This window comes from Paramormyrops kingsleyae, chromosome 22 (assembly GCF_048594095.1).
Source record: "Paramormyrops kingsleyae isolate MSU_618 chromosome 22, PKINGS_0.4, whole genome shotgun sequence".
Classification (NCBI taxonomy): Eukaryota; Metazoa; Chordata; class Actinopteri; order Osteoglossiformes; family Mormyridae; genus Paramormyrops; species Paramormyrops kingsleyae.
The window spans coordinates 12,412,582-12,537,857 of NC_132818.1; the positions used below are offsets into that span (position 1 = coordinate 12,412,582).

General features: G+C 46.7%; 12 protein-coding genes, 1 long non-coding RNA gene and 2 other non-coding genes across 22 annotated transcripts; 11 read left to right on the forward strand and 4 right to left on the reverse strand.

Annotated features, from left to right (window-relative positions):
- Positions 1-3,353: 3,353 nt before the first annotated feature.
- On the forward strand, positions 3,354-13,846 carry LOC140577600 (uncharacterized). Of its 4 annotated transcripts, none has more exons than XR_011984670.1 (14): positions 3,354-4,068; positions 5,095-5,202; positions 5,387-5,417; positions 6,127-6,164; positions 6,586-6,640; positions 7,085-7,164; positions 7,492-7,522; positions 8,066-8,154; positions 8,244-8,282; positions 9,113-9,253; positions 9,764-9,817; positions 10,132-10,202; positions 12,526-12,803; positions 13,212-13,846. XR_011984670.1 is itself a non-coding variant. In XM_072704653.1 (13 exons), the coding sequence occupies exons 2-12, from the start codon at positions 5,097-5,099 to the stop codon at positions 10,200-10,202; spliced, it is 735 nt and encodes a 244-aa protein (XP_072560754.1). In that variant the 5' UTR covers positions 3,354-4,068; positions 5,095-5,096; the 3' UTR covers positions 12,526-13,158. The 4 variants fall into 4 exon arrangements, 2 of the variants coding, with proteins under 2 accessions (XP_072560754.1, XP_072560755.1); XR_011984671.1 differs by lacking the exon at positions 13,212-13,846 and adding an exon at positions 13,107-13,158; XM_072704653.1 differs by lacking the exon at positions 13,212-13,846 and having other exon boundaries at positions 12,526-13,158.
- A 9,112-nt stretch (positions 13,847-22,958) lies between these two features.
- Positions 22,959-30,961, forward strand: LOC111833748 (uncharacterized). Its single transcript, XM_023792327.2, has 12 exons — positions 22,959-23,348; positions 24,396-24,503; positions 24,688-24,730; positions 25,408-25,445; positions 27,626-27,692; positions 28,137-28,216; positions 28,553-28,619; positions 28,981-29,045; positions 29,136-29,174; positions 29,416-29,469; positions 29,790-29,860; positions 30,034-30,961. The coding sequence occupies exons 2-11, from the start codon at positions 24,398-24,400 to the stop codon at positions 29,858-29,860; spliced, it is 630 nt and encodes a 209-aa protein (XP_023648095.2). The 5' UTR covers positions 22,959-23,348; positions 24,396-24,397; the 3' UTR covers positions 30,034-30,961.
- Positions 30,962-37,105: 6,144 nt separating this feature from the next.
- Positions 37,106-43,893, reverse strand: sh2b1 (SH2B adaptor protein 1). 2 transcript variants are annotated; one of them, XM_023792339.2, is made up of 10 exons: positions 43,538-43,893; positions 40,735-42,641; positions 40,456-40,557; positions 40,274-40,365; positions 40,063-40,148; positions 39,755-39,910; positions 39,317-39,534; positions 39,021-39,195; positions 38,286-38,376; positions 37,106-37,181 (listed from the first exon to the last, which is right to left on the reverse strand). In XM_023792339.2, the coding sequence occupies exons 2-10, from the start codon at positions 42,322-42,324 to the stop codon at positions 37,160-37,162; spliced, it is 2,532 nt and encodes an 843-aa protein (XP_023648107.1). In that variant the 5' UTR covers positions 42,325-42,641; positions 43,538-43,893; the 3' UTR covers positions 37,106-37,159. The 2 variants fall into 2 exon arrangements, with proteins under 2 accessions (XP_023648107.1, XP_072560942.1); XM_072704841.1 differs by lacking the exon at positions 43,538-43,893 and adding an exon at positions 43,350-43,524.
- Positions 43,894-44,603: 710 nt separating this feature from the next.
- On the forward strand, positions 44,604-49,114 carry LOC111833756 (uncharacterized). Its single transcript, XM_023792342.2, has 12 exons — positions 44,604-45,423; positions 45,597-45,708; positions 46,564-46,657; positions 46,788-46,842; positions 46,936-47,076; positions 47,319-47,479; positions 47,563-47,661; positions 47,759-47,904; positions 47,994-48,165; positions 48,258-48,370; positions 48,476-48,560; positions 48,646-49,114. Exons 1-12 carry the CDS (start codon positions 45,306-45,308, stop codon positions 48,700-48,702), a joined length of 1,353 nt encoding a protein of 450 aa, XP_023648110.1. The 5' UTR covers positions 44,604-45,305; the 3' UTR covers positions 48,703-49,114.
- A 1,247-nt stretch (positions 49,115-50,361) lies between these two features.
- rabep2 (rabaptin, RAB GTPase binding effector protein 2) lies at positions 50,362-56,012 on the forward strand. Its single transcript, XM_023792341.2, has 13 exons — positions 50,362-50,730; positions 50,983-51,144; positions 51,236-51,327; positions 51,465-51,863; positions 51,951-52,046; positions 52,250-52,348; positions 52,432-52,548; positions 53,818-53,896; positions 54,043-54,054; positions 54,148-54,203; positions 54,333-54,431; positions 54,540-54,656; positions 54,771-56,012. The coding sequence occupies exons 1-13, from the start codon at positions 50,682-50,684 to the stop codon at positions 54,873-54,875; spliced, it is 1,482 nt and encodes a 493-aa protein (XP_023648109.1). The 5' UTR covers positions 50,362-50,681; the 3' UTR covers positions 54,876-56,012.
- Positions 56,013-56,255: 243 nt separating this feature from the next.
- On the reverse strand, positions 56,256-67,998 carry LOC111833752 (sarcoplasmic/endoplasmic reticulum calcium ATPase 1). 2 transcript variants are annotated; one of them, XM_023792336.2, is made up of 25 exons: positions 67,846-67,998; positions 67,605-67,741; positions 66,863-66,880; positions 66,344-66,426; positions 64,500-64,604; positions 64,004-64,142; positions 63,167-63,247; positions 62,981-63,066; positions 62,532-62,829; positions 62,251-62,417; positions 62,030-62,118; positions 61,452-61,554; positions 61,123-61,254; positions 60,858-60,983; positions 60,453-60,671; positions 59,983-60,094; positions 59,663-59,886; positions 59,345-59,565; positions 58,992-59,194; positions 58,830-58,915; positions 58,584-58,717; positions 58,137-58,254; positions 57,872-57,989; positions 57,309-57,345; positions 56,256-56,525 (listed from the first exon to the last, which is right to left on the reverse strand). In XM_023792336.2, exons 2-24 carry the CDS (start codon positions 67,720-67,722, stop codon positions 57,341-57,343), a joined length of 2,985 nt encoding a protein of 994 aa, XP_023648104.1. In that variant the 5' UTR covers positions 67,723-67,741; positions 67,846-67,998; the 3' UTR covers positions 56,256-56,525; positions 57,309-57,340. The 2 variants fall into 2 exon arrangements, with proteins under 2 accessions (XP_023648104.1, XP_023648103.1); XM_023792335.2 differs by lacking the exon at positions 57,309-57,345.
- LOC140581610 (uncharacterized) lies at positions 64,567-65,185 on the forward strand. The gene is made up of 2 exons (XR_011984705.1): positions 64,567-64,653; positions 64,977-65,185. It is a non-coding gene; the product is annotated as an uncharacterized lncRNA (long non-coding RNA).
- A 12,133-nt stretch (positions 67,999-80,131) lies between the features above and the next one.
- On the forward strand, positions 80,132-80,345 carry LOC111849368 (small nucleolar RNA U3). Its single transcript, XR_002839504.1, has one exon. It is a non-coding gene; the product is annotated as a small nucleolar RNA U3 (small nucleolar RNA).
- A 6,142-nt stretch (positions 80,346-86,487) lies between these two features.
- Positions 86,488-91,256, forward strand: LOC111849316 (NADPH oxidase organizer 1). Of its 2 annotated transcripts, none has more exons than XM_023822085.2 (8): positions 86,488-86,610; positions 86,796-86,876; positions 86,969-87,041; positions 87,125-87,305; positions 87,393-87,583; positions 88,652-88,777; positions 89,391-89,511; positions 89,596-91,256. In XM_023822085.2, the coding sequence occupies exons 1-8, from the start codon at positions 86,545-86,547 to the stop codon at positions 90,170-90,172; spliced, it is 1,416 nt and encodes a 471-aa protein (XP_023677853.2). In that variant the 5' UTR covers positions 86,488-86,544; the 3' UTR covers positions 90,173-91,256. The 2 variants fall into 2 exon arrangements, with proteins under 2 accessions (XP_023677853.2, XP_023677854.2); XM_023822086.2 differs by having other exon boundaries at positions 89,394-89,511.
- Positions 91,257-92,270: 1,014 nt separating this feature from the next.
- Positions 92,271-97,866, reverse strand: tbl3 (transducin beta like 3). The gene is made up of 23 exons (XM_023821706.2): positions 97,636-97,866; positions 97,493-97,544; positions 97,272-97,367; positions 97,132-97,179; positions 96,897-97,038; positions 96,736-96,820; positions 96,463-96,633; positions 96,250-96,325; positions 96,062-96,158; positions 95,729-95,949; positions 95,487-95,628; positions 95,331-95,389; positions 95,121-95,227; positions 94,872-95,013; positions 94,488-94,718; positions 94,334-94,404; positions 94,088-94,244; positions 93,910-93,968; positions 93,667-93,770; positions 93,454-93,525; positions 93,167-93,325; positions 92,995-93,085; positions 92,271-92,827 (listed from the first exon to the last, which is right to left on the reverse strand). Exons 1-23 carry the CDS (start codon positions 97,665-97,667, stop codon positions 92,512-92,514), a joined length of 2,730 nt encoding a protein of 909 aa, XP_023677474.1. The 5' UTR covers positions 97,668-97,866; the 3' UTR covers positions 92,271-92,511.
- A 602-nt stretch (positions 97,867-98,468) lies between these two features.
- On the forward strand, positions 98,469-103,119 carry rps2 (ribosomal protein S2). 2 transcript variants are annotated; one of them, XM_023822147.2, is made up of 8 exons: positions 100,904-101,020; positions 101,429-101,566; positions 101,877-101,966; positions 102,049-102,156; positions 102,251-102,424; positions 102,515-102,674; positions 102,789-102,880; positions 103,002-103,119. In XM_023822147.2, the coding sequence occupies exons 2-8, from the start codon at positions 101,432-101,434 to the stop codon at positions 103,077-103,079; spliced, it is 837 nt and encodes a 278-aa protein (XP_023677915.1). In that variant the 5' UTR covers positions 100,904-101,020; positions 101,429-101,431; the 3' UTR covers positions 103,080-103,119. The 2 variants fall into 2 exon arrangements, 1 of the variants encoding a protein (XP_023677915.1); XR_011984695.1 differs by lacking the exons at positions 101,877-101,966; positions 102,049-102,156; positions 102,251-102,424; ... (1 more) ...; positions 102,789-102,880; positions 103,002-103,119 and adding exons at positions 98,469-98,657; positions 99,129-99,274; positions 99,735-99,831 and having other exon boundaries at positions 100,187-101,020; positions 101,429-101,565.
- LOC111849369 (small nucleolar RNA SNORA21) lies at positions 101,636-101,771 on the forward strand. Its single transcript, XR_002839505.1, has one exon. It is a non-coding gene; the product is annotated as a small nucleolar RNA SNORA21 (small nucleolar RNA).
- Positions 103,120-104,100: 981 nt separating the features above from the next.
- Positions 104,101-106,425, reverse strand: ndufb10 (NADH:ubiquinone oxidoreductase subunit B10). Its single transcript, XM_023822148.2, has 4 exons — positions 106,133-106,425; positions 105,766-105,904; positions 105,145-105,284; positions 104,101-104,250 (listed from the first exon to the last, which is right to left on the reverse strand). Exons 1-4 carry the CDS (start codon positions 106,278-106,280, stop codon positions 104,165-104,167), a joined length of 513 nt encoding a protein of 170 aa, XP_023677916.1. The 5' UTR covers positions 106,281-106,425; the 3' UTR covers positions 104,101-104,164.
- A 3,503-nt stretch (positions 106,426-109,928) lies between these two features.
- Positions 109,929-114,539, forward strand: LOC111849134 (large ribosomal subunit protein uL3-like). The gene is made up of 10 exons (XM_023821743.2): positions 109,929-110,072; positions 111,347-111,539; positions 111,752-111,920; positions 112,081-112,216; positions 112,352-112,538; positions 112,871-113,031; positions 113,160-113,261; positions 113,851-113,946; positions 114,024-114,143; positions 114,408-114,539. The coding sequence occupies exons 1-10, from the start codon at positions 110,070-110,072 to the stop codon at positions 114,465-114,467; spliced, it is 1,227 nt and encodes a 408-aa protein (XP_023677511.1). The 5' UTR covers positions 109,929-110,069; the 3' UTR covers positions 114,468-114,539.
- Positions 114,540-117,456: 2,917 nt separating this feature from the next.
- On the forward strand, positions 117,457-119,586 carry LOC111849100 (methionine-R-sulfoxide reductase B1-A). The gene is made up of 4 exons (XM_023821671.2): positions 117,457-117,588; positions 118,393-118,535; positions 118,994-119,108; positions 119,273-119,586. Exons 1-4 carry the CDS (start codon positions 117,534-117,536, stop codon positions 119,290-119,292), a joined length of 333 nt encoding a protein of 110 aa, XP_023677439.1. The 5' UTR covers positions 117,457-117,533; the 3' UTR covers positions 119,293-119,586.
- The last annotated feature ends 5,690 nt before the right edge of the window (positions 119,587-125,276 follow it).

Consider the following 125,276-nt stretch of genomic DNA (forward strand, 5'->3'; position numbering starts at 1 on the left):
ACAGCCAGAAAACTAAATGTAAAGTTAGCTTTTCTGTGGTGTCATAGTTATGGTTTAAACCCGAAACCACTTCTTACCTCCCTGGTATACTCGCTTGATGATGTACGTGGGGATATGCGGATCTACACTGAAATAGATCCAGAAAGCGGGTTCGAGTTTAAACTCCAATACCACGGTAAAGTACGTGGTGTCTTGTTTAAAGTCACTGGCGATGGATTGTCACAGTGCAATTATTAATAAACGTATATACGTATAAAACACACAATATTAAAGTTACATGGTGTACATTGTCCCCCATAGTTTAATGTTTAAAGCACACTTTACAGGAAATGCCTGTATTATTAAAGTTTATCTATGCCGTCACGTTGAATCAAATAGCTAGCGGGCAAGTGCACAGGGATGGCAAAAACTATCCCGAGGGAACAAAAAAGTATTAAAAAAATTATTTTCCCACCAAAACCTCTTATATTGTTCCGTAGAGGTACGAACTGGACAAAAATGCACAAATAAATAGTCGCAAATGTAACGCAATCCACAAATGTGCAAAAAAGACGTTTCACGCGTACAAATCGCTTCGTATTTTTGTGGATATGATTTTATACCACACCAACACCAGATGTCATCTCATGTTGAGGCATGTAACATTGCAAACCGTCATGGGGGGGCGCCAAATCTAGAGTGCAGCTGTACATGAGAATAGCTGATCTTATGACCTCAGACAAAGCAGTGAAGGAACTTGATAGGAAAGGGGGGAAAGGACTGACCAGCGTCTGACCCAATAGCACAGAGAGAGTGGGTGGAGCAAACTCGCTCTGAATTTTCTGCCAAACTTCCGAAGCTCTTCTATTTGTGATCTTTGCTGTGTTGAAGGGGCAGAGGGAGATTAAAGAGAAGCCAGGTTCCATTGTTCAGGGGGAGACAGATGCACAGGTGAGGAAGATCAGCAGAAAGACAAAGAAATATTTACTGCTGCTCTCATTGGAGTTCTGCTATCATGTCCTCATTCACTGGGAGATCATCAACCCTCACAAAGAATGCAAACATAAAATTGTATTAGACTAAGCTGACATTTGTGATTCTTTCAGAAGGCAGGATGTGCCTGAGTGTCACAGACAGGTCCCAAGGTATTGACGTGTCTGTACAGATCTCAGAGAGGAGAGCCAATCACATGATGAAACGACACCTCCACATCTTGCAATAAACCGTTCATCTGTACTTTACTGGAAACGAACCAGGCATACAGTGTAGGTGAAACCACTTACATGTATTTACAGGGCTTACCAACTTAGGGATGGGATGGGCAGGGCTGCCAGTGGGAGGGGCAGGGGGGGCAAACGGCCAGGGAGCGGAGTGGAGCAGTGAGAATTTCTGCTCCTCGCTCACGAGGCTGTTGGCTCCGCCCGCTCCTCCGCTCTAATTCGCACTAAGCCGCTCCGCTCAACACCGCTCCTCGCTCCACTAAAATTTCCTCCCGCTCCAGTCAAATCGCTCCACGCTTGCTCCAATTTAAAAGAGGGACAAATAATCTGCATGCCTAACAAAAATCACCTTAAACCAGGGACGGATTATGGGTTGTGTGGGCCCCTGGGCAAAACGTTCGCGAGGCCCCCCCCCCCCCCAAAAAAAAAAACAAAAAAAAAAAAAACGCCAGCATTGTCTGGGATGGCTAGTTGCTACGTCATCATGCCACTTGTGGGTCCAAACTAGTGCGGCGTACCGTGTTGTAAAAGCAGAATGATGTTGACAAAACTATCTTTTGCCGCTTTTTACCTCGGAAAAAGTGAAAAGAAAGTGGCTTAAGTTGATACAGTAAGTTGGATCTCAAATTAGGCTGTGTACCATATCCCCTTACAGAACGGAGTGATCAGGGGTGTAGTGGTAAAATAAGAGGTGGGTGAACTACGAATTCTGTGATCACATTTTGTGCATAAACTATACTATGATGTGCATTTAGATCAATTGAGAAGTGAGTAAACTCTAATTCTGAAATTTCAGAGGTGGGTAAACCGTGTTTACTTGCGTTTAGCCTCCACTACAGCCCTGGGAGTGATTACACTGGTCAAACTCTTACACTGCTACACTGGTCTGGGGGCCACTCAGCGGGCAGGTTAACCGCCTCCATCCCACCATGCTACCGCTCCCTAGTCAGAGGGCCTTCTGTAAGGCTGTTAACACGCCCCCCTCCCCTCCCCCAAGAAGCCAGGGGCCCCATGGTAGGGGCCCTTGTAATCAGATGGCCCTCTAAAGGTACACTACACCCTTCTCCCTAGGGCCTCCTAGTAGGGCCCTCATAATCAGAGGGCCCTCTAAAAGCCCCCAAAGCCCCCATCCTCCCTAGGACCCCCTGGTAGGCAGAAGCCAGGACCATAATAGGAGGGCCTAAGAGGGCCTTCTAAAAGTAGGCTCCCATGCACCCATTTCCCTTTAAAGTTCCTATAGCAGGGCCGGGGGCCCCCAAAATGTGTTTTATGTTCGTATTTTCCGACACTTTATCATAAAACACCCATTACCTCGGATGAGTGAGAAGTGAAGGCTTAAAGCTAGGCTTGCAGATGTTGTTGGAAGCCTGAAGAACTTTCAATTTGCCTGAATCTCGGACTGGTGTACAAACTTATTATTACGCCCACATTGAAAGGACTTTAGATTGAGGTGGGGCGCCCCCTAGTGATGGTGGTCAGCAGCCCGGTGATGATCATGATGTGACACTTTCTGCAGGACTCTGTTACGGTCAGATACTAATTCTGCACAGGTGCTGATGTCATCGGTGTGGCTTCAGGCTGCTACACAGCATTTGGCAGGTGTCTGTGCAGCGGCTTCGCTCCAGTGGTGAGACACCTCCTGTACGCCACCTACTGGGCTGCCCTCACACTCAAGTCTATATTCCCAGTTTATGTGGCATGTTACGTATCAAAGTATTTTTCTGAATTATTAAGACTTTTCTGAGATTGGCACTAGACAGCACATCACCCACATTCATCATAAAATGCTTCCTGAACCTCTTGAAAATTATTTGCAGTCATTTTTATGGAGTATGAATTTATTGTCTGGGGGATTTCTTATGGGGGCTGTCATTTTGCACTCTAACAATGTGTCAGTAATTTTAAAGCCGGTAATAGTTCAAATGACAGGGCCTGTTAGAAAGGCTACAGGTGACTGAAATTAAACATCTGCATTCAGTTACTGCTGCCTGCTGGAGGGGGGCGCCGTGTTTCCCTGCCTCTGTCTGCTACCCTCCATCCCTCTGCTGCCCCCACCTGCTCAGCGCTCTTCTCTTCACACACTTCCTGTCTCTTCTCTTTGAAGTATAACGGATCACTTCCTGAAGCGTTTTCTGGCTTCCTGTTTGTGGGACGGTGAGAAACAGACCTGCAGTGAATGTATGTGTGAGAGTTTGAGTCTGGCTGGTCCTCTGTGTGTGTCTTCATCAAACCCATCCTGATGTAGGCTGATTGCTTGCGCACCAGGCTGGTGTACTGACACAGTGACCCTAAAGCGCTTCCGATGCAGGGGAGTTACATACAGGGTTGGAAGCAAAGACACACGAAATGGAGCATTTGCTGAAAATCTCCCAAGCAGGATGTGAACGTGACTCCGACGTAAAGGACTTCCAGAAGATAACTGGACATGTTCATGTTGATGTGTCTTTGGGCTCCATCATGTTACATCATAGAGTGCGGAGCAGGTGAGGGGTGGAGAGATGGACCTCTCTGAGGGAGGGGTAAAGTCAGTCCTCAAGAAGGGGGGTGGTGATCTGAGCACAAGAGGCAGACAGGACAGGAGGCTGGGGGTGAAGCAGAAGAAAAGAGAAGAGCGAATATACAGATGTGACAGCACAGTAGGTTTGAGAGAAGGACATACAGCAGAACGTGAAGATAACTCTCAACGGGGCTCTAGATCACATCCAAGATGGTGCCCATCTGCTGCTGACAGAGACAAAGGTTCAGTTTATGTACTATGTGAGGTCGCTCTGAGGCTCCAAGGTTCGGATTCTTGCTGCATCCACAGGCTTCTCCGCTCCTCCTCTCACTGTTACTGGCCTCTGTTTCCCTCCTGCCTGCTTCACATCTGGTAAGTGCGGAGTTTGGAAGTTCAGCCACTTTTCCCGCATGTCTCATCAGTGCTGGCTAGTGCTTTGGTGTCTCCTTGAGTAAGGGGGTACAGGGTCAGGCATTCAGCTCTGGTGGTCGGTCCTCTGTCAGCATGTGTGTATGTGAAGCCCTTATAACTCTGTGTGCAAGATCTACGTTGGTCCTTGGTGTGAATCTGAAGTGTCCAGGTGGGTCCGTCGATTCCCTCTCTGTCCTGATGCTCTGCTCTCGCTTCCTATTTCACCTGTTGAAGTCTGGTAATTTCTTCTAACTAGTTAGTGATGCTCACTCGGGCTTTGGGTGAATGCTGACAGGAGTCGCTCCTCCCGGCGTTCTGTGAAGGTGAGGTGACCTATGCACAGGGCAGCCGAGCGCCATTTGTGCTGGAGCCCCACGCCTGCTGCTCTCTGCCTTTGCTTATACAGACTGTATGTTGGGAGCGTCTGAAGCGAAATGTTCATCATAAACATTAATGGTATCAGCCCAGGTTCCTACTAGAGAGCTGAGACAATGGAGTTCAAAGCCCGTCTCTGACAGCCATTTCCGAGCATCCGGCTTTATCGTTGCATCAGGGCAGGGTGGGTGAACGACCTCAAATGGTAGCTCCACCCCTTGTTTCTGCTTAGTTTGGTGAATTTCACCTCACGGCGGGACCCACTTTCAGGGCAAAACCTAAGTCTGTTTTTCCAAAATGTTTAGAATACGGGTTTCTCAGGAGAATCACGGTCAGGCCACTGGATTAGTCTCGCTGTAGAAAACAGGAAATCCGCTTCCTGACAATTCAGAGGTGCACTCAACCACGGAAAAAGTTAAGAGAAAAAGAGAAAGAATATATGAGACAGATCTGCTTGGAAATAATTCTATAAAAACAAAAAAAGGAGTCAGAATGTGCTGCTCTGGGGGAGGGACAAAGGTCACTGCAACACAAAGCCTGGTGTTTCCTTCATCCTGTGCTCGGCCTGAGGGGTATTGACCCTCCATGCCACCTGTCACCTCTCCTCTGTAGCCATGGATACAGTGGTCCTCAGCTCCTTACTGAATGGAGTCCTTCTGCTGGTGTGTCTGGGACTGCTGCTCAGCTTTTGCGTCAGCTGTGGACAATCGTGGAGGCAGAGTAAGTGCCCTGGCATCCGAATCAGCTTCAAACCTGTTAAAAATCTTAATAAAAAAACACTGCTTTCTGAGATCCAAACCCTGTCGTCATGGCAACAGAATTGATAAGACAATACCAAAAATATAAAGGGCTTTGCCCTGATGACTTGACTGATTCTTGTGTTGCATCTTTCCCTTTTTTGCAGCTTCTATCCACCAGTCCATACAAGATGATGTGTAAGTTGTGAGCTTCTGCAGCCCCCTCTGGACACTTAGGGGGAACCAGAAGGGATCAGCTGGCCCTTTAGCTGATATTCAGTGGTACCATGGAACATGAACTTAATTCATTCCAGAAGGCTGGTTGAGTTGCGATTTGGTCGAGGTCCAAGTCAAATTTCCCCATGAGAAATAATATAAATTTAATTTAATCCATTCCAGACCCCCAAATGATTGCCTCTTTAAACCTCTCTACTTACCTTACTAATGATAAAAAGCATTATCAATCAATATAAAATGATACACATACGGAAAAGCACACATACAAAGGAATAAACATGAAATAAATGACAATTTATGAGGACTTCACCTGTATTGAGGTGAACTGATAGGATACTGGCAGTGGCAGGTGGACAGGAGGAGGAATGGAGGGGTTATTGTTTGGAATGGGAGGTGTGTCGTTTTGCCATTTTACAAGTTTTCGGTCGAGTTGAGGCTTAATTTTTCTTGACCCACCCATTCGAGGTCCGAATTGGTAGAGCTGAACGTTTCTCGACCCATGCAGTTTTAGCAGGAACAGTCGAGTTCCAAGATTTCCGTTGAGGGAGAAGTAAAATAAGCATAAAAAAAAAAAAAAGACACATCTGAGTTGGTCAAGTTAAGAGCCTTTTGCGTTCCGAGGTTCTACTGTATTTCAATAACACATCTGCCTTGTTCTCTGTTCTTTCAGGTACAATCCTGGAGACTTCAGAGTTGTGAGGCCTATGGGTAAGTGTTAACATGGCTCCATTAAACAGGTTGAGCTTCACACTGCCAGGGTTTGGATGAAGCTTCATTGTCAAAACGCATCTGCTGTGTTCCCATGCAACAGTTTCTCAAAGCCAGGGATGCTGTCAGAGATTTTTGGGTCCCCAACCCAGACCAATCCAATTGTGGTCCAGATGTTTTAGGTTCCGTCAGTCAGGAGCCCTTGGAATCGTCCCCCCCCCTTTATGGTGCCCTTGCTTAATGCTGCCCATCAATGCACACATTCTTAGTGTCTGATTCTATATCAATGTGACCATGATTTATGGATGATATATAACTTGTGTGACTGTACTTAGCAGGGTTCACATACATAGATGATAAAGAGGGTAAGTTAGACGAAGAATGTTTTTGCTGTGAATAATACATTTTCTTGTTATTACAGCTACAGTCGACACCAATGTGCCCAGACCCGGTGTTTCCAACCCTGCGATTTCCTTGTGGGTCTCCTCCTTCACTGCACACAGCCTGAGCTACCTTCCATGCTGGGCTGCCCTGTCAGGGCTCCAAACTGGAATCTGTGTCTTTGTTCTTTAAAGATGTCAAACAGACAGAATACGGAAGTGGCCGTAGGGATTAATCCCAGCTCTGACACCATGTGTGAGAAAGCTGTTCTAGCCAAACTAACAGAAAATCTTTAGTTTATTAAACTATATTCACAACAGGTGAACAGTCCGAAGCGAGAATCACATACCTGCATGTAAACTGAAATCTCTCCAACAAACAGATGTAGTCCCCCATAGTCAAAACTGTCAGAAATGTTTGCGTAATGCAACCCTGAGGCTCAGTTAGGAACCAAAGAGAGATAAATAGTATGGAAGGTGGATGGATGGACAGCAGCTCCTGAGCCACCATGAAGCTGAACTGTACTCTGACCCCCCTAGGACCCCAGCTCCCTCCTCCCTCAAATCCCCTAGTCCGGAGCCAGAGCGCCGACCCTCAAACACTCCGACTGAAGACGATGGTGAGCTGTCTTTCATCTTTTTACAGGGGTGTCATTCTCACTTTCCTGCACTCCTTTCTTCCTCACTCAGTTTCAGATCTTCTTCTTGTTTCCTGTTGTTACTGCATTTACTGCACATTGGCTTCCAGGGAATGAATTCATGTGTTGTTCCTCAGTCTCAATGCGAGCTACGAGAATCAGATTAGTAGGTCAGGACAAAGTAAGTGCTTAAACTGAGGGCTGGAACTGCACATAGGCTCATGTTTGGCTATACAGAGTCTAAATGAAATGCTGAAAATACACATGTATGTGGGAATACTGATCAGTCGCTCTTCTCTTTATTATCAGATGATTACGTCAACGGAGGCAATGGTTACATGTGAGTTTGCATCCACATCATTGTCCATGGAGAGAAACTATTCAAAATTGAGTGAAATACAAGGACAGAACTCAGTTGAAATCTTTCTGATGAGGTGATAAGTTGTGCTTGTCCTGGGATGACTGACTTTGTGGTCATGTTAGTCATCCAGGAAGTCAGACAGGCCTTGAAGTATGAGAGCACTGAGTCAGAGGCTGAGAATGGAGATTTAAGGTCACATGCTCCATATTATAGGAGTAGTGTGGCACTGCAGCTTAGGTCTCTGTACCGATATTCAGAAGGTTGTCGGTTTGAATCTGGTGGTTGGCAGAATAATGACATCACTGTTAGGCCCTTAACCCCCAGAAAGCAATCCCCATGCTTCTGCAAATGGCCAATAAAGTATAATTTCAGTGACTGTTTATAAGGAATAAGTTGCACCAATCTTTGGTTGGCCTGTGGAACTGGCCTTATTATCAACAACTTACTTGCAATACATGACTTTGACTCATAGCATGGAGCGGGAGTGTTGTTCGTCACTGTGTGTGGTTGCTCTGTGCACAGATTTGTCTTACCGGGTGTTACCCCTGAGGTCCTACCAGCTACAATCTCCAGCATGCAGAAGAACGGGTCTCAGCAGAGTCTAACTTCAGGTACCGTGAGGGATGCTCCCAGCCCAGTGCTGCTTCAGGGACCCACCAATCACTGGCTCAGCCTGTAACATCTGTCTCCTCTCTTTTAGGCGATGAAGATTACGTGAATGGCTGCTTACAAAAGCCTGGTAAGAGACAAATTACACTGCACAACAAAGTATTTGGCTTCTGCAGTATTTGCACACTGTTGGGTGTTCCTCATAGGTTTTTGGCTGCTGATCACGAAAATCACATCCAAATTTGCCTATCATGTACCGTTTCATCGAAATCTTCAGTTTTCTCATGTTTTTTTTTTTTAAAAATATATATTTCTGTCCAAAATTTTTTGTTTCTGCAAGAGACCTATCAACAGTGTTTTGCACAGTCTGGGAATGTCTAGGCATGAAATCAGGCCAAGTTGGAAACTGTTCTGTGGAAGTTTGCAGCCTGGGCAGGCCAGAGCCAGCTTGACACTGCCTCAGCAGGCTATAAAAGCAGCTTGCATACACAGGTGCCGTTCATTGGGTTAAGTTAGACCTGATAGTGTGTATGTATTGTTTCAGACTATAGCATTGACCCAGTAGCAATGTAACAAGTATGCTAGATGCTATGGACATTTGCAGGACGACTGGTGTCGGTCGATATGTCTTGTCAATGTCATAACAGCCTCGATACATTCTGCTATATTTGTGGCAAATATACTCTTGCGCCTCAGAGACACTCAATGACTGCTTTTGTGAAGAAAGCATATCATCTGTACTTTGGCTGTAAAATCAGTGATCAAGACAAGGAATGGGCGCCTCACGTTTGCTGTGCGACATGTGCTGTCTGTCTGAGTGCCTGGCTCAGAAAGACAATGCCGTTTGCTGTCCTGATGATACAAAAGACCATGTGATGGACTGTTACTTCTGTTTGACTAATGTGTCTGGTTTCTCTGCCAAAAACAAGAAGTCAATTGAATTCCCTAATCTGCCTTCAGAAATGAGATCCGTGCCACATGATAACAGTCTTCCAAATCCGAAACCACCAGAGGACCCTACCTTAGACGAACCAGGTGAAAAGACTGTGGTGCAGGAAACTGGCAGTGGCAACGATTTGAATTTTGATCCATGCTCATCAGGTGATCCACATCTCATAACAGTCAGAATTAAATGATCTGGTCAGAGATTTGGGTCTGTCAAAAGCAAAAGCCAAATTTCTGGGTTCGAGGCTGCAGGGATGGTGTTTGCTGTCACCAGGTATGAATATTTCTGCTGACTACTGCTGGACACTACAACCTGACATTGAACACAAATGAAAATCAAGAGCAAAACACTTGTGATTATGTTACTTAATAGCGTATGAGAAACCTAAATGCGATTCAATACATAAACAGTTAACTATCTATTTCTCAGAGTTCCTACGTGATGCAGCAAAACCAAAATTATATTTGTTCATACCCACCAGGTACCTGTCGCAATCAACAAAAACTTTTCAGGAAGCAAAACTTAAAAAAAAAAAATTGTTGTGCAGTCTTATCTGTGTGTCTTTCAGTCAGTCAGTAGTCCTTTCACTTGTATAAATGGGGAGTTCATTCAGTTTGATTACTGCCCTTGTGCTACAGTGATTAACTGTCCATTTGTATTCCCAGACAGTGAGAACTATATCAACATGCCGGAACATGAGAAGGGGGGTCTAACACCAGGTCAGGCCATTTCTTACTTGGAGGGAGGGTGTTACTATGGAAATAGTGGGGAATCTCTGAAATTTGTATGATTTTTTGGATCCTGAGCACATGGCACACAGGCAGCAGTTTCAGTCAGAGATCTTTCTGTGAGAAGTTTCAGTTTGTGGTAGTGAAATGCCATATGTGTATGTGCAGCACGCTGAGGTATTCACTGCCTGCAGTGAGTGTGGGTGGCCGCTTTTCTGCAGAAACACTGCTTCTTCCAGTAAGTGTGCATCCACAGTGGGCAGCACCCTGGGGGGTCCCTCACCATGAGTTCTGCTTCCTCACAGGCAAGTCCCAAGAGAGCATGGAGAGTGATGGGAATGGCAGCACAGACTACGTCAACACCTCCCCCAAATAGGTACTGTCTCACCCTGGCTGGGCTCACGTGCACTGGCCTCCTATGGCCTCCCCATTGCTAAGAACACAGCTGGATTATTTACAGTCATGTGAAAAAATTAGGACACCCCATTAAATATTTAGTTCTTGTTACGATGGGTGAGCGAGCGAGCCAGGAAACAGGCGAGGCAATCCGTGAATGCAGGTAAACGGGGTTTATTCACGGAGGACAGGACCAAAACACCAACTAACATTACTGACGGATCTGGGGAAGACTGACTCAGACGCGGACTAAATACAGAAGACAAGCCGACATAACAAGGAACAGCTGGGCACAATCGGGAAAGCACACGTGGATAATGAGGGGGCGTGGCACACATCGGGAGCGGACGGAGCAGGGCGTGACAGTTCTTTATTAAGAAATTGCAACATATCAGTATTAAATCTTCTTTCAAATTATATCTGTAGATGACAGTGATGAAATTGCATCATCTATGCAAGAACAAGAAACAAATTCACTTATTTATGAAAAGAACTTAACTATGATCCAAGTTTGCACTGAAGAAAAAGTTAGGACACCATCACATTCATCACAATTTAAAATTCTTAGAATTAGATTCAGGTGCACCATATCCGGGGAAAATGATCATCATCATCACAGAGCTTTTTGGTGGAGTCTCATTTAAACCACAGGCATTTAGTTTGGTTTGCTCTTGATTGTTGAAATGAGAGGGATCACCACGGTGAGGTCCAAAGAGCTTGCTGAGGCCTTCAGAAAGAAGATGCATATAGATGCATATGAGTCTGGGAAGGTTATAACAATATTTCAAGAGAGTTTGGAATCAGCCATTCCACTGTCTGGAGAATAATTTACAAGTGGAGAACATTTAAAACAACTGCCAGCATGGCCAGGACAGGCTGTCCAAGCAAGTTCAGGCAAAGAACCGCAATATGCTGAAATAAGTCTCCAAAATTCCTAAAATGTCATCACGAGTCGTACAGGGAGCTCTTGCCACAGTTGATGTCAAGGTACATACATCTACCATCAGAAAGAGACTGCACAAGTTTGATTTTCATGGGAGCTATGCAAGGAGGAAACCCTTGCTGTCAAAAAAACATCTGGGCAACACTTAAGTTTGCCAACGACCCACCTAGACAAAGACTGGGACTTTTGAACTGATGAATCTGAAATTGAATTATTTGGGCGCAGTAACAGTGGACATGTTTGCCGTAAACCAAAGACAACTTTTGAGCAAAAGAACCTCATACCAACTGTGAAGCATGGGTGTGGAAATGTCATGGTTTGGGGCTGCTTTGCTGCAGCAGATCCTGGCCAGCTCACCGTCATAGAATCCACTATGAATTCTTCATCATAGGGTGCTTGAGGACAATGTGAAAACATCTGTCCAGATGTTGAAGCTGAAGTGGGGGTGGACCATGCAAATGACAATGACCCAAAACTTTCCAGTAAATCTACCAAGGAATGGCTTACAAAGATAAAAGGAGAGTTCTGGAATGGTCAAGTCAAAGCCCGGATCTGAATCCTATTGAGATGCTGTGTGGTGATTTGAAGCGGAAGTGCATGCAAGACATCCTTCAAACATCACACAGCTTAAGGAATTCTGCATTGGAGAGTGGGGAAAACTTCCTGCTAGTCGATGTCAGAGATTGATAGATGGTTATAGGAAACGTGTCATTTAGGTTATGTCAGCTAAAGGGGGAAATATTAGCTATTAACGCACAGGGTCAGTGATGGGCGGTAGCGCCGCAACATGTAGCGAAGCTATTAGTTTAACTACATTATCTAGTGGCTTGCCTGTAGCGTCGCTGATTTCTGAATCAAATAACTTTCCAGTAGTTACGTTATTGTTTTGATCAAGTAGCGACGTAGCGTCCATAAAAGCTACAATTTCCAGGACATGTCCGTGAAAAGCAGCCTTGTACTCTGCTTCTACTGCCTGTCTATCGAAACACGCATGCGTATGGCAGCATCATGAGACCGATACTTCAGTTTCAATGTCTGTTCTGAATGCACTGCGGCTGTCTGTGTAAGCGCTGCTGCTCTCGATTGCCACTCCCGGCTGTCACGTGTTAAATAAGTGAATATGTTTCTAGTTTTTGCATAGCTGATGCAATTACATCAGCTCTATCTACAGATGTAATTTGAAAGAATATTCAATACTGATATTTTGATATTTCTTAATAAAGAACTAAATATTTAATGGGGTGTCTTAATTTTTTCACATGACTGTATGTGATGTTAACTTGGCCCAGCTTTCTTGTTGTACACCACTGCATCTCTACCCTGACTGGCCATTTCATCTTTGCTTCTGGTCTCTTTGCAGAACTTCCACTTTCGTTCTGATGAGCTGATTTGCGGGCGGAGTTGTGGTGGCAGAGAAGCAGAGGGAGAATGTGTGTGGGCCTGACAACTCTGATGTTTTTTATAAAGAGTCAACAGTTAATATGAACTCGGTTAGTGGGTACAGCAATACGGCGCCCATTGTCTGCCTGTTGTGGCAATTCCCCGTATGTGGGCACAGCAACCTTGTTAGCAATCTTGTTTTGAGTGAGCAAATGCAGCAAATGCAGAGCCTCTCCCATACCACTCAGGAAGTTTCAGGTTAGTAAAATGGGGGGGGGGGTTTCTATGTCATTTTAATCTATTACCTTGCTGACGACTCCTGAGAATGTTTATAGTGATGAAGTCAGTCATTTTTATTTAACATTTATCATCTTTTCATTTTTCATATTGCTATGGTTTTGTTTATATAGCTGATTCCATTTATTTGGTTGTAAATGTATGTAATTCAAAAGGTAAACTAGACCTTAAATTGTAAAACAATGTTTTAGATCCTGTTATCTGTTGGGTTAACAGAGACGGTTTCAGGACCACACTGAAGACCCCATTTACTCTTGGTTGCAGGAGTCTGGCTTACTTACCATTTTTTTCTCTAATAAATGTTCCTCGCACGGCACCTGAGACCCATCATTTGCATCTGCAGCCTGTGACATGCAGCCCCTTTCTCAGGTCACATGACAGAGGCAGCATCAAAGCAACCATAAAACCATACTGCTGTATACTGCTGTAAGGCTGCCACTAGCTGATGGGTCCCACAGACAAACAGCTTAAGACAGACAGTGGGACGGGTTCACACAGCATTAACCCAGCAGGTGAGGAGACTTATTTGCTAAAAAGATTAAATCAATTTAAAGCAAAGACCAGCAAACCATTCAAAATAATTTTCTCTGTGCTGTCATGTAATGCCATATTGCACACTGAACACAAATCAGCAGCAAACATCATCACAGGGTCCAACCAAAAGTTTGAGATGGACGGATGAGGGGATGGAAGGAAGGATGGATGAACCGACTCCTTGCTTAGGTCACATGACAGAGGCAGCTTGACAGAGGCGACCATAAAGCCATACTGCTGCACAGTGGTGTGCACAGACATTTTGGGGGGCAAGTGCTCCAGGGGGAAAAAAGGGCACTTTTTGCATATGTGGAAAACCTTTTCTTTTTATAATAAAAAAAACGCACAGGTTAAATGCAATTTGACTTTTATTTCAAAACATTCTCTAAAAATAGACCAAAATGTATGAGAACGAATAAGACTGACTGTGGTCATTACAAGAACAGGGCAGAATGGTCGTTTTCACAGGCAATTGGGAACTGCCTATTTTTCCTTTAGCAAATTAATGTGTTAATGTTGCCAATATGTTACACCAAAAAAAATTAACATGTCTAACCAGTGCTTCTCAAAACTTTTAACATGCACCCCCAACACCGTACCCTTCAAACTACCAATAACAACGTCACTGTTCTGTCACAATCAGGTCACAACACAGTGCGTAAATGTCTGCGAGCATCGCTGAGTCAGTAACAACCAGTTAGGCTAAAGACTGCATCTTTAGACAGTTGGACGGTGTTCTAACTTTCTCACAGGAGACACCTACTAAAGACAGTCAAAGACATTAATTTCAATCTTACCAAAGTAGGACAGTAGTTGACGTTAGTTATGGAAAGGCTAATCCACAAAAACGGAGAAACGTCCATAATTCTATTATTCATAATCATGTCAAGGTTTTAGGTTTTTCTGCAGTTCCATCTCTAAAAAGTGTGATGTCTTCCCGTCACTGACTTCAGTTTGAAAACTTTGTATTTATTCACAGATTTCCGTGAGATCATCCTAAAATTTGTAACGAAAAATGGGCTCAAAAGAGCCCTCTGCCTAACGGCATGTAGCCTATAGCATAACGTGATATTTTCAATAGTGTATGCAAAAAGGTCGGAATTGATGGAGAGTGGGGTTGCCTAAATGGTTTAGGTTACATTTTAAATGTGTCGTTTTTTTGTTTATCCATATGGATGGATGGAGGGGGCAAGCTGGCAAAGTTTGTCATGTGCAGTTTCTGACAGGCTACTTCACAACAAAACAATTGCAGGTTGGTCTTAGAGGGCAAACAGAATAATTTCACTCGATTCATGGGTTACCTGACTGGTTGGGAAGGGAAAGAGCTGCCGTGTTGTCCGCCGTGGCTCCCAGTCGCTATAGTTAGCCTACTATGCCTACTCCAAGTAGTCCTATGTCATGCCGCTGCTACACGCCTCACAACAAATGAACTGCAAGCGTGTTCACGTGACACGGTGACAGTGAAAAAGCGACAGGGTTCGGGTGTCTTTGAAGAAGGGGCACAAATCAAGCCATTATTTTCACACCTTTTTAAATCGCGCAGCTTTAAAAAAAAAATAAAAATCACGTCTTTCAAAAGGGCACTTTTTTGGACTGAGGGCAAAAGGGCAAGTGCTTCAGCACCACCTCGTCTCTATCTGTGCACGCCAGTGCTGCTGCAACTAGCTAATGGGTCTCACAGACAAGCTTAAGACAGACAGTGGGACGGGTTCACAAGGCATTAACCATGGATGGATGGCAGGAAGGATGGATGAACTGACTACAACAGCTTATCCCAATCAGGATCATGTGGATCATGATCCAGTTAGCAGCGGGATCAACAGATTGCAAATGGGGGTGCTGGAAGTGTGGGGGGTGGGGACAGCAAGCCTGAGTTTTGGGGAAACACTGTGGAGATGCAGGAAGGAAGCTGTCAGCTGCTTGGGCACCTTCGCTCTCTCAGGCCTGGAGCCATGAACACTGCACTGCCCTGACAAGAAGCCCAGGTCAAGTAGCTTTCAGTGGCAGCAGGAGTCTGGCCGCCTTGCTCAGCCTGGCAGAAGCACGTGGGGGCATATACCCCCCCCCCCCCCCCATATCACGGAGCATGTCGGCTGGGACACAGATGCTGTAGACTCATCATGGCCAGGGGAATCTTGTTCAGTTTGAACTCTTTGGTGTTGGGGTTTAAGGTCGACTTCTTTACCTGACTGACACACACAGTGAGTACTAGGCCTGATCCCACACACTTCTATGTCATGGACTCGGGTGGTTCCGGCACGAGGGCGTGGGATAGTGCAGGCAGGAAGAGAATGAGGACGACCCACGGGCGGCGCACAGGAACACGGGGGTTTATTACACAAAATTGGACACACCAAGAACAACTACAAAATAAATGGACCGCGAGGCGTCAAAATTAAAAATAGGAAAAACAAAGACTAATTACAAAAGGTCAGGGCAACAAATAACAAAACACAGGGTGACCTCAAAGACAGGAAACACACCTCAGGAGTTACAGGAAATACAGCACTGACAAACATAAATGACTCCAGGAGGAAGAGAACAGGATCAGGAACTTAAATACAAAAGGTTAACAAGTACACATTTATTTGGCATAACGACGGTCCCACATTTAACCACGGGGGGGCAATGCACACCACGTAATTTTCATATGTGTTTTTATACGTATTTATTAATAATTACTTCATGGTGTCCATTCACCGCCAGTTACTGTAAACAAGGCAGCTGGGATATTGAAGGTGAAGTTCACACACAAACACTGAAATATTAATTAAAATTCGCTGTAAAGAAATCTGGAAAATGAAAGGGTGTTGCTTGTTTTGTTGAAAGATATTACAGCCAGAAAAGTGAATGTAAAGTTAACTTTCCCGTGGTGTCATAGTTAAGGTTTAAACCAGAAACCACTTCTTACCTCGCTGGTATTCTCGCTTGATGATGTACGTGGGGATATGCGGATCTATACTGAAATATTCCAGAAAGCGGGTTCGAGTTTAAACTCCAATACCGCGGTAAAGTACGCGGTGTCTTGCTTAAAGTCACTGGCGGTGAATTTCGGCCAAACTTCCGAAGTTCCTCTATTTGTGATCTTTGCTGTGTTGAGGGGGCAGTGGGAGATATATCCTCCTGAGGCCCCACCCATTAATTTATGTCCATTGTAGTGGACATTTTGTTTTTGCATCTATCTTTTCACTGATGTAAAGAAACATATTTATTCCTGTTGTACACTAAAGAGGACATGCTGTGAAATTAAAAATAAAAATAAATTTGAAAAAATCTAAATTGTAAGATGTCTTATTTCCTCCAAAGACAAATAACCTACAATTGAAGGACACTTTTTTCCTTGGGTCTCAGGAGGATATAGAGAAGCCAGGTTCCATTGTTCAGGGGGAGACAGATGCACAGGTGAGGAAGATCAGCAGAAAGACAACGAAATATTTACTGCTGCTCTCGTTGGAGTTCTGCTATCACGTCCTCATTCACTGGGAGATCATCAACCCTCACAAAGAGTGCAAACATGAAGCTGTATTAGACTAAGCTGACATTTGTGATTCTTTCAGAAGGCAGGATGTGCCTGAGTGTCACAGACAGGTCCCAAGGTATTGGCGTGTCTGTACAGATCTCAGAGAGGAGAGCCAATCACATGATGAAACGACACCTCCACATCTTGCAATAAACCGCTCATCTGTACTTTACTGGAAATGAACCAGGGATACAGTGTAGGTGAAACCACTTGCATCCACTTACAGGGCTTGCCAACTTAGTGATGCGGTGGGCAGGGCTGCCAGTGGGAGGAGCAGGGGGGTCAGACGGCCAGGGCTGCTGAGGAGACAGCGCTCTCCTATTGAGCAGGACACCTTACTCTGCAAAGCCTGCTAGCGGGTGGCTGGAGGTAGGGCTGCGCGATTAATCGAAAGTCGATTCCCATGTGTACAATCTCATTTCTAATTTACGGCAATTCACACTCAGCCCACTTGGTGGCGGTAATGCGCTTTTTAGAAGGCCAGGAAATACCCATGTATCACTGCAATAAGTTCCCCCTCAGAAAGGGTTTTCAGAACAGGAGGGAACATTATGTCATGCCTGCGTTCCTCTCTAAAAGCCTCAAAATGTTAACAAGCTAGTGTTCTTGGCCAAAGTTGACTGAGTGCCCAAAAACACAAGTGCTATATGTTTATTATTATTATTATTATTTATTTTAATTTATTAATGTTCTATCATTTATGTTCAACAGATTTTTATTTACTTTTAAGGGTCTAAAATAAGGATAATACCATTTTTTGTTCCAAGAAACTTTCAAGTGCTGTGTATATTTTTTATTGTTACTTTAGTGCAATAACTGTTTTTGCTGAAAGAAGGAGAATCATTTGAGAGAGTCGTGATCTCAAATTCACATGGAGAAAAATCATGATTCATATTTTAGCCAGAATTGTCCAGCCCAAGGTCTTGGGGGAGCTTGAAGCAGCAGGTCGGCTGCAGTGGGGTCCCCCTACATGGCTGGGCAGAGAGGACAAGGCCCACTGAGGGAGAAGAGCATATTTATCATCCCTGAGAGAGAGAAAAAGATTTTAAATGATCCTCTACACATGTGACTTCCTGCACAGACCTGCTGCTCATTGACATGTTGTAGTACTTCTCTTCTTCTGTCTTCTCGTGTGTCAACACGGACCACGTGGCAGGGTGGCTGCACTCAGTCCATTGGCCTCCAGCTGACATCTCTCTCAAGCTGCTGATGTCCACATTGTCCCAAAACTCCAGATCCTTCTCTCTGTGCTCACCATCTACTGGAATCCACTCATCACTGTATCTGTGAAGGCATCTGAAATGGGAGAGAGAACAGGAGTTAACATAAACAGAGCACAAGCAGAATACCTCCCCCTCCCCCATACCCAGACCAGAATACCCCCCCCCCTGTCCCAGCTGCTATGCCCCCTGTTGGCTGCCCTGTGCATTTATCCATGTTCCCCATGGTACCTCCCATACTGTAGTTCAGGTCCACATCCTAAAAGGTTGCCAGGTCAGCAGACTCAAAACAATGGTATTAGTGGGTAATGGTATTAGTTGCCCAACAGCACCCTCTCCCTCGCACAGCTGGACCACCGTGTCCACAGTCAAGTAGTGCCTGTTAATGTAACTGGCTATAGAGAACACTGTGAGCTACAGCCTGGTTCCCACAGCAACTGGACACACTGCCATCCCATGGGAATGCTTCCTCATGTCAAATGACGCTATTCAACTATGTGAATGTGGATGATCATAGGCTAATCGAACTCAAAGGCAGCCTCTGGTCATTGGACAGCATGGATATAACTTTGGTTTTATGGTACAGAGTGACACCTGAAGGTTAGTGTTGTAGAGCCACTTTGCATCACTAGGGGGAGCACATCAGCCAGGTTATACTTGGGCACAAGACCGAAGACGTGGAAGAGAGAAAGGAAGAGATATGGGCTCAGCACACCTGTAAGGAAATGCAATATTCTGCCATTGCTGTACATGCTTTCAAACACCTGTAAAAGTCTCTCTCTCACACACACACATGCATTCACACACAGTCCTATACTCATATCTTTGTGGGGGACCATCCATTAATTTCCACGGGCAAAACCCTAATCCCTACAATGACAACCTTACCTACCCAGCTGTATCCTAAACCATACGTAACCAAACAGATTACAAGTCTTTTGGCATTTTTAAGTTAAATCTGCAGCAACAGATTTTTCTAAAATTGTGGGGACTGAAAAAATGGTCCCCACAGAGTCAAAACAACAGGTTTTTATCACATTGTAGAGACATTTGGTCCCCACAATGTAATGCATACCTGGTCCACACACATAAGCGCTCAGGCACCAACCAGTAATCACCACTCTTTTTGGCAACTGAAATCCCCAACACATGCTGTAGGCGTGACCCTCTGAAATGGCCTGGCCAGGGAAGGTTGTTCAACCATCTGAATCACCACACACTGATTTAGACCTTGAATGAAATGCATTTAATTTTTTTAGAGATCAGTGTTGATACACCACAGCCCAAAGTGCTCAACAACAAAACGTATCCTCTGCATTTAACTCATATGTGACATCATGACATAGCAGGGGGCAGCTAATTCAGCACTTGGGGGCGGTACCTTGCTTAGGGTACCTCAGTGTTGCCTTGCTGGTCAGGGATTCAAACCAGCAATCATTTAATTACAAGTGCACTTCCCTAACAATTAAGCCACCACTGCCCACGGCGTTGGTCTGAATAGGTTCTACCAGACCATGGATGACAGGTCTGCTGCACATGACCTCTCAGTCACCCACTCAGACACCAAGAGAACCATCCATCCGCATAACCAACATTCCTTTTCTGATTGTGTATTGTATGCTGATAGATGACCCCTGGGATTAAGGGATTAGTCACCTTTTCTTCTCCAGACAGTCAATTTTTCAGATGTAGGAAGGGGGCTTCATCTGAGAAAATAACTTTGCACCGGTATTCTGCTGTCCAATCCTTGTACTTCAGAAGACTGGTGCAAAGTTATTTTCTCTGATGAAGCCCCCTTCTGACATCTGAAAAATGAAGTACTGTAGTGAACTATACTGTTAGGGGACCAAGCAGAAGAGTCAGGAGGACACAGAAGCATTAACAAAGAAACAGAGTTTTATTACCCAAAATAACATAAACAACCAATATCAAATCATGTTATGTGACTAATTGACCAAAAAGTAGGCAATTGTTTTTCACAATATAAAAATGATCTAAAAATGCAAGCAAAGCTGCACAAAATTTGTGTCACTGCCATGACTGTATTATCAACCCCCCCCCCCTCCCAACTCGGCAAATTTAATTATCCTGTATTTCTTGAAGGGCTGAACCCCCCTGACAAGGGTGCAGTAAAGATAGGACGAGTCCAAAAGAAATCTGAAACATAATTGTATTGATCTGGGTTGAGGGCCCAATTTGAGATGCTTTCATGGGGCCCGAAATCTCTAGCAGCACCCCTGCCCCTAAGGGTCAAATCCTAGAATCACCCCCGACAGTCACCTTCGTTCACACACAAACTGATATGGCATCTTCAGACTTAACTATCGATTCATCTTCTAACTGCTTATCCTAGGCAACATAAGGCCGATAACACCTTACATACATACACACACCAATCAGCCTGATTACAGCTTTGGATTGTGTGAGGAAACGTGCAGGATACAGCAAGAATATGCAAATTTCACACACGGTGCAGCAGTGGGAACCACTAATCCTGGAGGTGTGAGTCACCATGCCGTCCAGAATGAACAAATTCATCTCCATCTGCACCCGGAACGGACCGAACGCCTGGTTTCCTGTAAGGTTAGCGGCTGTGTGGTGTCTGCTCAGTCAAATCAGGCCCCCTCTTCCTGCCATATTATCACTGCCCCCCCCCCCACCCCACTGAATAACATCAATAATTACTGTAGTAACTATTATCACTATGGCCACTAAAAATGCTTTAACCCAGAATAAGCTAATGGGGCTGGTGGGTCGTTATCACACAGCAAGACATACTCACACACTCATAAACAGCACACGGAGGCCAGCTATTTCAGTATAATTATATTATATCATATTTTATATAATTAGAAGTCAATGTAGTACCTGAAGCTCTAATCACACAGAGAGGACGACAGTGTCCCCCTGAACACACGGTCCCAACACAGAGAAAGAGAGAGAGAGACGGAGAGGGGAAAAGGCACAAGGAAATCTCAGCGTGAGGATGAAACGCAGGCACGGAGCGGGCGGCCAGGTGTCCGGCACTCGGGCCTGCGGACTCAGAGCGATTGGCACAGGCTGGGGGGCACGCAGGGCCGGGACACAAAGGCACGAGTACGTCTCTGAAACGCAAAGTAAAATGACAGCGAGGACGGGGACCACACACACCACAAATTAATTGGACTTTTTTCTGTTCAGCCAAACTGTTTCAGGCCATTTCTTATCGTTGTGATTTTTGTTTGTATTCATTGACCTGTTTTCAGGAGCAAGTAAAGCAGCAACAGGCAAAATGTATTTAATGGTCGTATTTTCCATAAAACTTTATCATAAAACACCCATTACCTCGGATAAGTGAGAAGTGAAGGCTTAAAGCTAGGCTTGCAGATGTTGTTGGAAGTTTGAAGAACTTTCAATTTGCCTGAATCTCGGACTGGTGTACAAACTTATTATTACGCCCACATTGAAAGGACTTTAGATTGAGGTGGGGCGCCCCCTAGTGATGGTGGTCAGCAGCCCGGTGATGATCATGATGTGACACTTTCTGCAGGACTCTGTTACGGTCAGATACTAATCGTACACAGGTGCTGATGTCATCGGTGTGGCTTCAGGCTGCTACACAGCATTTGGCAGGTGTCTGTGCAGCGGCTTCGCTCCAGTGGTGAGACACCTCCTGTACGCCACCTACTGGGCTGAGGGTCCTCATCAGAATGACGTGCCTCTAGGTTAAAACTGCCATCATACTCACGTCTATATTCCCAGTTTATGTGGCACGTTAAGGTTTTTATACTCTTCTGAACTTCGTGATAATTTATTATATTTTTTACTTATTAAGACTTTTCTGTGATTGGTACTGGACAGCCTAATACCCATGTTTATCATAAAATGCTTCCTGAAGCTCTTGAAAATTATACCAGTGCAGTTTTTAGCTGTCATAATTTCACCAATTAGCAGTGTTAACGTGTCTGTCCAGGTTGTTTTCTCTCCCTGATATTGTCGGCCCATTCGAGCAGGATGACATGGCTGCTCCGCCAGGACGCCAGACCTTAAAAAATGCTCCCTGTCATCAGTCGTAACCCCAGTCCCCTGCTTGTTTGATGGCTTTCATCACATTCTTGATTCTCGACGGACTGTTTGCATTTTTATGGAGTATGAATTTATTGTCTGGGGGATTTCTTATGGGGGCTGTCATTTTGCACTCTAACAATGTGTCAGTAATTTTAAAGCCAGTAATAGTTCAAATGACAGGGCCTGTTAGAAAGGCTACAGGTGACTGAAATTAAACATCTGCATTCAGTTACTGCTGCCTGCTGGAGGGGGGCGCCGTGTTTCCCTGCCTCTGTCTGCTACCCTCCATCCCTCTGCTGCCCCCACCTGCTCAGCGCTCTTCTCTTCACACACTTCCTGTCTCTTCTCTTTGAAGTATAACGGATCACTTCCTGAAGCGTTTTCTGGCTTCCTGTTTGTGGGATGGTGAGAAACAGACCTGCAGTGGGTGTGTATGTATGTGTGATAGAGTTAATGAGTGAATTTGGCTGGTCCTCTGGGTTTGTCTCCATCAAACCCATCCTGATGTAGGCTGATCGCACACCAGGCCCTACAACGCTTCTGAATCAGGGGAATTGCATTCAGGGTTGGAAATATAGATGGACAAAACAGAGCATGAGCTGAAAATCTCTCAAGCAGGATGTAAATGAGACTCCAACGTAAAGGACCGCCACTCAAAAAGACACCCTGACATCCTAATGAATAAACAGATTACAGCCAAAGCTTCCAGCCTGGCAGGACATGTTCATGTTGGTGTGTCTTTGGGCTCCATCCTGTTGCATCATAGAGTGTGGAGCAGGTGAGGGGAGGAGAGATGGGCCTCTCTGAGGGAGGGGTAAAGTCAGTCCTCAAGAAGGTGAGGGGGAGGGTGGTGATCTGAGCACGAGAGCGGCTGGTGAAGGCAGACAGGACAAGAGGCTGGGAGTGAGGAAGAAAGAAGAGAAGAGCGAATGTACAGATGTGACAGAAGACCACAGGTTTGAGAGAAGAACATACGACAGAACGTGAAGATAACTCTCAACGGGGCTCTAGATCAGATCAAAGATGGCGCCCATCCGGTGCTGACAGAGACAAAGGTTCAGTTCATATGCTATGTGAGGTTGCTCTGGGGCTCCAGGTTGTGGATTCTTGCTGCATCCACAGGCTCCTCCGCTCCCTCTCATGCTGCTACTGGCCTCTCTTTCCCTCCCGTCTGCTTCACATCTGGTAAGTGCGGAGTTTGGAAGTTCAGCCACTTTTCCCGCATGTCTCATCAGTGCTGGCTAGTGCTTTGGTATCTCCTTGAGTAAGGGGGTACAGGGTCAGGCATTCAGCTCTGGTGGTCGGTCCTCTGTCAGCATGTGTGTATGTGAAGCCCTTATAACTCTGTGTGCAAGAGCTACGTTGGTCCTTGGTGTGAATCTGAAGTGTCCAGGTGGGTCCGTCGATTCCCTCTCTGTCCTGATGCTCTGCTCTCGCTTCCTATTTCACCTGTTGAAGTCTGGTAATTTCTTCTAACTAGTTAGTGATGCGCACTCGGGCTTTGGGTGAATGCTGACAGGAGTCGCTCCTCCTGGCGTTCTGTGAAGGTGAGGTGACCTATGCACAGGGCAGCCGAGCGCCATTTGTGCTGGAGCCCCACGCCTGCTGCTGTCTGCCTTTGCTTATACAGACTGTATGTTGGGAGCGTCTGAAGCGAAATGTTCATCATAAACATTAATGGTATCAGCCCAGGTTCCTACTAGAGAGCTGAGACAATGGAGTTCAAAGCCCGTCTCTGACGGCCATTTCCGAGCATCCGGCTTTATCGCTGCATCAGGGCAGGGTGGGTGAACGACCTCAAATGGTAGCTCCACCCCTTTGTTTCTGCTTACTTTGGTGAATTTCACCTCACGGCGGGACCCACTTTCAGGGCGAAACCTAAGTGTGTTTTTTCAAAATGTTTAGAATACGGGTTTCTCAGGAGAATCGGGCCTTAGCATTGCCACTGGAGAGATGGCGGCTGGATTAGTTTCACTGTAGAACACAGGAAATCCGCTTCCTGACAATTCAGAGGTGAACTCAACCACGGAAAAAGTTAAGAGAAAAAGAGAAAGAATATATGAGACTGATCTGCTTGGAAATAATTCTATAAAAACAAAAAAAGGAGTCAGAATGTGCTGCTCTGGGGGAGGGACAAAGGTCACTGCAACACAAAGCCTGGTGTTTCCTTCATCCTGTGCTCGGCCTGAGGGGTATTGACCCTCCATGCCACCTGTCACCTCTCCTCTGTAGCCATGGATACAGTGGTCCTCAGCTCCTTACTGAATGGAGCGCTTCTGCTGGTGTGTCTGGGACTGCTGCTCAGCTTTTGCGTCAGCTGTGGACAATCATGGAGGCAGAGTAAGTGCCCTGGCATCCGAATCAGCTTCAAACCTGTTAAAAATCTTAATAAAAAAACACTGCTCTCTGAGATCCAAACCCTGTCGTCATGGCAACAGAATTGATAAGACAATACCAAAAATATAAAGGGCTTTGCCCTGATGACTTGACTGATTCTTGTGTTGCATCTTTCCCTTTTTTGCAGCTTCTATTCACCAGTTCATACAAGACGATCATCCAAATGAAGTGTAAGTTGTGAGCTTCTGCAGCCCCCTCTGGACACTTAGGAGGAACCAGAAGGGATCAGCTGGCCCTTTAGCTGATATTCAGTGGTACCATGGAACATGAACTTAATTCATTCCAGAAGGCTGGTTCAGTTGCGATTTGGTCGAGGTCCAAGTCAAATTTCCCCATGAGAAATAATATAATGATTGCCTCTTTAAACCTATCTACTTACCTAACTAATGATAAAAAGCATTATCAATCAATATAAAATGATACACATACGGAAAAGCACACATACAAAGGAATAAACATGAAATAAATGACAATTTATGAGGACTTCACCTGTATTGAGGTGAACTGATAGGATACTGGCAGTGGCAGGTGGACAGGAGGAGGAATGGAGGGGTTATTGTTTGGAATGGGAAATGTGTCGTTTTGCCATTTTACAAGTTTTCGGTCGAGTTGAGGCTTAATTTTTTTTGACCCACCCATTTGAGGTCCGAATTGGTAGAGCTGAACGTTTCTCGACCCATGCAGTTTTAGCAGGAACAGTCGAGTTCCAAGATTTCCATTGAGGGAGAAGTAAAATAAGTAAAAAAAAAAAAAAGACACATCTGAGTTGGTCAAGTTAAGAGCCTTTTGCGTTCCGAGGTTCTACTGTATTTCAATAACACATCTGCCTTGTTCTCTGTTCTTTCAGGTACAATCCTGGAGACTTCAGAGTTGTGAGGCCTATGGGTAAGTGTTAACATGGCTCCTTTAAACAGGCTGAGCTTCACACTGCCTGGGTTTGGGTGAAGCTTCATTGTGAAAATGCATCTGCTGTGTTCCCATGCAACAGTTTATCTAAGCCAGGGATGCTGCCAGAGATTTTTGAGTCCCATGAAATCTTATCATATAGGTTCTCCAGCCCAGACCAGCACTTATCTTCCAGAAGTTTTAGGTTTCCTGTCAGTCAGGGACCCTTGAAATCATCTTAACTCCCCCCCCCCCCCCCCCCTTAGGACCATTTATACTCAACCCTTACATCATGTATGTGTGTACATCATGGCCGCCACGCATTTTCTGTGCTGATCCCATGTGTTGTTTGTGTATCTACGTGAGGAATTAACTTGGCACATGCACGAGTTGCACTAACACCAAAAGTTGGGGCGGCAGTATGGTCACCTTTTGTCCCGGGACTATGTGTATATGGTAGATAGTATAAAATTGAATGGCCGGGAACTGCATATTTTCAGAGGCAAAAGAGAAAATATTGTGAGCACTATTGTGTCCATCTGTGTACAGCGTCTTCAAAATTAAATGGCAGTTTAAGTTTCCACAAAAGCACAGTGTTTACAAAGTACAATGAAACTCTAACTTGAAATTCTTACTTGCCTTCTCTCATAAGCAATGTTTATAAATTTATTTATTTATAAATCTTGATGATAAAATTCACCAAGAGTGTGGGGTTTACGTTCCTCTAGAGCATTTATATTGTCAAACAAATCTTAGCAAGCTGTGCAATTTTAATGACCGTTAATTTTCAGGATTATCTAGTATATGTATAACTACAACAAATTGATTTTTGAATTAATTTTTAAAAAATAAATACAGTGGTACATCAGAACTTGAACTTAATCCGTTCAGAACTCAGGTTAGAATCCTAAAAAGTTCGAGTTCTGATCAAATTTTCCCCATAAAAAATAATGGAAAACCAGTTAATTGGTTCCCGGCCCCAAAAAATTACACCTAAATATGTTTTTTTTTTAGCATTTAAACACAATGTGAACAGGATAAAACAAGAAGACCATTTTTTTTCTTAATGGCTTCCAAAACGATAAAGAATGTACCCCAACTTTACCCCTGTCCTGTCGTCCTCTCCTTCCGTGTGCCACGCCCCCTCATTAACCTCGTGTGGGATCCCCGTGTGATCAGCTGTTTCTGGTTGTTCTCATTAGTCCTCTGTATTTAGTCCGCATTTCAGTTTCTTTTCCCAGTCCGTTCATTGTAACGTCATTGTGTTGTTCTGCCTGTTCTCAATTAAACCCCGTGTTTCCCCATGGCTTGAGTCCTGTCCCTGCTTCCCCGGTCCCAGCTCAGCAGATCGTGACAACCCCAAACCATGCCCCAACACTGTGCCAACACTAGACTATGCCATGCGGTCCATTGTTTATTTTTATTATTACTCTATATTCATTAATTTGTTCGTATATCGCAAACTTTTAGGTTGTAACATTTGTACAACTATTGCGTAACTTTTTGGTGAGCAATGGCTACCAAAATGATATAAAGTACAGTGTATTACCTGATGTGCACTATCACCAACAAACGATGCTATCACAGCGAATGCGAGGCTGAGACTGAAGCGTTATCCTTTGTTTTCGCTGAGAGACGTGCCGCTTGACTCATTTGCCCGCGCATACAAGTTATCTTAGGTCGGCGATCACGGTTCGACTTCTGAGATTCAGATCGATTTCTAGGTCATTTTTTTTCTAACTGGTTGGTTCTAATGAGTTTGAGAACTGAGGTACCACTGTACTGCAATTAATACAGCGATTGATGCAGAATTGAGTTTTTTTCCAATATCGGGCAGCCTAATTACAAAATACTAACTACTACAACATATCTAACAATATACAATGCAACATGCATTGTAGTACAATGATACGTGGCAGAGCAAAGTACCAATACTATGTAGAGCAGTGGGTAGAATATAGAGAATGGTGCAGCCATGTTACAAAATTTGCAGGTGAGTGTACAACATTTCCTGCCACATCCTCATACAAACAAGTGACACCGGAAACGAAGGAGCCGACCAAGAAGGTTTTCTCACAATGCCCCCTGGTGGACTATCGTCTATGCATGTAAACCCTGCTAAGGGTAAGTTAGACAATGAATGTTTTTGCTGTGAATAATACAGTTTCTTGCTATTACAGCTACAGTCGTCACCAGTAGGTACACCCATGTGCCCAGACCCGGTGTTTCCAACCCTGCGATTTCCTTGTGGGTCTCCTCCGTCACTGCACACAGCCTGAGCTACCTTCCATGCCGGGCTGCCCTGTCAGGGCTCCAAACTGGAATCTGTGTCTTTGCTCTTTAAAGATGTCAAACAGACAGAATACGGAAGTGGCCGTAGGGATTAATCCCAGCTCTGACACCATGTGTGAGAAAGCTGTTCTAGCCAAACTAACAGAAAATCTTTAGTTTATTAAACTATATTCACAACAGGTGAACAGACCGAAGCGAGAATCACATACCTGCATGTAAACTGAAATCTCTCCAACAAACAGATGTAGTCCCCCATAGTCAAAACTGTCAGAAATGTTTGCGTAATGCAACCCTGAGGCTCAGTTAGGAACCAAAGAGAGATAAATAGTATGGAAGGTGGATGGATGGACAGCAGCTCCTGAGCCACCATGAAGCTGAACTGTACTCTGACCCCCCTAGGACCCCAGCTCCCTCCTCCCTCAGATCCCCGTGGCAGGAGCCAGAGCGCCGACCCTCATACACTCCAACTGAAGATGATGGTGAGCTGTTTTTCATCTTTGTACAGGGGTGTCATTCTCACTTCCCTGCACTCCTTTCTTCTTCACTCAGTTTCAGCTCTTCTTAACCAGTGTAATGCTGTTTCCTGTTGTTACTGCATTTACTGCACATTGGCTTCCAGGGAATGAATTCATGTGTTGTTCCTCAGTCCCAATGCGAGCTACGGGAATCAGATTAGTAGGTCAGGACAAAGTAAGTGCTTAAACTGAGAGCTGGAACTGCGTATGGACTCATGTTAGGCTAAACTGAATCCAAATGAAGTCCTGTCTGGGGTGTATATAAAGTGGAAACAATGTTGCTTTTCTCTGTGCTACCAGATGATAGCTACGTCAACCAAGACAGTGACGGCGACCACGATGTTGACGGCGACAAACAAGGTTACATGTGAGTTTGCATCCACATCGTTGTCCATGGACAGAAATTATTAAAAAATGAGTGAAAAACAAGGACAGAACTCAGTTGAAATCTTTCTGATGAGGTGATAAGTTGTGCTTGTCCTGGGATGACTGACTTTGTGGTCATGTTAGTCATCCAGGAAGTCAGACAGGCCTTGAAGTATGAGAGCACTGAGTCAGAGGCTGAGAATGGAGATTAAAGGTCACATGCTCCATATTATAGGGGGAGTGTGGCTCTGTGGCTTAGGTCTCTGTACCGATATTCAGAAGGTTGTCGGATTGAATCGGGTAGTTGGCTGTATAATGGAGTGGGAGTGTTGTTCGTCACTGTGTGTGGTTGCTCTTTGCAGAGAGGTCCTACCGGATGACATACCCAGCAAGCCAAAGGACGGGTCTCAGCCCAGCCTGTCTTCAGGTACTATGAGAAACACCCCATGGCCCAGTGCTGTTTCAGGGCTCTGCTAACTACTGGCTCAGTCGATAACATTTGTCTCCTTTCTTTAAGGCAATGATGAAATTTACGTGAATGTAGAACAAGAATCTGGTAAGAGACAAATTATCTGTGTGTCTTTCAGTCAGTCAGTAGTCCGTTCACTTGTATAAATGGGGAGTTCATTCAGGTTGATTACTGCATTCTATTACTGTATATTGAAGTATATCAGGTGTGACATCTATAGTGGGACAATAGCAAGCTTATCACTAACCCTAACCCTACAGGAACAGTACTGATCAGGTAAAATACTGCCCTTGTGCTACAGTGATTAACTGTCCATTTGTATTCCCAGACAGTGAGAACTATATCAACATGCCGGAACATGAGAAAGGGGGTCTAACATCAGGTCAGGCCATTTCTTACTTGGAGGGAGGGTGTTACTATGGAAATAGTGGGGAATCTCTGAAATTTGTATGATTTTTTGGATCCTGAGCACATGGCACAAACAAACAGGCAGCAGTTTCAGTCAGAGATCTTTCTGTGAGAAGTTTCAGTTTGTGGTAGTGAAATGCCATATGTGTATGTGCAGCACGCTGAGGTATTCACTGCCTGCAGTGAGTGTGGGTGGCCGCTTTTCTGCAGAAACGCTGCTTCTTCCAGTAAGTGTGCATCCACAGTGGGCAGCACCCTGGGGGGTCCCTCACCATGAGTTCTGCTTCCTCACAGGCAAGTCCCAAGAGAGCATGGAGAGTGATGGGAATGGCAGCACAGACTACGTCAACACCTCCCCCAAATAGGTACTGTCTCACCCTGGCTGGGCTCACGTGCACTGGCCTCCTATGGCCTCCCCATTGCTAAGAACACAGCTGGATTATTTATGTGATGTTAACTTGGCCAAGCTTTCGTGCTGACAATCACTGCAGCACTGCCCTGACTGGCCATTTCATCTTTGCATCTGCTCTCTTTGCAGAACTTCCACTTTCATTCTGATGAGCTGATCTGAGGGCGGAGGTGTGACGGCAGAGAAGCAGAGGGAGAATGTGTGTGCGCCTGTCGGCTTTTTTTTTTAAACTGTCAACAGCCAGCATGAACTTGTCTAGTGCATATGACAGTGGGGCGCCCCCTGTCTGCCTGTTGCTGCAATTCCCTGTATATGGGCACAGCAACCTTGTTAACAATCTTGATTTGAGCAAGCAAATGCAGAGCCTCTCCCATACCACTCAGGAAGTTTCACGTTAGTAGTAGGGGGAGAGGGCAGGGACGGCGGGTGGCTTTCTATGTCATTTTAATCTATTATCTTGCTGACGACTCCTGAGAATGTTTATAGTGATGAAGTCAGTCATTTTTATTTAACATTTATTGTCTTTTCATTTTTTATATTGCTATGGTTTTGTTTACAGTGATCCCCCGCCCATCGCGGAAGTTACGTTCCAGACTCATCAGCGATAGGTGAAAATCCGCGATATAGACCATATAAATAAACATTTTTTTTTATAGTTTAAGCCTTAAAATACCACTCCCACATACTTTAAACACATGCAAGCTTATTAAAACACACTTTGTAAACACATATGATATGTGGATGTCGGGCTAAGGATATGAGTAATATAAAAATAATAATAATAATAATAATATGTAATGTAAAAATCCATGATATAGCGGGGGCGCGATATAGCGAGGGATCACTATATATATATGATTCCATTTATTTGGTTGTAAATGTATGTAATTCAGAAGGTAAACTAGACCTTAAAACTGTAAAACAATGTTTTAGATCCTGTTATCTGTTGGGTTAACAGAGACGGTTTCAGGACCACACTGAAGACCCCATGTACTCTTGGTTGCAGGAGTCTGGCTTACTTACCGTTTTTTCTCTAATAAATGTTCCTCGCACGGCACCTGAGACCCATCATTTGCATCTGCAGCCTGTGACATGCAGCTCCTTGCTCAGGTCACATGACAGAGGCAGCATGACAGAGGCGACCATAGAGCCATACTGCTGTATACTGCTGTAAGGCTGCCACTAGCTGATGGGTCCCACAGACAAACAGCCTAAGACAGACAGTGGGACAGGTTCACAAGGTATTAACCATGGATGGATGGAAGGAAGGATGGATGAACAACAGTTTATCCCGATCAGGATCATGCGGGTCATGATCCAGTTATAGTTTAACCTGATTTTACACAGTTGAGCACAGAACTTAACTGAAGTCATATGAGCAAACTCATATTGATGCATGAAGTCTTTAACCAGCCCAGAAGCCTGATGAAGGCTGTTGTTTAGTTTAAAAGATTATTTCTTAATTTTCAGTTTATTTTGTTCTCCACTAGAAGAGAGAGGAGGGAGAGGAAGACGGCTGCGACAGGGGTCTTCCTCTCTTGATGAGCCCTGCTCACACACAGTAGGCATCATATGATGCCTCTCTGGCATTGAAAGACTTGCTTCATCATTCGTATAAAAACACTTCTTGCTAATCCAGCAGGCCACAAATATTGACTCTGATAACATGAAGAGGGTGGAGCTGCAGGATGTGTTGGGTGGGGCCTGTGGTCCTGCTCTGTCCTCAGGGGAGGCGTGGAGGTTCACCTGGCGGGGGTCCAACATACGTATAGTGTGGGTGGCTCCCCTGCTGAGGGTTGGGGCTGGGAGCTGGGAGTTGGCCTGGACAAGCTGGGCAAAAAGAGTTAAGAGTCATTCTATTTTACACATATAACATTAGACCGATGAGCAGCTGAACTGCTGCCTGTTTACTCATCTTGTGTGACGTAGCTGGCGGGGAACAGGCTGGAGGTGAGGAGCGGGATCAACAGATTGCAAATGGGGGTGCTGGAAGGGTGGGGGGGAGGGGACAGCAAGCCTGAGTTTTGGGGAAACACTGTGGAGATGCAGGAAGGAAGCTGTCAGCTGCTCGGGCACCTTCGCTCTCTCAGGCCTGGAGCCATGAACACTGCACTGCCCTGACAAGAAGCCCAGGTCAAGTAGCTTTCAGTGGCAGCAGGAGTCTGGCCGCCTTGCTCAGCCTGGCAGCAGCCATCCACACATGTGACTTCCTGCACAGACCTGCTGCTCTCCGTCATGCCAGGGCTGTCCCAGTCCCACGGCACAGTGCAGCACTTTTCTTCTCCTGTCTTGCCGTTGTCGAGCTCCAGCGCCATTGGTGTTGCAGGCTGTGTTTCATGTAACTGGCCAGGTGAACTGCCCTGGCTTCCCCTACCATTCCTCTCAGGGTGGGTCGGGAACCTCCGGACACCAGCAGAGCAGCTCTCAGATGAACCCAAAGGAGATTCATGTGCGCATGAACAGGCTGGAGTTGTATGCTGAATTGACATCAACTTCACATTTCGTTGGCATCCTCTCCCTCCAACTGACATGGTGGTGGGGGGGACAGTGAAAGACACTGGACAGCATGGATATTCCTTCAGGTTTATGGTACAAAGTGATACCTGAAGGTTAGTGTTGTAGAACCACTTTGCTTCACTAGGGGGAGCACATGAGCCAGATTGCTTTTAAGCACAAGGCAGAAGATGAGGAAGGAAGAAAGGAAGATATGAGTTCACTACACCTGTAAGGAAGTGCAGCATTCTGCCATTGCTTTACATGCCTTTAACACCTGCAGAAATCACACACAAACAAAGGTGAACACTCACGAGGCCCTAATCAATAATCACCTGTCCTTTTAGCAACTTAAACCCCCAACACACACTCTAGGTGTGACCCAACAGACTAGAGGCTCTCAAATGGCCCGGCCAGGAAAGGCAGTTCACCGCCTGAATCACCACGCACTGATCTGGACCTTGAATGAAATGCATTTGACAGCACAGGTTCCCCAGACCTCAGACCCTACTGTAGGGTTGCATGGATGACAGGTCTGCTGCACACGACCTCTCAATCACCTGCTCAGATACCAAGAGAACCATCCATCCGCATGACCAATATTCCTTGTCTGATTGTGTATTGTATGCTGATAGTTGACCCCTGGGATTAAGGGATCAGTCTGTAATCTTTTAGGTCCTCTGACACATTCTGCAACATAAGGAGCCTGAAATGCTAACAGTGGTCCAATGATACGTTTCTTGCATCTTCTCACCATTGAATGGAATGCATTGTAATGGCTCTTACATGTTGTGAATTGGATTGTTTCTGGTGCTGCTGATTGTCTTTTCCTCCTACTACCTATCCTGAAGAACTTAACTTTAATGTCGTTGTCTTGCTTATGGCATCACACCCCGTGGTCTTGATTATCAATGTTTTATGTTTGCTACTGATTATATAATTGCATATTCAGTTGGGTTGTCACTAACCACCAGTTGGGTTGTCACTTTAGTCACCTTCTGAAATAATTTATTTTTCAGGGTCAAAAGCTCAGTGCAAGCACCAGTGTAGGTGAGTCACGTTGGGATGAGACTCTGGGATGCAGATCACATATGCAGCATCAGGTTATAGTGACGAAAGACTAGGACTTAGGACCAGCGTGTCATGACGTCTTGTCTCATGAGAGCTCAACTGTTCAGCTGAACGAAAACGCATGAGGTCTGCTGTTTTCTTTTGATAAGACTTAAAGTTCATTAATGATACTATATTAATTAACTACATGGGTAAGTATCTTACATGGCGTGACAGTGATATGAATAGTTTGATAGACATAATTTTCGTTTGGATTCAAGAAATCAGTTTATAAACAAATAATTGTATTGTTCTACTTATTTAGCTATCTCCATAGTTTTACAGCCCACCGAGTAATAGAAACGGCTTAGTTTATCGTATTTAGATGTCGGCTAAGACCGAACAATCAGTCTGACTGCTCGACTGCAAGAAAATCTTAAACCCGTAGGATAATCACGACCTCGGTAAAGCATACAATGCAGTTTCGCTTAGAAACAAAAAATGTTAAGCAAGAGCAACGTGGATACACATACACTTAAAAAACATAATAGGCCTACCACATATGACAAGTCTCTTTTTTGTATTCACATCTTTATCATTCTGTAATTTTGTATCATTCACAAACGGCATCATTCTCAGACTTAAAACAAACACGACTAACACAAACTTCGAAAGAAAGTTGCTTATTTAAAACCCTCCTGTAAAATGATGAATGGTCCACCCAAGCTTCAATCATAAGCCATGTTTCTTCTATTGGCTTACGGAACTTTCTATCAAAACTTAGTTTACTCTCCAACTACACAATTTCGTCAACGGTATTCTGTCTCACAATTTCGATTGGTTCAAACAGTTTTATTGACAGACGAACACTTAGTTAAAACAGAAAGTCATGCCTCCAGCTGCCCTTAACACGCCCACTCGCTTTCCCGGCCTTGACCGCTAGTCTTCCAAAATCCCGGAGTACTCTGACGTTAGCAGCGACTTTCCCTTACCTTTAGGTGTCTCTGTTATTGGTGTTACTGGAGCCCACGGTAAGCAGTTTCGTAAGGCCTTTGGAAGTTTTTCGCCCACAAGAGCTTGACTATAGCTTCAATACCAGCCGATTAATGAACCCCCTCAAGACACACCAGTCAACGTATTCAATTCGTACAGTAAAACTTAATTTAAAAACACAGTGGTAGACAATTGGGACAACTGTGTCGTAAGTTTCCCTGTTGCTGTTTTAATAGTGAAATGACGACTAGCGGACGTTAGACTTAGGAGCTATATATATATATATATGTGTGTGTGTCTATCGTTATTCATTTATTCCAGCTTGCAAGTGATGACATGGACCTGTCGCCTTCAGTGGCTTTTTCCTCTTCTTCTTACTGCTTCTTAAATCTCGTTACCCACCGTATTACGTACACGGCAGCGGTAAGAACAGACGATGCTGCCTCCTGCTTGAGCCAAGCTGAGGGAGCACAGGCGGCCGCTGGGGCTAATTTCCAAGGCTCGCTCCGCTCCGGCGACGCCAGTCCATGATTTGAGTATTCAAACGAAAAAAAAAAGGGGAACGCGCCGGTTTAATGGTTACTATGGACGAGTCTACACCCGATTTGGAGAGGGGGGTCAACCCAACCTATTTTATTTTGTCACAGCCCCCCTGTGAAAGAAAAAAAAATTATAAATACCTCACCCCTAGCTCGGTAAATATTATCGTGCCCCCTCCAACTCGGCAAATTTAATTATCCTGTATTTCTTGAAGGGCTGAACCCCCCTAAGCACTTAGCTTAGGACAAGTCCAAAAAAAATCTAAAACATAATTGGATTGATCTGGGTTGAGGACCCAATTTGAGATGCTTTCATAGGGCCCGAAATCTCTAGCAGCACCCCTGCCCCTAAGGGTCAAATCCTAGAATCACCCCCGACAGTCACCTTCGTTCACACACAAACTGATATGGCATCTTCAGACTTAACTATCGATTCATCTTCTAACTGCTTATCCTAGGCAACATAAGGCCGATAACACCTTACATACATACACACACCAATCAGCCTGATTACAGCTTTGGATTGTGTGAGGAAACGTGCAGGATACAGCAAGAATATGCAAACTTCACACACGGTGCAGCAGTGGGAACCACTAATCCTGGAGGTGTGAGTCACCATGCCGTCCAGAATGAACAAATTCATCTCCATCTGCACCCGGAACGGACCGAACGCCTGGTTTCCTGTAAGGTTAGCGGCTGTGTGGTGTCCGCTCAGTCAAATCAGGCCCCCTCTTCCTGCCATATTATCACTGCCCCCCCCCCCCCCACCCCACTGAATAACATCAATAATTACTGTAGTAACTATTATCACTATGGCCACTAAAAATGCTTTAACCCAGAATAAGCTAATAGGGTTGATGGGTCGTTATCACACAGCAAGACATACTCACACACTCATAAACAGCACACGGAGGCCAGCTATTTCAGTATAATTATATTATATCATATTTTATATAATTAGAAGTCAATGTAGTACCTGAAGCTCTAATCACACAGAGAGGACGACAGTGTCCCCCTGAACACACGGTCCCAACACAGAGAAAGAGAGAGAGAGACGGAGAGGGGAAAAGGCACAAGGAAATCTCAGCGTGAGGATGAAACGCAGGCACGGAGCGGGCGGCCAGGTGTCCGGCACTCGGGCCTGCGGACTCAGAGCGATTGGCACAGGCTGGGGGGCACGCAGGGCCGGGACACAAAGGCACGAGTACGTCTCCGAAGCGCAAAGTAAAACGACAGCGAGGACGGGGACAGACGGCTGAAAGGAGGGTAAATAATACAAAGGCACACAAAAAATGAAAAGAGCAGGGGATACGAGAGATACGTGAACAGTAAACAACATAACAAAGGCGTTTTAGAACAAAATATAATGCTATTATTGAGGACATTATCATAATTATTAATAACCTATGTCTCTTGAATAACATTCTCTCCCTCCTCCTCTTCCTTCCTGCTCGTTCTCCCCCCAATTCACCAGCACAGTAAGAGACAGAGAGAGGTATACAGGTATGTGATCCCCTTATCTTAGAGTTTCTCCTTCCAAAGTTTGTCTTGTCCTGCAATGCTAACAGACGTGTGCGTTTGCACACACACAGACAATTGCATAAATACACAGTGTTGTTAATAAACTGTTGGATCTGGGTTAGTGTGTAAACATCTTCCTCTCTAGCCAGTACAACTGAACTTCATTATTAGTGCTATTACTGCTTATGGGCCCCCGGTTAGCAGTGCGACTTTAGTGTTTTATCTGGAAAGCTATTCTCTACGTTCTCTCTCTGTCTCTCTCTCTTTCTCCCCTCCTCCTGCTGTCTCACAGCATCCCTTAGGATACATATTTTAATAGTGTTAGTACCTCCTTTACGCCCTCAGTCTTTTACACAAAGAAAAATACTGGTTGTCGATGGCTGTTGGTCGCCTCCCGCTTGTTGCCTAGCTGTCAGAAGAAGGAGTACTGGTTGTCGATGGCTCTGGCTCTGCCGGCCTCCCTCTCCTCACTGTCCTCCAGCTGCCGCAGGGCGGCCTCCCTCTCCCGATCCCTCTCTCTCTCCTCACAGTCCTCCGTCCCTCCGCTCACCGCCACAGCCCCCGGTCCGGCGGTCTCCGCCTCATCTCGCCGCTCCTGAGGTGGGGTAGGGGGTGGTGGCCGACCAGGGGGTGGGGGAGGGGGTGGTGGTTGTGGGGGGCTACGGGGTCTGCTGGTCAAGTCTGTACAGAGAAAGAAAAAGCGAGCGAGAGAGAGAGAGAGAGAGAAGCCGTAATAAAGACATAACACCTGGCGTAGTAATGAAAAAGTAGGGAGAGATTTAAAAAAGAAACTGGACCAAAATAATGGGGAATCCAGAGCAGGAAATGACTGAGAAAGCAAGAGGATGAAGGCTATGGCCTGATAGAATGTGGCAGGCGGGAGGGAGGGAGAGAGCCGTGCTTTCAGTAGCCGGCAGAGCTACACACAGGCCGTACCCTCCTGTGTGGCTAAGCTTTTTTGCGGGCCGTGTCAACGGTGAAATAAGCAAACGTGAAAAGCACAAGTGTGACGAAGCACATTTACCGGCTTCCAACTAGAGTCGCGTGCCAGGGGGCCCCCTCAGGTGCAGCGCTCCAGGACCTGGCTGGCTCGTGGAGTGGTGCCCGGCCTACCTGTCATCACTACCTCACTTCCTGTCTCTGTCAGCTATGGGTGACTGTGCTTTAATGGGAATATGAGGTAAGGGCAGCAACTGCTACCGTCTTATGGCAGAAAGCGGAGCTCTGTGGGAAAACACCACTGCTGCTTCTGTCGAGAATAACATGCGTATGAAATGAAGGAGAAGTGCAGGCCGTCAGCAGTCTATGGTGATTGGATGGTCTGTCTCCCCACTCGCACACTATGCTTAATGATCACAGCCCTCCTCTTCTCTTCTTCCTCTCTGTCAGCCACTTTGATCATCTCCTGCTTTGTCTCACACTCTACCTTACCTGCCTACTGCTCTTGGCACCATTTGTCTTTCTTCACTAATTTCCTCTCTCACTTTTGGTTTTATTATGAATATTACTATCACTATTAATTCAGGGTCAGAGTTGCTGTATATTTTATTGGAGTCATGCAGAGTCAGTTATAAGGGTCCGATAGCAGGGGGCCACATATGACAGTGAAGCTGCCTGGGCCCCTTGCCTCATCTTCTGTGCTGAACCCCAGCTCTCCGGCTGCATTTCTCAATCTCTCCACATCTCCAGCCTATCAATCCCATAAGCCCCTGCTCCCTTTTGTCCCTGTACCACTCTATTGTCCTCTCCTCTTGCCCTCCTCTTGTTGTGTCTGGTCTCACTTACACACAGTCAGAGATGGGGGTTGATGGAGAATCGGGGTGGCGCGGGGTGATGACATCACAGACTGTGGGCCTGCTGCCTGCCCTGTCCCGGCCTGCGAAGATGACCCAACGACAAACAACAACAGAGACAGCCAATCAGAGCTCTGAAATGCGTGGGGGCAGGGTAAGGGGCTAAGGGGAAGATGGCAGCTCCTAAGCTGTTAGGGGTGAGGACTGAGAGGGCAAGCCAAACGAAATCCAACAGGAAGCATGAGAAGGACCATCATGCTGACAGGGCGTTTCTAGTGAGGTCAGCCTGCTACCTTGTGCAGCCTAATACAGGTGCAGCAACAGCTATAGCATAGACACATCAAAGAAGAAGCTTAGCAACTCAGCAACGATTACAAAGATTCACACAGCACACTAGCGAGATCAAAAGAAACACTGGAACAGGACATAGAGGCTGGGCGTGACCTCCACTCAATGTGTGTCAGTGTGACTCGCCAAGTGCACAACTGCAAAGCATGATGGGACTGAGGAAACATGTCGGTGCCATAGGTAAGACAGACGATGGCATTTACATGGGCTGATCCAGCTGCCAAAGGTCTGATGGGATGGCCTCACACAATTTACCTTCACACAGCCCTATTGTTGAGTCTGGGGTTTTCGCCCTTTTATAAGTGCGCTGCTCCCTGAGACATGGAATGGATTGAGCCATGTCCTCTCTCTTGGGCCACTAAATAAAACACCTCTTTACCTGGCTGCCGTATAGCGGTGGCCCCCACAAAGCTGATGAGTGTGACATCAGAGGCCCCCCCAGACTCCAAGGGGATGGGGTGGACCCGGAAGTGCTCCAGCATGTCAAAGATGGACTGGAACCAGAGGTGCTGGACCCGACACTGGCCGTCCTCGTTCAGGGAGAGACGCAGGTGCTGGGGGCGGAGAGGGTCATCAGGAATTTTGCGGGATATCAAGCACAGGGTAAACGCATGCACGGTGATGTCATGCATTTGAAGACTACAGCTCCCATGAGCCTCAGCTCCTCCAGCTCACCTTGGCTTTGCCCTGGAAGTTGAAGGTGAGGACGTACTCTCCACGGCGGGTCTCACTCTGCCGTACCAGGAACACGCCGTGGCTGGCGGGGCCACCCGCCAGGACTAGCTGGGCCGCCCGCAGCCGGGACAGGGTACCATGGAACCACTGGCACTCACTGAGCGGATGCTCCAGGGTCTCTGGGGTGGGCGCTGCCACGTCCGAGAAAAGGAAGGAGCCTGAGGACGGACAAGATGACAGCATCACTTTACTAGGGATGGAAGTTGTCCTTACTGCTCACGATTGCCTGTTTAAAGGGTCCCTCTCTAATCTCAGCATATATGTGTAACTGAATGAGAAGTATTAATAGATGAGACCTTTTTCTAATGTAGCTATGGCACCAGAAAGCTATGTATTTGATATCAATGTAAAGTAGCTAGAGAAGCCGCTTATTTTTACCTGTAGCATCAGGCGTCTCAGCAAATGGAGTGCCCAGGTTGGCCCCTCCCCCACCCAGAAGCCGGCTCTCCGATTCATCGAGAGGGGCACGTGGGGGCAGTTCTGGGGGGAGGGGCTCCAGGACTGGGGATGAACCACCAACTCCCCTATAACATACTGACACGATGTACACGCGGTCAGCGTCATGCAGCTCACAGCAATTACAGTAAACACAACGTCAGTACTTAAACGGACTCAATATCAAAATAATGCAATTAAGAGGACGAAGGTAAGCGGAGGCCCACTACTACTCAGCCTTGGTGCCTGACCTTGCGAGAGGCGGTCATTGAACTCAGGAGTCCCGCTGATCTCCGTCTGGACAGGTGCACACGTGCCTTCCATGTCCTCCTGCTCACTGGGGGGGATGGGGGAGGAATGAGATCTCGGTCAAACCAGTAGTCCTGGTCAGTCCCGCACCTCCCCAAGAGGAGGCGCTATACTCGTTCCAGCTGCGGCCCGTGCTCACCGAGGCACCCTCACCTCAGGCTAATGCCATTTCTGATGTCAGTCAGCCAGGCCTTCATCTGGCCTGCGTCCCGGGTCTCCACCATGTAGTGTACGGCATCCTCTACCTGTGGGGGCAGAGCTGCACTAGCACCACGTCTCTGACATCATTGCCGCGCCAGAGCCGAGGCAAGGTGCCCTCATAGAGAGGTCCCTACCTGCAGCAGGAACGTGTTCTCCTTGTCAGGCACCTCCAGGGCAGTGGTACTCCTCACATCCAGAATGGAGGAGCAGGGAACAGTCACCCTGGGCTTCGAGGCCTTGGGTGGGTGGGCGGGGGGGGGGACAGCAGAGAGGAGACGAAACTTTTTTCAGTGTGGCAGGATGTAAAATTTCTTAGGTGTAGCCGAGACAGGAGAAAGCAAAGCTGAACAAAAAAGGATGGATTCACAGTTCAGCACAGTGATAATGATGCCGCAGAGTCTCCTCATACTTGCCTTTGGAGGAATGAAAAACTCCAGGAAATACTCCTCCCCTCGCTCGCCTCCGTCCTTCTCCCACTCCCTCAGGACCAGGCGGCACTTCTGCCAGCGCCCAGCCCGCCAGCCCGCCCCCAGGGACAGCCCCGTGCCGGCTTGGGTGGCGCCGGACACCTCGGACCCGTGGTGCAGGTGGTGCAGTGCAAAGGAGAAGCCGGCAAAGCCATGGCCGCTGGGGGCGGACAGCTCATCAGAGGAGGAACTGACGTTGACACCGCCCTCCCGCACCAGCCGGCCTGCTTTCTTGGGCCCCCCGGGCGCTGGCGTAGCTGTCGACAGAGAGGACGACGTGGGCAGCGGTGGTGGCGGCGGTGAACGGGACAGCCGCAGCTTTTCCAGCCGGTGGCTCCATTTCTCCCTCTCTCCCACACCACTTTCCCCATTGCTCCTTCGCCGGTCCCGGGCCTCCGAGAGGGACAGGGAGGTGGCGCTGCTGGAGGAGGACGGTGGCAGGGAGGAAGAGGAGGAGTGCGGCATGGCCAGCGGCAGGGAGAGGGAGACAGGCAGGGCGCTGGGTGTCTGCGGCTGGGAGCCGGAGCCCCTCTTGCCATCCTGGGTGCCCATGGTGTAGCTGTAGCTGGAGCTGGGGGGGGTCTGCAGGCTGTCCCCTGAAGAGCTGCGCCAGTGCAGGATGCCACGCACGCTGCCCCTCACGCTGCGGCCCACATTCCGCAGGGAAAAGCGCTTCTTCAGCTTGCTCTTGGAGTGGCTCCCGCCAACCATGCCATTGCCCTTGGAGGATGCCGAGGGGGGCAGGGTCACCGTTGACGGACAGGCATTGGCTCCACCCAGGCATACTTCCCTCTCTGCATCCGCATCATCTCCCACTGGCCCTACCCAGCTCCCTTCATCTTCCTCCTCGCCATTCCCCACAACGTGTCCAAGGGCCGGCCTCGACGAGATGCCCGCGTCCGCCCGCCCGCCATTGTTCCCACCCATGGAGGAGGAGCAGGAGGAAGAGGAGGATGGAGGGAGGATCTGGGTGTGGGCGTAGGTGTCCTGGTACGAGGTGGGGTATCTGTCCACCACCCGCACGTCATGCACCACCCGGATTGGCAGCGCCTTGGGTGTTGGTCGCAAGTGAGTTACTGGGCAGGTGGGTGTGGTCTCCGGGACCAGAGGGGGCGAGAGCTCCTCCTCCTCCAGAGAGGTGGCATCGGAATTGGGCACCCAGCCTCCCGCCTCCTTGGGTGTCACTCGGCCCTCCAGCTCGCTCTGGAAGTGGCGCACAAACCTGTCCGTGAAGCGGCGGCAGAAGGCACCGGCCGAGTCTGCAGAGTAGTGCGGGTTCTCCAGGAGGAACGCCCGGAAGTGCCGGGCAAAGTCGCCAGCCGCCAAGCGAGCATGGAGCTCACAGAAGTCTGTCCAGCTGAGTGATGGTGACGGCGACGGCGTGGGCGTGTCCGACAGCGAGGACGACTGCGCTGGCGGAGGGGGCGGCGGTGGGGGCAGCAGCGAGGGTGAAGGCGGGGAGGGAGAAGGAGATGGGGGAAGAGGAGAGGCGTTCGAGGCACGTGGGCTAGGAGGTGTGAGCAGCGAGCCGTTCATGGTTCTGTCAAGTGACTTGGATTAAAGGCTGAAGCCGGTGATGGAGGGACGTCACTGCAGCCTCGCTTCATCGAACGTGCTCGCTGGCTTTTCTGGCGGTACACTGACCTGATGTAGGGGTACTAGGGACAGGTCAAACAGAGCGACCCCCAAACCGGCTCAGGAGCCACAATGGTCATTGAGGAGCCATGCAAAGTTCAGGCATGAAGTCTCCCCCCTGCTCACCAAGGAAGGGAGAGAGGAAATGGGCCTTGTTTGGGAGAGCTGCACTCTGCCTCCCTCCTCTAAGGCAGACCGAGTGCCCCGCAGACCAGTCGCTGAAACACAAGTAAATAAAAGCAGCTGTCAGCTTATACAACCTCCCAGCTGGCTATTAAAATTTAACACACATCTCACAAACACATTGACAAGTATACTGTGTAAAACGGCTTTATTTTACTGGAAATTAAACAACTATCTTCGTAAAGGCTGTCATTCAAAGAGCATAACGGGACAATCGTATGTATTTGAACATGTGCCATCGAAAACCCGGATTTCTACCCAAACCACTGACGCATAACCTCAGTATATAATACTACAACACAGATGACCCTGCACAAAGTAAATAATATTTAATTCGTAACCAATAACCATGATAAGCAATCCTGATCATCTAAAAATGACAACAAAACAACAGAAATGAAATCAATGGCCATTAATATGATTTCGAGGCTCAGATGTTTCATGTAGAAAAACAATAAGCTATTCATACATAAAGGTTTCTATTAAGAAAATACGGCTGGATCATCTGACGGCTGCATGTTCATCCATACAACCAGATTGCTGGCTTCTGCTAAAATATGTATTTAATGCAGCGTGTGCTGTGAGATGCGCGTCCCGGCGCCTTAATTTTCCTTAATTAAGAGTGAGAAGCGCATAAGGACGGAGCGTGTGCGGCTGGCTGGGCGGCCACGGCAGTCCCTGAGCCGGCCTGGGCACACACTCAAGGCCGGGGCTCCGGGGGTAAGGAGGGAAACCTAACCTACCTGAAGAAGGGAGAGAAAACATGGGGGTGTACAGTACGGACTCCGGGTGGAGAGCCGGACAGCGCGGCCTTTGAGTAGCGAGTCCACGATAGCTAGCTAGCTAGCACCCTGCTAAGCAACCGCGGCTAATAACGAGCCAATAAACCGGCCCGGCGGCGACGAATAAAGCGAAGCAGAAGCGTGCTCACCCTCGTCCCCGGGGCCGGGATCCGCCTTTTCCCGCGTAGCTCACTAACGCCCGTCCATGTTCGCCTCTCGTTATTAACCAGTTACCTGGTAGCGGCTAGCGCTAGCTGGCCATTAATAATATAACTTAGCCTTATGATCGTTGCCTTTCATTCGTTTGCTCCGGCAGTTCCCCCCCTTCGCGCCCGTCGTGCCACGTATCCCGCCCGCTTCTCGGTGGCCGAACGAACCGCAAGGCTGTTGTTTTTGTTATTATTTTATTGTTATTGTTGTTGTTAAAATATGAATATTTCTGTGCCTGCTGCCCCAGCCTCCGTGTCTCGCGATACAGTGAGGAAAGGGAAAGTGAGGGGGGGTTACCGATGGGGGGGTTGCTGGGATGGGATGGGATGGGATGGGATGGGATGGGGGGATGGCGACCGGGAGGGGATTTACTGAGGAGTGGGGCGGCGGAGATGGGGCTCATTGAAGGGAACGGGTTTGCTGATGGGACTGCTGGTGATGGGCGGCTTTACTGCTGGGAGACACCGCGCAGCGGGTGGACTTTAACACGTTACATTGTGCTGTGCAAAAAAGATCCGCGACGCTTCCTTCGTGGAAACAATAAATCCACTCATTTTCCGATGGAATAGGACATAGAGTTGACCTGATCATATATAGTTATGAACAGACACAGTATATTTATGCTGGAGTAGGTTTGCATGTACCTTCAGTTGCCTCGATAAGCATTTTGATAGTGTGCTGAAGCCATTGTGAGTCAAGGATGAAATGGTTCGGGGTCAGGAGTCTGTGTAAATTCACGAACGAATGAATAAGTGGTTTGGTGTTTGAGAGATGATGTTGCAATGTATGTGTACACGTGCGATGTCCACGCCATGCAAAGCGACATGATCGTACCCTGCTCGCAGGACAGGTGTGGCTATTGACAAAGCAAAAAATAGTTGGCCATCTTAAATGGACCTTCAACAGTAGGCATACATTTGTTAGAGAACTATCATGCAAATATTAAATGACACTCTTTATTTAAATTACAGTTTGTTCATGATGCAAATTATCGTAGGCAGCTTAAGCGATAAAACGATTACAAGATCATTCTCGCTTCAAATACGAGTTGAGGGTCTAAAGCACAAATCTCACATTGACTGAGCGACAAGCTTCAACCCAGTCATAATGTCCCAAAACAATAACAATCCAATACTACTTATATTAGTCCATAAAGCTTTAATAGTAATATGAGTTAAATATGAATAACACTAATGTTAAGAACCAGGGCCAGTTTAGCAAAATTGTTTTACTTTAGTTTTAGACCTTGGCAGATATATTAAGTTTTTATTAATTTTTTAGTTAAAGTATATAAACCTTAACCCTTACACCACAATCACATTCATAAACTTCAGGGAAAAACCGAAAATATTATCTAAGTGAATGTTTTGCAACCACAATAATGTGAGATATATATGTATATCTCCAGAACACATATGAATATCGTAACATTTAACATAATCACCATGTTTACACAACTATGCAGAACACCAAGAGCACGCGGGAGGGATTTAAACTGCATTACCCACAAAGCTCGGCGAATTCCTGCTGTTGACGTGGCCGACGTTTTGCATGGAGCCGGGCCGATTTAAACCAGTTGTTCAATACCTCATTCTGAATAAATATATTTACGTTTTCCGTACACGCCAGAAGAAGGAATAAAAATTTCTGTATTACTTGAACTTAGTGATTTTTAAAGTATCTGTAACTGAATTGCACACGGTGACTATGTCCGGAAAAATAAAGAGTCGAAGCGCCGCAAATGCCGAGTCGATGGCAGGCAGCGTGTCCTGCGACGAGCGGATTCTGCGGGAGTGCCATCAAATTTATACCGATGCCGATAGTGGTGAGTTTTAGGCCGGGGCTGCTTTATGTTTTATAATGAATGAATTAATACCCATACGCCTTGTCTTTTAAAATGTACGTGCCCTACGAGTATTCAGCAAATGTTAAGAGTTTCCGGTGCGTGATACAATTAAAAATACAAGTTTGAGTTAGTTGCGGTGTTGTATGTTTCAGGGCTGATCTCGATCGCAGAGTCAGTGGGGGTCACCCTCCTGCCCCCCAGGAAGAAGATCACGGTCATGTTGATGGGTAATCACTCTGCAGGCAAGAGCTCCTTTATCAACTGGTAATCCTTAGTATTCATCTTTTATCCTATAGATCACAACATTTGTGTATTTTCTGTTTATCCGATGGTTCCTTATTCCAGTTGGGGGAGGATTACAAAACTACAATTTTGAGGTAGTGGACATAGGAGGCCAAGGAAGATTAGAGTGGCAGCTTATTGATGACAGCCTGGGATTTGTTCTGTGAGATATACGAGTGCACGTTGAGGGACTCAGCCACCTTATTTCACATTAAATCTTATAATTATATAAAGTCCCCAAAAAACAATGTGTCTAATAACAAACCATTCATCACGAATGGTCTGAAGGACTTTATGGACAGAAAGCAGAGGGTGTTTATGTCTAAATGATTAAGTGTGTGCAGGTAGGGCTTAGCAAAGGGATAAACTGGTTCAGGGACCAGCTGGAACAGTAGTTCCAGCAGAGCAACCCCAAGGAGGCGTGGGGTAGGATGAAAAAGAAGTGTTAGGGTTAGGTAATGGATATTAGTCAGTGCTGCCCTCCGGGAGCGACCATTCCTACCACAGGGGCAGGCTTACCACTGTAGCTGCATCCAAATTCAGAGGATGCATCCATCAAACGTGGCCTCTGCAGGCCATGTCCTTCTAAATATCTGTGCAATGAATCCTGGGATAGTTTTGCACACAGTTTGTGTCAAGAATCATGACTGGGGCTTCTTTTTGCCATTGGCCACAAGACTAAATAATGCCTGCTTGTTTTCTCACAGAATGTAACTGGACAGCATTCTCAGGGTCTGTATCATCCATGGACTGCCTGAGTTAGGTCTTGGACGCAGTGGGCAGCGGCCGCAACCGTGCGTTTGTTGTTGCCTTGCACTGACGGCCACCCTGTCGCAGGTACGTGGAGGAGCACGTTCAGCGGACAGGCGTTGCCATCGAGACGCAGGGATTCAGCTTTGTCACCAGTGGACGCAAGAGAGAGAGCCTGACGGTGAAGAAAGTCGCTCATGTAGAGCGACTCATCTTGTGGTGGCATAGCAGAGGATGTCCTCGCAGAGGATGTCCTCGCAGAGTCTGCTGCCATTGGCGTTAACGCTCACAGTGTTATTGTTGTGTTTTAGGGAAATGCCACCCTTCACCTGTACCCTCACTTCAAACCTCTGCAAGAATTCAAAGGTCAGACTGGCATTAATCTGAGCGCCCTTCGTTTCCCTGCCCTGCTCAATTGTGTGAGGCCTCCTGTCCAGCATGGTCGTCCATGTCTCACAGGTGTGTCGGAGTACCTGTGTACAGAGATTTGCACCTCCCGGCAGAAGCGTTTTAGCCTGGTGACCTTTGTGGACACTCCCGGACTGGTTGATGGAGATATGAAGTACCCATTCGACGTGGACCAGGCTTTACTCTGGCTGGGTGGGTCAATAAGCCCCTTCTTTTTGCCCCTGCTCTGACCATCTCAGTTCCTGTCATCAGCACTGGCTTCAGATGTCAGCGAAAGGTGTTCATCCTGCTAGGCTGGCTAATATTTTTTACTCTAGTGCCCTCTACTGTCCCTTTGCAGAACAGCGGGCCTCTGCATTTGTTGCTGGTGTTGCTATACAGTGAATTGGTGGATTCCATGGAGTAATCATCCACCCGGGTCTATCTGTCTACAGGTAACCTATGTGACCTCATCCTGGTGTTCTTCGACCCAATGGGCCAGGCTCTGTGCAAGCGCACTCTCAACATTGTGGAGAATCTGAATGAGTCACAAGGCGACCGGTTACGCTTCTACTTGAGCAAGGCTGACGAGGCCGGGACTGAGTCAGACAGGCAGGTGAGTGGCTGGACCTTGTGGGGCGGGGCACCATGTGGCCGCTGGACCCGCCCTCTTCCCTGCTTTGCTGTATTCCACCCTAGAGGGTGATGATGCAGATAGTACAGGAGCTGTGCAAGAGGCCGGGACTCAACAAGTGTGGATTCGACATGCCTACTATCTACGTCCCCAATCCTGGCAAGGTAGGGGGGCGTCTTTGCAGTCCTGCAGCTTCTCTAATGCCAGAGACACTGGTGTGGTCCTCACACCCCCTCCTGCTCTGTCTGGACGCCTCCACAGACCAGCCGCTGTGTGAACCAGATCGAGGAAGTGTGTCGTACCATCGAGAAGACCATCAACCAGACGGTGCAAAACACCCTCAACTCCCTGGAGAAGGATTGTGAGGCCGTGAGCCGGGCCATCACTGCAACGCTGGTGACAGACAGGTAGAGGAGCTCCAGGCTTCCTTCTCATTGCACGGTAAAGCAGCCCCCCTCCCCCCCCCTGACCTGCTCCTGTCACCCCTCCTGTCCAGGCAGAGCAACATGAGTAACCGGCGTGCCCGCTGCCAGGCCTGCCTCCTGGGGCTGCTGGGCCTCCTCGTGCCCTTGCTGCTCCTGGCAGTCCTGATGCTGGGCCCCATGTCCAAGGGGCTTTTGGAGGCATTGCTGGGCCCGAACGGAACTGCAGCTCTCTGGCTTTATCTGGTGGGTGCAGAGTGCCTGACTTGCAGCAGGGGGCGCAGTAGATAAGGAGCTGGGCTGTGTAAGTGTGACTATATTGCCTCTCTCTCGTTCAGGCTCCTGCATCCCAAGCATTTAGGTCGTTGGATGTCCAGCAGCAGCTGTACCTTCTCGGGGGCCTCGGCCTGCTGTCTGTCACTCTGCTACTCCTGGCTCGCCTTTTCTTCCGGTAAGGAGAGATCACCGTTCTGGATCGCTCTCCAGCACCTTACAGTTCCTATACTGTCAACGATATATAATGTGTATATATAACATCCCCCCCCCCCACCACCAGATCTCGACCAACACTCTCAAGCAGGCAGAAGCGGCAGCTGCAGGAGAAGCTGGAGTATGTCCAGGACGTTGTGAAAAATAAGAAGGTGCAGTACACAAGGTCGCTTACAGGGGGCGCTGTGCTGTCTGTGCTGCATTGGCATGCCTTCATTCCTTCCTCTCTCTGTGCAGAAGAAGCTTTACGAAGATTATCTGCGCCAGAGTGTCTCTGATCACGATATGGACTAAGGAATACAGAAAGAAGAATACAGGGAGTGCTACTGAGCACCTTAGACGGCACTGCACATTTCGGCCTGTATTAGTCAGTCCAGGCCTTCAGACTGCGCCTCACACTTGACCACTACCAGGTGTGGGAATTGGAGTTTATTGGTACATGTTTACCGCGGACAGTTGCAGGCTTTGGAAAAAAACCCTGACACTACCTGTTTTGGAACCTTCCGTAGTTAGAATGAGTAGTTTTGTAGGAAGCTTTATATAAAACTATTTTCATAAGTATTGTAATGTTACTTGGCATAACTTTTTAATTGCAGAATGATGGTTCCTCTGAGGAATTTTGTATCTGTATACCACTGTGTGTTTCTCACTTACATTTTTGCCCAGCTCAGAATTGTCACATCCCATTAAAACTGGTAAAAAGTGATCACATGACTCTTCTGGAATGGACCCAGTGTGAATGCATGTCACACGTATCACGTATGACCGGGACCACTCGTGGTTGGCCTTTGGCACTTATAGGGAACAGTATGTTTAATGTATTAGTACATAATACTGAAATGGGCTGACAGATAATGTACAGTGCAAAGCACAGATATTTAATGTTCTCCCACACATATGCATTGGTGGTTTTATGTATTGCAGGCCAAACTGTGCCTGCACGTAGCCATATACTAAATTTACCAGGTTGAACACCCCCAGCTATGGACCTGATGTGGAGGTGTTTAAATAGGTGATCCAGTTAGCTTGTTTTGCTGTAATAAGGAGCTTTTTCAGGTGTGTTAAGCTTGCCTGCCAACATTTAGGTTTCAAAATACGTTTTTTGTTTGTTTGTTTGTTTTGTTTTCGATGGGCAAGAGGTGGGAGTTGCTAATTCATTCAGCATTCAACTGGCCTGCGCATAAAGTCTGCACATCCCTTGCTGTGGAATTGCCAGTTTGCAGTAACCAAATGGGGAATGCAATATGTATTCTATGAACTATGTGTCCAGATTGTTTCACACGTGATCTGGCAACTCGGGTAACATCAGACAAACATACAAAAGTTATCCATAATAAAGTTTGAGGGCCGTGCAAATTTCCTGGAGTTTCCCGGGAGAAACAAGAAAACGGGAGCGCGCCGGGAAATGGCCTTGACGGACGGCAAAATCCGGGAAAAACAGGATTGTTGGCAGGTATGGAGGTGCAGCGCTCCCTCAGCACAGTCCTTCAACCTCCTTCCTGCTGGGGATTCCATAGGCTAGGGTGTCCTCTGATATTACCGGGGTTGCCAACTTTGAGATGTTCAATTCCAGACGAGTCTGCACACATATTTACATGTATGTAACAGTTTTATTACCCTGCAAATCGTCTATACGGTTTGCAAATTACCACAACGCTTTTGATGAAGCCATTTTTAGGTTTATAATGGGTTATACACATTTGCTGTAAGATATCTTGCGTGAGAGTCTGAATGCACGAGTGTCACGCCAGATAGGTGACAGTTGGCGACCCCGTATTACTCACGCTGGGACGCCCAACAGCTCACGAAGAGTTTAAAATACCGAAAATAAACTTGAATAACGTTTGCAAAGGGGTAGTGCTTTTTCTTTCACATTTTAATTTTTCACCACTTCGGTTTGCAAACACACAGGTGCTAGGTACGGCAATATGTACGGTGTGGTATAAATAAAAGCCGTCTACCCTTCGCCTACTCCCGGAATGCTGATGCCCGGCGCACCGCGGCCGTCAGCCCCTTTTATTCTGGAAGCCGAAGTGCGTAGGCGGCCCCTAACCCCCTGGCCTCCGGGGAGGGTTGTTACGCGATTTCCGTAGGCTTGGACCGGGGAAAAGTTGTTTCCTGAACTTTTGTCTTAATAAAAGCAGACCGCTATAGAAGCGAGGTGCGCCTTTTCCGGCCGGCTGGGGCTGTCTGTTGCTCAAGAGAAGCAGCGACGAGCCAGTCTGGGGATTTTGAGCCGTCCGAGCTCCTCAGAAGGGGATGATTTGTGAGCCATGGAGAAGTCGGAGGGGGAGCCGAGCCGAAATGCGCCAGAAGAGCCCGGTAAAGTAACATACGACGACGGACCAGGGCTGAGGAACCGCGCCGGGATCGGGCGCCGATTATATGGGGACCAAGGCGGGATGATAGGGAATCAAGATGGAAAAAACTACCTTGTAATTCCTCGGCTTATTTCGATCACATTTAGGGGGATTGTTGTGCACTATGTTTGTTTTAGAAACCTGAGCTCTTGCGATAAAGGCGCCCCATCTTTATTTATACTTTATGAACACTTTTACTTTTGGTCTCTGACAGTGCTGGTGGCCAGCCTGCAGGCCGAGCTAGCCGATTGCCGAGCGCAACTGGAGCACTGGCAAGGCGTAGCGACGATTTGCGAGCTGAGCAAACAGGAAGAGCTGTCCGAGCTGCAGAAACAGTGTGACCAGGAGATACAGTCTCTCCAGGAGGCGCTGAGAGGTCTGTGTGGGGCTGGAGGTGGTTGTGTGCAGCCTGCAGTGTGTCAGTGAAGTTCCGATCCTTCAGTGTGACCCTGTGTCTCCCCCTCCAGAAACAGCATCTCAGTATGAAACCAAGATCACAGCACTGCAGGTTGAGCGCACTCAGTGGAGAAGCGGCATGCTCGTGGCCACCAATCGCAAGGTCCTCCATCGCTGCCCACTTGTCCCAACTCCTCAACCCCTCCCCCCCCCCCAGTTTGCCTTGTTAATGCAGGATCCTCTACTAAATGCAGAGAGACCTTTTAAGGCATGCTCTGCTTGTTCTTCATCACCCCTCAGAATGGCCGAGAGGTGCTGCGGGATGGAGACGGCTTCCTGCAGGCAGATACAGATGCAGAGAAGCCTCACGGCCTGACAGGGGGCCCTGGTGACGAGTGCGACAGCACGGAGCCAGCTGAGCGAGACGCAGGCGAGATGCCCGAGGAGGAGGCCGGGATGCCCGAGGGGGACGTTGAGGGGGCCCTACCTCTGACGGAGGGCTACTTCTCCCAGCACTGTGACACCTCCTCCCTCTCCTCCTTCTCCTTGGACACCCCCTTGCTGACCAGGCGGCCTCAGCCCCAGGACGACACAGCTTCCCTGCTGTCCACTGGGACGCTGGTGCCCGAGGCGATCTACCTGCCCCCGCCAGGGCACCGGCTGGTGGCACACGCCGACTGGGATGCACTGCATGCTCAGGTAAGCCAGCAGGGGGAGCAGCAGTGTCAGTCTTGAAGCACACGGCTTTACCTTGGGAGTATTAATGATGGCGCCCCATGTCTCAAGGTGGCCGAACTGCAGGGGGATCTCGCACGTCTACGAGAGGAGCGGGCGGAGCTGGAGAGAGAGCTCAGCCACCACACCTCTGAGACCCAGCAACAGGTGGCTGGCCATCGCGGCCTGCTGGCCCCTCCCCATGTCACTCCCCAGTGCTGTTCTGCTTTGATTTGGCTTAGACACTACAGCAGTAAAGCTGATTTGTAATGTCTTGTGTAACGTTTCTCTGTGGTGCTTTTGTTAACTTCCTTTAGGGGGCTCTTCTGTTCATTTCATGAGATATAAATTACCCCAAATTATCTGTGCAGGTTTCTGTGCTGCAGTCCCAAGTACAGACCTCAGAGAACCTCCTCCAGGACCTGCAGAAGTCCTTTGCACAATCACAGAGCACCGTTCAGGGTCGCCTGGTGAGGGGGCAACCAATAGCGTGTGTAGCCGGGGGCCACGCGGGGCCCCCAGATGAGCATCTGAACCTCGATGTGTCCTACAGGCGGAGCTCTCTCTGTCCCACCGGAGGGTCTGTGCTGAGCTGTCCAGACTGAGGGCTACAGAGCCTGAGGCCTCCCAGGACAGGGCCCAACAAGCCGACGTGGGCCCATCCCTACAGGTACTGCCATCTAACCCCCTAGGACATGATCCAACACCCCACCTCAGTTCAATGGACAAACATGCACACTATCTTGGATTAAGGTGTAACACATGTAAAGTGAAAATATATAACAAGTCTTGTGGTTTATATCAAGGGTTCTCAAATGGCGCTTTTCCACTGGCAAACAGGCTCCAACCCGTACCCGAGCTGTACCGCAAAGAGAGACTAGTTACAGCATGGTTCCAGTTCACTTTGGTTTTCCACTGCAGACGGGTCGGCTCGGTAAAGGCGTGCCGGGTTTGGAGAGTGTCATTGAAGTAAAACTGAAGAAACGCGGTGTATTCATCACGATTTACTATGTGCAAATTTTTTATCTTTTTTTTTTTTTTTTTTTTGCTGTGTGCTAATTTTCGCAAGCATGTCTGAGAATTGCCGTGTTATGTTAGCATCAAGTGCGAGCAGAATTATCTTAATATTATATAAAATTGCATTACAAATCCATTCCGTTCATCTATTTTTTTAAGTAGGAGGAAATTTTGAGGATCTGAGTTATTGGGAATGCGTTAATACATTGCGATGTGCGATACTACTGTTAATTTATAATATATAGAATATGCCATTTTTTTCCTTCAGATAATCCATGCTTTTTGACGCAGATCACTGGTATCTTCTTGCTATCAACCAATCAAATGGTGGTGACGCAACCAGCTCGGTTTGGTCATGCTTTCGGCCCTGCTAGTAAGCAGCTCTGTCAGCACGGGTATGGTTCTGGTACAGCTTGTATATTTTGCAATGGAAAACCGTCAGTACGGGTCAGGTACGGCTTGGTTCCTGGTGGCAGTGGAAAAGCACCAAAAGTCTAGACCACAGTACAAATGTGAACCAAACCGCAAGTTAATCCAGTCAATAATACACAGTATAAATCAGTATGGTTAATGTGAAAAGGCTTAATGTGGTTTGAAGTACAAAAATACAATGAAGAACCACCAAACTTTCCACACACATGATTCATAATAACCCCCCCCCCCCCAAAAAAACAAAACTAGTCTTTAACTTCCCATTTTAATATTTAATATTAAGTTACATTTAATATCAAGGTCTAATATTGAAAGTTATTGTTAATTTTATTTAAATTTATGCAATGCTGTTTTGTTATTGAAAATTGGTCTGGACCTCTGAACAAAAACCTGATGTAGACCTTTGATCAAAAACTTTGAGAACCTCTCTTACACATCTTACACATTATGATTTAGATTGTCAGAATGTAATACCACATGTTGCCTGCAGGGGACGCATTGTGAGGAAAGGCTACGTATTGAGATTGTCAACCTGAAGGAGCAGCTGGAGCAGCGAACTGAGGAGAGCGGTGTGTGAGGCTTTGTCATGTGACTTGTCATGTGACCCTGTTCTTGGAGTCCACGTGTGAATATGCATCACGTAACATTTTCTGTTCGGTACTTTAACACCTTTTTTCTGTCCTCTTCATGTCTGCTCCTGCTTACTGACTCACAGAGGTCCTGGAAGGTGAGAAAATTTTACTGAAAGCCTTTTTTTTTTTATTTAAACCACCATAATAAATTATTTAATCTAACAAAGTAATTCCTTCTATGTGTTCAGTTAAACTCTCAAGTCTGAAGACAGAAACTGACAGAATTCAGAGTGAAAAAGACAAGGTATTTATAACATTTCAGTGGCTCAGCAGTCCAAATGATGTTTCTTTAAATTAAGGCTAACAGATGCAAGACCTATTTATTCCTGAAGTTAAGGCCCATTTTGAATCCAGCTCTCTTCTATTTCTCAAGCTGCAGAGTGAGTTACAGTTATGTCACACTGAACTCTCTGGCCTGCGGGTGGCGTTGTCTCACCTGCAGAAAGAAAACAAAGCTCAGAGCAGCAACAAGGTTGGTTCATTGTGACACACCGGGTGCACTCCAACTGTGTCGCCTCTGAGCATTTGTGAGGTTTCAATTAAGGTCGTGCATCTTTCCAATATCTTTCCTTTCTGTCAGTCTGCTCTGGAGCAGCAGTGTCTTGAACTGCGCAGTCAGGTGATCAGCCTGCGCAGTCAGCTAGACAACAGTCAGGCTGTGCAGAGGGACTTCGTGCAACTGTCGCAGTCTCTGCAGGTGCGTGTGGTCATTTGTCCTCTGCATGTTACAGAAAGTGTCAGGCTGTTCACTGAGGCATGTGCCTGTTTTTACATTTCCTGTCTTCCCCTCCCTCCAATTGTCCTTTTTCAGGTGAAGCTGGAGTTGATCCGCCAGGCGGGTTGTATGGATCAAGTGAGGGAGGTCCTGGGGGAGGGGCCAATTGATGAGAGTTCAAAGGGCACTGACACTTCATGAGCCAAAGAGCTGAATATGTCATGAACACACTGAAAGGTGGGTGTTTACTGGACACCAAGCAGTTATTTTACCAAACACTTTTACTAAATAGTCTAATTTGATGTATGGAAGCTGACAGAGTCTGACACTACTGCTTATTTTTATAGCTAATGTTATTAACTTGAATGGAAATTGTTAGTCTCTTTCTTGCACACATCTGGCGTCCACCTCACCGTCGCCTGGGACTGTCCATCCAGTACAACCTCTTAGTCAGCGCTGTCAGTCATGTGCTTGTTACCATGGTTCCTTGCGCTGGGTGGGACTCTGTGACTACAGCGTCAATGAAGTGTCTTAACTATTAAGCCTCAATGTTTTGAAACCTTTCCATCTTTGCTGCTCCTTTTATTCCGTAAGTTCACTTGAATGTTTTTTTATTTTTAATGTGGGGTCCTTCTGTTGCTAAGCACTTCTTTCATTATTATTTTCTGTTCTATACTCCTCATTTTACATTTGTGCAGATCAAACTGTATGTATTTAACAGGTTTAATGATTTTGAAATGTGTCACATTCTGTTGCTTCTGCTGTATGATGGAGCATAACTTAAGATTTCAGATCAGGCTGTTGGCCCTACCTTGTCCCCATTCCTCAGAATGGAGATTTCAGGTCCCTGATTGATTAGGGACTTGTGATCAGGAGGTTTCCAGTTCTTCCCTTTGGCCAGTAGGGGGCCTTCCTGGTCTGAGTGTTTGAGTGATGACTGGGGGACAGCAGTGAGTCTGTGATGTTTGTTAGGGTAATACCTCAGGAATTACTGAACTGTAGTGTACTGTTATTCTGGGGGGCGGGCCTTTCCTCCTGGGCTCAGGTCATCTTTTAGGAAGGAGACATAGCAGTTTAAGTATTGATGTGCATGCATGGAGGCAAAATCTGCAGCTAGAGAGCAAACCAGTCAGATTAACACCGAGTTTTAAAAGGGATCACAGGAGTCGGACTGATGCCAGCTTACTTTTGCGCAGTTCCGAATCTCAGTGCATTTGATTCCTAGTGCAAATCTCTCTGTCTGTATCCATTTGACCATTTTCAAATGCAAAAAAATGCGTGAAATCTTCCACTTTGGGCATCTTATCAATGTCTGCATTAAACAAATCTACATTTAAATGTCTTGCTTGTGTTTTGTTTTTGGGTTTGCGGTGTAACAGCAGCAGAGAGACGACCTCAATGGGGGGGGGGGTGGAATTTTGGAGACCTTCAAACATACAAAACTCATTTACCACTTGGAACACATAACAGGTCAACTCTTAAGCTAGCTAGTGAAGATGGAAAATAATTGCTGGATGGAAGATAAAAACCATGTGACTGATTTAAAATTTACAGGCAATCAGAATAAAACCAGAGAACGGGTCTCTCTAAAACACGTTTTTATTTTTATAGAATAAAATAATAGAACGTACTGATTTTATAACTGTAACCTATGTATTAACACCTTCTCATTCCATATACAGAATTATTTATATGTCTTTTACACTTCTCTTCATGATCTTCACGTGTTCATATCCTTGCTCTTCTACTGACTGGCTGGGCCCTCTCCCTTGGGTGTCTCACGCATGCCTCCTCTTCCTCTTCCTCCTCCTCCTCAGTTTCACTTCTTCTGCAGTAGAGTCTTGTCTGTCCCTGCGTGGCAGTGGAAGAGGGCAGTGCGTGAGACCCCAGGGTGGAAAGGGTTAGGGTTAGGGGTAACATTTTACTTAAGGTGGGACACTTGAGGTGTACACTCTTAACATATTGAACAAGCCGAAACTAAATGTTAGTTACATATTGATCCCATGTTTGTTCATCATTACTCAATCATTAGTCAACAGTTCATATACTTCATGCAGTTATTTTATTTGTTTATGATATGTACTTCAGTAGTAACTGATAACTAAGTTACTTGTGCCCACTCAAGTTAGTGTTACTGTGTTAGATTATCAGCGATAGTGTTACACCCAGACTCTGATGGTTAGCATCATTAACATCCAGAGTAATGATACAATTGTACTGGCATTAGTAAATTTGCTGGTACAGTGACTATGTTCTTAGTATCAGCATTACAACATTAATACTAAACACATGCACTTCTAAGTCTTTTTCAGTTTGCGACCTTGTTCAGAAGCCCCCGGAGCTGGCACACACAGATCCCAGCATTCCGCAAAGCGGCCTGACTCGCCCCAAAGCCCATGGTCTAACAGAACTACCCCAAAGCCCATGGTCTAACAGAACTACCCCAATGTCTCAATGGTGTTCTGCTGCATTTGATGTGGGACAGAGGGGACAAGACAGGCAGACAGCTGAGGCGTGTAGTGCAATGTCTTTCACGCTGGCGAGAGGCCGAATGCCCAACCAGCATGTAACGCCATAGCGTTTACCATGGTAAACCAAGGCGCAAGCAGTCAGTCAGGGAGGGTTGTGGGATACCTTGTTTTGTTACGGGGAAATGGGTAGTGGGATTAGGCTGAAATTGGTGAGAGAGACAAGGAGGAATTAAAGAGAAATTCAGGATTAACAACTCATATTATGAAGGGATTAAAAAAGGAATGATAGAGAAGGAGGAATGCAGAAGGAGGTAAAGGAGGAGGGAAAGGTACACATCATGATGTAGCAGGATAAAAATACTAACTCAGAAATCAACAACATTGCAGATACTATTATAAAATTAGGTGGTGATCCAAACTTAACTTTAAGATTGATTATTAATATTACTGTCCACAAAACACACAACCAGCTTTGACAGAGTTACACAGGTACAGGGTGAGGATGGAGCAGGCCCAGAATTCACATTAAATGTGTCACATGATTGAACATATGACATGGCTGCCAGCAGCCTTACATCACTACCATAGCACAAAGTAAGATATGTCGAGGTGTGAGCTGGAGAGTGATTGTACTGCGTTTGTGTGCATGTGGTGTTTCCCGTGCGCCTCCTGAATAGGTGAGTGGTGTGCGGGTCGCCCCCCAAAACCATGTCGGCCGGCCCTCACCTTCCAGGTAGTTGCGGGCGACGAACTTCAGCACCTCGTCAATCAGGATGACGGGGAACGACAACTTTAGCACCACCATCCACTGTTCTACGTTCAGGTGGGTCAGCTTGAAGACCATCTGGAGGGTGGAGAGGACGTGGGTCACGTGTGGCAGATGCAGAGGTCAGAGAGACATGGCACAGACCGCGAAGGCTAACAGCAGGAGAGGGCATAAGCATGGTGCAATGGGAAAGGGGAATATACAGAAGGACGTGGGGAGACTCACGGGCAGGGGGTCCACGTAGATGATCAGGAAATGCAGGGACATGGAGAGAGTCATGGCAGCAATCAGCCAGCCATTGCTCCATGGGGGCATACGCACCAGGGATTGATTCTCAGATAAGCTGTAGGAGGCAGGGGATAGTGTATCAATTTCCACATGCATTGCAAAAGGAAGAACAGATTGAGCCACCCTGTGACTGAAATATGACTTGAAGACCATCTGGAGGGTGGAGAGGATGTGGGTCACGTGTGGCGGATACGAAGGCGCCGCTATGGGAGGCTGCCCTTCGCGGACAACTTACTCTACAAAAAAGAGCAAGTTGAGGGAGGCGTAAAGACAATTTCCCTACGGGAATCAATAAAGTATCGATTATTATTATTATTATTATTATTATTATTATTATTATACTGGGCAGGAACCAAAGATGCACAGCCCATGTTGCCTTCTGACCTGTTTAGGGCGTTGCACATCTCAATGGTGACGAGCACAGACAAAGCCATGGTCATGGGCTCGGGTGATTCAAACACCTCACAGTCAATGCCGTTGAAATCCTCGTTCTCAGGGCTGCACTGCATAAAGTGGGACTGTGGTGGGGGCACAAGACATCATCTTAGCGTGCATGTGATAATGCTCCTGTGATAATCACACAGCAATAGCCTCCTCATCATCATGATGACCCCTCACAACGATGCTCACCAGCTGGTAGTAGGTTATCATGGGACCTTCATCGCAGTACAGGAACCACCAGGCGGCAGCACCGACGGTGGCAGCGCCCACATACCCTGGGGTATGACATGGGTGTGAGGGGGGAGGCACTCAGAGCAAGACCACCCCCCCCAAGCATCTTGGGTCTGGTACCTCCAATGGCCATGTATCTGAAGAAGAGCCAGCCGGAGATGAGGGGCTCTTTGGGAGAGCGTGGGGGCCTGCCCATGATGTCCAGGTCAGGGGGGTTGAAGCCCAGGGCGGTGGCAGGAAGGCCATCCGTCACCAGGTTCACCCAAAGCAGCTGCACGGGGATCAGGGCCTCGGGCAGACCCAGAGCCGCTGTCAGGAAGATGCTGAAAAACAGAGGCTCTCTAATGACATGACTCCCTGCATGCTGTACATTTCCGTAAAGCTCCTAGTCAATCTTACAACAGTGAGACAACAGGGCTGCTTTGCTCCTGACTGGCCAGAGGACAGTCAGGGTGAGAATCCCAGGTGCTCACCAAACAACCTCTCCCACGTTGGAAGAGATGAGATAGCGGATGAACTGCTTCATGTTGTTGTAGATGGCACGGCCCTCCTCAACGGCAGCCACGATGGAGGAGAAGTTGTCGTCAGCCAGGACCATCTCCGATGCGGACTTGGCAACGGCCGTGCCAGAGCCCATGGCGATGCCAATCTCGGCCTTTTTCAGGGCCGGGGCATCATTCACACCATCACCCGTCTATAGAGTAAGTCAGCAGATGTAAGGTTAGCTTAGGGAGTGTGCCTTTTGTCTCCCCTTGCTGGCCAATCCACATGTGTGGTCCCCACTGGCTCACCATGGCCGTGATCTCATCGTAACTCTGCAGGTACTCCACAATCTTGCTCTTGTGAGACGGCTCCACACGGGCGTAGCAGCAGGCTATACGCACGGCTTCACGCTGGTCCATCACCGACAAGTCATCGAACTCGCGGCCCGTGAAGGCACGGCCTAACACATCCTCATCCTCGCCGAAGATGCCGATGCGGCGGCAAATAGCCACGGCCGTACCCTTGTTGTCGCCTGGATGAGAACACGAGATGTTAGTGATCTGGGAATGAAGGACTCCATAGGAGAAGAAAAGAGGTGGGCAGAACAGGAGCCAGGCGTAGAACTGACCGGTGATCATGATGACACGGATGCCAGCTTCTCTACAAAGCTCAATGGATCCAGTGACCTCTTTGCGAGGAGGGTCTAACATGCCCACGCAGCCTACAAAGGTCAGGTCCATCTGTGGGGCAGAGAGACCCATGGGCATGAGCCACATCCCTTCACACTATGACCCGTGCTTGATTTTGCCAGAATCCCCACACGATATGTCCCCTGACCCCTAGTAAAATCCCCTGTTTTCATTTTACGAAATAAAAACATAAATGTCAACACATAATGAAGCTTTCAGCCAGAAAATCAGGAAGGAATCTCCCTGAACGGGAGCACAAACAGTCCCACAGTCCACTTAGGTCTCACCCTGTGGCCACTGGAAAATCACCTTATGAACTTATTGGCATGTCAAAAACGCTACTGAAAAAGTTAGGCTAGACCCTGGTCCTTGCACCCCAACACCAGTAGCTGCTCTCTCTCCCTCTCACCTCATAGTCAGCAAACTTGGTTGAGTCCTCCAGGTTCATCTCCTCCTTCTTGAGGGGGGTGTCGCGGGTAGCTAGGGCCAGGCAGCGCAGTGTATCACGTCCGGTGCCCCACTCCTTGATGACGGCCATGATCTTGTCCTTCACTGGGCCAGTTAGGGGCACACGGGTGGTGCCCACGCGGACATATGCACACCTCTCAATCACACCCTCAGGGGCACCCTGTCAAAGAAGGTAATAAGATGGGCATATTTATGGCAAAACTACACACAGAGGGTGGGAACGGGAGCACATGAGCAATTGTAAAATGATCCCATGCAAAGAGAAAAAATTTGAACAGTCACACTCATAGGGTGGACTGAACGCCTCTCAGGGAACAACAATGCAATGACACTGGTGCAACCCAACCTTCACAAACATCTTGTTGCCAACAGGAGCCTTAGAAGACTTGGCAGGGGAGCAGTAGACAGACATAGACTTCCTGTCACGAGAGAACTCCAGGGTGAACTCCTTCTTCATCAGTTGCTTGATCACCTGTAATAGGAGGTCAAAGATCAGACGTCTTATCTGTGTTCTATAGAACACTTTGATGGAATTGGCATACATGATGTCTTGTGTTCTGTAGACAGGGTGTAGTCTCTAAGACTGTGTTGAGTGGGTGTAGCATACTCACTGTACAGCAGGCATTGGCCCTCTCCACCTTGGACAGGTTACGCACGTCGGTGCTGAACACATTCATCTTTTCTACCAGGCAGCACAGGGCAGTTTCTGTAGCTTCGCCCACCTTCTCATAGATGCCCTTGGCCTAAGGGGTGGAGTGTTGGGGGTGGGGGGGGATGCAGAGAATGAGAGACCAGACTCCAGAGAGAAAAGGAGGAAAGAGACACAGACAGACAAGGAGTTAGTACACAGAAACAGACAGACAGATAGGGAGGAGGTTGGTCCACAGGGAGACAGACAGAGACTTGGTGATAGTGCAGGGAAAAGGAGGGATGAACTGACCTCATTGAAGTCCAGAGAAGAGTCATTACAGAGTGCACAGATTGTAGCCAGCTCCACCAGTCCATCATAAATGCTGCAGTTCACCCGGGCACCAGCCTTGGTACTGAGAAGAGAAATGACACACTTCATGACATACTAATGTCAGTATCTGTTCAGTGTGTGTGTCATCAACTCTCGAGTCTGTTAGGTATGGTCTGTTAGATCTGAGGAATACATTTTATGGAGTGGCGGCCCTTTGTAGCTTTTAATAGCCCTACTTGGACTGAACCCTGGGTTGGTTGTTGAAAAGCATCATGAGAGACTAGACCTGGTAGAACTGCTAGTATGCTTATTGGATGATGGAACCGGGACTGGCTGTTGGTAAGCATCTACAAGAACTAGACCCCGGTTTGGGCTGTTGATATCCTTAATGGATGATTGAACCCAATGCTCGCTGTTGGTATGCCTGATGGGGTACTGGATTCTGTCTTGCCTATCTATGAACATAACATAGGATTAGAGACAGTGTTGGATATTTATGAACTTGATGGAGGATTGGACCTGGTGTTGGTTGAAAATAAATGTGACATAGAACTTACACTTCTCCCTCGGGTGTGTACTTGGATCCTGAGATGTTGAACTCCTCCAGGGCGACATGATCACCCTCTACCTTGTCAATGACGAACATCTAGAGGGAGACAGACAGATGTACCATTTACTTCCTGTGTGGCCAGCAGACCACCAGGTGGTGTGGCCCTGGTGACCTGCTGTGGATCCTGTTGAGCCCTTGGAGTGCGAGGTAATGCTCTCAATCTCTCACCTTGGTTACACACATCTGGTTGGTGGTGAGGGTGCCCGTCTTGTCGGAGCAGATGACTGAGGTACAGCCCAGTGTCTCCACAGAGGGCAGGCTACGCACGATGGCATTTTTCTTGGCCATACGACGCGTGCCCAGAGCCAAACAGGTGGTGATGACGGCAGGCAGACCTACAGGGGCATCAAGACCGTAGGCCTAACATCAAATAATTTCGCAATTAAATCACTGAGTGTGTATTTAAGTTGTAATTGAATACATTAGGTGTATTTAGCCCACATATGTACCCTCAGGAATGGCGGCCACAGCCAAAGCCACGGCGATCTTGAAATAGTAGACGGCGCCACGGATCCAGGAACCACCATGGACCGGGTCGTTGAAGTGGCCTATGTTGATCATCCACACGGCAACGCAGATGAGGGAGATGACCTTGGACAGCTGCTCGCCAAACTCATCCAGCTTCTGCTGCAAGGGGGTCTTCTCCTGCTCCGTGGCAGCCATCTGGTCTCGGATTTTGCCAATCTCAGTGGAAACGCCAGTGGCCACAGCGACGCCGATGGCTTTGCCGGCAGCAATGTTGGTGCCCTGATGGTAAAGGAGAGAAGAGTCACCGATAGAGTCCTGACTGGAACCAAGCTGGCAGAACTGCAAAGATCTTGGTGGAATATAAGATTCTTCATTCAGGGTTAGATTTCTAGTGATAGGTCACTACAAGGAGGAAGTGGAGGAAGCTCACAGAGAAAAGCATGTTCTTTTTGTCTTGGTTGACAGCTCTGGGGTCAGGGACAGGGTCAGTGTGCTTGATCACACTCACAGACTCACCTGAGGGTGACAGGAAGTAGGAGAAGCATGACAACACGATATATACAAAGGACATCAAATAAAACCAGCAATGAAAAAGAAGGGGCAGAACAAGGCTTACCAGTGAGGATGGACTGATCAACACGCAGGGTGGTGGAACGGATGGAGGTGATTCTGATATCAGAGGGGACTTTGTCACCAACTGAACGAGACAGAGACATAAGGAACATTAAGCTGAGGAGCTGAAAAGGTGTTTAGAGGTTTGAGAATCAAAATCCAGGAGAGGCTACGCATTCGCAGAGTATGTCCAGACCTCACACATCCTGCGACTGAATGAACATGTAAACATTTTCACTTTCATATCTTGTCTTCGTTTTGGGGTGTATCAGAATCCGACAGTCTGGATCAGCAACTTAAAAGTCAGTCATGGGATCTCAGAAAGGTGAGGAGTTAATTATGGGGTTCGACCCTATTCACTGTGCTTGTGCTTCACAACATTTGCTGTGTTTGCGGCCCATTAAAGTGGTTGCGGAGGACAGGTCAGTGAGGGACTGTCGGGCTAGTCAGCTGACCCCAATGCAGTAAATTAACATTGATACGGGACGCTGAAAGGGAGACGTGTAGGAACAGGCTGATATGGAAGGCAACAGGTGTGTGGTAATATATGTTGGTCCAGAGTGAGGGAGAGAGCGAGAGGGTCAAGGAGGAGGGGAGGGAGAGCGGGAGGCAGGGAGAAAGACAGGTGCTGGGTGGTATTTATACCCCAGCCTTCATTTTCCTTCTCTCAGCAAGTTTGCTGGCCCTCTCGGTGTTCCCCTGGTGCCTTACATGGCAGACGGCATCTCTGTCTTTCTGAAGGACACCCCCCCGCGCCATCTTCACATCTGCTGCACCAAAGCTGGCTTATGTAAAGCCCCGATGACGGAGGACCCCCGTGGCGGCCGCCGGCACGCCTTACCGGACACCTCGACGATGTCCCCGGGTACGATCTCCCTGGCCTTGATCCTCTGCACGCTCTTCCTGTCGGCACGGTACACCTTGCCCATCTCAGGCTCGTACTCCTTCAGGGCCTCGATGGCGCTCTCTGCATTGCGCTCCTGGGCACAGAAATGTCTTTGGTTTGCTATCCAACAATGCTGTGCCTCTGATCCTCTCTTTTTAAATGTAATTTAGACTCCTTATGCAACATGACTATTACTACATGCCATTCCTACAATCTATCTCAGCTGTAATATGAGTCTTTCTCCAGGCCTTAACTATAACTTGAATGCTGCTTTTTCTATTAAACAACCTTGGAGCAAGGTTAATGTAACATGGCTGTCCTTTTGAGTTATAATGGCTCCCTGTTTCAATAATATTACTTGGGCATTGTTGTTCAGCGCTGTTGTTTTCCTCATCCTTTACATCCTCTTTGATACGCTCTCTAAAGACTTGGTTACCACGGCGATGCTGACCTGCCACACTCCCACCACGGCATTTGCGATGAGGATGAGGAGGATGACAAAAGGCTCCACGAAGGCGGTGACTGTCTCTTCGCCTTCCTCGAACCAGGCCAGCACCTGTGTGAAACAGACATCCAGAAGGACAAGGTCAAAATGGACAGCTAAGGTCAGGCACAAGAGGCCATGTGGCACATACGATTTCTGTTTCCTGTGATGTTCAGTCCAGCTTTGCTGTTTCTGGATTCTTCTGTGGATGCTCTGCATGAAAATTGCTCCCAAACCAAGGTAGTTATGCCCTGTAGCATTACAAGGATAAATGGACCTGTCCAATGGGCGTGTCTTTAATGATATATTCCTTATAATGGGACATGTTTTCATACCCAAACTGTAGCCCCTCCTCTGTTTCACAGCTGTCTGAATGTCATGATTATGAGCATAGTGCAGTTTGTTTACATTTAGCCCGGCATGTTTCATATACTTCACTTACAGAAGGGCCACATTAAGTGTCACAAAGAGCCACGGTGACACCTTGCCTTCCTTAGACCGGGGAATCTGGCCCAGTGAAGCACAGTTGGAAATGGTAATGGTTAGTCCTTTTTCCTTTGCTGTACTTCCTAACTCTTTCCCCCATCAACTTTTACTTAATACAGCACGATATTCACAAGCAAGACGATTCTGAGAGCCAGTCAATGAATGAATGAAAAAGAAACGTTTCATGTTTTACAAGTGTCCTGGTTTCATAATGATCTATTTTGCAATGTTATGTTTTGCAATCACACCATGTAATATTACCGCTACCTGCATCCCCCCTCCCCACTCCTGCCATGACACCCCCTCTGTCACCCCCTCTGTCACCCGCTGTCACCCGCTCTGGTAGCAGTCTGTCGCTCCTTCTCCTGCTGACCTTTTCCTGAAGGATATGGTTTCTTGCTGTGGCCCAAGACGTTCCTAAAATAAACAGGTTCCTGCCACTCCCAAATGATCCTGTCCTTCTAAGGCTGTACTGACAGCTGTCTTAGGACAGGGAGCGTGTGCAGGGGAGGGTGGGAATTAATATCCCTTTAATTGAGCTCCAAAATAAAATTTTAAAGGAACTGGTTGAGGGGGAAAATGGGGAGAAGGAGGTCAATACTTGCATTGATGGGAAGGAACCGTGATACCCAGAGAAAAGCTGGGTCACCTTCTAATCCCCAGCTGTAAGGCTGGACAAGGTGGATCACAAACATCCACAATGTTAACAACCTGAACAAGGTGCTACAATTTTATGCGTGATTCTTTTCAAGTGGCACAGTGTTTCCCAACCAAGTCCTCTGTGACCCCCAGACAGTCCATGTTTTTGCTCCCTCCCAGCTCCCTGCCAGACAGTCCAGAAAAATACAGCTCCCAGAGGTCCGGGTTGGGAAACACTGATGTAATCGACCAGGCATGGGCATGGTCACTCTGGTCCACTCTTTTGGCACTCAGGGAGACAAATGTTATTTCAGTGTGAGTGCTGTTACCAGGGCTCTGAGGGTATTTGGCGAAGAGGTGCACAGGAAGCATACTGAAGGGATACAGGGCCACCAAGAGAGACACTTAGATGGGGAAGAAGTAAAAAAGTGGCTGTTTGCTCCCAAGTCAATAGATGTGCCATTTGTGTCACATAGAGTAGCTGGTCGGGGGATGTTGATCTAATCTGGATCATTTGATCCTTTCACATAAGCCTTAGGATGGAAGAACCAACTGATTCTTCTGATTCTTCCTGCTCTCCGTGAAGACTGAAGGTTCCCATTAACTTCTTGGCTAATTGTTAGCTTGTTATTGCTCATCAGGAGTGGGCTGCATAGGTTCATAGTGACATGGGGAAAGTTACTCACAAATGAGATGCAGGCAGCCAAAAGCAGAATCCTGACCAGCAGATCTTCAAACTGCTCGATCACCAACTCCCAAATGCTCTTTCCTGATGGGGACAGAGAGAGAGAAAGGATGGACTGGGGATTAATATGAGTTTGAGGTGTTGGGCGTGAGCATGATGTTTGATTCTGTCTGTGTGGGGCCTTGAGCAATTGTCCTGTGTGTCGTCTGGCCAGACCATGATGGTCCACATTTATCACGTTACATGTGACATGTCAATTATGTAAGGAGCAGAAAAGACCAACCCATTCCAGCATAGAAATGACCTCTGCACTCACTTGTAATTTGGTAACAGTGCAAACTGAGGGGGACCAATGTGTTAACATAGGGAGAGACGGACAGGGTCAGGGGCAGGGTTGTTACAGGACATACGGGTGTAAAGAAGGGACATGACAAGCATAAGATATGTGACAAGCAGAGGTGTTGATGTGTGTGGGGGTGACATATGCATAGCCAAGGTGAGGAGGTGGAAGGTCGCCTACCTTCTTCAGCTGGGAGCTCTGGTTGGGTCCACCATTGGAAACAAGAGAAAAGAAACACAGGCGATTAGCAGAGATGCCCAGAAAATTACCGCAACCTCTTTATATCACGGAGCTAGCAGGTCAAGGAATATCAAAGCAGTGAAGCTGCAGGACACAACCCAACATCTCATGTAGTACAAGAACAGAATTTGCTATTGACTAAATTGCTCAGAATAACTCCAAGAACACAGCTAGTCACACAAATCCCTTAGTCTTCAAAGCCAAGGTTCATAATGGTCATCGCACACAGTTCCTGTCACTCAATGTCTGCTCAATTATTACAAAGCTCTGCTGTCCTCTGGTCCTCACATCTCAGAGATTTATCTGATTTGTTCCTGCTAACCAGCAGCTTATATATTGTCTCTTTCAACCCTTCTACACCGAGATCCTCCTGCCACTCTTCTGCTTACTCCAAGGAGCTTTATATGGCCATGAAAGTCAACTGTAGGACATAGCAGATGTGCTTCCCTTTAGATCAGAACATCACCATGCCCTAAATACCTACAAAAAATCTGTCTACATCTGTACATCTACTTCTCTTTCCTCTTTTCCTGCTCACCTTTCCATCACCCTCTCGCTACTCCCCACCGGTTCCTCGGGGAGTGACCTCATAAGAGTCATCTTGTGCCCCAGCTCCGCTACCATCCCCCGCCCCCCCCCCACCGACTGGCAACATCCTTGCCACACTGACTCAGGTTCTCACCATTGTAGCCAAACTTGGCCAAGTTCTTCTTGAACTGGTCAGGAGTGAGGCCAGTGATTTCATTCACTCCAAAGAAACCCAGGCAGTCAGCTGGCGTCTTCGTATGTGAATTCTCCATCCTCTTGGTTTGGGGGAGACTTCAGGGCAGAGATAAAACACACTTACTGATTTATACGAAGACATATTTGAAGGTGTCTTGTCTGGTCTCATCTGATAGCTATAAGTGTCAAACGGTACCCACCACCTGGTAATGTTTCCTCTCCCCTCTCACTGTTGTCTCTTTCCTCCTCTGGCAGGAGCACTGGGCTGACAGAAAGTGCGAACTGGCGCTAACTTTGATTGGGTTTTATACAGCCATAGCATATCCCATTGGTGGCAGCACACTCCACTGTCCCTTCTCATTGGCTGAGCCCATCACACATGGGCATGGGGTGGAGCCTGGCAATAGGCGGGCATTGGGAGGGCAAATTGTAAGAATTGGGCAACAACTTTGGAAGTGGTTGCATCAAATGAAAATGGAGACTGTTTTTGGAACATGCATGGTCAGTAGAATGGGAGGTACACTGGGGGGGGGGAGACAGGCACTGGGAGACAGCTCATGTGTCTGCAAGCAGAGGAAGGGGACGTGGGAAGAGCGAGAGGAATGTGGCTCCGTGTTAAAATGTACAGACTCATGAGAGAGGGCATGTAAGTAGAGGGGTTAAGACAGCACAGAACACTAATGGTCTGAACAAGCAGGAAGCACACTTAGCTCATGGATGGCAACAAATATGGCTGCCGATGTAGGGCATGTACTCCTCAGATAGCTCACGGACCAGCTCGGCTTGCTGATCTCTGCATGTTTTCCCACATTCGCCATGGAAACATGATGCAAAAGCTACAAAAGACCAGTAGCCATTCAGCATACAGCGTGGTTTAGGATACGACGCTGAGCTTCTAATGACACTGAGCAGGGCTAACGGGGACGGCCCAACATCATTGCTAGGGGAGGGGCTAAGGCCACAAGAGGCGGGCCAAAGGAAGAAGGGGCAGGGCTAAGGGGGTGAGGGGTCAGCATTGAGGCAACCCGTCACTCTGCAGAAAACAGAATCCCAAACACTGAACCTGCCGTAGAAACAGATTAATGTAGGGTTGCATGCAAAAAAATTAAAAACACTTGACCAAGTGGTACCTGAATAAAGTCCTGGATCCTCTACATGGAGTGCTTAAAAGTTGGAGAATCACACAGGGCTCAGTAAGACAGGGTATATTATGGGATGGGGTGGCGATAGCGGGTTTCCCTGCAAACGGTGCCCTCCAGGGTTACACTCTCCACGCGCATTTCTTTATGCCTGTAGAGCGTTCACTGTAAGCCCTTTGGACACTCTGGATGTCATGAGGGCAAGACAGTGGGCAGTGAGGTGGGAAGCCAGCACTCCCTGCACTGCATACGCAGTGTGCCCCAGAGTACGGTCTTGGTATCAAGTGCGGGATGTCCTCGCCGGGCCAGTAAGGGAGCCCCCGCCCTCAAAGGACGCAGAGAGATCCGCAAACTGCTAATGAGACGCCAACACTTGACCAGCTCCCAAATCCTCCAAGCGCCTGCTTCACTCGCACCCCAGGCCGTGTTAGGTCACACATAGAAGGCTTTTCTCCTAATCTTGCTCCATTTATTTTATTATACCCTTACTTCTTATGAGTTTATTTTTATACACAGGCAGTGCCCGGCTTAAGGTGTCCGACTTACGAACAACTCGTGCTTATGAACAGATTACCATGAAACCTATTATAGTAAAAATCTGAGTTCAATACAAGGGTTTGTAATAATGAAAGCATGCAGTGCTTTGGGACACTCAAAGAAATGGCTTTAATGGTTTGTCAGCTCAAGGTACAGTGCAGTACCATTACTTATATTACTGTATAATTATTATCATTATTCTGCACTGTTTTATTGTTTTTCTGACTTACCTATAAATTCCATTTAGAGACAGATTTAGGTAACAGACCTCATTCGTAACCTGGGAACTGCCTGTATTGCCCTTCCCAAAATGGCTGCCTGAAGCTCCTATAGTCCCTGGTGTGTCCTCTTGCATTTATTATTATGGTTTTGCCCTAATTATTTTAACCTAGGCCTTATAGTGCCCCCCCCAGCTGTTTACCCACCCGTCGACCTCTGACCTTTCAGGGCATGGAGGGTCAGCCTGTCGGAGCATAGGTCCCAGCGACTCACTGACATTTAATTTAATATCCCAAAGGGATTAGGTTACCCTGGCCTGTAATGTTATGTGGCAGGGTGTTGTGTTAATGTATTGCTCTGAGTCTGCAGTAATCTCGCTCCCCCTGCTGCAGACAGCATGTGTGCAGACTTGTGTTAACCCTCCGCACCCCCAGCATCTGGCGCTCCGATCCTGCTCAGATCCTCCCCCCCCCAGGGGTGGCAGAGATGGGAATGGCTATACTGGGCTGAGCTGGGAGGCGGGTGCTGGTCCCAGTGTCAGCAGGGAGCAGTAATGTGAGAGATTACCGCGGTACCAGGGAGACCAACCTGGTCACCATGCTCTGTGCGTATTTATGGCTGTGACATACGCATATGCACACACACCCACCCATACACACAAACACACACATGGTTCATATAGTCCTATCATTGTGGGGACTCGTCATTCATTTCTATGGGCATAACCCTAATCCTAACCATGATAACCCTTACCCAGCTTTAAAATTAACCAAAAGTAACCAGACAAAATACAACACTTTTGGCATTTTTACATCTTTAACATTGCAATCACAGATTTTTTATAATACTGAGTTTTCCCTTGTGGGGACCAGAGAAATGTCTCCACCAGGTCAAGATGACCGGTTTCTATCATATTTTGGGGACATTTGACACTCACAATGTAACATATAACCCTACATGACCGCAGACACATAGACACACACACACATGCGCAACACATACAGGCACTCTCCTGTGTATTTCTGGACATGATTCTGTGACATCCTTCATACTAACACCTTATTTTACACTATGACATCCTTCTGTACATACTAACACCTTATTTTACACACTGACATCCTTCTGTACATACTAACACCTTATTTTACACACTGACATCCTTCTGTACATACTAACACCTTATTTTACGCGATGACATCCTCCTATACGGACTAACACATTATTTTACACACTGACATCCTCTTGTACAGACTAACACATTATTTTACACTGACATCCTCCTATTCATACTAACACCTTATTTTACACACCGACATCCTCCTATACGGACTAACACATTATTTTACACACTGACATCCTCTTGTACAGAATAACACCTTATTTTACACACTGACATCCTCCTGTATGGACAAACACTTTATTTTATACAGATATCCTCCAGTACAGACTGATGGCTCTTTTCCACTGGCAAACAGAAACCAGCCAGCACCCAAGCCGCACCGCGACCAAAGACTAGTTGCAGTGGTTTAGCCCGCTTTGGCTTCCCACTGCCGACGGGTCGGCCTGCTAATTTACTACATGCAATTTTTTCCTTTTGTTTTTTTTTACCATGTACTATATTCCACCAGCATGTCTGTGTTATGTCAGCAACGCTTGTGTAAATTTGCATTACGAATCCATTCTGTTCAGTTGTTCTATGGTACTTCTTAAGAAGTAGGTTAGAAATTGTCAAGTTTCGTGTTATCGGGAATGCATCAATACATAGCGACGCGGGATACTGCTAATAATGAATAATATATAGAATATACGTTTTTCCCTTAAGATAATCTGTGCACGTAACACCGATATACAGTAACCTTGTCAGTACGTTTACGGCTTGCATATTTTACAATGGAAAACACGGGTTGAGTTGGGTACGGCTTGGTTCCTGGTGGCAGTTAAAATGCGCTGTAAAATCTTGCAGGTTATTTCCTCCTAGACTAGGTGTATATTTACTATATTGCCAAGAGTATTGGGACATCAGCCTTTGCACACACATGAACTTTAATTACATCCTATTCTTAATACATAGGATTTAATATGGATTGGCCCACCCTTTGCAGCTATAACAGCTTCAACTCTTCTGGGAAGACTGTCCACAAGGTTTAGGAGTGTGTTTATGTAAACATTTGTCCATTCTTTCAGGAGAGCATTTGTGAGGTCAGGTACTGATGTTGGATGAGAAGGCCTGGCTCGCAGTCTCTGCTGTAATTGATCCCAAAGAAATTTTGTTGGGTTGAGGTCAGGACTCTGTGCAGGCCAGTCAAGTTCTTCCACACCAGACACGCTCATCCATGTCCTTATGGACCTTGTTTGGTTCACTGGTACGCAGTCATGTTGGTACAGGAAGAGGCGTCCCCAAACTGTTCCCACAAAATTTGGAGCATGAAATTGTCCAAAATGACTTTGAATGCTTCAGCATTATAAAAGTTCCTTTCACTTGAAATAAGGGGCCAAGCCCAACCCCTGAAAAACAACCCCACACCATAATCCCCCCTCCACCAAACTTTACACTTGGCTTAATGCAGTCAGGCAAGTACCGTTCTCCTGGCAACCGCCAAACCCAGACTCATCCAGCGGATTGCCGGACAGAGAAGCGTGATTCCTCACTCCAGAGAACACGTCACCACTGCTCTAGAGTTCAGTGGCAGTGTGCGTTACACCACTGCATCTGACGCTTTGCATTGCACTTGGTGATGTAAGGATGTAAGGCTTGGATGCAGCTGCTCGGCCATGGAAAACCCATTCCATGAAGTTTTCTATGCGCTGTTCTTGAGCTAATCTGAAGGCCACACGAAGTTTGGAGGTCTGTAGCTGTTGACTCTGCAGACAGTGGGCGACTTCTGCACACTGCGCGCCTCAGCATGCGTTGTCCCCGCTCTGTGATTTTACATGGCCTAACACTTTGTGGCTGAGTTGCTGTTGTCCCCAGTTGCTTCCACTGTGTTATAATACCACTAACAGTTGACCGTGGAATATTTAGTAGCGAGGAAATTTCATGAATGGACTTATTGCACAGGTGGCATCCTATCATGGTACCACGCTTGAATTCACTGAGACAAATTTGGAAAAAAGTTGAGCTGCGGCAAAATAACTTTTTATGCATTTTCCCTTCTAACGATAGTCACTAAGTTACATTTTGCTTTTTGGTCTCAGTGAAATTGGCACCGTCATCCTTGTAGACCTGTTGCTGCGGTGCCTAGGATTGGTTATTTTATATTTCGCTATCATAAAAAAAAAGAATGCTACCAAAGGCCAGTGTGATGTGTAACATAGTGGGGATGTGTACAGCATCAGTTCCACGCAGAAGTATGAATCAGCCTTAACACTTCATTTTAAACACTGACATTCTGTTGCACATACAGGCATTTGAATCATGTACCTCTTCAGCACACTGTTAATCTTCCTCCTTCCCTCTCTGCTTTCCTCCCTCGCTCTCACTAAATACTGGTATTATCTGTCAGGCATACACAGTCATACTATAAAATCATTTGTTTACAAATAGATTATAATATTACTATATAATACTAGTGTTTCGCATCTTTTTTGCATTGTTAAATATGTTTCACACACCCAACAAAATGCACAATAAATTTAAAGTAATCTCTTATTGAATATGTGAATTCATCGACTACCTTAGGTCGCGCGGCTCCTCCCTAAGCTTTATTCAATCAACCAATTAAATGGTCTCTCACATCAAAGGGCTCTACACTTTTTGAAACATACTCAAGAGCATTTCTCAAAACAGTTAATGCGTATACCACAACACTATGGTTTAGCTGCAAAAGCTTGTAACTTACCCAAAACAATTAACTCATGTCTCAAAAGCAAATGATTTCACCAATGAATAAGTCAGCGTCACCAAAATGAAAATTACAATAAGCATCGTTTTAGCGATGAGAGTCAAAATGCTCAGATATACTGTCAGTACTTCATCATAAATGTGCTCCTGAGCTCCAGAATTCTGAAAGATATTTGGTTGCCATTTTCTCATTGTCACTGACTGATCGTTTTTCATTAGCAAACTGATACTTATTCAGGTCAAAGACACCAGTTTCAACATTGCGAGGCTCTACATTACAGTTTGTAAAGTTCACTGGCAAGAGAAAGCACTCACATGCACATGTAACTTCTTCAGATCTGAAAACACAATACAACAGCAAAACAAAAAAGCCACACAGAACTGTATTTGAGTAAAATAGCAAAATGGCAACGAGGTCATGAATTGTGGGAAGCAAAAACATAACGACATATCATTGCAATTTAAGGAATATATTTTTTAATCATTTTGAAAACTTGGTTAACTGCTTTGTATGTGGTGGCTAACATAATGATCACATACATATATAGTTTTAGGTGTAAAATGATTACAATGGGAAGCTACATAATCTGTTATGACCAACAAGACTAAAGTAACTGAAAACCATGCAAAAGTTAATGGCGCATAAGGGAGCCTCCATAGAAGAGGGTCTAACAAGCAGCCTGTTCCTGCTTTCATTATGCAACAGCACACCAATCACATCCACCTATTTTTTGGAACCTTTTCCGTGGCCAGCAGGTGGTGCAGTGGTAAAGATACTGGTTTGGGAACCTAAGGATTGCCGGTCACCTGAGGTGATCCGATATACTGGTTTGAGGCTCCTAAGAATCTGTCACGTGCTTTCCTGCTACCTGGTGCATGTTAATCAAATACCCATCAAGAAATGAAGCAGTGTGAACAATGCAGAGGAATTCACGTCTGTCAGCAGGCCATACCTGGCACATGGCAGCATCAGAGGAAATCACCCTCCATCTCTCTATCAGGCCTCTGTATCTGTGTATAAAATCACACCAACCTACTGTATTGTCCCTAAAATGGATCTACAATCTACAAAGCTTTCAATAAACATGGTAGGGCAGATGAGGGTAGTTTTGTAGAGGGCCACAAGGGCGGCGATCCACTGAGAGGCAGATAGAGAAGTACAATCATGCTGTATAACAAAAAGCTGGGGGTAAAACTGTACAGCCAAAAACCCAAACCCAGCTGCCACCATTTGTGCAGGTGGGAAGAAGGCATTCCTCATGTTTCTATGTATATTTAACCCCTGCTCTGCCTCAGCAGCGTCAGGCAGCAGCCATATTAGGAGAGCTCAAAGCTGAGTGACAGACCGAGGGAGCGGCATGGAAAGAATCTGCCGATGACAGGAAGAGAAATAGTGAAAAGAGAGATATAGTGAGAGTGACACCAGGGTGGAGGTATGGAAACCAATGGTTAAATATAGAGAGCTCTGAGTCTGGACTGTCAATTAGCAGAGTGCGGTGCTGAGAGACCCGGCCTGTTTCGGATTAGTGATCGGCACAGTATAATATGGGCTCACTCCAGGGTGCACAAGCAGTGCTTTTTAAGCTTTATGGTGGTGTTAGATTCGCGTGGACGTGTGTCAGTGTGAGTGCGTGCGAGTGGATGACAGAAAGAGCAGCCAGATAAAATGGTCGGCATTTCTGTGCATGTGACCTGTGAGTATATGTCAGGTCATAGATTCCTGCAACTTCTCATTTCCTCGCCTAATTTGCCTTCCTGTTTGTTTCGTTCCAGTCTTCTGATCTGTCACTATTTGTCTCGATCTCTACCATCTATGTCTAATTGTGAAAATATTCAAATAAAAAAGTATTACAGCATAAACCTTTCGTGAGTCAATAAAATGCTGGGTTTGGGTTGGGTTTAAAAAGAAGATTTTTTTGGGGAATGAGCACTTGGTTAACTGTTCCATTTTCTTTCCCTTCTTGCATCCACCAATCACAAATCCCCATTACAAAATCATGAACAGAATCAGTGCTGCTCAGGCTCAGTTTTCATTTTCTTTGTGGCCGTTCAGGTAGATGGATGTCAGTATAAATCACTTACTGTAACTGCAGAGAATTAAATGTGATGTATTCTAACCAAATACGAAAATAAGTTCAAATTTTATAAAGAATGAATGTGAAAAAATGATGAAGAAACTTCATAAAGTATCTGACGCTTTGAGAAAGCATGCAAAAAACACAGAAAAACATATATGTATATAAAACATAGCTATGGGAAAAATTCGAGACAAAAGTAAGACTGATAAGGCATCACAGATGTGTGTTCAGAATGAAGTAACATGTGTGAACCCTAATACTGCAGCCCCCCAGCCTGCAGCTCGCCCAGTGTAATAGTTGGCAATGTGGAGCCATTACTGCAGATCAGGCACTAACAGAATCTGTCACACCCAGTAATGCTTGTCCCTCCGTACCTTGGCCATGGTGACTGTCACAGTGCTCCAGTGCGTCCCTCTGGATGTGGTCCAGGCCCCTGTGCCCCTCATTTCACTCATTAGAGAGGCTGAGGGCTCGTTTTCCCCCTGCTGGTTATTTTTACCGCAGGCTTGGCTATAAGCCTTACAAGGCCCCTTTGCGGGGGTGACTCCCTCCCTCCAGCAGTCTCTTCTGAAGGTCCATGAGGCTGCTGATTCAAAGGAAACTCCTCTGACACTGCGGCTGCCTGTATGAATGAATGTCCACATTTATATAGACGCTTTTCAAGACAAGCAAAGCACTTTGCAGAAGCAATGGGGAGCCACTTCAACCACCTACCTGGATGATGCGACGGCAGCCATTCTGCACCAGTACACTGTCCACACAGTAGCTAAGGTGGTGAAGGGGCAGGAGAGAATTACCCAGTTAGATATAGGGGATGATTAGGAGGCCAGATTTGAAAGGGTCACAGTGGACAATTTTAGCCTGGAGATCCGGGTACCACCCCTACTCTTTCAAAAGATGCCCAGGGATCTTCTATGACATCAGAGAATCAGGACCTCAGTTTTACATCTCATATGAATGACGGGACCATTTTTGCAGCACGGTGTCCCCATCACTGCACTGGGATCCACACAGACCACCAGATGGGCTAACCTGTTAGCCACACCAGCACCTCTACCAGCAGCAACCCAGCTTTCCTAGCTGGTCTCCCATCTAAGTACTGGCCAGGCCCAAACCTGCTTAGCTTTGGATGAACTTCATAGCCCGATCAGCTGGTGTAGTAGCATAATATAGCGTCATAGTAAGACTGAACTGATGACATCTTGTTGCTATTGGTGCTCAGTTGTACCGATAAAATCATCTATAGCATGTGGGTGTATTATTTATGACAGAAGTAAGGAACAAATGAGCTCTGCTGTACCGTCCCATACTGAACACAGAGAGAAAAGTACAAGAAGCAGGTATGAGGGAAGCCTCAGAGCCTGGGGAAAGAGAGAGAGAGAGAGAGAGAGAGAGAGAGAGAGAGAGAGAGAGAGAGAGAGAGAGAACCACTCAGGAGACAGCAATGGAGCAGGAAACAAGAAGGAAGTGACAGGATGAGGTAAATAAAGAGGTGTGGAGAAAGGGAAGAGTATGGAATCAAAACGGGGTGGAGTAGAGAATGACAGGAGAATGGGAGGAGAATGGGATGAAAAGAAGCTGGGAGGAGAACAGAAAGAAAGGAGGATGAAAGGAGAACAAAATGTGAGGAGGAAGAGAGGAGTAAAGAATGAAGGAAGGATGAGAGGAGAACAGAATGAAACCATGCAAAATTATTTTTGGACAAAGTTTCAATAAAGTGTTTGTCTCAGCAAATGTTTCTTTCTCAAAGGATAACAGAGGCGGTGAGTTGGAGAGGTAGAGGAAGATGGATCAGGTATATTTAGAACCATAACACAAACTGAGGAGGGGGGGTGGTGACAGGTGCCAGTATACAGAGAGAGAGAGAGCGAGAGAGAGAGAGAGAGAGAAAGAGAGAGAGAGAGAGAGAGCGAGCAAGCAAGCAAGCAGGAGGGGCACCAACTGGGGAGAGGATACACACAGATCTGTCTCAGAAGGTCAGAAGGTGTTACTGACAGCACACTGCAGACCATGTGATGGTGAGCAACAACACAAAACCCTGGAGATTCAGTTGAGCTGGTGCATGATGGATGCTGCTATGTATGGTGCATGTACACCTGTGAGGGTCACATATTTTCACAGCACCATGTTGGGATCATGAGAAAGAAATCTATAGCCTCCTGAGACCCCACCCATTCATTTATGTCCATTGTAGTGGACATGTTGTTTTTGCATCTATCTTTTCACTGATGTAAGGAAACGTATTTATTCCTGTTGTACACTAAAGAGGACATGCTGTGAAATTAAAAATAAATTTGAAAAAATCTAAATTGTAAGATGTCTTATTTCCTCCAAGACAAATAACCTATGATTGAAGGACACTTTTTTTCCTTGGGTCTCAGGAGGGTAGAGCAAGACTGACAACTACCCTTGCCAACAATGCCAACTGACTACCTGGCACACACACACATCCACACATATAAACATACATACACACATACATTATCAGAAATTCAGAGACACCAATTCACCTAATCACCTTTTTGAAAAAAATCCCACAATAACCCAGTACTGGATCAGCAGTTGGAAGAAAGATTGATGAATTAATGTATGATTAATCCCAGTTTCATTTTAAAATACAGATTCCATATTTTGATAAGGATGGTGATTGGAATCTGGAATTTATATATTGTTCTGGAACGAACGTGAACGTGTTGGATTTACCCAGACCCATGTAGAGTGAGAGTCACAGCAGCTCTGTTCATTTCAATGGGCCATTTTTTATAACAAGGGCAGATCATGAAGCCTCTCAATAGTTCCTGGAATTTACCAGCAAATACTAGCAGTACAGTAAAGATGCAGCAGAATAGCCAACTTCTGATGCACTTTCGAAGGGTAAGATGCTTAAAAAATCTGATTGCATATTATCAACACATCAGTATCAAAATAACATGTGCATTAAAGCATGTTAGTGGATTATTCTTCACTAAATCAGTAGACTTAGGGAACATTAACAGATAACACTTAATAGGCTATGATACTGGATAAAGTCAACGATAGGTAACGTTTAACCATAAACAGTCTACTCACTGTCAATTCTGTTCCCTTAATACTATTTCTTCCGTTCACCCTCACCAAACATGAGTCTCAACTCCCAGGATTTTACAAGCCTTCCACTGTTCCTTATTTCTAATAAACCAAATAAGCTTCCCAATGGTATAATCTTTGTGAAAAATAGCAAATGGAGTGTTTGCATATGATTACCTCGCATGATTTTTTTATATATAGTCTTCATTTATTTATCCTGCTGACTTGAGTTGATCATTTTTTCCCGATCTGTGTCACTGAAAAGTCATTACATTTGTATTCCTTTCTCTGAGCGACTGAAGCGTCCCCAAACAGCACAGTAAACCATAGTGGCGACTACATGCAAGGACAACATGGAGGAGACAGCACCGACAAACTGCTTGACATGCTTTTCATGTTTCTCAGTTTGTTAATGGTGATGTTATGAAGGCTCCTTAGTTATCAAGGGATTAATGAGACCAACAGGAATGAAAAAAATGTTAGAACATTAAGCTAATCTGAATTTCAATGCATTTATTCCCTTACCTCTAAATACATCGATAAACCTTAGGATATGATTGTTCTTAACCACCATACAAGTTTCAGAACAAACCATTAAATAATAATAATAATAAAAAGAATTCAATGCAAGACACCTGCAAAACGCTATTTACTCAAGGTACGTCAACACGGCAGGTAACCTGTAAACAGTAGTATAAATTTACTTTATAATAAAGTAAAGTAACCACCAGTTAAAAAAATACAATTTATGCTGCAAGCCTAGTCAGACTGTTGATAATAGTGTTTTTAATATGCCTCATCTCGTACTGCTCGTTCTAGAGTGACAAGTTAATTTTAAATATTTTTATTATACTATTAAGAGCGTGTCTCTTCCCTGTATGCGGGTAAGCTGGTACCATTAACTGCTTCACTGTAGGTTTGTTAACTGTCAATGGGGAGAGTCCTTCACAACGCTCTGCTGTTTCCTTATTATACAAATGTAAAAGATCCTCATCTAAGATTATTCTCAATACTTGTATCGTCGACAAGTTTGCAGTCTTGTATTATGAGTCGTTCTTTCTGCTTTTGAAAGCATTTCATAATCTAAAACACGTTAGTCACTTTGATGTTTACCTAAATTTTCCGGGAAGTCTTTCGGAAAAATCTACCAAGTAGCTAGCCAATCACATGTCACAACGCACGTTTTATGCAAATAAGAAGTGCAGCATTGTGGGTACTACGATTTTTTATGTTTATTTTTGTCAAATCTTAGTACACTTGCGTGAACTTTCCCCGAATACGATGGAGAAAAATTATTTTACATGATCGTTAATCGTGTACATTATTATATATAGTGCAGAGCCGATCCTGCTATCATGGCGCCTTGATCATAGCGCATTAATGACACCGTATAGTCTGAATTATTCTTTTAAAAATTGTCGTTTTTTCGGTTTAACCTGAGGCTGCGTCTGACCATTTTATAAGCGCCTTATTACGGTTTCATATGGTGGTCGGGCGAAGAATTTGGTCACGCTTAGCTAAGTGAGCGTGCGCTCATACTGGGGACACCGTGACCGGGCGGGGCAGCGCCTACGGTGAGGTCTTCGGCGCGAGGCAGCTATTCTTTAAGACTATACTTTCAGGGATCATTTCTATAGTTTCTGACTTGAGAGATGCATTTCTAAAGTGTTTGGTCACGCTAACCATGATGAGGAGTCGAGCTCCTTCTCCTGAGCGCGAAGCGGGCGCTGAGTGCTGGTTAATCCAGCTGCTCGCCGTCATTGATGACCGTTCCGTTCTTCTCGCGAAGAATCGGAGGGAGAAGGAGCTGTCTGAATGGTTAGTTATTCTGGTTTAAAATAAGACATAAGTTATTTTTTGCTCTATGTAGTTTTTCGTTAAGTTTAATTAGTTGTTGCAATTAAGGTTATGTAGTTTTGGTTAATGTGTAAAGATTTGTGACTGGTTGATATTATTAGGTGTTTTTTTTTTTATTAATTATTTAATATACAGTATGAGTAAACACTATGTGTTTTTCTGTCAATATATTTTGTTGTATCTGAGGTTGGAAAAATTCGGCCTAATTTTTGTCAATATAGTACTGCTATTAACGCAAATAGAGCCGTGCTTCAGATGAAATAGTGACTGGGCGACGCTCACAACGCGAACACGCAAACAACGTAATACAACACTGACTGATTGTTTTTTGCTTCTGATGTTAAATTGAGTGTTTCATTACGAATGATGGTGTACTGTACCGCCTCAATTCACATAATGTTTTCAACCACTCATTGGGCATCAATGCCTCCTTTATTTATTTTGAAAGTTAAAGAATGAAGTGATTGAAAACGTAACAAAATACATATCACTGGCACGCATTTATTTACGCGCCACCCAGTGGTAGAGCGTGAAAGCCGATAGAATACACGCCAAAGGAATACCAGCTTAACTGGAACCAAAATACATTTTCAAACACGCACACACACACGGCTTTTGAAAAATGCGAATATATAGAATTTATAAAGTAACACCTTCTCTTTTCACTGGTAGTCAAATTGTTGAACTTAATTTTGGCAATTTCTGCACATTTTCTGCAAGAACAAAAACACACATAGAACTACACAATTTTTGAGAAATACTGCTGCAAAGTCAAGTATTTTGGGCTGCAACAATCACATAAAAAACTACAAAATCCGATTGTGAAGTTTTCTGGTGTCATCACCGTCACAGGCCTGATCAGCAACAACAATGAGACGGCCTGCAGAACGTAAGAGTTGACTATGGATTGCAAGAAGCAAATATCAGAGTGCAATCAAATACATGTCGCCGGGTCAGCAACTTTGCATTTCTTGGAATCTTTCTCATTTATGATCTCAACTAGACTGAACAAACAGCAGCTGCTTTAATGAAAACCCACTAATGCCTTTATTTCCTCAGAGGTCTGAGGATGGCCCACATGTCCCCTGCACCTCTCACTACACAGGTGCATTTTCTTTACTGGCCGGATGCATATCATCCTGCCACGGCAGCTGTGCAGCATATGCAAGGTCGCCTAAATTTTGCTGTAGGGATTTTATTCCCCAAGAGGAACTATGGAAAGGTGCGGTGCACCGTCGAACCGTTAACCGTGTAAGACCTGTTACGTGCCGTAAGTTTCCAGGGGAAGCCTACAGATTCTCCGGACCTCCCTCCTTCGTCGTCATTCGCCCTCACTTTGCACCGCAGCACTGCTTATTGGAGAGATTTGTAAGGCATTTAATTGATTGCTTTTAAATGTGGTCTATCCTAATTGTTCTTGTTGTTTTTTAAATTTATTACCTGTATTTTTAATTAGTCAGCAATGTTTCACGTCAAACACATTGGAATAGAACAAACCGCTCTAGTTAGGTACGTTTAAGTCTCATTGTGCTTGAATTTGGTGTTAACATTGCTCTGAAATATATATTTGCCTCTTTGAAGGTAACCCTCGTGTTCCAATGCGTTCCAAAATGCAATTTAAGGCTTAATTGGCAGTACATCACAAAATTGGTTTAAAATTTTTCCTTTGTTAAATCGTTGTTCTTTTGTCGTATAAAAATTATTTTGTTTAATTTCTTATGGTGCTGTACGCAATAAAAAAAGATTGAGGACATAGATCTTTGCTGGAAGTTGATTTGACATTACAAGCAGGGGACGAAATATACAGTTTTCTTGAGAGTAACAATAATAAAGGAAAATACTTTTAATTAAAGTACGTAATAGGTTGGTGCGTTTATTTCTGCAACACGACGGAAAATGTTAATGTGAGGGTTTGTCTGTTTTGAGATTATGTCTTGGTGTTTGTGTCACCCCATGAAAATCATTGGCCACCCCTTTGCCATCCCAGTGAAAAAGTTCTGCACAGAACCACAAAGCACTGCAGAGGGTGGTGAAAACGACACAGACCATCACCGGTGGTAAGAAATTCACCTCATAGGCTGCCTCCGGAAGGAAATGACGGGGCCCAGCCGTCCAGCACAGCCACCTTCTTCCTTCTTCCCTCCAGAAGACGTTACAGTTCTGACATTATATTTTAATCACCACTGACATTTATTAACCACTGTCACTTTAACCTCAGCATTATGTTTTCTCACTTGTATGTTATCATATATACATATTGAATATTGCATGTGTATTATGTAGCCTATATTGTATGAACGTCATTACGTTATTACTATTAAATTATTTTCTATTGTTATTGTTATATGTTCATTGTTTAAGCCTGTCTGGTCAGGAGGTCGGCAGCATGTATTTTACTGTACCAGTACTTGTACACGTGTACCAGTGATAATAAAGCTTTTGAATCCTTTAAGTTTCTAGGTACAATAATCTCGCTACTTTTAAGAAGGTGATAAACGTATGAGAAAAATATGTCATTGCGCAATTTAACACACTTCTTCGTCTATAAGGAAACACAATGAAGCATAACATTAGTCGTCACTTAGGCAAAGTGAACAATTCGTTTAGTCACGCGTGTATCTCAAATGGCTTATAAAATTCCAGGATTGCGACATCGTTTATTTTAACGACAACTTTCAGGAATTAATATTAACAGTAAATATACATTTTTTTTAAAGCGTCTGCTAACCAAAAATAAATGTAACCTAAACATATAAGCTTATCTACTGGCATGTTAGAGGCAAATTTAGAACTTCATATATAGTGGAAGGACGCTCCTTAAAGAGAAAAAGCGTTAAAAGATTATTACCAGACCATAAACAAGCTGACTTTGCAAACAAAGGTGGAAACGAAATGCACTGCGTTGGTGCGAGGTGGACAGGGTAGTTAAGTGCAGACTTGCCTCTAATTGAAAATCTCACTGCAGCCAGCTGACCAAATTTGACAAGCCTGCGCTGATATCAACGTTAGCAAACCGTGATGTTAAATACAGCAGTGCCCCGTATCCGCAAGGGATGCGACGCAAGACCTACCGCGGAGATCAGAAACCCTGGATAGCAGCGAACACTACATATGATTTCAACATGATGGTAATTTAAAAATGTGATAAATATTGCCATTATAACAAATACGGATTTGAAATAATCTGATATCCATGTTCCCTGTTACATTGTTTAATAAAGAAAGGTTTATATCCATAAAATGGTAAAACTACCATCTTTGGAACAAGCTACTTTAGTATCTCCAGTGCAGTGTGATCTCAATCCTCACTCGAATCGAATCAAGGCACAACAGTATAACATACAGGAGTAGATGCAGGCAATGAAATGGACCGAAGTTAATTCACTGTGATCATTTAATTCATTAAATTAATCTTCGATACTTTGGTGGGAAATAACGCATGCAAATAGGCTTAATATTACACCGTACAGATATGACCTGAATAGAATGAGTGAGTAGTGCAGGGTTTGGCAAGTGAACTGAAAAGTACAGGATAAAAGCTTATTATCTTCACTCTCAGAAAAAAGGATATAACATTCTACCCATGCTTGTCACTGGGGCTGTGCCCCTGTAATTTTACCTTCTAAGGTACAGAAATGGACTTTGAAGAACATCCCGAAAGTATAAACAGAATTAATTTGCCATCAATGGTAAAAGATGTTCCTCAGGGTCCGTTTCTGTACCTTAAAAGGTACAATTACCTACAACTAATTGTACAATCGGCGGACCCTTGAGGGTACATCCCCAGGGACAAGCAAAGGTAAAATTTTTACCCTTAATTTCTGAAAGTGTAGGGTTGCCTTTTGAAAGTATTTCAAGTTAGCCCTCGAGTTCCAATGCGTTCCAAAAAACCACTTTAAAGCTTAACTGGCAATATATGACATATAACATGAAATATCGTGCCGGAGGAGTTCAATTACATGACAGCGCAAATGCGCTGCTTTCTAAAAGGTACGACTGAAACAATATTGCTACAAGGCAAACCCATAATATTATATCTCTGCAATACCCATGTCATATGGCAAGCCAAATTGTCTATTATCAGTATAAATATGTGTAATTTCAGATCTGTAGGCCTATAATGTAATTGTAGAGATCTGCAATTACATTTTTACTAGTAAGAACTCAACTATGGATATCTGGACCTGGAATTCTTACTATAGCCTAGTCAAAACGTAGTTAGCCTACATACAGGCTATCTACAATAGGGGTTCTTTCTAGTAAAAAAATGAAGTGAAGAGGTATGGTGTAAAGTGGTTCGCGACTACATCCTCCCAAAATGTTCGTGCACGTTGTCTTTCCCATACACACGGACAACGGCGAACTAAACGGACAGTTTCTTCACGCTCCGTCAAGCAGACAAGTATTTTGTTTCGGCGACGTCTTCTTTGGACAATAAACATACTTTCGACTAATTGAGCTAATAATATAATTTTTAAAACAGCCAAGGCAGATTAATTCCATGTATAAACTTTCCAGTTGGTCTTTTCAGCCTTGTTATTTAGATATATTTTCAGTCTTGATTTTATCGATAAATGTGCGGTTCTTAATGGAAACGTGTCAGAAAGTTTATTTGCGATAAGACGAAACTTATGCTACACAGATTTTATTACTCCATATGCATACGCTTTTCGGAAATTTCGGATTTTTGTAATAGCCTATTTTTAATTTGCGGTTGGTTGATTCTCCCGGATATGGATGGCCGACTCTATTGTTGTAATATCCACGTAAGCCTAAATAAAGCACCGTATATAGTTTTGCTAAATAGTTAATTTGTTCTGCATTTGTGAGATGAAATGTAAGAATGGAAAGAAAAGCCGAATAATTGTCTAAAATTACTGACTTGTTCGACACAAGGACAGGTAACGTTAACAGTCATCAGTGGTTGAAAACTTTGGCTAGGCCTACTCAATTTTCATACTTAAGTAAAATTACAGATAGGCCTATCACACGAAACATTATTCAAGTAAAAGTCATCCAGTAAAACACTACTTAAGTAAACCGTTTAAAGTAAGCTATTAAGTGGTGAAAATTGCTACGCGATGAAATCTAGCTGTTGGTCACAAAAAGCAACCTATAGGCTACTTTTGAATTCACTCAAGACAGGTTGGAATATATAATTATAAGTTAGAGTGTAGCACAAAAAGGAAAACTAAAGCGCATATTACATTTTTATTCAAATAAAACTCGTCGAACTTGTTGGTGCAGATTATAGTGAAATGATTTTTTATTCTCTGGAAAACGAAACGTAGATCGGTCCAGATTTGTTATAATGAATCATAGACATTTCCAGGCCGGTTACGGGAAATTCAGTTTCCCCGTTTTCCCCAGTTCCGCGTGGCTGGTATTGGCACTAGGGGTCCAGAATGTCTGTCTGTTTTAGCAGGGGGAACCATATACGTTAGCCTTAAATCTATGAATACCTATGAACAAATGTATGATTGATGGCTGAAAAAGTCATTCAGCTACATAAATCCACGTAAACAGATTTGTATCACCAATTTGGTGTTTTGTAGTTTCTGTATCTGTGTGTTAGCAAAGGAAATCAAGTATTACGATGTTTTAATAGAACTGAATAATGTTTTAATGGTTTCAAAGACATCGTTGTCAGCAGCAGCCCTATTTCATGAATTGTGTAAGTTGCCTAAAATTAAGTTATAATTAGGAAAAAAACATGCCTATCCCATCGACCATCACGCATACTATAGGTAAAGTCTTATAAGCAATACAACAATTTTATGCATTTTCCCAGCAAACATCTATTACCAGAGCTTTAAATAGTTTCACTCGTCCTTGAAATATGCCTACACAAATATGGAAAAGGCATACGATGCGTTTGTATAGACGTCTTGTTTAACTCAACACGTTCGTAGAAAGGCATTAAAAAGACAGAAATAGGCCTACATATAATTACGGGAATAACCTTCTACACCAGCTGAGCTCTGAATTTCAGTATCAATATGCCTTGGAGGGAGGCATGTTGGTGATGCATTTTAAGAGGGGCCCGGCGTGTGGCGTTTGGACCCGCCCTTGGGTTGAGGCGTTTATATGGATGAGGCGCAGCTGAGTCGCAGCGACCTGCTTGGCTGCGGTATCTGAAGCAACAAGCGACACACACCAGTCATGGAAGACCAGCGCTATCCCGTCTGTATCACAGTTACTGGAGCCATGCACAAGGAAGCAAAAATTGTGAGATATAACATTTTACCTTTATTATTTACTCAACTACAACACTATGCCTATTATTATGTGGTTGCCGTTAACAACAACAATAAATATACATATTAACTATTAAAATATTTATTCTTCTTTTATTATTATTGTTGTTGTTATTATTATTATGCCTTTGATTTTACTTTTGCTTAATTTTTCAGCTGTTCATCATATCCGTGCTCTGGTCCGATAAATGTGACATCACTGTCTACAGGTCCTATAAGCAGTTCAAGACGCTACATGTACGTTTTATGGCTGGGGGTAGAGGGGGGGGGGCGTGGTGCGGTGGCGGGGGACGCGGCGAGTTTTATTTGTGTTCTGTTTATTTCTGCAGAAACGGCTGAAGAAAGTGTTCTCACAGGATAATCCGTTTCGTAGATCAGAGAAAGTCCTCCCAAGATTCCGAGGTAAATTTGCCATCTGCCGTGCATTCAGTGAACAGGGATTGTCTTAAATATATTAAAGGAAGTTGTGTTGTTTTCCATTTCAGTAAGGAGCTTAAACCAAAAACTGACAAACAAGACTCTCAAGTCGATGTTTGGTCTGAGGTTTTTGCAAAACTACTGCGACGATCTGCTCACGTGTGAGTCAAACGTTGTGCAGAATGCGGAGTTAATCGACTTCTTCTCTCCGAAGAGTCACGACCTGCAGCCAGACTTTGCACAGAACTGGTAGATTCCCCCTCTCGCGCGGTGCAGGTTCCCTCTTTTTGCTCAGATGCCGACGAGCCGGTCTCATGCGTCTCATTTTCACCGCAGCGTCGTCATCATGCCATTCGGAAGCACCGAGGCAGACAGTGGTAAACAGACCGGCGTGGGCAACATAACACAGCCTTTTGTGCCTGAGACATACCGCTGCGTGGCTACATATGAGACCAAGGATATCAAAAACAGGCCCTTCAAGGTGGAGGAGGACGAGATGGTTGAGGTGTTCATCAAAGACAAAGGGGGTAAGCTTCGCCTAGCGGGGGGGGGGCGGACTTGGACTATCTTTCAGCCCTGGAGTTACATGATACAGACCAGGAAAAGAGACTCCTAGATAGGCTGAAAATTTTTTCTAATTTCAGAAAATGGCAAAATTGTAAATCAGACCAAAGATTCCTGTTTGGAGCCAACTGTTAATTAAAGTACACTTTCAACAACAACTCGCGACTATGTGCAATGACACAATCTCAGAATCAACTGAAAAATTTCTCTCCTTAGCAGAATGATAATTAGTATTGATACTGTGCTGTCTGAAAGCTTAGGAATATCAGTCAAAGATTATATGTACTTAAAACAAGAGTATCCTCCTTAGTAAAACAAGAGTATCCTCCTTAGTAAAACATGGGTCTCCGCAGCCTTATTAAAGCCCCCATTGGTGTCCAAAGACATTAAATTAGAAAATCTTTCTCTGTAGACATGACTGTGCCATTGTCAGTTTTGAAATGAGGACTTATCTCACTTTCATTTTTAATTTTTTCGTTCAGGAGCAGCATATTGATAATGCTACATCCCATTAACAGCTGTCTTGGCTAGCTGGCTATTTTTTCTCACCTAATGCTACTGAAGCGGCGACCTGAGATAATGCCGTAAGGTTAACATGCTATGACTTTTCTCACCTTTTCCAAATAGAGCTGAAAATATTCTCCTCCGGTGCCACGTCGTGCTTAATCCTTGCTTTCTGAACATCATCTTTCGCTCTTCTTTTCATTCTGGCCTCCATTGCAAAATGCAGCTTAGTAGGAATATGGGGTTGATACTGAAATAGTCTTGCTAACTTGCCTCCCAAGGACAAACTTGGGGCACAATGAATCATGGGATTGGTCTGGTTGGTGAGGATACAGCCGATGTGTCCTTGATATTTGGGGCAGGGCATGAATGACTTTCGTGGATTTTTACAGTCCTCCGTACTTCTGCTCTCAATTATTGGAAGTGGTCTTCAGCAGTAGAAGGTGGCCTCTTAGATGACACTCACATGAGAACACAAGTGCAGTCAAGTGCACATAGTGATTAAAACCCGTCATCTCACACTATAGGATGGTGGCTGGTGGAAAACAATGAGAAGCATGTGGCCTGGTTCCCTGCCCCTTACCTGGAGAAGTGTGGGGAGGAAGAGGAGGAAGAGAAGGAGGAGGTGGAAGTGGACAGCTCATCCAATAAGAGTAAGGCAGCACTCAGAAAAAGAGAACAAATGCATTCTGCTCTCAGGTCAGTTCGTAAAGATTTGAGAAAGCAGGCGGTTCAACAGGTTGTGCTGCAGTAATTAGAGATGCCGGCTGAGATGAAATGGTCACTAGGAAATGACGGATTCTGTAGGATAAATGAGGCAGACAGGAGACAGGATAATTAAAGATATGCAGATCGATCAAAGAAAAGGCAAGAGCTGAATAAATAAATGTACAGATCAGAATAAACACAAAGCAGAGATGCCATTGAATGAGTGTAACATACTGCCTCAATGTAACTGAAATCGATGGAGAGATTAACCTGCCAGGTGGCATGACAAACACATGGGATAAGACATAGGAGTAAAATATTAAATTATGTCAATTTGCTTGCATATGTATTGCTTTTTGAGAATTAAAAAAAAACCTTTAGGTACTGTAGATTTGGAGCCTGTCTGAAAAATAGCAGTCACAGAGCCTCTGCTCCCTTAATGCACAGTAGGCAAGCTCACAGTCAGAAATGAATTTGCTCTGGAGCAAAGAAGTTTTGTGGGGGCGGGTGGTGTGAGTTTAACCTCGTAATTTCCCCGTTTGCCTACGTGCCGGCCAGCAGGCAGGCTGTTCCGCGTGGTCAGGAGCTACACGCCGGAACACGATGATGAGCTTGCAGTCAGCATCGGTGCCTTGGTGCAGGTGCTGCAGAAGCCTAAAACCGGCTGGTGGCTCGTCAGGTATGTGGCCGATACGCAGAGCAGATGCGTGGGTCATCTTGGCTATGCGGCGCGGCTGCATTCCTCTGCCTCCTCTTTCCGCAGATACCGCGGGAGGACGGGCTACGTGCCCTGCCTGCACCTGCAGCCGTGCTCAGACATCCCCTTCCTGACGGTGCCTGGGGGCGGCATGAAAGCGGCCCGCAGCCTGGAGCAGCTCCGCCTGCCCCAGGGCTCATCTCCAGGGGCCAGCCCTCAAGCGTCCCATTCGCAGGGCAACTTGTTGGAGATCAGGAGTGCCCCCCCCTCGCCCAGGCTCTGCATCTGGGAAGCCAAGGACACGTACAGCATCTCCCTGGCCGGCAGCACCGATGATGTCTCCCTGGCCGGCAGCACCGATGATGTCACCCTGGCCGGCAGCACCGATGATGTCTCCCTGGCCGGCAGCACCAATGATGTGTCTCTGGGCAGCAGCACCGATGATGTCTCTCTGGGCAGTGGCTGTGATGTCATAAAGCCACCCCCTCCCGCAGGCTCCACCCTCCCTGCCTGGGCACAGACCACACCACCAAGGGTTCCGCCTCGGCCCTTCACCCACGAGGTCCTGACACGCTGCAGCACGGTGACGCGCCGGGCCATTCTGGATAGCCCCACCACCACCACCTCCCCTGGGGACATATAAGGGCGGAGGCTGTGGCTCAGGGCAGAGCCCACGGGCATGTTGTCTGCTCACCTTGCTTACCATCCACTGCTGACCGTAAACATTCATTTGAGAATGTCCTTGGACACGCCTACTTTCCATGAATATGAATCACAGGGTCGATCATAGGGACCCAGCAGGGAGACATATACAGATCCCGCTGCCTGTAGTGCCACTGATGCCCTGAGGAGCCCATCACACCCCTGCCGCTGCCAGCAAGGTGCTGCGGGGCTGTTCCTGCCCACACCCCTGGCCCATGAGGGGCGTCTTTGCTAGTCCCCTGTCGGCCTGCCCAGTGCTCTGATCTGAAATATCCATTCTGTGATGGATCATATGAGAGCTGCTGTTAAAGTGTTTCCGTGTCAGTAAGGTCTGTCACTTTATACCTTTAAATCTTCATATTATATATTTATATATATATACACACACATAAATATCATGTGTGTGTAGAATTTGCACCATATTAACCAGAACGCTACTTTGTTTGTAGTTTTTTCTTTTTAAATCTAATCTTTTTTTTAATAGACATTTGCTGATTTTTACATATGTATTCTTGACTGCAGAGGAATGTCTTAGGAGAGGTTAGCTGAGCTGAATCTGTTCAGCCTCGTGCAAATGAGACTAAGGGGGGACATGATCCAAGTGTATAAGATTCTAACAGGTCTGGATGCTGGTCAACCAAATAGTTACTTCAATATTAGTTCAAATACAAGAACTCGTGGCCATAAGTGGAAATTAACGGGAGAACATTTTAAAATGAATTTGAGGAAGCACTTCTTTACACAGCATGTAGTTGGCCTAGAATGGCCTCCTCTCGTTTGTAAAAACATTCTTATGCATTTCTCACTTCTGTGATAATGGTCAAAAAAATGTTGAACACGCTGAACAATAAAGTTCCATCCATCCATCCATCTTCTGAAACTGCTCATCCCATTCAGGGCTGCGGGGGGTCCAGAGCCTTTGCAGGAGGCTACGGGCACAAAGCACGGAACAACCCAGGATGGGGCTGGATCCATCACAGGGCACACACACACACACACATCATTCACTCACACACACACACACATCATTCACTCACACACACATCATTCACTCACACACACACACACATCATTCATTCACACACACATCATTCACTCACACACACACACACATCATTCACTCACACACACACACATCATTCACTCACACACACACACATCATTCACTCACACACACATCATTCACTCACACACACACACACATCATTCACTCACACACACACACATCATTCACTCACACACACACATCATTCACTCACATATCATTCACTCACACACACACACACACATCATTCACTCACACACACACACATCATTCACTCACATATCATTCACTCACACACACACACCATTCACTCTCACACACACACACATTCACTCACACACACACATCATTCACTCACACACACACACATTCACTCACACACACACATCATTCACTCACACACACACACACATCATTCACACACACACACACATAATTCACTCACACACACCTACAGGCAATTTGCCAACTTCAAACTTCAAATTTTTGGACTGTGGGGGAAACCCAAACTAATAAAGGTCTATTGTATGCGCTTTTCACATTTGCATTTAAGCTATTGTAAATAGCATTTAAACAATAGCAGCTTTATATCCTGTTTACATATTTACTGTCGGCTCTTTCTGGGAGTCACACACTACACCTTCTGGCTGCCTTTCGCTGTACCTGCAGGGACGACATTAAAGGCTGTTCTTAAAGGTCAAACAGGGTTCATGGCTGGGATCAGATGCTCACTCTCTCCATACCATGTTATTAAAAGCCGCTTATTCAGCAGAATACCCGGGTTCAGTATAGACCCAAACCCACATGCTTTCAGGCCATCGTGAACACTTCTCTGTCCTGTTTTGTTGGTTTTCTGTCTGCACTCCTCGCCAAATTCCTCCACCCTGCCCCACACGGGACGAAGACAGCAGCTGCTTTTAAAGCAAGACCTGCATCTCAACGCTCCAGTGGTTCAGGAAACTCATCTGATTTCACCCAGGAAAAACACACCACAGTCTGGACCAGCATGTTTATTTGGCGCAGTGATGCATAAAACAGACACGTCCACATCGGCCGCAATATGAATGCAGCCAAACAGGTCGGAGCTGTCCCTCAGGGGAGAGACTCCCATCTTTCATCTGTGAGGAGAACCGGCTTGAGCGGTGACTCTTATCTTGGACTCCACTCCCCCCTCCGCCGCTGTCTGGACCTGCCCCCCTCTGCAGGCCAGTCAATATTGAAGCAGCACAGTGGAGTCACCTGGCCAGCGGGTGCCTTAACTGTGGATCTGTCCTGCTCTTCTTCTGTGCTCCCATGTCCCTGCTCTCAACCAGGTCCTCCTCCTCGCTGGCGCTCTCCTCGCTGCCAGTGGAGCCCCCTACAGGGCACCCCTTGCCAGCCGGCCTGCAGTCCTTCGCCTCATCGTCCTCGGATGCTGCCGACTCTTCCTCACTGTGTCCCTCCTCTTCTTCCTCACCACAGCTGCCCGGTCCTGCCTTCAGGTCGGGTTGCCGGTCGATGTGGAACGGCAGAGGGGGGGCGTTCTCCATTTCCTCGTCATGCATCCCCACGCTGCATCACAGACAGACAGTTGGGGCTGTAATTAGCATGGCGGCTATGGGACCCCACAGGAGATGGAACGAGGAGGAGCAGCCACACCAGGACCGGGGGGGGGGGGGGCAAGGCAATGGCTGCAGTGAAAAGGAGGCCGTGCTGCATCCTGCCCACAGCCCGCTCACCTGCTCTCAGCCGCCACTCTCATCTTCTCCCACAGGAAGTCGAGGAACATGGAAGCCTGGAGCAGCCGGCCGACTCGCTGCATGTGACGCTCTGCAGGGAGAGCAAACGGGCGCTGTCAGCTCCGACCTCCTCAGGGCGACACACCCTGGGGCCCAGGACCCCGGAGCTCACCGGTGTAGGGCAGCAGGCCCTCCAGAGCCGGACGCACACCCTGATAGCGCAGCAGCTGCTCCGGGCTCTCGTGGCGGAGCAGGACCTGCACGACAGCCTGGGCGTCGAGACAGCTGCGGCCGTTTGTGTTCCACACCACGCAGTAGCTCAGGAGCGCCTCTGGGGGGCAGTAACACGGGACATGAGCTGACAGCCTGAGTGGCGTGCAGGCACTGGCCGGGCTGCGTGCAGGTTTCGGGGTCAGCAAGGGCACTGTCACCCTTGTCACGGTAAGGGGGGGGGCTCACCTTTCTGGTCCTGCCGGAGCTTCAGGACGGTCTCCTCCAGCTGTTGCGTGCCACCCTCCCCCAGACGGACCTCTGCAGCAGATACATACATGAGATACGGCCATGGGGGGGGAGGGGCTACATGAAACTACAAGGAACTCAGCTCCCACCCCCCCTTCCAGGAGTCACCAGCTACAGCACGAAAACTGCGGTCTGGGTCCCCACACTAACAACCTTTAATGACCCTCAGAACGGTCTGCGGATGGCCCAGAGAGATGGCGATGCCCAAGGCCTTCAGGTAGTTGCCCTCGTGGAGGAGATTGGAGAGCTCCTGCTGCCTAGAGTGTGAGCAGAGAATGGGGGAGGGGCATTATACACAGGGAGGGGGACACAAATCAGTCAGAGGACCTGCCGTGTAACTGAGGCATGACTTAAGAGCGCCCCCCAGTGGCACCCCCCAGCCGTCTCGGCTCTCACTTCAGTATCTGCTCGTCCTGCTTGGCCTGCTCCTCAGCCAGCTCGGCCTCGGTGACGTCCTGCGGGCGACAGCGTCCCTGATGTCATGTCCTGTACACTCAAGTCCAACATCAGGACCGTCATCCACAAACTCAGGGAGAACCGAAGGGAAGGGAACGACCGCAAGGGGACCACTGACCGTCCACAGTATGATGTTAGAATCGGCAGATCCGCTCACGACCAGGCCGCTCTTGGCATTTGCGTGAAGACCCCAAACTTTGTCCTGGTGGGCATCAAGGGTCTTGATGCACTCGTTGGTCTTGATGGTCCACAGTTTAATGAGGCCGTCGGAGCCGCTGCAAGGACGGACGGAGAGCTGAGGCGTCCCGTGTTCCCCCAGCGCACCGGAAGCCCGTGATCCCACTCGCACAGCGCGGAGACTTACCTGGTCAGCAGCTGCGTCCCACGGCTGACAAAAATGACCTTCAGCACCGAGGCGTCGTGCCCTTCGAAAGTCTGCGAGACACAAAGCCAGTTCATGCAGAGGCTCACCCAGACCCAGGCGCCTCAGCGGGGCCACAGGGGCGAAAGCCGTTTACCTTCAGGCAGCTGAAGTCCTGCAGGCCCCAGAGCCGCACTGAGCCATCGGCGGAGGAGGAAGCCAGCACCTGGTCCATGGGGGAGAACTGGACGCACCAGACCCCCCGGCGGTGACCCCGGAAGACGCCCAGCAGCGAGAGGTCGGCCAGCGCCCACAGCTTGGCGGTGCGATCCTGCGAGCCCGACGCCACCAGCTTGTCGTTGGGGGACACGGTGACGCTGTTTATGTCCTGCGGGGGGCAGGCAGGGGGTCTGAGCAAGATTCCAAACAAACAGTAAAAGAGAAACCAGTTTAAAAAGAAAAAAGAAAACTGGTCTAGCGATGTAAGCACGTCACCCTCCTGCCCATTTGGGTCACCACCCCCCCCCCTTCATCCGTGCACCTTGTCGTGGCCCTTCTCTGTTGCCCGGGGGAGCAGCTGCTTCGGTGAGCTGTCGTCCGGGTTCGAGGCCAAGCCAGCGGGCAGGTCCCAGACCTTCAGCGTGCAGTCCTGGCTGCCGGACACCAGGAAGGCTTCCTTCAGCCTGGGTGGGGTGGGGGCAGAGAGTGAACCGGGGGCTACAACACATGGGGGCGGAGGGCACATGCCACCCGGTAACCCACCCCCCCGTCGTCAGCTTGACCCGGTCACCTTGAGCAGGTGACGCTCCCGACCGCGTCGACGTGACTGCTGCCCTGACCCATACAGCTCACCCTCCCCGTCTCGGAGTGCATCAGCCACACCCTGACCGTCCTGTCCTGGAGGCAGAGAGAACATGCCGGAAACGTGTCACCGTGTGCCCCCCCACATCGCAGAGGTCATACACACACGCCCCCCCTTTCCCCGGTGCCCCCCAACTACCTTCGCACAGCTGACAAACATCATCCCCTTATGGAAGACATCCAGCGCCAAGACGGTGTCTGACACAGAGCAGAAACAGACACATCAGTGTGAGTGTTTATCCCCCTGCCACTCTCCACCTGAGGCTGTGACTCCCCCTAGTGGCCGCCGCCGCACCTGTGTGTCCGTACAGGATCTGGCAGCTGCTGGTCTCCAGCTCAAACACCTTTATCTGCGGGCTGTTGGTTGCCACAACGATGTGGCTGCCCCTTTTCCCCAGGAACCTGACGTCCAGGACTTCGTCGTTGTAGCCCACAAACTAGACGGGATGGATGAGAAGGTGCGTGAGAGGTCTGAGGGGTCTAACAGGACGCCATACGCCCCCCCCCCCCCTCCCAGCCCTATGGGCCCCCGCCTACCTGCTGCCGCACGGAGAGCGAGGGCATGTCGTACAGCAGGATGTTGTGCTCGGCTGTCACGGTGGCCAGGCGCCCAGAGGCAGGCAGATCCAGCAGGTAGGTGAGGCTCAGCTGGTTCGCCTCGTCTCCGCCCTCCTCCTTCCGACTGGAGGGCGGGGCTACCGATGGGGTCTGTGCAAACACGCACCGGGCAGAGCTGGCCTCCCACACACGCAGCACACCTAGTATGGGACAGGAAGACGGGTGAGAAACCCCCCTCCAGTATGGGGTGGCAGGGTGAGAACAGCCCGTCCCTGAAGTGACATGGAAGGACTGCCAAACAGCGCCCCCTACCTTTGCTTCCAGCTGTCATAAAGTGCAGGCCCTCGGACTTCACCCCGATCTGTGGGAAAACCTCCCCTTCTGGCAGCACCACCGCTGCCTCCACTGCCTATGAACAGCAGCGCCCCCAGCAGGACCATTAGCGTCAGCAGGGCGGGGAAGGCGGGGCAAGGGCGGGGGGGGGCACGGGGGGGGCTCACCTCATACACAGGTACGGTCCGGATCGCTGCACAGCTCTTCAGGTCCCACACCACGCATACCTTGTCCCGTCCTGAGCTGCGGGTCCAGATCAGAACACAGAGAGTGTCATGGCGATGGGCACAAAGGTGGGGGCCTCCCGGGATTGAGGCTGCGGGCGTCCTGTACATTGCCCGATTCCTAAAGTGTGCCACCGTGCCTGACAGGGCACCCACCTGACGAGCGTGTCGCTGTGGTGGGAGAAGGCCAGCGAGGTCACAGCACTGTAGTGGGCCTCCAGTACGCAGACGCAGCGGCTACTGCGCAGGTCCCAGATGCGCACGACGTAGTCGGCCGCACTGGAGAACAGCTGTAGGCGGGATGTGTCTGGATGGAACTGCACCAGGCTGGGGGGGGGAGGCAGGGGGGGGGGAGTCAGATACCGGTGGCACCTGCTATCATTCTTATTAACTCCCTGCGTGGTTGGGGAGGGGGGACTGGTTACTCACTGCACCACCCCAGAGGAGCCTTTCAGGTTGTGTGTGCAGTACTGCTTCAGCACGTCCCAGATCTTAATAGTGCTGTCACACCCGCCTGAAAACACAGAGAGGCGTGATCAGGCCAGGAGCGCACCAAGCCGCCCGCTTTCACCATCAAAGTGACAAGATACCTGTCGCCAACAGTGTGGATGTGGGGTCAAAGCTCATGCTGGCCACAGGCGCAGTGTGAACAGCCCTCCAGCTACGCATGCGAGCCTGGCTCCTCCAGTCCCACTGCGTCAGCAGCAGCGCCCGGCTGGCCGTCACCAACATCTGCGAGAAAGAGCCAGTCAGTTAAAAGCTAAGCATGGGTCAGACTGCTAACCTTCACACTGAATATAGCAAGCATTAAGACGGAGCCTTTACCTCATCGTCAGGGCTGACAACGAAGGATGTTATGTCCTCCTGATCTTCCTATAAGCACACACGTCATTGAAATGGCGCTCAAAAACAACATGGTTGATTGAATGGATTTAAATATACCCGCTGGAAGCGCAGGACCATACCTGTTCAACGCTGGTAAAGATTTTCCCAGTTCCAATCTCCAGTACATTTACCCGTGTGCCACATATACAGAAGATATATTTTTCATCTTTGCTTATCTTAAAAACGTAAACACACACAAAGTGAATAGTAAAAATTCAGTCACAGCAGGTAATCGTTTAATTACATCCCAAATATACAATTAGTGTAATTTAACAGTAGTAAACAAAGTAGATGTATTTACCTGCACTTTCCCTCCCCGGTAGAATGGCTCGATTTTGCTAGACACGGCATAACTACGCAAAAACAAGGCAGAGTTGATATTATGAAGGCATCAAGACACTGACTACTCAGAAACCACGTGAACGCGTATGAGCCGATCCTTACTTTGTCGCGGACTGTAGGGTGCTGTTCGCCATCGCCGCTATAATGTTATTCCGCGCACGATGTGGATGTAGTGCTGATCAACTCAGAACAATTTTTCGAACAGCTTCTGCAAAAAAAAATCAACGAATCGCACCCATGAAGACCCAAACATGTGTTCAAACCATACAGCGAACGCGGCGCCGTCCCTCATATTGTGCGTCATCAAAACGTGACAGGGGCCGGCGGTGGGTGGAGTCGGCCAGCTGCCTGCCCCTTTGGCCTGCCCCAATGTATGATGTAATCTCTTGTTCATTTGCTACAATGTTCATAAGGTCCTGACATAAAGTGACACCACAGTTTTATTTAAAATTACATGTTACAAATTTAGTTTAATTACATGTTACAAATGTCCAAAAACAAGAAAGCACAGAAGACATGTAAGGTTATTAGAGATTTTAAATTCTGTATTTTTTTCTTGCTCATCTTTTGATGTATATGTATTATTTATGTATGTCCCCCTGGCAAGGTTCTAAATTTTGCATGTAATATATGGACTATGTTCCTTGTACCTCATTTATCTTTATCAATAAAAGTGATTTTGGAGAAAAAAACTTTTAAGATTTTTTTATTTTCATTTGTGTGAACAGTGTATTGGGAACAGTAATGAGAAATAAACACATGAAGAAACAAAAAAAATTTTTTTGATTTTTTGCCAGGTGTAATTCTAGAAATCAGTATTTTCAATTTAAATGATCTTTCACAGAATAAAAACAAACAAACAATGAACTATGTCATCTCTCTAAAACATGCTGTGACCAGACAGAAAGATCCAGAGTCTGGGTCTAATGTAAACAGTGAAAATACGGCATTTGTTCCTGGATGCTACCAGACGTGTGTTAGAATGATGGGGAACAGATTTTTATTGACCGTAAAGAAGTATTGCAGTCACAGTGTTTAGTCTATTGCGGTCGTTCAGTTCAATGGGCAGTGAACCACGGAAAGATACGATACGGGTATATACGACTTAACAAGCGCTAACTATGGTGAGTACTGCATTAGAGCTCGTATTTTCCAACAAATGTATTCGACATACTGCTTTTCGCTCAGTTTATAAAGACTACCTGCCCGTTCAAGTAGGCAAAATCGCTTATTTATTTTGGTAACTGCTTTCCAAAGTAGGAACACGCCTTTTGTTTACTTTTATGGAAATCGTATAGGTACCGTACGTATTAATACGGTTAAAGGGTTAAGGTTAACCTAATGTTAGCATTACTTAATGCTACCTAATATTAACTCAATTGTACACTTAAGCGCGTGTTTATTTATTTTGAGGGGAGACAAATATGAGTTTGTGAATTGGCTCAAAATAGCCCTGCGGCTCAGGATTACTTGTGTTCGTAGTGAATCACGAACTGCTGATGCCAGAAGCAACATGAAAGTGTCACATTGCTGCTGTTGCACGCGTTTCCTTATTATCATCTGACCTCAGCTGCTGTGTTCCTTTGTCACTACAGAGCGGAGGTTACGACGTGGAGTACTTCGTGGACAGTCCAGGCCACGATCTGATCTGTCCGATATGCCAAGGGGTTCTACGGTGCCCAGTCCGAGTGGGGTGCCACCACATCTTTTGCAAAAAGTGCATTTTGCAGTGGCTGAGGAGGTACGCTGAGGAGTGTGTGTGATTTGTGGGGGTATGGGGAAGGGTGCTGTCCTGGATGGAGGGACATAACACTGAACTCTCCTCTGGGTAGATCCTCTTCAGGAAATATTTTGTGACATAAAATGCCCTTAAAGTTTTACAGACTCTTGATAGAATCATTCTTAGCTGACATCAACTCAGAGTTTCTATAATGGGGTAATTATCTAGCGTAGAAGGTGCTTCTGGCAAGGGACAGCTTGTGGCCTGGTCTTGCTCAGTGTCTCCACAAGTCCCTGCATTATACCCTCCTTGGACTGCTTTGGGTGACCTGGTGTCTGAATCGTCCAAAGTGTATGGTTGTTGTGACAGTATGTGTCAAGCGATGACCTGCCATTGGCTCAGCACATCTCCTAAACTCTGCTGCCATTTGAGATATAGACCAGTCCAGGTTTGACAGATCACCTTCGCCCTTCCCGTGCAGGAAGGAGTCGTGTCCGTGCTGCCGGAAGCCAATCAGACGCAACCTGATATTTCTGATGTTCAAACTGAGTAAATCCATTGGACGCTTGAAGGTTAAGGTAGGCAGCACAGTGGCAGGTGAGAACGTGTCACAGACAGTCCATCTTTATGTGTGATTACTGCTACACAGATTGTTTTACATTTTTACATCATTTTAAACCAAACATACATAAAGAGGCCTAGGAACTGGAGGAGTGTACCTTCTAATATTTAATTTGGATTCATTCATCTCCCCCAATAAATGGACCTTTGCATTTAAATTATTAAATTGCCCCCCCCAGTCTTCTACACCTCCTTACTCAGACCATAAAAAGTCTGCTTTACCTCTATGGGTTTCCATGTAACATGAGCAGTGACCTTTTGTCAGGCGAGACATTTGTGACACGTTTCTGATTCTCCTTCTCTGCCCCCCAGTGCAGAAATGCAGCCCTTGGCTGCCCAGCCACCTTCCCCCTCGCTCAGCAGTACTCTCACAGCACCCAGTGCCTGTTTGAGGTGGTGCCCTGCCCCCAGCAGGGCTGCGGGGCCCAGGTGCGGCGTGGGGAACTGCAGGCGCATGCAGAGCTCTGTGAACACCAGTGCCGGCCCTGCCCTATGGGCTGTGGCAGCGTACTGTCACAGCAGGACCATGAGCGACACAACTGCTACCGGCAGCTGCAGCAGGAGCTGGAAGCCCGGCAAGAGGCGCAACGTGTCGCCGTCACCGGCCTGCAGCGGCAGATCAGGAAGATAGAAAGCACCATGACCCGCATGCGAAGTCAGGTCGGCCTGCTGCGCAAGAGCCTGGGCGTCAAGGACAACCAGGAGGGGGCAGCAGAGGGCGCCACAGAGAGCAGCAGCTTCTGAAAAGTTAAGCGGTTTAAAGACAAACAAATGAACAAATCGGAGACTTTTACCGTAACCCTGCTGGATAATGGATGGAGCGATTTATAAATTTGGAAGTTTGGGTTTGACAAGTTTATTTTAACAATTTGGATAGATATACCTTATTAATCCTAAATGGGAATTTCTGACAATATTTTATAATAATGGCATAATATTGTCTAAAAATTTCTACTCCTTAATGCTTGCTACTGTTTACACATTATGACATTAAACTGGTTAATAAAGAAATGTGCCTTGATTACTGCTTTGTGCCGGAAGTTTGCATGCGTCGCAGGTCGAACTTCGAAGATCTCGCGTGACTTCACTCGGTATATAATAGTTAAGGGTCTGCAGTCACTTCCTTCTTCCTATCTAACCAATCACGTAAGTGTGTGCGGCTTATGGAGGGCGCGGGGAACGTGTAAAATCTAATAAACATCTTTGCCATCTTTTAGCATGTGATATTGATGGGACACCTGTGCATTATATAAACACATTCGCGTGTTTTTACCAAAGTATGTGACAGATGCAGCTAAGGAATTAGTGATTTATACATTAACTTCGTTTCGCTGAAATCTACAACTGCATCGATCAAATATGGCGGCTTTTTATTGATGTACGAGAGCGCATATGGCGTGTATTTGATTCTTTTTTTTTGGCTCATTAAAGGGCTAAAATGTTAAGCCTGGTACCTTGTGTCGTTGGTAATCCGCTAATATGCGGCGGCCTGTATAGTATATTTCTTACTACTAGGGGCTTCGCGTTTAACTCGCGTTTACCTTTCTTTTGCAGCAAATGGCGGACGACGCCGGTGGTAGAGGAGGTTTTCGCGGTGGCTTCGGTGGCGGAGGCCGGGGACGCGGTCGTGGCCGCGGCCGGGGTCGTGGGAGAGGCCGCGGTGCCCGAGGTGGCAAGGCCGACGACAAGGAGGTGAGTGTGAACCCCGGAGTCTTCGGCCGCCGTCCGGTGGCGCAGTGAGGGTGGGAAAGCCCCATGTGAGCCCTTCTAAAAGCGCTCGATCAGCCTGTGCTCCGTGGCTGGGGGAGTTGTCGTTGAAGGGAAGATAAAGATCATCGCTAGTGGGTGAGACGGCAGTGCCTTGTACTGTTAAATCTCAATTAGTGGTGAAACAATTTCATTATTTTAATGTTAATGGTTCTCTAAGATTGGGCCGATTTGAGTACTTTTGATGCTGATTTGAGTACTCCGCATAGTACTTATCTGAGGCTCTCCTTTCCAGTGGGTTCCAGTGACCAAACTGGGTCGCCTTGTGAAGGACATGAAAATCAAATCCTTGGAGGAGATCTACCTTTACTCCCTGCCCATCAAGGTAAGCCTGCGGATAACCGCCTGAGCTGGAGTTACCGACATTAGTCCATGTGCTTGGGTAACACCTCACCATGCTCTCGCAGGAGTCTGAGATCATCGACTTCTTCCTGGGGTCCTCGCTGAAGGATGAGGTGCTGAAGATAATGCCCGTACAGAAGCAGACTCGGGCCGGTCAGCGAACCAGGTTCAAGGTGAGTCTGACATGAAGCCTGTCTGGTGGTTTTATTTGTCTGTTTGAGCCCCCAGCAGCTGGTAACTTATATTGTCGATCTCATCTGTTTGTAGGCCTTTGTTGCCATTGGCGACTACAACGGCCACGTCGGCCTTGGAGTGAAGTGCTCTAAGGAGGTGGCCACGGCCATCCGCGGGGCCATCATCCTGGCCAAGCTGTCAATCATCCCCGTGAGGAGGGGCTACTGGGGGAACAAGATCGGGAAGCCGCACACAGTGCCTTGCAAGGTGCGTGCGCCGTCTGACCGGGGCATGTGGGCTCGCAGTCTCTTCGCGCGAGTGCGGTTCCCGCTTAACGGCGCGTGTGGCTCTGTGCAGGTGACCGGCCGCTGTGGCTCCGTCCTGGTGCGCCTGATCCCGGCTCCTCGCGGTACCGGCATCGTGTCTGCTCCTGTCCCCAAGAAGCTGCTCATGATGGCGGGTATCGACGACTGCTACACCTCTGCCAGAGGATGCACGGCCACGCTGGGGAACTTCGGTAAGGTGGTGGTGTCGCTTGGTGTGTTGCGGTGCAGCTCTGTGTAGATTAGGGGGGCACCGTGGCCCTGTGTTCTGAATGCACGATGACCTTATTCCCCGTCCCCCTTTGCAGCCAAGGCCACCTTTGATGCCATCTCCAGGACCTACAGCTACCTGACCCCAGACCTCTGGAAGGAGACTATCTTCACAAAGTCTCCATACCAGGTGAGCTGTGATCACTGATCCATATATCAGGTCTGATAATCTGCAGTGAGGTGGATTCTGGGTATTCTACAAGGCAGAGAGATGCCCTGGAAATACGCTGACTGTTCTCCTTTGTTTGCAGGAGTTCACTGACCATCTGGCCAAGACCCACACCAGGGTGTCTGTGCAGAGGAGCCAGGCTCCTGTCCCGCCATCCTGAAGCGTTTTGTATTTCGGCTGAATAAACTGTCTGGAAACTACATGCCTTTGTGCTGGTTTTTAATGTAATGGGAGTTGGGTGGGGGCAGACTGCACATGCCTGCATGTAAATAGACCCCCCTGATGCTGAGGGTTACAGTGCTGCTGTGCTGTGACAATCCAACAGACTACCATAGAACTAACGGGTCTCTGTAGTTCGTTTTTTTTTTTTTGTTTTTTAATGCTGATTTCAAACATGCACTAAACTTTGCTGTCACCCAAATTGAATGTTTGGGCTATATTGATAGTATATATAATTCTTAATGTAGAAGTTTAAATGGGGAAAAATGTACTTGTGAACATTACAATTAGAGTGCAAAGTACTGTAAGTCTGTTTTGTCAGAATTTACAGGCTATAACACATTTGGACGTGAGACAGATTTCTGCTCTGTTAAATGGGAAACGGTCATCAAGGCCAGTGGAGTCCCAGTCTGCCTGCTGACTTCTGTTGGACCCTTAGAAATGTTCCTGAGGCCAAGTACAGCAGCAAAATCACACTTGCACATGTACTGTAAATGTACGGAAAGCAGAGTTTGTCAATCCTTGATATATTCCAATTGGATATTCATTGCAGTGCAAAAAACAGATTTTATTTTGAATTGTGTGATGAGAAAATATTGACCATTGGTTTTGGTTGGGGCTTGTATCACAAAGCCATACATCCTGCTTAGCCGGGTAACTTGTGAGATTTAAGGTACCCAAGTTTAAATGGACTTGATCTTTGTTCACTTACATTTACCCCAGACTACCTTAAATTTGAATAACGCTTTCTGAAGCAGGGTGGCACTGGACTGTGCTGTACCCATAACCCAAAGTAGGTTAGGATGCTGTAGCTGTGATCAGAAGGTTGCAGGTTCACATCCCAGCATGGGCACTTGGCTCCTGAGCAAGGCCTTTACCCAGGGACTGACTGCTTCCTGAAATGTATCTGCTTTGGATAAGAGCATCTACTAAACATTAATAAAGAGCCACTGTGCAGATAGTAGCATCTCCATGTTTATTGTACAGTTCCATACAGGCTATGCCGCTGTTGCCCTCGCAGCCGCCTCACGCTGCATTCTGCTCCTCCAGCATCCGGTGCTTCTGTTTCATCAGGCACTTGCGGGCGCTGCCATAGGCACCCAAATCCCCGTCTGCAAGGAACACAAGCGGCTCGTTAAAATGGACACCGGTGGCTCCATGCTAACTTGGCATGGCCTGATCTAAAGAGCTTAAAAACCTGAACACTATCAGTCGTCGTATGAAGTATACACATGAATACACACCGGTGAACAAATCAATTTAATGATTCCTTTTAACGTCATAACTTGTGCACTAAAGGCAGCTTTGAGTGTTCACAGGTTTCTTCAAACTGTTACTATTCTATAAACACCTAAGATTCAGAATCCGACTTGATCTGAGTGGGACCCAATGTGTCAGAGGAATTTGTTGTGGTGAATTGGTCCTAATGAATGTGCTTAACATATAATGAAGACAACACAGCTCTTAACTTAAAAATCACTATATGACACTTACAGGATTCAAACTATGAAATATACACAATACAAATATAAAATATACAAAATATCCAGTAAGATACAATAGACCACTGTTTCTCAGACCATTCCTCAGGGACCACCAGACAGTCCACATTTTTGCTCCCTATCAACTGCCAGGGAATTGGAAGAGAGCAAAAACGTGGACCGTCTGGTGGTCCCCTAGGACTGGTCTGAGAAACAGTGCAATAGAGCAACCAAAGAGTACCATTCAAGAGTATCAGAGTATCCATACTGCAACTCACACATAGAGACTAATGGATCCACAAACATCCAGCCTAGACACCTGTAAATGGCACAATGCATAAGCCTTCAGAAGGACTCCCTCTGTGACATGTTTACCAATCCAGCAGGGGGCTATAGTGAGCTGGGAAGTACATGTGTCACACACACACACCCACACACACACGAGAGGTACGCCCTGGACCCCAGTCCCAATGTCTACTACTCACCCCCCCTCCCCAGGCCAGAACCCTGCCCCCGGAAACTCACAGCGGCTCTGGTACGCCTTGGCCACCTGCGCAAACTGCTGCAGCTCTTTGGCGCAGTTCTGCTCGTAGCTGTTGCCCTCCCGCTGCTGACAGGCACGGAGCCTCTCCTGGACCACCTTCACGATCTCCTGGTCCACTTTGCTGTAGGTGGTGGTGTGGGGGGTGTCACACAAAACAATGCAGGAAGGAGGAAGTACGGAAAGCCCCCAGTTCACACCCAAAGCAACTTCTTTGGGTTGCAGCGTACATCGTACATAAGTGAAGACTGTTACCAACCAAAGCAAAACAAATCAAAGGATTATCAGGGTCGCCAACTGTAACACGACTGGCGTGACACTCATGCAAGAAATCTTGCGGCAAATGTACATTATTCCATTATAAACCTAAAGCTAATTACATCAAAAGAGTTGTGGTAGTTTGCAAACCCTACAGACTATTTACAAGGTAATAAAACTGTTACATACATGTAAATGTGTGTGCATATGTGTGCAGACTTGTCTCGAATTGAAAATCTCACGCCAGCCAGCTGACCTAAGTTGGCAGCCCTGGATTACAGCCCTCCTCAGCCACATCTCTATGCCTGATGGAGACAGCGACCCCCCCAGACAGCCCCCACACGTACTGGTCTCTCCTCCACTGCATCTCCGCCTCATAGTAGCACAGAAAGTCTCCCATTTGGCACTCCGTCAGCTCGGGAACACGTCTGAACTTCTGGTGGTAGTAGTAGAGTTTGTTCCTGTCGTGCATCCGGTCCATAAAATCTGCCAGAAGCAGAGGAATAGCAATTACCATGACAATGGGGAGAAGGGTAACGAGACCGAAGTGTGAGGTGGACACCACGAATCCATCAGCACCAGTAAGGCCGGTCAGGAGAGACGACAACACATCGGATGTCAAGTAAGCTCTGGAGGGTGAGCCCCATACGTCTGGCTTTCCCCTGGCGATCCATTAACCACCACGAAGTGAAATGGTGCTATGCCGCTTCTTACCCCTGAAGGTGGTGACGGGGACGTCCACAGCATAGTGGAAAAGCTGGGTGAGGATCAGCGCCGGGTTCGGTAGGTTGGTCTGCTTGTCCACCACCGGCGTGCGGCGAGGTGGCTCGGGATACACGTCCTTATCATAATCGTCTGGCATGGCGGCTCCCTGATGCAGAAAACCTCTGCACAGCTACGCTAATATAAATATATTTATGTGAGTATATATATGCCCTGGGTATGTTCCACTCGACCTCAAGCGCAGCACTTGGGTATCCCGCGCCTGCGCACTACGAACCGCAAGGATACGTAAAGGTCAAACCGTTTTCCGCGACACGTAACTTATTTGAAATGTGCTGGTCTATATCTCCGTAGAAAATGATAATAATTCAGTTTGTTTGAATGAAATTTCGCAAATCAAATGATATATCAATGAAATAACCACACATAGGGGTCAAAGGTAAAAGGTTAACGGCATCGCGACATGTGGTGTTTTGTTCACCATCAGAGGGCGCTGTTGAGGTGATTGTAGCTGAGTGAGGGCCAGCTGTATTTCACAAAACTTTGAAACATTAAGATTTTTTAGGTCTTAAGGCGCCCTGTATATTTTTGCAAGAGACTCGTTCATGTGAAGAGGATGTTTTGTTCTAGAAGAATCAATGATGAGATAAGATGCTGTTTTGTCATGATAGTAATCGTTCCGTGGGTGTGGCATTTGCTTCCAAAGATTCCCAGGGGCGATAGTTACGTTTAATAATTATGTTGATGGTCGTTTATGTTGAATGGTCATTTGGTATCCTGATTAATACTTATGGACGTAACAGTATTGGAAGAAATAGGTTGATATTGGAGTCTATTATAGAAGTTATCTCTGAATTTAAACAAAGGTTTGGTATTAAGTTCACTTTAGCAGGTGGTGATTGGAACATGATACCCTACGAATGGTTAGATAGATAGATCTAGATATGATGAACATTATTACAATTTGATGTTTAAAAAGTTTATGGACGGTAATTCTGTGATTGACATATAGAGAGTTAAATATCCGTTGTTAAAGCAGTTTACTTGGTCAAATTCCAGGGCCCAGTTTTTCAAAAGTAATCCAGTGGGATTTTGGATCACGGATTGGATCAAATCTTGGAAATGGGTTTTTCAAAAGTAAAAGAGGGATCCTGAATTAAGATCAGACCACGTAATCCAATCTTACATTTGATTTGGATCAAACCTGCCCTTTGGGTTATTCAAAACTTTGAACTCAGATTGGGATCTATTTGATCCAAAAAAACAGGATTATCCTGATCCCATCAGAAGGGTGGATTCAATTGTGATTTTTTTTACCCAAATAAAATATATATATACATTTTTTTTACGTGAATGATCACAAACTTAATGGTTACTCATGATATATAAATTCCTTCATATTTGAAGCCTATATGAAACATGTCACATATAATGATATTGAGATATGGTAAACAACAACAACAAATTAATATCAAAGCTATCAGATGTCAAATAAATGTCACTGTTGCTCATAGCTCTATACTTCCACAGTATATTAATGACAATGACCACAACAGATTTAGTCATTTAATAGGAAAAGTAATTTTTATTTTTTTTTTGCAGTGTTTCTGTTTCTTACAATTAAAACAAACAATGGCTATTTGTGGCCACTGGTATTTTGCCTACCTGTTGTTTTTTTGCTAAGCCAGTAGGCTACACTGTTGGTTCCATTTAAGGCTATGGTAAACAGGATTTGGTAATCCTGAAATTTGATATTTGGATCACAGTGATCCAACCCAATGTTCCTTTAAAAAACTGTCATAAAAGTAAGATAGATCAGTTAATCCTGGATAGCAAAACATGGGATTTCCAAATCCGGACCAATTTGATCCAGATTAAATTTTTTGAAAAACTGGGCCCAGAGGCTGGTCTAGATCTAGAATTGATCTATGGCTTGTATCCCCAGAAATTGTGAATCTAGTAACAAATGTCTCAATTTCTGCTGCTCCCCTGACAGATTATTGTGTGATTGAATACACACTGAAACCAGATATAACTAACTAATAATAAAATTAATTATTGGAAATGCGGGATTAGACAGCGCTGCCCCTGTTCCCCATTACTTTTACTTTAGTTGCAGAATTACTGGCTATTTTTATTTAAAAACAGTGTAGACATCGAACCTTTAAATGTGTTAGGTAAAAACATTAGCATGACTCAGCTTGCTGATGATACAACTATTTCCCTCAAAGTGGCAAATCAGATCCCTCTGGTGATTAAGAGGATAGAGGATTTTTCTAGGGCATCTGGGCTATACCTGATTTTTAAAAAATGTGAATTCATTTCTATACACAACCACCCACTAACAGAATTATATGGGATCCCAGTTAAACGTACTTAGGAGTGGTTATTTCTAGAGATTATAAAGTTAGAGAAGAAATGTATTTTGCTCCTGATATTAAGAAAGTACAATCTGTATTTAATTCCTGGTTACAAAGGGATCTGTCAATTTTTTTACTAATTTTGATTACTAAAATTGAGACACTTTCTCAGGTCATGTACCCAGGCTTCTCCTTAGCCATTCCTGACTATTTGATTAAATCGATTACTCAAAAAAAAAAAAATTCAATTTTGTTTGGAAAAACAAATCATTATTTAAGAAAATGGGATGTGCTAAAATTGACAGAGGGCGGCCTAAATGTGATTGACTATGAAGCATTGACTGGTATGATAAAGTTAAAGTGGTTACATAATAAGACTCTGGAAATCTCTGGTTCTTTCTCCCTTCCCACATTTTTAGAAGTGTGGTGGCATGTTTCTATTAAGCTGTGATTCCTGTGTCTCTAAGTTGCCCATTAAGTTGTCCAAATTTCATCAGCAGATTCTCATGCTGGAAATTGATATACAACCATAATTTCACTCCACACAATTCTCCAATATGGAATAATAGATATATCTTGTTTTTATAATGTCCTTGTGTTATTGTAACTGGTTAAATGTCAAAGATATTTGTAGCTTTCATGAATGAACTCTTGAATAAACAAGACTTGTTTGTTTTCCAGTTCAGGCATAATTTATTGTATGAATAAACCTCTTTTTATTTTGATTTATTTTAATTTTACTTATTCTTTTATTACTTTTTTGTTCGTTATGCCATTTATGTATTTATTTGTACTTTGTTCAGCATATTGTACTTTGATTTTTGTATATGCTCAGTGATGCAGTGTAATATTTGAGAAATCTGTAAGCTATATTGGGTTGTTCAATAAAGTTCTTTTTAAAAATTCTGTTAAAGACATAATATTCTTTTAAAGACATAATTCAATGTGAAAATAACCATGTTACTAATTTACATTATTTCAAAAGTGTAACTGTGTGCTTTTTCAGGAGGTTTCAAAACTCATCATAAAACAAAAGGAATCGCATAAGTCGTTCTCCACGATTTTATAAGGGCAGGTTTCATGGCAATGAGAAAAGCAAGCAATGATTTGTCATATGTCGTATTTTTGTGACTGGTCTAGATTATGATCACATGTGGAAGGTTTAAGTATGAACGATCATCGTGTACAAAGCTACTATACATTACTATAAAGAATCTAGACAATGTACAAATAAAGAATATATGTTGGCATTAAATATCTATTTAACGTCATTGTAATTGGATAAAGACAATAAGGAAGTCAGATTTAAGAAGTTTGCTTTATCACATGGGAGCAAAGGACCCTCTTTAAAGACTGATGTCATTGATAGAGGCTCTGATAACAAATTGTGGACCCTGTCAGCTGGGTACGACTTGGCACCCGTCACCTTTCTGGAAAACTAATCCCATTTTGCATGTCAGCCAGGGACGGAATTAGAGTTGTCAAAATGATCCTCATCTTAAGAACGACCTGAGCTCAGCACTTGTTCCTGCCTCTTTCTGCTCTTGCTTTTCACGACACGCGCTCCTATGGTCAGTTTCCCCGTGTCTTTGGATTGTTTGTTGTGTGTTTTGAGACATTGCTTAGCTTCTCACCCACCTCCTCGAGCTTTGATGTGCTGCTGGACTAATCCCGGGGTGGAGCTGCAGTGGTTTGGGTGGCTTGAGTTCGAGTGCAGTGCGTATGGTCTCTGTGTCGTGGTCTCTTGTGTCGTGGTCCCTTGTGCCGGCTCTCCCGCATGCTGCATGCTTCGGCCAGTCTGGTCTCCGCCACACTTCCACGTTTGTCTTCCATGTGAAATCGGGCCATTTCCAGTGACCAAGGAAATTCACGTTCAGACCGCGTCCTGCATGAACACGGAGTGGAGCGCAGTCAGTAATGCAGCACCTCTCCTTCCAGCGCCCGCTTTCCTCCTCTCCCCGTGACAAGGTTGTGACGGATTTATTTCTGCACATTATTCTTTCGTTCGGTCCTTGCTGTGAAGTTACAACGGAAGTAGAAGCACAATCACGCACGTTCATGGCACACAATCCTGGCATGAGAGACATTAACCCGACATTAACAGGCACACTAAGCATGTGCCACAAGGACAGTTACTTAAAATGGTGGGGGTGGGGGCTGTGCAGGCTGGTTCATCATAAGGGCTGCAGGTAGGGCGGCGTTCACTAGCCCAGTCCCTGCTGCCTGTCACTTTTGACTGTGTCACTTACTCACTTAACACTATCGGCTAATAATAATAGCAGTGACAGTGCCAGGTGGAGCCTGTGTGTGAGTAAAGCCGCTTCTGCTGCAGGGAATGCGCGGCTCGCATGACCTGCATGGCCTCCCAATCTCCCATCAAACAGCTAGCAGGCGCGGGGCTCCGCGGGTTAGGGTTAGGATTAGGGTTAGGGTTAGGGTTAGGCCTCCGTGCCTGCGAGCGCTGGTTCGAATCTCGTATTCAGCGGGAGAGTTACGTCTCCGTTGGGCCTTCATGCAAGGGTCCTCTACCACCCCCCCCCAGAAAATGCTGCAGGGGTGCTGGATGGACAGCTGACCCTGAGCTTCACTCTCACCTCACCACTGTGTGTGTGTGTGTCTTAAGAAGGAGAGCAATATGGGATATGCAAAAACTGACGAGTAATGTACCTATACTACTCTATGTATGCATGGCAAATCATATATATCATTTTTAATAATAATCCAAAGCCAGCCCCCCTCCCAACACCCTGACTAGGATAAGTAGATGGATGGATGGATGGATGGATGATGTTGAGCTGTGTCATCTCGGGGCTGGGGTGATGTCACCAGGACATGTTTCCCACAGTCTCACCGGAAGTTCCACGCTCCCCGTCACGGACACCTTGGCTTCCTGCCGCGGAAACGCAGCCGGAGGCACCGGGGCAAAGTGCACAGCTGGCCCAAGGATGACCCCAGGAAGCCCGTGCATCTCACCGCCTTCCTGGGCTACAAGGCTGGCATGACCCACACCCTGAGGGAGGTGCACCGTGTTGGCCTCAGTAAGTACGCAGTTGGCTCAGTAAGTACGCAGTTGGCTCAGTAAGTACGCAGTTGGTATGCCTAGTTTACACTGTGTCTGATGATGTCACATGTCTGATGATGTCACTCTGCCTAGTGATGTCATATGGTCTGTTGAGGGCCTCAGCAGGATGGAGAGATTCGCTTTCACCCAGAAGCCAATCAAACCTCATTCTGTTCTGTCCGCCCTCAGAGATTTCCAAGCGAGAGGAGGTGGAGGCCGTCACCATTATCGAGACACCTCCCGTGGTGGTTGTGGGGATTGTGGGATACATCAACACCATCCGTGGCCTCCGCACCTTCAAGACCATCTTCGCCGAGCACATCAGTGATGAGTGCAGACGGCACTTCTACAAGAACTGGTATAAGGAGGCTTGCCAGCTTGATGGGGGGGAGGGGGGAGGTTCTCTCTCAACGAATGATGTAACAGGAGGCCCTGAAATGGCATTTGCTATCGAGATCGAGTGGGATATGAACACAGACCTCTTGTGAACCGCCCGCGTGAACGAGTCTGTGTTTCAGGCACAAGAGCAAAAAGAAGGCTTTCACCAAGTGGTCAAAGAAGTGGCAGGATGAAGCCGGCAAGAAGCAGCTGGAGAAGGATTTCACCATGATGAAGAAGTACTGCAAGGTGATCCGGGTCATTGTCCATTCACAGGTACAGGCCTGACCGCAAGCTTCCTGTGTGTCTGTGCGCGTCTAAGAGGCGTCACTCTGCCCTTTACCACAGAGTTACTGTCAAAACCACATTTTTTTTCATAGCCTGACCTGACCTGACCCGCTCTGCCCGTAGATGCGGCTTCTGCCCCTGAAGCAGAAGAAGGCCCACATCATGGAGGTGCAGCTGAACGGTGGCACCATCCCGGAGAAGGTGGACTGGGCCCGTGAGCGGCTGGAGCGGCCTGTACCGATCTCCAGCGTCTTCACGCAGGACGAGATGATCGACGTTATTGGGGTCACCAAAGGTCATGGCGTTAAAGGTGTGGGAGCTGGGAGAGAGCCTCTCCTCCATGGATTAGGTGGTCGCCCTACCAACCTCATCCTACCTCCATCCACGGGCAGATATGAAAAAAAATGGGTAACCTGCACTTCACTTGTATGACCCATATGAGGCGCTGTTTCCATAAACACATAACAGTGAGTGCTTCATTTATGCCAAAACTGCTCATGTGATACTAAGATGCAAATGCACCAGAGGACCTGTGGGTCCTGCTTGCCATGGTAAAGCCCCTGTGCCGTTGATCATGTGACACCCGTGTGCAGTAACATCCCCCCCGCCCCCCCACACACACTGACTGCCACTCCCCCACAGGTGTTACCAGCCGCTGGCGCACCAAAAAGCTGCCCAGGAAGACTCACAAGGGCCTGCGGAAGGTGGCATGTATCGGCGCCTGGCACCCGGCCCGGGTGGGCTACACCATTGCCCGCGCTGGCCAGAAGGGCTACCACCACCGCACCGAGCTCAACAAGAAGGTAAGTGCCTGTGCAGTCTGTGACGGGTGGTCTCCAGCAGGTGGTCTGTGGCAGGCAGTCTGCACCCGGTGGTTTCAGGCAGACAGGGCCCCGGTGTGCTTCATGATGCTGCTTTTCTCTGAATGTAGATCTATCGCATCGGGAAAGGCATCCATGTTCAGGACGGAAAAGTGATTCGCAACAACGCCTCGACCAGCTACGACACGACGGCGAAGACCATCACCCCCCTGGTACCGATGAAGCCGCTCTATGGCGTTAAATTATTGCCAAAACTCGCGCGCATAAAAACTAGTTATGCACAAATCACAAAATGGTTTGAAGTGCAAAAATAATCGGTGTGCATCGTTGTCTATGTACTGGACATCACGATTCTGTCATTAAAAACGCCCCACCTTACTTCCGCTAAAAGTTATTAAAGCCATAAAACTGAATATCAAATATGATGCTAACTTAACCGCGGTCAGTGACAAGTTATCTTCATCTTCTACCAAAGCAAATAGCCAATCGTAGGCAATATTTTAAAAAACCAATCAAAGGAGCGGAGATATTACCACTGTTCCCGCCTCCAAAGTGTCAAAATTCATCCTGTCGAGCAAGCGAGTGCTGTGCAGACGCGAGCGCGTAGAGAGGGTCCAGTGAACGCGAGCGCGTAGAGAGCATGTGTTTTCTGCTCGCGAGCACATACGTGTGCGTGGTTTTCAGGCGCGCAAGTTTTGGCACCAATTTAACGCCATACCGCTCACACTTCCCTGATCCCCGCGAGTGCTCATACTCACTGCCTGAGTGCGTGTGACCTTTGACCTCTCCCCCATCACCCAGGGTGGCTTCCCTCACTACGGCGAAGTGAACAATGACTTCCTCATCCTGAAGGGCTGCGTGGTCGGCCCTAAGAAACGCGTCCTGACGCTCAGAAAGGCAAGCCGGCGCCGCCATGGCCGCCACGGGCAGAGAATGTTCCGGAGGATTCTGACCTGTTTTCTGTCTGCCTGCAGTCGCTTCTGGTGCAGACGACACGCAAGGTCAGGGAGACCGTGGAGCTGAAGTTCATCGACACCACGTCCAAGTTCGGCCATGGCCGCTTCCAGACCGCGCAGGAGAAGAGAACCTTCATGGTGAGAATGGCGCTAGGGGGTGGAGAAGCCTCGATTCTCCACATAGAGCTTCCTGCTAAACCCCCCCCCCCCCCAACTCTACTCACCACATGACGGCATTCAGACCTCACGCTTTCACTGTAACACCCATGTTTGGTGGCACACGCAGATCTGACCACGGTAAATCCCGCGCGGGTCAGACAGCCGCACTCGGGGGCCTGTTTGGGCCAACGCCCCAGCTGCTCCCCAATGAGAGCCGGACCCCCCTTCTCTCTGCTCACACAGGGTCCCCAGAAGAAGGACTTGCTGAAGAAGCTTCCAGAGCCCCAAGCAGAGGAGGCATAAAGCAGGATGGTGCCGTCTGAAAGGCCCCCACAGCACAGTGCTAAGGGCGAATAAAGCTGCATCCTCACAATCCACCTGTGTGTGTGTCTTTGTGTCTGTGTGTCTGTGTCATTTTCTATTACATTGTGGGGATCCAATGTAATAAAAACCTGATTCTTTTTAGTTCATAATAAAATAAATAAGCAATTCTCCCCGATCTGTATTAAATGCAAAAGAGAAGTTGGCACATATACTCATTGCTTCTGGGACTGCCCTGCAATTTCAAACTTTTGGAGTAAGAGCTAAAAACCTGAGTAAGTTATTGAAGGCCGCTATTCAGAAAGACCCGGGTTTTTTTCTGTTGAGTCTTTCCCCCAGAGGTGAGTCCCTAGACGGATCTGCTTACAAATTATGTGATAAAACACAGAAGTTCCAAAACAGACCTGACCTAGTCAGGAGATGACTGCTGTGACATCGGGCCTGGAGTCGGCGGGGATAGCGCTTACTGCATGAGTGGCAGGTAGAGGCTGTGCGTGTTTAGCATCACAAAGACTTTCTGCAGCTGGGAGAGAAAGCAGCTGCCTCAAACTGAGAAGCTCACAAATCCTCATAAAGCAGAAAGACCTGCAAGACCCTGCTTTACCAGCAGGGGGCAGGATGTGTTTTTTACCCCGGGGGGGGGAGGCTCCCATGACCCGGCAGCTGCGGCGTTGTGAGCCGGTGAGATACGAGCATGTGAGGACGCTGACCTGGAACTCGTCCTGCAGCTTCCCCTCGATCCACTCAGTGACGTGGCTGACAACCTTAACCCCGACCAGCCCTCACTCTCTCTTCGGTTTTGTCAGTGTCACCAAGTGCCACTCAGCTACCCAGCGGCTCGGACGCACTCCGCAGTCGCCTGTTTCCTGAGGCAGGGGCTGAGCGGAGTACCGGCGCCAATCCTGCGGCATGAAGAGCGGCATGTAAGTGTTGTGTTCCAGCGGGACCCACTCCGGCCCCAGACTGGGTCCTCGGTGCTGATGCTGCTGAGGGTGGCCCTACACAACCCCCATTTTCCCAGTCCCCCCCCCATCCTCCACCCTACCTGAATGGGAATGGGAAGGGGGCATGGTTATGGGTATGGGTGGGGGCTTATGGTGTGTGGAGGCGGGGTCACGTGGAGCTGAGGGGTGGGCTTCCTTCCCGCCATCCTCCGCCCTGCTCCATCTCCGCTCAGCAGCACTTGCCTTGGTCTCAGCTCCAAACCTCAGCCCATAAGAAGCCCCCAAGGGCCTCGGGTGCGAGTCGGTCCCCGAGATCTCTGCCATTTCTCTACCGCCACACTCGGGGCCACAGGCACCTGGGGAGAATTAATGACACCAATAAATATAAATAAAAACTGTCAGAGGCTCTTTGATTCCAGGACGCCATGGTGCCGTGCTGTCATGTGCAGGCAGGAGGCCTCTGGGCCTTTATGGGGGGGCTGTCACTCCTGGGCTAATTGCCCAGCACCAGTCCTACCTCCTGTCAGGGGGAATCAGCATTGCCCAGTCACAGAAATAGAGCAGTGATTTTGGTTTTTAATTTGCCAGCAATGTGGAACAGCAGTGACGCTTCTATCCCATCATGTCCTAGATTGACAGCAGCGTCTCGCTGGTCAAGATAATCCACACGCCGGTTTGAGCTCTGATGATTCAGGGTTATCACGTGTAACAGAAACACCGAAGTTCTTTATCACGCCCTAGAGGCTGTCTTGTTTCACCTCATCCATTCCATGACAAATGGTCTCAACAAATAAGTCTTTCTTCTATGATCTGTCAAGCTCTTCTTCTCACTGCGAATGTGCCACCAACTGGAAGGTTCTGCGATGGCAAAACTGGGAACTTTGGGGAAGGTATGGTACCCCATCCATCCATCGATATAGATTCACCAGTGACAAGATAACCAGTGCACCATAAGGAAACACACTAGTAGTGCCACCTATCAACTAAACCCCTCCTTCAGGAAAGGTGAGGCATCCTCAGCTCCCCCCCCCCCCCCCAAGGATCCCACAATGTCTTTCTGGATTCAGACCCGGGACAGGGATTCATCACCAATGTCAAAGCCCCGGCGTATATAGTGCCTTGCTGAGGACACTGCAGGGATTCCCTAAACTCTAACCCCACACCCTGCTGTCTCAGGGTAGCGTTTCCCAACATGGTCCTCGGGGGCCCTTAGCAGACATACAGCCCCAGCAGGGACGCTCTTCTCCAGCACTGTTCCCCATTGCGATGGGCAAACTGGGGGAATCACCAGCCCAGCTAGCAGCAGTGGACATGGGGGTCCGTACACCCTGTCCCAGATTCACCCCCATTCAGAGCTCAGACCTCTGAGCACAATGCAGTTGTACAGCCTTTGTTTGTACAGTGAAACTTCACAAACCATCGCGGCCAAGGCTCCATTTGAGCCTGCAGCCCCCGGGTTACAAGTTTAACACCCAGGTGTTCTGACAAAACATCCTACCTATCGAGCCTTTCTGCGCATGTGCAGTTCCACCGTTTTGGGATTAGGGTTGGGTTTTAGGGGTTAGGGTTAGGGTTAAGATAAGAGTTTTAGGGGGTTTTGGGGGGTTAGTGTTAGGGTAAGAGTTAGGGTTAGGGCTATCGATTAGCACTACGGTAGGATGTTTTGATAAAGTAGGACGTTGTGTCAGAACACCGGCTGTGACATATAATATTAGTATTAGGGCAAAGGAAAACAATTATTCTTAAGCAAAAACATGTTTTTCTTGCAAAAATCTTAAACTTACAAATTTATACTTAATACATAGTTTAAAATCCATGTTGAATTTGGCTTGGTAGTTAGCAGATGTTAAAAGAAATTAAGGAACCTATAACTTGGGAATTAGGGCAGAAACTTGGTGTGAATGCATTTTAAATGCCACTCGGTTTCCCAGTTTCCAAAGCACCCGGCACGTGCAGTACATCAACTGCGTTAAGTTCTGATAAGTATAATGAGGATCCTGCAGAGTTACCGATAATCGGAACCGGTCGGTCACGTGGCCGCGGCCCCATCAAAATGACGATGACGTCAGAGGCGCGCTAGAAAGCGCCTCACGGTCGCACGAATATGTCCTTCTGTTCCTTTCAGGGGGGAGAGGTCTTTAAAGACCACTTCAAATCGGGTACGTCGTGGCTCAACAGTGTGTTAATTTGCTGTTCTGCGGGTCAGCGGTAGCGGTGTTTTGGAAGTTTCGGTAGAGGGTGAACAAGGCACAAGGTGTTTTTCATGTTTGAAACGGTTTACTTCGAAAGTACCGTATACGGACCAGACGCTTATTACTTGTTCATTACTCCAGTCATTACTCTTGAAATATTTCATAATTTTGTAAAATAAAAATAAAGCACGCGTTACTTTAGAAATAGGCGTGGGTACAATTTATTCGAATTCCACTCATCGCAAAGAATCTGAAAGTGTTTATTTCATTAGGGGGCCTGTAAACCTGGTTTGGTACCAAACTGGTTTGGGTAACCCGGCCGTTTTGAGCTCCACCAGTGGCCTGTAGGCTACTACGAAGCGGGGTTACTGGCTTATCGGGGTAACTTGTCGGATTTAAGGTATTCTGGGCAAAATGTAAGTGAACGAATATGAAGAAATCCATTTAAACTGTGGTACCTTAAATCCGACAAGTTACCCCAATAAGCCAGTAACCCCGCTTCGTAGTACAGCCCACTGAGCACCGACCCGGCAAGCAAATAGCCTACCAGAAACTTGTGTCACTGGTTTTCCTGAATCTACATGGGGCGCTCCTTCCTTGCTGGTTTGGGAGGGCTGGCTGGTCGCAGACTGTAAACCTGTTTTTCGTTTAATAACCTTTAAAACATTTTAAACAAGTATGTGAAGGCTGGGTAACTTGGAACGCATGTAATTACTAAGAATGGGTGCTGAGTGTCTGTGCTATTTTTAAGCCGCTCGCTCTACCCCACAGGCATCTACGTGTGCGCGAAGTGCGGCCACCGGCTTTTCTCCAGCGTGTCCAAGTTTGCACACTCCACTCCGTGGCCGGCCTTCACGGAGCCCATCCAGGAGGACAGTGTCACCAAAGAGCTGGAGAGTCGCGGAGCCTACAAGGTTGAAACCCCAGCTTCTGAACCGATAACTAGCGGGATTGTTTCTGATTGAAAGCTCGTAATGGGGGAGTGTTAAGTCACTGTGGAAATTACTCATTGTGGAAATGAGTAAAATGTATGTTGGAGATTAATTTGAGTAGTGTATTAATAGTGAGTGTGTCCTGCAATGGACTGGCGCCCCTCCTGGGTTGTTCCCTACCTTGCACCCGTAGCCTCGGGACCCCCCGAGACCCTGAATGGAGCAAGCGGTTATAGAAAATGGATGGATGCATTAATGGAGATTCATTTTCCATATGTTGCTTTAGGGACTAAGAACTCTGTCAAAGCTGTTTTAAATCAAGTCTCTAAATGCTTATTTCAAGCAGATTATCATTTTTTGATCGGTATGCTAACCTTTAATTATGGGTCTGACGCAGACGGGGTCGCCTTTCCGCTAACGGCTCGCGGCTCTGCTTCTAGGTGCGCTGCGGAAAGTGCCGGAATGGCCTGGGACACGAGTTCCTGAACGACGGGCCCAAGAAAGGGACCTCCCGCTTCTGAATATTCAGCCGGTCGCTTAAGTTCGTTCCTGAAGGTGCGGACTCCTGCGGTGAAAGTGCACGGGTTTCTTTGGGGGCAGGGGCTGCAGATGATCAGACATCAGCCCCCATTGTGTGTGTGAAATTTTATGTTGACGTCCGTCGGTTAGTATATCATGGCATTAACCGTCTCCTTACCGCTGTTGTCTCTTTTCCATAGAAATGCGTGACGGGCAGTAAAGCGACCGGCTTCTCGTGGCCTTCGGGATCCGCTGTTTCTTCCGCCGAGGTTATGAAGTGTGTTGGGGAAAACCCCAATGGGGCATCCAGCACACGGATGTACGACTGGCTGCACTGGGAGTCTGGAGCTGGGGGCTTTTAGTGCTGAAACGTGGGTGGTGAGGTGGGGGTCATGCTTTTAAACCATGCTCTGATTACCTGGGAGTGATTATTAACATCAAGAACCCCTTGTTTTATATACGCAGAAACGTGGTGGAACTTTGCAGTTCTGCAGCAGTAAATATTTGTATTGTATCCAGTAGATGTCGCTGTTGTCATTTTAGCCGCATTACTGACACTAAACACCGCGATCACGCTCACAAGGTTTGTTAAATTACACTACCAGCTCACTTAATTAACTTAAACAGTTAATTGACTTCACAATATAACGATGACTCAAACATGTTGTGCTAGTAGTCAAGTTCAGTAGCATAAATATATGGGTATATTGGAGTGTGGCAGAAAATACAGTGGTGAGGTTTTGAATAGTGAGGTCACACACTTGGAGAGATATGATATCACAGTTTTACATCAACCTAAACATCATAATGATTTTCTCTAGCGTCTTAAGACTTTTCCATGGTAATGTATAGCCTATGCCTATTGACCAGAGATGGGGACACTCTTAAGTTGACCACAGACTGGACTTGCAACTAATTTTTTTAATCGGACTTGATTCCGACTCGTTGATAGTGACTCGTGAACAATAAGAGTCTTACTTATTTTAAACGTGGCCATCAACAAAATACTTTACACAAACCATTACATGATTTCACCATGTTAACAGCTGGAACAAGGTGCTGGGGTAGGTGTCTACTAACCCATCACAAGTGTAGTGCTGGTATGAAGAATCGTTAGGTGTCCTGCTGTGAGGTCCTGCAAGGCTGATCCTAAAGGGCCATTACAAAGCCACCATGTGGCCTCCCACCATTGTTCCTCGACTTCAAAAAGACCCTGGCGACTTCGCTAAAAGGCCCAGAGCGAAAACATGCGCTGACCGTCTGCATACCGTCGCATCAAAGCCAACTGCAGTGCATCAAAGAGGCAGGTTAGTCTGATTTAGGATGTGGCCACGGTCTGATGAGCAGCAACGAGAACATCAAAGGGAACCAGCGGGGGCAAACAAATTGAGACGGAGATGTCAGTGTGATCTTGCTTCAGGTGGGACATTTACCAAGGGGAAATTGCCCCAAAGGTGATCTGGCATCACAGTTCAATGCCCCTACAATTGTGTTTATTTAGCAGCCACATAATACTTTAGGGAGTAGGATCAGCCAGTTACTAGAGTAATCGGGGGTTAAGGGTCTTGCTGAGGGTCTTGACAGTGACATCACTCCTCTTCCCTAGTGCGCTGTGCCATGCGGTGCATCCTAACGTTTATAACACAGCATTTCACTCTGTTCCTCGCCAGAGGCGCGTTGAGATGCAGCTGGGTGTCGTCACAGTGACCCCCTTTGTTGTGGCTCTCGCGGGATGCCCTGGGTCTGCGGTGTGGAGGCTGTTAAAAAACCCAGAAGGGGTGTTTCGGGGGGAAGGGAGCTTCGCCTCCGTTCCCATCAGGGGTGCTGACAGCTGCTGGTCAGACTCATGTGGGTCCTGTGTGCAGTGTGGTACTGGCTGCGCTTTGGGGGGGCGGGAGGCTTCCCTCTGTCATCAAACACACGCTGCCCCTCAGTGGGGGTGACCCGACCCCCCCCCCCCCCTGGGACCAGGGGTAACTTCCTCATTGTGTTCTGCAGCAGCCCCAGGATGTCATGAGGATGTCATTAGGCACAGAGCACAGCCTGCCAATCAGGAACCGAATGCAATTACACAATTAGTGTAATCCAATAAGCTCACGGCGTAGCTTTTAATGGCTACATGCTATAGTTTTGGTCACAGCAGAAACCACTTTGCTGGATGCTAACGGTGTCAGTTCTGGCCCGATTGAGGCACATCAGTGGGTTCGTAAGCCATCACCCACCGAGGCTGCATGCGCGAGAGAGACGAAGGCGGGTTGGCCTGCATGATCTGCTATGGTACAGGTTCGAGGGTCTTGTGGACCTCATCGGTTACAAGAGCTCCCTGCTGGTTCTTCAGCATTTCTGGCCTGGGAGCATTTTCCCAGTCAGTGTGATTTATCTGAAATTAAAGTGCTCTGAGCACAATCACAAGGTTGGCTGAAAATGGCGGAGGAACAGATGAGTAGTCTGCAGTAGCAGCTGGGACGGATTATCCGCAGCTGGGCTTTCGCCAAGGCCCAGCATCACATGCACTGTGTGGCCGTTTCGTTCCTGAACACAAGAACCTCTGTCCCCCTTTTATGAAATCCACATTTTCTGGGTTTATGTGGACAGATTAACATAAAAAAAGGCTCCCCGAACATATGGGACCCCTGGAGGTAAAATGTGTGGTCTTATTAGTGCAAATTGTCCCTCGGCTGAAGCGCACCCTCTGGGCCAAAAGCAAGGCTCCTGTCATTCCATATTCTTTGCTTCCAGAACATTCTGACCAGTTTGTCATGCTCCTCTGAAAGGGCTGGTCATCTACCCAGCTTTCAGTATGGAAGCAAAACTGTCCTTTCAGAAATTTACCGTGTATATACTAGCACACAAAACAAGCATAACACTGGACCCTTGGAAATGACAGAGCATGCTGGACTATGTGATGTAACTACGGAACAGGGTAGAATAGTGCTTTCAACAAAACATGCCTGTAGCAGGAAGAGTGTCATTCTGGGATGGTGAGGATTCAGTGTTCCTGCAGTTCATTCCCTTCAGACTCAGGTACTCATTCCTGTAAATATCACAGTCTGTCACGCTACGGATCTTCCTCACGACACAACTCAGCCCTCCTTGGACCATTTGGCTGATTAGTGCATTAATTATCTTTGTGCTGTCTGAACCTCTGATTGTAGAACCGCAGGAGCATGAAGCAGCTTTACCCTTCATGTTAAATATAGCAACTAATTCATCATAAAGAGTCACGCGTTTACGGGTTGCATATTTCTGGCCAGTTTCAGATCAGGGAGTCATGGGCTGAGCAAGGGAGTCACATCCTTTAGCAAATCCGCCAGATATTCCTTTTCATAGACGGAAATTATCCAGTTGGAGAAATTACTCTGCACATCACGCTTTCCCGGACGCAGTGCTCTATCCATAATTCCTCAGAACTGTCCTGCTAAGCTAATGCTCTTGGTTAGTGGAAGCCAGCAGATCCGTGCCACATGTGGCCCGTTCTGACAGGAAGCCGGAGACCCTGCTGGTAACTAGTGGTGGCGTGGGCCTGAACGGGATCCAGATGGGGGCCGGGGGTCGCCATGGTAGCCAGGGTGAACTGTGAGTTTCCAGGGCAGATCTACCCTGCAGTGGGGCATCCAGCTGGTCAGACAGGCCTTCAGGGGCATCTAATGTGTCAAGATGCCCCCTTCCTGCACACACACTGCCCCCTAGGAAACAAGACAGGATCACAGAAGGGCAACAGTCTGATTCTGAGATGGGAATCAGCTCTTAATGATATGATTTATTATTGTTGTTATTATTATTATTATTATTATTATTATTAGCAGTAGTAGTAGTAGTTGTTGTTGTTGTTGTAGTTGTAGTAGTAGTACAGTAGTATTAATTTACATTATATAGGGTGAGTGGTAGGTGCCCACAGAGCTGTACTGCATTTGGTTTGCTGGGAAGCAACTTCAGGAAAAATCCTCATTAGCGAAAAAAGTATTCCTCTGTCAGGATTTATTTTCTGGCTTTTGGATGCTTCCATGCCTTTTCGGGAATATTTTAAACAAAATTTCAGTGAGCTGCAAAGATTGAAACCAGAAAAGGATTTAATGTATAAATGGAAATGGCATTTGAAAGTCATTTATTCAGAGAGTGATGTGGTTTTCTTTGACGTCATTGTCGGGCAATGAATGAGAGACAGCGAGCATCTACTGGTTCTACTGAGGGTATGCTGCTGGGTTTTTGCAAGGTACACACACACACACAAGGAATTACATATTTGTGGGGACTCAATTTCTATGGGGAAAACTCTAATCACAACATGACGACCTTAACCCCTACCCAACCCAAACCTTAACCATAAGTAACCAAAAAAAAACATGATCTTTGGTATTTTTGCTTTTTTGATTGCATTCACAGACCTTTGTGGGGACCCGAAAAACAGTCCCCACATCGTCAAAATAATAGGTTTTTACTACATTCGGGGGATATTTGTTCCTCACAAAGCAATATAACCTAATACACACACACACACACATACTCAACTTCCAAAAACTGATGGCAATGCAGCCACTTGCCCGCCAATCCCAGAATGCACTTCTGGCCCTGGGAGCATGTCTTGGGCGAGCTGTTCTCACCCCTCCTTCCTCCTCTGTCCTCTCACACACGGCTGCACATTTCAGCTGTGAGCAGACGGTGGATGCAGCCAGCAGACGGCAAAGCCAGGGACATGGAAGAAGGATGTGTCGCTGTGCCCAAGGAAAAACTGCTAAACTTAGCATGCATCTCAGCTGGTGGATGGATGGCATGAGTCCATTAGCCTAGCCATGCGCCGTCTCTACAGAACGGAGAAGCATTCAAAAATCAAGCAGGCAGAGTGCTCTGGGTGTAACAGATCCATCCCCTATCCCTAACACTAACCTCAATGCTAACCCTGATCCCAAAGCTAACCATAACACCAACCTTAAACGCTACTGCTAACCCTAATCCTATCACCAACCCTCCTACTTCCCATAATAGTAATCAGATTTTCCCCAGGTCATCATCAGGCTCAGAGTCACAGCAGTGGTCTCCGGGGTTTAATATCCATTCCTGTACAAGGAGAACCAGGAACATATTCTGGGAGTTTCCAGAGTTCCTGCCCATGGAGTTGGAGGGAGTGAGTCAGAGCAGGAGCTCTGGACACATGTGGCTTCAAATCCCACTGTTGGCAGAGTGATGTCACCTTGAGCCACTGAACAGAACCTTTAACCCCCAATTACTCCAGGGACAGTGAGTTTACTTTCATAAAAATGTATGTCGCTTTGGGTAAAGGCGCCAGATGAATAAATGAAATTTAAAACAATTTTGCTTCTCTTGAATCTGCTTTGATTCAGCCGGTCTACACAGCTGTCTGTCTTAGCTTCAAGCTTCCCTCCAGTCACATCTCATCACACCTGAGATGCTGCTCATACCACCCACCATGGGACAGTGGACACCCCCGCCATGGCAGACGCAGGTGCTGGGTGCCGGCTGGTGTTATTTTGCACCCACCTACTCTGGTTTGGCCCTTATGAAAAGCCTGAGGGTTAAACTGGAGATGAGCTGCCTTCAGCTTTTCAGTATGTGTACAATGCTGATCATCTAAGTGTTTCAAAGGCTATTTCTGCACACTGACACGATCTTTGACATCTGCATTACGCTCTGTAAGGACACACTGACCCGGACGCATGGCGCTTGCAGATACACCATCTCGGGTAACACGCGGGAAATTCGCGCTCGAATGCACGCGGGCGCCTCTCGTAATAAATGCAAACAGATAGGCGGTTTTGTACTGAACTGTCATTCCGTCGCGTGCCCCCGCTGTCTACTGGCGCGATCCGCGCTACAAACGCGGTCTGGTAAAGATTATTAAATTATGAAGCTATTTGTGGAGGCTTTTAGTTCACCTAAAATGTTGTTAGCCCCTCAATAAATGTGTGTGTGTATGTATGTATGTATGTATTTATTTATTTATTTGTTTGTTTGTCATCGGCTCCCCGTAGTAAAGACTCAGCCCCCCTGTCCATTCATCTCTATTTATACCCCCTGAACAACACGATGGTGTTTCAATGACAGAGTTCCAAAGTGATCCCAGTGCAGGGGAAAGATCATCCAAAAATGCTACTTTTGCATTGAAACACTTATAGAAGATACTCTGTATATCAATTATACAATACAATGAACTAAACACACCAGACTTGAGACAGATTAAATAGCTTG

Excerpts from the sequence above, each read along its gene's own strand:
- rps2 (XM_023822147.2), top strand. The coding sequence starts at position 101,432 with ATGGCGGACGACGCCGGTGGTAGAGGAGGTTTTCGCGGTGGCTTCGGT. Across the intron at positions 101,567-101,876 it reads GCAAGGCCGACGACAAGGAG|TGGGTTCCAGTGACCAAACT; the intron begins GTGAGTGTGAAC and ends TCTCCTTTCCAG. Across the intron at positions 102,157-102,250 it reads GTCAGCGAACCAGGTTCAAG|GCCTTTGTTGCCATTGGCGA; the intron begins GTGAGTCTGACA and ends ATCTGTTTGTAG.
- LOC111833756 (XM_023792342.2), top strand. The coding sequence starts at position 45,306 with ATGTCCGGAAAAATAAAGAGTCGAAGCGCCGCAAATGCCGAGTCGATG. Across the intron at positions 46,843-46,935 it reads ACCTCTGCAAGAATTCAAAG|GTGTGTCGGAGTACCTGTGT; the intron begins GTCAGACTGGCA and ends CATGTCTCACAG. Across the intron at positions 48,561-48,645 it reads ACGTTGTGAAAAATAAGAAG|AAGAAGCTTTACGAAGATTA; the intron begins GTGCAGTACACA and ends CTCTCTGTGCAG.
- tbl3 (XM_023821706.2), bottom strand. The coding sequence starts at position 97,667 with ATGGCGAACAGCACCCTACAGTCCGCGACAAA. Across the intron at positions 95,228-95,330 it reads TGTTTGTCAGCTGTGCGAAG|GACAGGACGGTCAGGGTGTG; the intron begins GTAGTTGGGGGG and ends CTCTGCCTCCAG. Across the intron at positions 95,014-95,120 it reads GGGAGCGTCACCTGCTCAAG|GCTGAAGGAAGCCTTCCTGG; the intron begins GTGACCGGGTCA and ends CACCCCACCCAG.
- LOC140577600 (XM_072704653.1), top strand. The coding sequence starts at position 5,097 with ATGGATACAGTGGTCCTCAGCTCCTTACTGAATGGAGTCCTTCTGCTG. Across the intron at positions 7,165-7,491 it reads CACTCCGACTGAAGACGATG|ATGATTACGTCAACGGAGGC; the intron begins GTGAGCTGTCTT and ends CTTTATTATCAG. Across the intron at positions 8,283-9,112 it reads TGGCTGCTTACAAAAGCCTG|AAATGAGATCCGTGCCACAT; the intron begins GTAAGAGACAAA and ends ATCTGCCTTCAG.
- LOC111833748 (XM_023792327.2), top strand. The coding sequence starts at position 24,398 with ATGGATACAGTGGTCCTCAGCTCCTTACTGAATGGAGCGCTTCTGCTG. Across the intron at positions 28,620-28,980 it reads GGCGACAAACAAGGTTACAT|AGAGGTCCTACCGGATGACA; the intron begins GTGAGTTTGCAT and ends TGCTCTTTGCAG. Across the intron at positions 29,175-29,415 it reads GAATGTAGAACAAGAATCTG|ACAGTGAGAACTATATCAAC; the intron begins GTAAGAGACAAA and ends TTGTATTCCCAG.
- rabep2 (XM_023792341.2), top strand. The coding sequence starts at position 50,682 with ATGGAGAAGTCGGAGGGGGAGCCGAGCCGAAATGCGCCAGAAGAGCCC. Across the intron at positions 50,731-50,982 it reads AAATGCGCCAGAAGAGCCCG|TGCTGGTGGCCAGCCTGCAG; the intron begins GTAAAGTAACAT and ends GGTCTCTGACAG. Across the intron at positions 54,657-54,770 it reads AACTGTCGCAGTCTCTGCAG|GTGAAGCTGGAGTTGATCCG; the intron begins GTGCGTGTGGTC and ends GTCCTTTTTCAG.
- ndufb10 (XM_023822148.2), bottom strand. The coding sequence starts at position 106,280 with ATGCCAGACGATTATGATAAGGACGTGTATCCCGAGCCACCTCGCCGC. Across the intron at positions 105,285-105,765 it reads ATGCAGTGGAGGAGAGACCA|CAAAGTGGACCAGGAGATCG; the intron begins GTACGTGTGGGG and ends CACCACCTACAG. Across the intron at positions 104,251-105,144 it reads CAAGGCGTACCAGAGCCGCT|ACGGGGATTTGGGTGCCTAT; the intron begins GTGAGTTTCCGG and ends TGTTCCTTGCAG.
- LOC111849134 (XM_023821743.2), top strand. Across the intron at positions 112,539-112,870 it reads CAAAGGTCATGGCGTTAAAG|GTGTTACCAGCCGCTGGCGC; the intron begins GTGTGGGAGCTG and ends ACTCCCCCACAG. Across the intron at positions 113,032-113,159 it reads GCACCGAGCTCAACAAGAAG|ATCTATCGCATCGGGAAAGG; the intron begins GTAAGTGCCTGT and ends CTCTGAATGTAG.
- LOC111849316 (XM_023822085.2), top strand. The coding sequence starts at position 86,545 with ATGGAAGACCAGCGCTATCCCGTCTGTATCACAGTTACTGGAGCCATG. Across the intron at positions 87,584-88,651 it reads GTTCATCAAAGACAAAGGGG|GATGGTGGCTGGTGGAAAAC; the intron begins GTAAGCTTCGCC and ends CTCACACTATAG. Across the intron at positions 88,778-89,390 it reads GGACAGCTCATCCAATAAGA|CAGGCAGGCTGTTCCGCGTG; the intron begins GTAAGGCAGCAC and ends CGTGCCGGCCAG.
- LOC111833752 (XM_023792335.2), bottom strand. The coding sequence starts at position 67,722 with ATGGAGAATTCACATACGAAGACGCCAGCTGACTGCCTGGGTTTCTTT. Across the intron at positions 63,248-64,003 it reads GGACATCGTCGAGGTGTCCG|TTGGTGACAAAGTCCCCTCT; the intron begins GTAAGGCGTGCC and ends TGTCTCGTTCAG. Across the intron at positions 58,255-58,583 it reads ATGTGCAACGCCCTAAACAG|CTTATCTGAGAATCAATCCC; the intron begins GTCAGAAGGCAA and ends TGCCTCCTACAG.
- sh2b1 (XM_023792339.2), bottom strand. The coding sequence starts at position 42,324 with ATGAACGGCTCGCTGCTCACACCTCCTAGCCCACGTGCCTCGAACGCC. Across the intron at positions 40,149-40,273 it reads AGAAATGGCATTAGCCTGAG|TGAGCAGGAGGACATGGAAG; the intron begins GTGAGGGTGCCT and ends CATCCCCCCCAG. Across the intron at positions 39,535-39,754 it reads TGAGACGCCTGATGCTACAG|GCTCCTTCCTTTTCTCGGAC; the intron begins GTAAAAATAAGC and ends GTCCGTCCTCAG.